This window comes from Nannobrachium achirus (genome assembly GCF_963921795.1).
Source record: "Nannobrachium achirus genome assembly, chromosome: 4".
Lineage (NCBI taxonomy): Eukaryota > Metazoa > Chordata > Actinopteri > Myctophiformes > Myctophidae > Nannobrachium > Nannobrachium achirus.
The window spans coordinates 19,864,239-19,971,750 of NC_137813.1; the positions used below are offsets into that span (position 1 = coordinate 19,864,239).

Consider the following 107,512-nt stretch of genomic DNA (forward strand, 5'->3'; position numbering starts at 1 on the left):
AATGCTAATATACAGCATACGATTTGTGAAAGTGACAAACGGGCTTCACAGTTATGTTAGGTGTGTTCATATGCTAATGGTGATGCAATTTCAGATCAATTGCTCCAGCCACTGAGGAGAAACGCTGTGACAGACACTCACTCAGACAGACACTCAGACAGACATTCGGAAAATTATATGTTTGATGTATGCTAATTGTATTACAATTTAGAACAATTGGAAGATTGTAGATCTGCTATTTTATATATGAATAGACCTACTTTTGTACTTTTACTCAAGTATATTTTGATTACGGGACTTTAGTTGTAACGGAGTATTTCTACATTGCAGTATTGATACTTTTACTTATGTGAATACTTCTTCCATCACTGGCAAAGAAAGGATATCTACAAGTTGTAGATCTGTTCTTTTTTTGGCAGCAGCACGGTCGGGTCGTACCACAGAGTATAACGTCGGCCTATGAACTACGGAAGCCGAGACAAGACATTTCCGTGCGGCGTGCTCATTTGAACCAGCAGCGAGGATCCGCGACAGAAGAGCACAAGAAGGAGAGAACGCGGCCCCGTCGAAGAAAAAAGACAAAACAATCTACACAAAACTATATTGTACGTAAACTGTGTCGTGAACGTGTTGTTGTATTTGATGTTGTTACCGTGGAAATGATGACGACGCCGAACGGCTAGCTAACTAGTTAGTTGGGTAATGTCAACGCGTTGAGAATGTGATAGCGGTTAGCTGGAGTGTTAGCTCCTTTTAACATCGGCTGTCCAGCTAGTTAGCTCAGCGGCTAACGCCAGCAGCAGATTAACGGGGTGGCAAACGGCAACAGTTAGCTTTACTAGCGGCTAACGCCAGCAGTCAGCTAGCTTAGCGGCTAACGCCAGCCCAGCACAACGTGTTGTGGCTACACTGTAGCATTTCTTGATTACCTAACGCGGCAACAGCAGTGTCGATGGCTACACAGTGGTCTAAATACTAATTTAACCATGTACGTATTTAAAGGGACGTGATCACGTACGAGTCAATGATACATAAACAAAGTTAAGTAGCCTTTTAACGAGGCACGTTGTTGAACGCTCGTTGTCCGGGGGGATGGGGTGGGGGGGCACTGCCCCATCGAACCAGGCCTGGGCAAGAAGGGCAGAGGAATTTAACCAACAGTATTTCTGGACTAGGTCAATGTTCGTTTCCAATGCGGCCAACGAGCTAAATGATCCACCCAGGACATGTAGAATTAGTCCCAGTCCGGGTTTGCTGTGTGATATTAGGGCTAGAGCCACGCTGATGGGTGGCCGGCCAGGATCCCCCAGTTTCAGTTTCAGTCCTGCAAAGTGCAAACTTCCCTCTCTGACCGGCCACAAGTCCATCACGACTCCCCTGGACTTCGATATGAGCGAGTTAGTTTCGAGTTTAGACGTTTATTGACGCAGAACAACGGCAAAAGGTTGCGAGTCTTTGAACGCGGGTGAGTCTCTTCACCCGCGGTGGGGGTGGTGTGGGATTAAACCGGTTAAGCCGGGTCACTGGGAGATTTTACGACATGTGTTGTCCACAATGTCCTCGTTTTTGTGCCGCAAGCCGATTTCCAGTTATAATTTTAGGTTTTCACGTGCATGCTTGTATACAGAGACAGACACCTTGTTGGTGCGCCCGTGGTGGCACGAGCTTGACTGGGCGCAGCAGCACGGCAGGCCCTGTCTGCTGCCACCACGACCCCGACACCATGTGCACATGTGCACTGCTCCTCACCACCCTATTGTCTGACATTAATAAGCAACATATGGCCATTGTCTTACTGCCAGTCTGTACTTGAACACACAGGTCGTATCTTCACGGATTAAGAATAATTGGATCCTCATCAATGTCTGTGTTGACCAATTTCTTTCTCATACACCCTTATTATTCTCTATTAAACATTCAAACTATGCAGGCACTTTGTACTAAACCATCACACTCTTATAAATATGTTAAGTCAGGGGACTTAAACTTTTTCAGGCCAAGGACCCCTTAGTTGAGAGAGAGATGAAGCAGGGACCCTCACAACCTTTTCATAGATTCCATATAGTTTCATCGAGTGACGAGCATCTATGCGAGTTATCGGATATAACTGTTGTGGGGATGACTATTGGTGCTTTCACTAATGTGCATGCAATGAGATTGCATGCACACAGATAATCACACAGATAATCAAGTAATGCTGTGTGTATATAGTAACATTGGCTAAAGGCAAATGGCGAACTGTCTTAAGTTCAGAAAATTACATCATTTTACTGCAATGCAGCCTTTAAAACCAGGAAATGAATGCCATATAATATCCCAAATCTAGTCTCATGTCATTGTCAATAAAATATCAATATTGCCACGACTTACATGGACATAATGAAAACGACTAGGAGAATGGAGCCAAGGCTAAAAAACGACAAGCATGGAAGGACGCCATGTGAAATAATGGTGTTTGTCCCTCATGTAATCTAACGGAGTGGTCCTCAAACTTTTCAGGCCGCAACCCCCAAATCATATTTTTACTGGGGACCCCCCCCACCCTGACGAGCACTATGAGTTGAGGCTGTAGATCAGCTATTTTCACAATTTCTGCCTTTAATATTTGACAATTTGGCCAATGTTTAGAGGTATTAAAAAGTCCTTAAATTATCACTTTAGAAATGTGCAGATATACCCTCTATACACTTCAACTTTATGTTGGTTTGTTTACTATTGAGTGCGAAAAGAGTGTTGCAAATTAAGTTAATCATCTGGGGACCCCCCCCAAAATGATTTGGGGACACAAGTTGAGAAGCACTGATCTAATGGAGAGTGTCTTGTTGGATCGTCCCCTAGGATGGAGTGGCAGCCAGATGAGCAGGGACTCCAGCAGGTCCTCCAACTTCTCAAGGACTCCCAGTCGCCCAACACGGCAACACAGAGAGCTGTCCAACAAGTATCCTCCTACCGCAGTGTTCTCATGTCAAGACAAAGTTTCACATCTGAAAATATTTTCTAATTAGTTTTTGTCAATTATTTTGAGAAAATACCAGATCTACAAGCTCATATTGCATAGCTTTGTGAGATGGACTACTTTCCAATAATGTATTGTACAGTACTGTATATAGGGTTAAAGTGTTGTGTGCTTTAGCGCTCTTTTTATGGTGTTTTTTGTTCCGTGTCACATGATGTTGTTTGCCCAGAGAGTGGTTTATATTTTGATTTCCGCTATTTGGAGAATACCAAAAGACTGCTTTCATGTCGATTTATTTTTGTTTAATTTAGATTGTCATAAAGTGACAACCGGGATCCCATCCCTTACATGGCTGTTTACAATTTCCTCCCATTGGAAAGCCTCGCTGCTAACTTTGGCTGTTGTGTTTATGTGCTTGTCCTTAACCGCCATGCCAGAAACTTGAACAGCTCAACCAGTTCCCTGACTTTAACAACTATCTAATTTTTGTCCTCACACGACTGAAAACAGAAGGTAAGTTCCCTGCAAGCCTGTCCTTTAACATCTTACATTGGAACTCGAGCTCACTGGTCTACAATGGGGACCTAAAAAGCCCATAAATTTATACCTCAGACCTCCAGGCCATTAAGGGGCCATTCGATTAATCTCCCTGTTGGCTGAAGTCTCTCTCTTTTTTTTATTTTTTATATCTGTTTATTTCAAATTTTCAGTTTTTTTCTTAATTACAGGCATATCCATTATAGAAAAATGTTTACAATATGTACAGATACAGATACAATCATCTACTTCAAAAAGAACAGACAAAGCAGACAAACTACAGAAGAAATGTTAAAAATAAATAAAAAATAAATAAACAAAAATAAACATTGATGGCAGTACACTAGAGGGGCCGTAGAGCATCATCACAAGCCAACACTGAAAGATAGATAGTAGTTCTAGCAAGCATAAGCTACCAAGGGGCTGCACAACATTAAGTTAGGCTCTTCGTTGTAGCTTGTTAAGCAAATTTATAATGGGCGACCAGATTTTCAGAAAGAGGGGTTCCTTATTTGACAGAGTAAACCGTATTTTCTCAAGGAAGTCTCTCTCTTTTATGGACGTTTTTCCCCAGAGAGGGGAAATGCCTAGGCCCTCCTGGGCTCTGTCTCTCCATAGGATCCCACTCTTAACAGACCGGTTAGAGTGGATCCTATGGGAAAACACAGAGCTACCCCGCCCCTTGGGGTAGGCAAGCTCAAAACAAGTCAATAGCAACTGTATAATAAGATGTTGGCATTGATAGAGAAGATTTATTTTCATGGCCACAAGCCCACAACCAACATACTCTGCTCATCGCATAAATGTATGTTTTATTTTTTATTTGACAAGATGTTAAAATGGATGCAGAGACTCTTAATTTTAAAATATCCATATTGACTAGTTATAAAAATACTTAATTTCTTTTAGATCTGCTATTTTTTGGCAAATGTTCTGCCCCAGGATAATGGATTTTGATTATCGCGATATTGTAAATCGCCATTTCTTTTGTCACAATAATAGTGATATGAAATGTTCATATCGTCCCATCCCTTCTCCACGTCTACACCCTATCCCCATTGTCTGGATATGATGAAACACCCAGCTCATTGACTTTACAATGATACATTTTGTTCCTATATTTTCTGATCCAGATCCTGTCGAACCTGTTTGCAATAAAATCGTTGATCATTTGTATGACAATTAATCGTCAAGTAAAATACCAATCATGATTGTGACTGGCCCTGTTGACAACACACACAGCGTCTTTAATAATCCCTTTGTCCCTTAAATTTGATGTCCCTCCATCCTGTCCTTCATGGCCTCTCTCCAGATGAGCCCACCCGCTCTCTAAGTGGTCTGATTTTGAAGAACAACGTCAAGGCCCACTACCAGAACTTCCCACCGACTGTAGCTGAATTCATCAAGCAGGAATGTCTCAACAACATCGGCGACCCTTCGCCCCTCATCCGTGCCACCATTGGTGAGTGTATGTGTGGGGTAGGGCTGCCTGCAACTAAAGATTATGTTGTAGCGCTGCTGATGTGTTTTTAGTTCGCTCTCTTCCTGCACATGCATTTTGAGAATAGTGTCCCCTCAATGGAGGGCAAAAACGAGGACATTTTAGCCTTTTGGCTGACATAACGTTCATTTGATTTGGTTTTGACTTTTAACATTGGCTGACCCTGTGGTGTCTTGACTGTTCTAACTCTGGGTGTATATACTGTAGGCTTAAATTGGTTTGTCAGTACACTAGCTTTGTAGCAGCAAGTGTCCCACCTCAACCAGGAAGACAATGTTTTTTTTTTTTATTCCATTCCTCCTTTCAATTCACTGTTCCACACACAGTAGACCAATGTTTTAGCTCACAAACGTCGTCAGATGGGCTTATATAATACTACTCACAAACCACACATTAAAATATGAACTAAACTAACTATGCGGTGCACTTCTTGTGCAGCAGTTACTCGTGGATAGACTAACTTGATAATAACACAGATAGGCACAGCTGTAAATTCAAACGTCCTTTTCTTTATTACGAAAATATCTATTATATTTCATATTCATACTCATACTATATTATATAGATTATTACAAATGTTCTGTCAATGTAAGCATATAACACAGCATGTTGCATGATAGTTTCCAAATTTTAATCTACATATTCTCAGGTAGCTCTTTCTCAACCCTGTATGCATCCCTGTATCGTCACACGCTTTCTTTCGGTTTGCCGTTTCCTTGTCTTCCTTCCTTGACCCTCTGGAGGTGATGCACAATAAAACATCTGACTGTCAGTGAAGGTGTTACTCATACTGTCTGATCCAGAGACTCTCATCACCACACACACGCACGCACACATACATACATACTCGTTGCGAGTATTTTGAACTTTATAGTGAGTTCTTCTCTTTTATGGCTCACAGGGATCCTGATCACGACAATCGCCTCAAAGGGCGAGCTGCAGGCATGGCCCGAACTGCTGCCTCAGCTCTGCAACCTGCTCAACTCGGAGGACTACAACACCTGCGAGGTCTGAACCCCCCACTTCAACATTCCCCCCTCCCCCTCTTCATCAGAAAGAGGTCTCGCCCACGTCTCCACCCTATATCCCCATTGTCTGGATATGATGAAACACCCAGCTCATTGATTTCACAATGATAGATTTTGTTCCTATATTTTCTGATCCAGATCCTGTCAGACCCATTTATTTATTTATTTTTTCTTAAAAAAAAAAAAAAAAAAAAAAAATCTCTTGCATTTTGCTTTAACCACCTCCGTGCACGTTCGTCTCTGCAGGGCTCGTTTGGCGCGCTGCAGAAGATCTGCGAGGACTCGTCGGAGCTGCTAGACAGTGATGCTCTGGACAGACCGCTCAATGTCATGATCCCCAAGTTCCTCCAGTTCTTCAAGCACTGCAGCCCCAAGATCAGGTAATGGGACACTCCCCTCCCCAATCCACCAGTTCCTGCCTTCATGTTGCTGGAGATGATGCATAACAACACGCCTGACTGTCAGTGAAGGTCGTGGTACTCATACTGTCTGATCCAGTTGCCCTGCAGTTGTGCTCCGTTATGCCACTTGGACTCGAGTCGTGTAAGAATCCAAAGACTAATCCAAAAACAAACTGCATGTGTTTGAAACTTTATAGTTTTTCAAAGATAATTTAACCTATCACCTTCCCAGTAAGATTAAATGCAATGCATAGGACCAATGTGATTTCACACACATTGCTGTGGACCCTTTGATATTGGATAATGGGTTGTACACCGCCTCATGTCCCTCAATATTCTTCATACTTGAGTCGTGTACTGTGTTGGTCACTGTCAACAAAAAAGTAGGACAAGGTACAGAAACATTGAATTATATATGAATAAAGTAATCTAATAATGACTGTCTTGCTGAACCATAGTGTCCCTATTCATTAGGGAACGATAGCAGATCTCACAACGTGTTGTCATAGATGATTTCTACGTAGAACAAGGACGCCAGCACTCACTTTAGAATGAATTCTTCTTGTTTATTAAAAGGTATCACCCCCAGCAGCCATCAGAACATACGGACGTTTCGGCCAGCAGGCCTTCCTCAGCGTGTTAACTGAGTTAACACGCTGAGGAAGGCCTGCTGGCCGAAACAAGAAGAATTCATTCTAAAGTGAGTGCTGGCGTCCTTGTTCTACGTTCAATGTTTGCCTGAGCCGTGCACCCTAGACGAATGTTTATATGAACCACGTTGCTGACGAGTGCTCCTCTTCTCTCTTCCTGAAGCATAGATGATTTCTGACAAGACATTTGGTGTAGAGGAGGGAAATGTTGGGGGTCTAGAACCCACAGGGAGCAGCTAAATTCATTTGCTTTTTTGACTTCCTTGGTTGTCGATGAGCGTGATGGACCTTTTGGTTATGATTATGCCCTCTGTCTGCACAGGTCACATGCCATAGCCTGTGTGAACCAGTTCATCATTGGCAGAGCCCAGGCACTGATGGACAACATTGACACCTTCATAGAGGTGGGTTTGTAGGAAATTCGGCTATTTCCACTATCAATGTTCTTTTGTAAGTATACAGTTGTCAAATATGTAATTCATTTCTTTGTACATTTAGGTTGTGTCATATCTGCCATGTGCTACTTCGAAGCCTAAAAGCCGTACAGAAATGTAATTGTCAACGACAAAAGCACAATTAAATCGTTAGTCGCAATTATTTGAGTGACAATTAATCGTCATGTAAAATGTCATACTCATGACAAGCCCTACCAACAGTCTGGCGTGAGCACCCTTTCCCCATTGTCTGGATATGATGAAACACCCAGCTCATTGACTTTACAATGATACATTTTGTTCCTATATTTTCTGATCCAGATCCTGTCGAACCTGTTTGCAATAAAATCGTTGATCATTTGTATGACACTTAATCGTCAAGTAAAATACCAATCATGATTGTGACTGCCCTAATGCTGACGTTCTTCTTTCTCTTACATCACCCATCTCTCCCCCACTCCCCCAGAGTCTGTTTGCGCTGGCAGCAGATGAGGACTCGGAGGTGAGGAAGAACGTGTGCAGGGCTCTGGTCATGTTGCTGGAGGTCCGCATCGACCGCCTCATCCCCCACATGCACAGCATCATCCAGGTAATGCCAAGCGTCCATGCCTTCTTCTAGAGTTCCTCCACATATGCATTTGAACCCTCACCCCCTCCTCCCAGCAAGGGGTCTCCACTAGATATGGGACGATAATCGATATTAACGTTTATCGTGAATAAAAAACACTCATGATAATAGTATCGCAGAGATTTAAAGCTATACTGTGTAAGATGCTCAACTAGTGGTCAGTAGCCCTATAGCAAACCGCGTCCGCGTCCTTCGGCCGTTTTTCGTACCTTCACACCCCCACGTCTGCCTCCACAACGCCGAGAGCTATCTTTAGAGGGGTCCCTGGTTCCTGTGCGTTCAGGAATTCCGGAGAAACGGACTACTTCACCCTGCCTGGTAGGCGAGATTACCTTTTGAGTAAAGAGACACACGGGCGACTACAAATATGGCCGCCATAGCGACCCCACTTCAAGATGCGCTGTGATTGGTCGGCAGTGTATAACCCTCGCTGTGATTGGCCGGTAGTGTGATGACGCAATTTTTCCGCGAAAACCGGTCCCCGGTAGGGATCATAGAAAACATATAAAGAGAAGGCTTTAGAAGCTGAAAATAACGGAGTGGGGGTTCTAAAACCTTAGCGATTTAACAGTTAGGACAATTTTAAGATTTGTTTTATAAAAAAAGTTACATGGTATAACTTTAAATTATCGGGATATCGTCCTCCGTCATGCACTGGGATCAATTCACCTTTTATTTGCCGAGCTGCAAAACCGGTACCATTTAAACCCTCTATATTGGTAAAATCTACTTATAATATACGTACTTGATGCAGTATTCTTTTCACTCTATCAAATGTCTTTACCAAAAAATAGACGATCTACAAGATCACAACACGTTGCGTCGCGTTGTGAGCTTGTAGATCTGCTGTTTTTTGGCAAATGTTATGCCCCAGGATAATGGATTTTGATTATCGCGATATCGTAAATCGCCATTTCTTTTGTCACAATAATAGTGATATGAAATGTTCCTATCGTCCCATCCCTTCTCCCACATCTACACCCTTTCCCATTGTCTGGATATGATGAAACACCCAGCTCATTGACTTTACAATGATACATTTTGTTCCTATATTTTCTGATCCAGATCCTGTCGAACCTGTTTGCAATAAAATCGTTGATCATTTGTATGACAATTAATCGTCAAGTAAAATACCAATCATGATTGTGACTGCCCTAATGCTGACGTTCTTCTTTCCGCTCACAGTACATGCTGCAACGGACTCAGGATCCGGATGAGAACGTGGCTCTGGAGGCCTGTGAGTTCTGGCTGACCCTGGCAGAGCAACCCATCTGTAAAGAGGTCCTATCTGGACATCTGGTGCAGTAAGTAACATTAAGAACGGGGAAATCTTGCTCTTTCGACAACCAGCGTTGGCTGGTTAGCTGCTCACCCGCGCTCACGGTTACTGAGGTTAGGGTTTGTAGTCAGGGAATATTATCAGAATACCTGTCAAAGCTGGGAATAAATTCCTTACCAAGCGATTTCTTCACCAATGTTTTCGTAAAGGTGTCTAGTAACATATCTAACAAAGTTTGAAATTCAAAATCCCTAGGACAATCTCTGACAGCTAGTGTAACTTTGGGTCTCATTCACTTACTATACACTATACTACTATTAAGACATGCAATTCTTTGCCATCTGGCCAGTGCTGTATATCGGACCAGTTAGCCATATATGGAGATCCCTGGTACCCATATGGAGATCCATATACTGTATATGGAGCTATGCTGTGAGAGCCCAAACATGCTTAATCAGTTATTCGTTATGTGAAAGTCCTATGACGTCTATGACATCTGACATCCTTTTATGCCCATACATGGAGATCCCTGTCCGTAGAACCAGCCACACAGATATGGGCTGTTAGTGTGGTATGTGACCTCCATATATGGGCATTCCCATATGAAGTCCTGTTAGATATGGGCTTAATATTGATGACATCAGGGTACTCCATATATGGGTATAAAAGAGATTCTGTTTAGTGATATCACAGTGAAGCCAGAGCGTGATGTCAGAGCGGCAAACCCATTCTGTTAAGAGTGGTTCCCCTGACATCACCGTGACATCCGAGCATGATGTCAGAGCGACAAACCCAGAGCCACAGTGTCAGGTGTGACAGAGATACATACATACGGACAAGCTGTGACCGTTCACATACTAATCTGCGACCTGTGGTCGGCTGGACGAAACAAGACTTGATGATAAAGACCCCCTTGAAGCTTGATAAATCTTTCAAATAGAAAATCAAAATCTTATTAGCGCTCACTTTTGTAATAGTTCCTCAAAGTACATCTCTGTTAAAACATGAACTCTTTCTCAATCCTACATGGATTTGCATCCCTAAAATGTCGTCACACGCTTTCTTCGTGTTTCTTTGTCCCTCTGGAGGTGATGCACAATAAAACATCTGACTGTCAGTGAAGGTGTTACTCATACTGTCTGATCCAGAGACATGGATTAAGTTGTAATCTTTGTTTTACTTATGACAAAAACATCACCTTCCAATGTGGGGTCTCACACACTGGAGTCACTGTCTATTGGGGACCGTATGAAGCCAGTTTTAATGTGATCCTCTGAATTTCCAAAGACTTGTCAATGGAAAGTAAATCTGAGACATTTTAAGATGGCACCGCTCCCGCTTTTGTCATGTTGCCTATCCCACAGTCTGAAGCGTGTCAAGTGACATTTGTTTAGATCGGGTGTGAAAACACCTCGGTGTCAGTTCCAGGGTGGAAAGGCTCCAAAGAAGTAAATAATGTCAGTGAGTTGTAATGGATGCGCCTAACTGGAATGTATTCAAGTGTAAACATAACACCCGTTGCTAATAAGCTGCTTTTATACATTGCTCAGTAGGCTGACTCTAGATCCTTCTACTGTTCAATAGGCAGGTGATTTGTTGACCTAGTTTTAATTTCTTCTCTCTTTTATAGACTGATTCCTATCCTGGTGAATGGGATGAAATATTCAGAGATTGACATCATACTACTCAAGGTGAGCTGCTCTTGTCTGTTGCAGTGTTTCATCTGATAGAGGCATACTGATCTATGTATTGTCTTTTGGGCCAAAAGACAATTGGCCTTTTGCCATCTGTATTCCCAAAGCAATCCCACTGTCCCAGTTTGGATGTGATGACGGCTCTCTCCTGTGAGGGTCCCCTATGAAGTTTAGTTCTCATACTGTGTGACACTAACATTAGCGTCCATGTCCCCAAGTGAGTTGCTGTGTTTCCACAGCTCCTGACAGTTCTGACTCACTCTCCCAGCTTTCCTGTTCATTTACACTTTTTTAATACTTTTTGCGCGTGCTTCGCTATTTCTGTCATGTTGCTATGCCACGTACCCAGAAATTGTTGACCTACTAAAGAGCTTTCAATGTATTTTCTGCCTGCAGCTTAATGTTAGCACGGTCCTCCTTAAGCCCCAAATCGACACCACCCAATTAAGCAAAACTCATCTGCCCTCTGCCTGTTGCCTCACAAACCTGTGGGAACCAGGAAATCAAATGATCTCTGGTCTGACATCAAGAAAAGTTGGTCACCTGTTGAATGTATCAAAATGCCGTCTTTCTATTGCAGTGGTTCTCAACCTTTTCAGGCCGCAACCCCCCAAATAATCACATTTTAACTGGGGACCCCCCACCCTGACGAGCACTAAGAGTTGAGGAATTACATTTTGTATAACATGGTTCTATTTCTATTGTGAAAATAGCAGATCTACATACTCACAACGCCTCGCAACGCATGTAGATCGGCTAATTTCACAATTTCTGCCTCTAATATTTGACAATTTGGCCAATGTTTAATATTATTTAGAGGTATTAAAAAGTGAAAAGTCCTTAAATTGTCACTTTAGAAATGTGCATAAACACTATACACTTGAACTTTATGTTGGTTTGTTAACTGTTGAGTGAGAAAACAACATTGCACATTAAGTTAATCATCTGGGGACCCCCCAAAATAATTTGGGGACCTCTGGGGGTCCCGACCCACAGGTTGAGAACCACTGTTCTACTGCCTGAAAATTGGTTTACGATGAGATCAGGCTTTATTGTTTTTTGTTTTTTTGTGTGTTCTCTTATTGTCTGTGTGGGGAACAAAAAAAGAACACGTGAAAGTGTACGTACCTCGTCTTTTCAGGGCGATGTGGAAGAGGACGAGGCAGTGCCGGACAGCGAGCAGGACATCAAGCCTCGGTTCCATAAGTCCCGCACCGTCACCCTCCAGCATGAGGGGGTGGAGGGGGAGGAAGGCGAGGACATAGACGACGACGATGATGACGATGACGACACGTTGTCCGATTGGAACCTCCGTAAGTATTTGGCCCTTGGTACAAGGTACATTTTTCATGAAGGAGGGGGAGGGGGGGGGGGGGGGGGGGGGCATAGTACAGCAGATAAACAGAACTAATGATGTCTGGCACGCACATTCTACATACATTTTTGTTCACTCGAGATTTAACAGTAACTGATCACGGGGAGAGTAATGCAGTTATTTCATATTGTTATTGATTTCTGAATAAATTAAAGAGATCTAAATGTCTTTCTCGTCTGGATATGATGAAACACCCAGCTCATTGACTCAAAATGATACATTTTGTTCCCAAAACACGTTCTGATCCAGATCTACACAGTTGAATCTATTAAGTGCGTTTTAACATAGATCTGCTTGTTTTTGATGATCTACATTTGTCTTGCTGTCTGTCCAGCTCATCACAGATGACCTGCTTGTTTTGTTTATTCCTACAGGGAAGTGTTCTGCTGCAGCCCTGGATGTTTTAGCCAATGTGTTCCGTGACGATCTACTGCCCCACCTCCTGCCCCTGCTCAAAGGCCTGCTCTTCCACCCTGACTGGGTCATCAAGGAGTCTGGGATACTGGTGCTGGGAGCCATCGCTGAAGGTAAGGCCTCGCATGAATGTTCACTCTCTGGTACCCAGATACATTTCTGTATAAATTGAAGAAATGCCTGTTATGTCTTGTCTGGATATGATGACACACCCAGCTCATTGACTCAAAATGATACATTTTGTTCCCAACTGTAGTGTTCTGATCCAGATCTTTTTTTTTTTTGTTTCCCTCCCCCATTGACTCTGTATGAAAGAACGGTGTATTCGGGTGGATGCAAATTTTAAATGTGTAGACAGAAATATTCACAAAAATTAGGTTGCCTACACCAGGGGTCCTCAAATAGAAATCTTGAAGGTCCACAAATATGTTTTTGAAACAGGTCCGGGTCCGGAAAAACAAACATATATATATATATATATCAGAGATTGCGTTAGACCGGAAATTGCCGGATTTGACCGATTTATAATGACAAAGACCGGAAAATATAAACCTCATCGGACATAAGGACCGATTGAAAATGACACGGCAGTTCACCGCAAATCTCTCTCTCTCTCTCTCTCTCTCAATGTCTCTCTCTCTCTCTCTCTCTCTCCCTCATCACTCTGTCTCACATGCACGTCTGGTTGCACAAACACACACGGGTTAAGTACACTTTTTCCTGTTAATAATAACCTGTGTGAAATAAGCTGCATTGGGAGGTAAACGGGAGACACTTTATTGTGAAGGTAAGACAGGAAATGATAGTTGTTGCTGGGTAGGCCTAGTTGTCGGTTTGTTATGTTGTCGCTATGCTCTCTATGAGCTGCCTTGGTTTTGGAATATGAGCGCGCAGTTTAAGTTATAGTACATGAATGGACAGTCAAAAATAAGTTGTATTATCAGAACTGTTTAGCCTAAACATTAATTTGCGAACGGGGCGCTGGGGGAGAGAGAAGACAGCAGTCCATTTCAGCGTCATTTTGCAATGCGCACTGTGAACCCATGGGAATTATTGAAGGCACGCAGGACAACTACAACCCATATAAAACAAACTTTATACACTCGATTGAAGTTCTTTATGAGGAGATGTTATGGAAACTGTACAAGATCACCACCAAAGCCTTTTCAACCTTCCCAAAGTTGCATAACAGAGATGCAGGATGATCGTGACCACTCGACCATACTAGTGAGTAGTCTATAATTGATTCCTTTCTGGCCAGATTAATCTATCAACCTATGAAACATTGCGCAGACCCCACTTTCAGACTATTTCTCATTATTCTGTACATTATTATGTGTTGGCCTGAAATATGATGCAGAACAGAAACAACTTGTTATGAAACCATGCAGTATCTGTGCAAACACACAGCCTGCGTGAGTAGTCCAATATAATTAATTTCAAACTATGTTTTTTGTACAGCCTACTACTCCTTTACATTCAATTAGTTCAGTCCCAACTATACAGCAGGACTTAAACTGTTGTTATTGGCTATGTTTTTGCACCTGCTTGTCATCCATGCATTCAAATTATTATGTCCGGTATTTTTATCAGATGTCCGATAAATTTTAATCATGCCGGTCACGATGACCGGCTGTTAAAAATCCTAGCGCAACCTCTGATATATATATATATATATATATATATATATATATATATATATATATATATATATATATATATATATATATATATATATATAAAAATAAAGTAATGGTCTGTTTCCAGATTCTTTATTAAAAGGTCTTAGGTCCTTAAATTATGAATGGCCTCACTGTCATCTGGCCTGGGGACTCCTCCAAAATCATTTGGGGACCTCACTTGACTGAAGTGCAACAACCCATTGAAGGGAGATTACAGAATGTTTAAATCAAAGTGGAGCAGAGATATTTTGCGCTAATGTTTGTTGCTTTGTTTCCTTTTAACAAACTGGGATAATTTTCGAATAATTTATGCTTGTGTCACAACATGAATATCGATCTGAAAACAAGTATCGCGCGTCAGAGACTAAAGCGGCTCGTAGCTCACTCCTGTACCGAGTAGGGAGGCTACTGCGTGCAGCTCACAGCTAGCTTAGCTGCATGGCTCGCTGGCTGCATATCCATGCAGAAAGAGAGAGACGGCGGTGGCACGTCCCGACAAACTCTCTGGAGAGAAGATTACAATCCTGCAAACATATTCACGTTGATGTTGTTGTGCGTGAATGAAGCCCACTGGTTTATAGTTGAGCTGTTGCAGGCTGCAGCTCCGAACGCTTCGAGTAGCCTACTACTTGGACGCTTCCGTGGTCTCTGGAATGAACTCTAGTGACCCAGCTGGTAACAGCCTATCAGCGTAGAGATGACAACCCATGTGGGCCGGCATCAGCCAATCAGCTCGTCGTTGTCCCTCTCTCTCTCTCTCTCTCTCTCTCTCTCTCTCTCTCTCTCTCTCTCTCTCTCTCTCTCTCTCTCTCTCTCTCTCACACACACACACTCACAGCGCATGCAATGAAGTGAAACGAAACGAAAATATGTTTCCTTTTTTTTCTTTTTCTTTTTTTTTACTATAATTCGTCCTGGGTCCGGTCGGCGGTGCCTCGCGGTCCGGACATGGACCGCGGTCCGCCTATTGAGGACCCCTGGCCTACACCATTGATTACAAAAAGTAAAACTGATCGAAATCAGGATGGCTATAATGTTGCTAAAATAGGTAAATATATAGAGAAAGATTATTATGATTACAAAAAGTAAAACTGATCGAGATCAGGATAGCTAAAATGTTGCTAAAATAGGTAAATATATAGAGAAAGATTATTATGATTACAAAAAGTAAAACTGATCGAGATCAGGATAGCTAAAATGTTGCTAAACTAGGTAAATGTATAGAGAAAGATTATTAGTCACAAGCTCTTAAAACATTCCATTTCTCTCCCCATCCTCCAGGCTGCATGCAGGGCATGGTCCCCTACCTGCCCGAGCTCATGCCCCACCTCATCCAGTGTCTGTGTGACAAGAAGGCCCTGGTGCGCTCCATCGCCTGCTGGACCCTGAGTCGCTACGCCCACTGGGTGGTGTCCCAGCCCCCCGACTCCCACCTCAAGCCCCTCATGACGGAGCTGCTGAAACGCATCCTGGACGGCAACAAGAGGGTGCAGGAGGCTGCCTGCAGGTGGGTGCATCAAGGAGCGACTGTATGCAAGTACCCTGTCTGTCCTGAGTTGTCCTCTATAATCTTCCTCATTCTCCTCTTAACCCATTTAGGCCTGAACACATTATGACGCAATATTTTATGCTTTAAATATAACAAAAATAACAGATATACAAGCTCACAGCGCGGCACCGAGTGCCACGCTGCGAGCTTGTAGATCTGCTATTTTTGAAAATTCGTGAAAATTTCCGGTCTCAAATGACATCTCATTTCATCCATTGTTACTTGTTTTGCTCAGCGCGTTTGCCACCCTGGAGGAGGAGGCATGCACAGAGCTGGTCCCCTACCTGAGCTTCATCCTGGACACGCTGGTGTTTGCCTTTGGAAAGTACCAGCACAAGAACCTGCTCATCCTTTATGACGCCATAGGCACCCTGGCCGACTCTGTGGGCCACCATCTCAACCAGCCAGTAAGTGACATGACCTTTATCCCAGGCTGCCAAGACCCTATCGCTGCCGTCAGGCAGAAACCTGCTACTGTATCTCCATATTCTAATTCTGTGTGTGTGTGTTCAATTAATGTCCTACTTCTGAATAAATTAAAGAGATCTAAATGTCTTTCTCATCTGGATATGATGAAACACCCAGCTCATTGACTCAAAATGATACATTTTGTTCCCAAACACTTTCTGATCCAGAGAATCTATTTAAGCGTGTGTTGTCATTAACGTTTCTGTTGGTCGGTGAACACTATACTGTGTGTATGGTATATCTCTAGTGTTATTAGTCATATTGTACACACAATTTTCTGTTCATGTTTCTCAAGGAGTACATCCAGAAGTTAATGCCTCCCCTCATTGCCAAGTGGAATGAGCTGAAGGATGAAGACAAGGATCTCTTCCCTCTGCTGGAGGTAAACACACATGCATGTTTTCCCCATCTACCATAAAACATCACTGTTTAAAGAAATCTGCTCAATGGGGTATTTACACTGAATTGCGACGAGCTGCTTTAAGGGTCGTTCACAATGAGCCCTCTAACTATGAAGATAACTATTGTTCACCATTGTCATTTTTTTAATAGTTGGTGTGTACTCTGCCATCCACTTGAGTTAGAATGATCGTGGCTATTCACACTACAAACTAAGCAGCTTTACAGGGCCACATTGGAAACAAGTGTTTCATTGTGCTTTTGTGTGTTTAATGTGTGTCGAAGTTATATTATGATTACTTGTCATTCTTTTACCAAAATAACACGAGTACACAAATGATGCTTGGCGAGTTAGCAGACTAGTCTTCCTACTCTTTACACTATGGTACATTATACAGCCTTAGCAAGAATGTTTTCAAACTTACCAGAGACCTCCAACAAAGTTGCTAAATGTTAGTGGTTAATATGCCCTTGTCCTTCCATCAGGTATGCTCCCGACCCTGTTCCCCTGCTTCCCCATCTCCATCCACACGCTGTGATGAGCTTACTTTCAGACACTCGAATCCTGAACATTCCATGTGGAACTTTCTTTTTACTCTGAGACGTGTGGTGGTTGGGGACTGAGGTGACGGGTCTTAGCAGCACCTAGATCCTCTGTAGCAAGAAACAGGTCTTCAATTTCAGGATAGTTTAATCTAACTAGTTCAAAGAATATACCGGCTATCTGGTATAATGCAAGCAACTGCACTCAAGGTGTCCTTTTTCAGAGTTAAAAGATTTCGGCTGCACTGACGGTGCTAAATGTTCCTTTTTATTTGATTCTGTGAAATACCAAAGTGTCAATCGTACCAACAAGCTGAACATTGTTCAACTAGTGCTATGTTTTCCGGAGTGACAAAGCCACAATTCGAAGCTTTCAATTAAATGCCTTTATTCTTGCCTCTCCTGAAAAGCTTCTTTAACTTGCAGTGTGAAGGCACCCTAGGTCAAAACATGACTTGCATTCTCTAGAAAACGTTTAAATATTTTGTATATATTATTCTTTGGTAATTGGTAAAAAAAAATATACTGTACTTATGTTTCTATACTGTTTTATCGTTGTTTAACTAGCCCTTCTATCTTTGTCTCCAGTGTCTGTCGTCAGTCGCCACAGCCCTGCAGAGTGGTTTCCTGCCTTACTGTGAGCCTGTGTACCAGCGCTGCGTCACCCTAGTCCAGAAGACACTTGCACAGGCTATGGTAAGAACATGCACACCCTAACACCAATGACGTGCTATGAGTGTTATATAGCCACTAGTGATGGGTCTATAGCTTTCTTTCGCTACAGCTGCTGCGAGCTGCATGAGTTCTCCCTTAGAGGCATGGCTCAGGGATGCAACAGGTGTTGCATTTAGTGCTCAATGTCTATAGGGCTTAACTTGTTGGTATGATCAAGAGATGACTTTCGCACACTGCTTCTCATCTCATGTAACATGTAGTTACACTGTCATTTTGGTTTCGATATGTACCAATGACACAATCATACCCCGCCCAACTTATGTGCTCCAATAATATTTGGTACTCACTACACGTACTACACTACAACTGATGGATTTAATTTAAATGTATCTAGTCTTCTAGTGGTTAACATGCCCTTGTCCTTGGATCAGGTACGTTCCCCACCCTGTTCCCCTGCTTCCCCATCTCATCCACACGCTGTGATGAGCTTATTATTTCAGACACTCGAATCCTGAACATTCCATGTGGAACTTTAATGACTCTGAGACGTGTGGTGGATGGGGACTGCACCTAGAGCTTCGGTAGAAAGATACAGGTCTTCAATTTCAGGACCATTTTGTCTAGTTCAGAATAAATCAGCTATTTGGTATAATGTAGACGAGCAACTGCAATCGAGGGGTGTCCTTTTTCACAGTTTACAGATTTGGACGGCACTGATCAGTAAAACATTTTAGCATCATTCTCACAGTTGAATTCCAAGTGACAATTCCAAGTATTTTCGTCCCTGTGGCCTTCATTGGCGTGACTGAACGAGATCCACACTACCCACTTAAACAAGGGCTTGCGTGTAAAACACTGCTTGATTAGTGTCCATACACTCAATTATCTGCTGATAGAGGGACTGATTCCAAGTCTGTTTTAATGTGAGATTGAGTGTATCCCAACATATGTGTGCGCACACAGATGTACAACCAGCACCCAGACCAGTATGAAGCCCCCGACAAGGACTTCATGATCGTGGCTCTGGACCTGCTGAGCGGCCTGGCTGAGGGCCTGGGTGGCCACGTGGAACAGCTGGTGGCTCGTTCCAACATCATGACGCTGCTCTTCCAGTGCATGCAGGTACTGTGTGTGTGTGCGTGCGTGTGGCAGAATAATCTTTCACATATCTGGATATGATGACACACCCAGCTCATTGACTCAAAATGATACATTTTGTTCCCAACTGTAGTGTTCTGATCCAGATCCCTACAGGTTTAGCTAGATGTGTCTTCAGAAATGAATGCAAATGTGTTGTTGAGCCCTAATATCTCAAGTTGCTGTTTGTCTTGGTTTTGCAGGACAGTATGCCTGAGGTGAGACAGAGCTCCTTCGCACTGCTGGGAGATCTAACCAAGGCCTGCTTCCCTCACGTCAAGCCCTGTATTGGTGAGTTATGTGTGTTTCAGTGTTTTGAAAATGTCTTTCTCATCTGGATATGATGACACACCCAGCTCATTGACTAAAATGATACATTTTGTTCCCAAAACAACGCTCTGATCCAGATCTGCAGATGAATCTGTTAAGCATTCATGTGTTGACTTTTAACGTGTGTGTGTGTGTGTATATATACACAGCATGTTAACCAGAGTGTGGTGCTCTCTTTTGTCCCTGTAGCTGAGTTCATGCCCATTCTGGGACTCAACTTGAACCCAGAGTTTATCTCCGTGTGTAACAACGCCACCTGGGCCATCGGCGAGATCTCCATGCAGATGGGTGAGAAACCTGGTGCCTCTTTTAATTTATGATCTCACTTCTCTTAACTTCCTTTTTGGCTCTTTTGTTCTTTGTCCTTTCTGTCTTGCTCTTTTATTTGTCCTTTAACTGTTTTGCTCTCACGTCGGCCCTTTGTGTGATACAGTATCTTAGTGACCCTTCTTCCATTAACCTTGATCTAATTACTCTGAAGAAACACTGGCACCTCTACTTAGCTTTGTAGACTAGAATAGTAGAATACCTTTCTGTGTGTGTTTCTTGTCCTGTTTCTTGCTCTTGAAACCTAACTGGTAGCTTACTTTGAGATGGAATTGGGAGGCATTGCATTCATATGCATTTCTGTGTGCCTCTGGATCATTGATTGAGTAGGACACTAGGACCGCATGCTTGTGCAGAGTGCCAGGACATTGCAGTGCATTGAACGTAGATTTTAGATGGAGCCTTGGATAAAATGGAGCATGAATCTTCCACTCATCTAACTTGATTGCTCGTGTGAGTCCGGTTATGCAGCTATAGAGTGTGTTTTTGAGTGTGTTCAGGCCAGCGCTGCATTCCTCCCTGATCAGCCCTAGTGACTATGTGTGTGATATCCCCACAGGCAGAGGTGACAAGCAGGAAACGGGGAATGATGCAGGTGAGCTTAGGTAGACCAATGGCCCGGTCAATCAACGCTTTCAGAATAAAGAGCAGTAGAAAGGACTGTGGTAGAGAATGATTGACTCTTGTGTTTGATAGATTTGATCTCTGTTCATTTAGAAGTGTTGATTTGTCTCTTCTCCCTGCTGTAAAAACCTGGTTTTTAAATGATAACGTAGAAGACTAGTTTTCCTGTGAAAGAAAATGTATCGCAAAATATTAGATGGAACAATGGTGTTGATGTATATTTTGGAAGTATTGATGACAACTCTGGATAAGGTTATCAGGATGACTTACTGAAAACAACCCATTTTCATATGTAAATTTCCATGTGAAGCGCAACCATGTTACTATTATACATACAAACTGCATGGGGGAACGTGTTTACTTTTCGCTCCAAAGAATCAAACTAGGGATGGACATCGGTATCGGCCAATATCAGAAATCGGCAGGTATCATATCAAACCGGCCAAATCGGTGATCGGCAGGTCACTGACATAAATATGCCAAAATCGGCCAATTGTATCTCTTGCACTGCACAGCATGATGCTCGGTCCTGTGACGTAAACATTAGCAAGTAGCAGCCAGTCTACTTAGTGGCAGCCTACAGAATACAGATGGTGCTGATTACCTTTGCAATGTAAGGATATATTCCATAATCCTGTGTCAATGTCGTCTCCAAAAAGAAGGGGGGGAAAAAGCATGCGTCACCTGCTTTCCTCCTGCCTAGTCCAGACGGTCATATTAGACTGGATATTGTCTGTGATTTTGGATATTGTACTATTGTGATTGATTTGGCATTAGTGTTCTTCTAGCTTATTGCTACTCAAATTGAAGTATGTCTTGTAGGCCTACTTGGCCTGAAACAAAAGGGTATTGGAGCAACCCTATTTCCTAGTTCTTAGCTAAAGAAATCGGTATCGGAAAAATCGGTTTTGGCAGGTCAGACCTTCATAAAACCGGTGGATCGGTATCGGCCAAGAATTTTGCAATCGGTCCATCTCTAAATCAAACAATCATCATTTCCAGAGTAAAATTCCTGAGGCCTGTTTCACGAAACCTAGATTGGGGATTAAGCTGTGATTCATCAACTATCCTGGATTAAGTTATCCAGGATCAGCCAGCAGAAGAACACCGCTCTAGTCCTTGGTTCAGTGATTGGTCGCGATCAAGGAATCTACGATCAACCTCATAGGCTTTAAAAGGAATACGTGAATCCGCATTCCTTCCTTCCTCAACTGTAACTCTGGTTCCAACAAAACACATTGTTTTAGATATTGCTGATGTGGATATGATGACAAACCCAGCTCATTGATTTACAATGATACATTTTGTTCCCATATTATGTCTGATCCAGTCAGCATGGGGGGGAATTGTCGCTGCACTAGTGATCAGCAGCCAGCAGGGAGTGTAACTGGGAGTGTGTTCCTCCACATGTGTTACCCCCCTCACTGTCATATTAAAAGTGGCTGAAGACTTGGATGTGTTTTGGGGGAGACGTGATTGTCTACTAGGGCTGGGCTGGGTTATATTGTGATATGAGACTATGTCACCTGGGATTTTATGTATCGTCTTTTCCTGTTTGCAATCACTTAAAGGCGTTGTGTTTTATACTTAAAATTAAATTTATAATGAATTATAGATATGGTGATATTTAGGAACAATATATTGTGATTATTAGATTCTGTCCATATTACACAGCTCTATTGTCTACGCCCTCTCAAGACCAACAAGTAGGGGTCGGCAGTGGCAGGGACGCATCCATGAGGGAATTGGAAAGGACTAAATTGGGGAGGGGGAAAACCATAATGATGGCACTCCAAAAGCTGCCAACAACTCTGGCGGGACGAAGGATGTTCCCTGGTGTTTGACTGTGTCGTGTCTTGGCGGTGTGTTTTCCAGGTGCAGAGATGCAGCCCTACGTGGGCATGGTTCTGCCACATCTGGTGGAGATCATCAATAGGCCCAATACCCCCAAGACCTTGTTGGAGAACACAGGTAAACCCCTTCCCCTATAAACATATCCTCAACAGATATTCTGACCATAATTGTCTTGGCATGGGTGTGTACTGTCTATGGGATAAAGCAGTGGTTCTCAAACTTTGAAATTTCAAGGACCCTCCTCAACTCTGACCGCATACGCTAATAGACCCAATTTTTGGGATTGACGTCGGGTGATTAATGTGTGCGCATCAGTTTTTTGGAAATGCATCTAAATGTTCTTTATCTGGATATGATGAAACACCCAGCTCATTGAATCAAAATGATACATTTTGTTCCCAAAACGCAATTCTGATCCAGATCTACAGGTGAATCTATTAAGTGTTTGTGTTGACATTAACGTGTGGGGGTGCGTGTATATATATATATATATATATATATATATATATATATATATATATATATATATATATACACACACACACAGAGTATATACTGTATGTTAACCAGAGGTGCAGTGTTCTCTCTTGTCCCTGAGCCGAGTTGATGCCCATTCTGACTGGGACTGGACATGTGTATCATGCCATGTAACTGCCCCTGCTACAAAACACAAATCATACCTGTGTGAAGTGAGTGGTGCAGATGATCGGCCGACATGACATGAGAGGGACATAGAACATTAGTATTTGATGCAATAGAAGTTAAAAACACTTGGAAAAACACATGCACATTCACACAGGCAAGTATTGGAGCAGTTAGCACCGCTCAAACAGATGGGGATGTAGGTGGTGGGGGTGCGCAGAGCCTGGTCTCTGGGATGACTCTCTGTGGTTTCACAGATGGGGTCTTTCGGGGACAGGTTCCACTATACTTGAGGGGGAGGAAGGGGTGGTGGCCTGCTTTGGTGCTTGGCTGGTGCCTAGTTAACTTTACTTGCGGTGCGTTTTAACAACGGACGGCAGTCTGTCGTATTTTCCGTAATTGCGTTATTTGTCAATGGGACCCGGCAACTAATGGCGATAGCAGGCAATAGTGGAAAACGTCGCCCAAAGAAATGTCAATATTTTATCTTTTGGAAGACATCGCCCAGAGTTGCCGGCTGTTGCCCACTGTTAAAACGTAGGGTTAGAATTGGTGGTCAATTAGAACAGAGCATTGTGATGGACCTCCCGTCTCGGCTCAGATTATCCTCACATAGCAGCTAGCATACTTTTCAGAAGATTTGGGTGATTTGAGTTTATATACGGTACTTTGAATTATTACTTAATTAATTTAAAACTAAATTGGGGGTGCATTTGAGAGCAATGTATCATCACTTTTGCGAGGTACTTTTCGCTGCTACTTTAATATTCAAACAGCCAGACCGACTGTACAGTATGTAACTGAACCGAACCCCCTGGTGTGTCCCCATGTGTGCAGCCATTACGATTGGCAGGCTGGGTTATGTCTGTCCCCAGGAGGTGGCGCCACAGCTGCAGCAGTTCATCAGACCATGGTGAGTCACAGTGAATGGAAGTGTTTTTAGTTACTGAATAGGTGCTTGGTCTACCTACGTTCTTTTTCTTAGATTACTATTTCTATGCATTTGATGTGTTGGTGTTGATGTATTACCTTGCTTATTGTAAGTCGCTCTGGATTAAGAGTGTCTGCTAAATGCCTAAATTGTAAATTAAAGTTCTATCTATTTTTAGATCTTGCCGATCTGGATATGATGAGACACCCAGCTCATTGATTTACAATGATACATTTTGTTCCTATTATTTCTGATCCAGAACCTAAAGCCTGTGTGTATGTAGGTTTGGTTTGTTTAGTTTATGGTTTTGACCTTGTAACAAAACATTTGTTGTAACCACTCCTCTGCCCAGGTGCACGTCGCTGAGAAATATCCGGGATAACGAGGAGAAGGACTCTGCGTTCCGAGGAATCTGCATGATGATCGGCGTCAACCCTGGAGGAGTGGTGCAGGTGGGTGTTTTGTTTTGCTTACCGGATTACTGGGAACATAACTTGATGCACAGTGATGTGGAAATGGAAGTGACCCCTCTTTCAATGATTCGTAAAACACAAAATCTGTCTTTGTCCTTATGTGTTCAACCAAAAATAAGCTATTGTGTAGAATACCATGTGTGTCTTCATAAGAAGGTTTTTAGAAGCAGATACTACTGATCATAATTTGTCATAAAGTCTGTTGTATTTGTCCGGACATGGCAAGTAATAAAGTCTGTCAAACTGTAGAATTTGAAAGAGGATGAACCCTCCACACATCACTGTAACAGAAGTTTATTTTGCTTTCTCAATGCAAAGCTACTCTATGATGAACCTTAAACAAGACACTCGAAATCTGACAAATTAATGTGTGGATTTTTTATGTTCTGAGATCTGTTCTTAGGAGAAGCAGAGGGTCACCAACAGAATGTAGAAAAAGTAATAACATTAAATATTGTTCATGTGTATGTCCAGGATTTCATCTTCTTCTGCGATGCAGTGGCTTCCTGGGTGAACCCCAAGGATGACCTGAGAGACATGTTTTATAAAGTAAGTATTATGACCCAAAGGCATTTCCCTTCATCCTAAAAAGCAACATTTTTGCTGTATTTTTTTTTACCTGCTTGCAAGCTGTAATGAGCTCACATCAGACACTCAAATTTGAACATTCCCTTTTTGGAACTTGGACTTTTAAAGTTTGACCCATTTTAATATAAAATGGTGAGGTTTTTTCAGAGTGACAAGATGGAACACTTAGAAGTCCATTTTTACCTTTGACACAATCCCTCCCAACTTGTGTGGTCCCAACATTTGGTGCTCAGTGTAGAGCTGGACTTAATTTAAATTATTTTAGGGGCAGATTTAGATTATGGCAGATATTTTGATCGTGTGAACACTGCTTACCAAGGATGCATCAGTGATGTCAGTGTCATTGCAACCAAAGGTCGCAGTTAACCAGTTAACCATGATGTCATCATGTTCTGATGTCACGGGAACCACTCTACCAGAATGGGTTTGCCACACTGGCTTCACTGTGATGTCACACTAACAGAATCCCTTTACACCTATATATGGAGATCCCTGATGTCCACATCCCTGATGTCATGACATGAGTCACATGACATTATCTATCTCCCAAAGCCCCATAGTCACAGCGCTTCTGAGGCACATAAGTACCATTACAGTTGAATTAAATGTAATCGGGTAGGGAAGAATCTTGGCCAATGTGAATGCTGGCCAGCGGGGACCAGACAATGATATTCGGGAGCGGTTTGAATCAATCTGACCCAGTCTAAATTCGACCCTTTGTCTTCTAGTGTGGTTAATATGCCCTCAATCAGGTACTGTATGCTCTCCGCCCAATCTCCAGCCACACACTGTGATGAGCTTATTTCAGACACTCGAATCCTGAACATTCCATGTGGAACTTTGTTTACTCTGAGACGTGTGGTGAATGGGGGACAGCAGAGACCTGTATTAACACCTAGAGCCTCTCTGTAGTAGGAAACAAAACCTTTCAGGACCAATCGAGCTAATTAGACGCCATGTTGAGAATAAATAATATAAATTGAATGAATTTCAAATCCAACCTGCCACTTAAGCTTTCAGGTCTTGCTGATTGTTGCGTGTTTGTGTGGTCTCTCCTTAGATCCTGCATGGCTTCAAGGACCAGGTGGGCGAGGAGAACTGGCAGCAGTTCTCAGAGCAGTTCCCCCCTTTGCTGAAGGAGCGTCTATCAGCCTGCTATGGCGTCTAGCCCACCCTGGTCCACACGGGACACAGGCCTGTTAGGTAGGACCACCCCACCTAAAATAGCATGACCTACTGTGTTTCTCCTTGTTTGGAAACACAACAACTCATTGATAAAACAATGATAGAAACACTGATAGATGTTCTAATCCAAACCCTGTAGGATTCTAGCCTGGCTTACACTGGCTTTACTGCATCCTGACTCTGGAAGGCTCTTTTGTTCTTGCATATTAATAGATCAGTGGTTCTCACATGTTATGTGAAGGACCCCATATTTACATGCATTTGGCCGCTGCCCCACAATTTTTCAAGATTCTTCTAAATCTTTCGTATAGCTATTTTCAAATGGCTTAATAAAATAAGAGCTAAAAGTTGGTTACCTTTTGATGCTCTATGAAAGATTTAGCTTGGGAAGCCCTGGAACCCCCTCATGGACCTCACTATGAGAACCCCACGTCTTTAAGTCTACTAAGTATTTAGTGTTGCGGCACATTCCAACTTAATAGCCCAGCTGTGTTGTGCCACAGAAATGACGTGTTTAGCGAATTAAATAAAAGAATATGAAGCCTACTCAGACCTACCTAGTCGTGCACCTCGCAGGCCTTTGCCTTACATTTTATTGAACAGTTCCAGTATCCCTCCATGGACCAACTGGCCTCTGACCTGATGTTTGTTTTTGTTTCCTCCGTAGGTTCATCTAGGGGAGGGTTACTGGGGGAACTCATCCATCTGTGTAAATGCACTGCCCTGACCGCAGGGGGGGACGGCGAGCGACGCGACTGGCCTTGACCCTCCGCTACGGACGGCCCCCTTTTCCCGTGCGCCCTGTGTGTTTCTGTGAGGGTGGGTGGGAAGGAGGGTGGTGGGTGTGGGAGGGTAAAACCGGGGATTTACACATACCTCTTGGGTCAAACGCCTAGTGAAATCCGACACACTCAAAAAGTCTTGCCGACTACGCGGCAGGGATCCCAGAAAGGGTAGGGAGGGCGGGTGGTATAGGCAGAAAGCATCGCCTTCTGCAGATAGGTACATATACAATGGAATTATCTGAAGCAGCCTTGGGAGCCACAGTTAAAAATACCACAATGCACATAAATATGTTGACTGGCACACATAGACATATTAAAGACGGGCTGCCCTGCCTGAGAGGTCGATGCACAGGCACACATCCATAAACAATAGGCATTGGTAATCCATGTCGGGCTGTGGGTGGGACAGATGTAGCGCTAAAATTGCTAGCCACCTAAAGGCTGGCCAGAGGTAAAACTAAAAGAAAAAAAGCATGAGATGCTTTTAGTACATAAATAATGCGGGAGCTGTACAAGAGTAATTTGCACCTTTTTACGCAAACTACACACACCATTCATAGACATTACATAGATGTAGGTCTTCTTCTCTCAAGGTGTTATTTTAGCCACATTTTTGTTCCTTCCTCTTCCCTTGGTTGCTGAATTTTATTTTTTTCTTTGTTATTGATCCATATTTCTCATCTCGTTTGGGGAAAAACGAACTACACATTGGGTCTGTTCTCTAGGTTTTCACCACATCAGTGCATACCCCCTCCCGCAAGTCAAGACCGTATAGTGCTGAATCTGTCATTAATCGTTTTACTAGCTGTGATAAGGGAATGAGAGACAGAGTTGTTGCATGGCAAATAATACCTCTTGTTGAGTGACGCATGTTAGACTGAAATATGTCCGTCTTGTTGAGCATTTACACAATGTTTTCTCTCTTTTGGCTTCATCAATAGAACAGGGTTGCCATCATTTGAAGGTGGCAGACATGGCTCTCTCGCCCCCCTCCCGCTCATAACCTGTTGTGCGCTCAACCCCCTCTTGTCCCCATAGGTAATGGAGGTTGTGCGTTGTTTTGTTGAGGATCCACCTTAGGTAGATACATAGATAACAGGGTTCAGCTTCCTCTCTGGCTGTTAAGAGAATCACTGCAACAGTTCTAATACTGTAGAAAAGACGAGAATCCGTTTGCTGCTACTGCTTCTTTGTTTTTAGACTATTTACAAAACGGGCTTTAAAGAGAGCGATAAGGCATCGGTAAGATCTTAAAAGTTAAGTGAGTTGGTTCTTATCGATATAAATGCACTTTTTCTTTTTGTAAGAAATTTAGAATCTCACTCTTAATGATACTCAGTAATAATATTACCAATGTTAAGGTATAGATTTTTTTTTCCCTTCTCTCCAATAAGTGATTTTAGGACTGTAAACGGCTTGCTACAGTAAGCAAACAGTGTAATGAAGATAATTGTTAATCAATGGTGAAATGAGCAGGTAAGATTAAGGCCATAGGATTAGCTTTAAGGTAGCTCCTAAAATGGATTGTATAGGTATCATGGGGAGGGAGGTGGGGTGGACATCTTAATTACAGTATTTGGGATCCATATCCTAGTGTTCCTGCCAGTCCATATCTGTGTTAGAGGATGTTTTTTTCCCCCCTCATGTGAGCTTTTTGTAGAGTAAGGCTATGAATGACACTCGATTCCGGCCATCGAGACCCATTCTTTGGCGGTCGTGAACAATGTTGCATGCTTTTGGATAATGTTTGCTTTTTTTATTTTATTTTTTTATTAGACTATCATACAACAGATCCCCCTCTTGAGGGTCTGCCTTTAAGAGCTTTGTCGATGGCAATGCAACTTATGCTGCTGAAATGGCAGCCGTGCGATTCCAGCTAAAGATCAAACACGGCGACGGTCGTCGCCATTTGCCATATACACACCCGTTGATACTGTGTAGGATATGCCTGGGAATATACCGACTTCTTTATCCGAATAATTTCCTTCTGCCCTGACATTGGTTAGCATATGTGAGGGGAGTGGTTGTCTGTATCCAGCTGTATCTTCTTGTCATTGTCCATAGTGGACTATTCTGTTGAATTGAATGTGTGACTGTGTGTATGTATGTGTTTACTGCTTAAGCCTGATTTATACTTGGTGTCTCACAATGAAAATGGATGAACAAGGTCGTGTGTCTCAATGTGACACATTGTGCGCTTGTAGATCTATTTTTTTAGGCATGACATGCGCAATCAAGTGTAAATCAGTCGTTAGACTTTTAACTTGCACCAGCTCTCACCCGATGTGATGTCATAGGCAGAGCCTGCATCATGCTTGAGATAAGAGGCCACACGGAGAATCTGCATTTACCTGCCAGTTACCATCTCAGTTTGTGATTGTCAGAATATACAGTAGGTCACTCAGAGCTACTTTTAAAATGTAGGCATTCAATACTAATAAAGAAAATGCTTTTTCTTGTCGGGAAGAGTCTTTGGACACCAGCTACTATCTATGAATATCATTTCTAGGTAGACACCGGTGTAGATTATTTCATTTTATCCATGCTACATGGAATGTCATATTTTTGACTCTTAAACACTTTTGTAAGCCGCTGCACCCAAAAGGGTGAACACTAATGGTATATTCTATAAGGGTAAACTGGTAGGTAAGCGTTGATTGGTAGGTGGCCTCTTTCAGGTCTTTAGAACAGATGTGCACAGAGAACTGACTTAACCACATGAACCCTGTCGTCCCTGTTCCGTGGGAAACGGTCAGCAAAAGTAGCTTATCTACAAGCTCTCGAACTTGGGGGTGGGGTATTTTTGGTTAAGATATTTACTGTAGAAGGAAAAGAAGTAGAGGGCCTAGTATTACATAATCATATAGGTCGGTCTCAAATGTACACTAAATAGAGCAGGGAAATTCTCTTACCTTTTTTTTTTCTTTCAAAATGTGCTGGCATTTATACACTTTAACAGGAAGAGACAAAAGGCGAATCTTAATTATCAGAGCTGGGGCAATCATCTCAAGTTTGACAAAAGGCTTCAACAAACAAGGATATTGAACTGTGTTCCTGCCTTGGGGCACTCTGGCCGACTAAGTATATGGGGTTTAAGTGGTTAAACTCAGTCATTGCATGGCGCTCTAGTGTGACACTGGTCTTAAAACCATAAAGAAGAGGGTGAAAAGTCTAGACTTTGTCACCCTTTGCAATGTAGCGATATGCTAATCTCGATGTACAAGCGAAATCTCATTCTCAAATGTAAGTTTTCCACAGGTTGAGGTTTTTTTTCTTTAAACCTTTTTTTTTATCTTATGGCTCATGAGATGTTTATTTTGTTTATTTAATTTGTTTTTTTAATTTATTTTGGTTAATTGAGATTTTCTTTTGATTATTTTTTGTGCGCAAATGCACAAATGTTTTAGACTTTAAAAGTTTTTTTTTCTGCTATGTTCTTTTTATTTAAAGAATTTGTTTTCGTTGTTTTATAGCGGACCATTTTGATTTTGTCAAGGTTAAGTTGTAGGACATGAGTGGGAGAGACTGAGCTTGGTGCATACCTTAAGGGAAGAATGTAAAAAAAAAAACAAGACTCATCCATAATTATGTTCAATCTGAATCAATGAATTTGATGTAGTACCGGTATATTTTTTTCCCCTCAACTGTGGTGCAGGTGGGATGGTTTCTATTTTACTTTTGTGAATGGGAAAATAAAAGGTTTTCTATCAAGCTGGGAATTGGTGGATGTGGGTGTCTTATTTCTTTAATGGAAATGTATATTTTGTACATTCATCTCCATCACCCTCCCTGGCTGGTTGATGGATGGAAACTAGGATTGGACCTCAAAAGCAGGGACAACCTTTTATGGCAGGGAAATGATAATTTTCTTACTAACCAAATTGCACTGAACTGAATGTGTTTTTAAATGATTAGAGCAATAAAGTTGCTTGCTTCTGCTACAGTCACACAGTCCTCCTAGGCAGTGTTATGTAATTTAGTGTACAGTACTACAGTCTCTCGGAGACAGACATTTCCATCACACAATTTTCACATCATGCTTCCGTCAGAGTTTTCTAGCTGGCACTAAACCCTCATGATGATGGGATATGTCTGCCTTTCCTTCTGCTGAATAATCTCAAGCTTGTAAAAACATAGGCTACTAATCTAATTGAAGGAGCATATCTAGAGTTCTAGTGGAAATTCAAAAATATAATTAAAGGCATTTAAAAACATGTTTGCATGAATGGAAATTACGAACGATCTTTCAACCGCTATCTGGTGGTATTACAGACTGGCATTTGAAAATGTTGGCTGCCGAGAGTGTGACAGAAGATAGTTTGTCATTTATGTAGGTAGTTGATGTGCATGCCTTTAGTAAAAAGTTTAGATTTTTATTTTTAATACTGAACACCCCAAATGGTTTGCTCTGGGAAGCTATTGTAAACCACTAGATGGCAGTAATGCCACATTGCAGAAGAAAGCCCGCAGACTCGTGGTGACGAATTTCTCAAGCGCCGGAAGTGGTGTTTTGCATTTTTGTAGTTCGGTATGTGCTGTGAGAAACAGTTCTTCGTTATCCTATGTTCGTTAAAGTTATCAATGAATATCTACCTATATATTTAAGCATTACAATCGTACATTTAAATTTTTTGGGAGAAAGTACTCAATTTATGGCAGCAGGGGTCGTGCCTGCTCCAATCAGCAGCACCTAACTGAGCAAGCAAACATTGGACTCAATAACAGTTGCCTTCCCACCCGGCTGTTGTCTGTCACTGTCTGCAACTGAACTGACTGAACCCCGATCCAAGCTGGACGTGAACATCAGTTCATAAGTTAAACATGAACGGTCTTATTTCTAGCAGCTATTCTCTTCTGAACACGATATAAGCGTACTCTCTCAAATGAACTGACAGACAACATCGACAACAACAACAACAACAAGGAACACTTGGGTAAGTGGCTATGCTTTGTTGTACCACCACTTGAGTAGCCTGGCAAGCCAGCCTCAGACTGCATTCACTCGTTCCTTCACACAATATGAGGGAAAGAATGAGTGAGCACAGTATCAGGGCTGGCTTGCCAGGCTAAGTGCATGTAAAAAAAACACTCTTGAGCCTCCAGAGTAATAATATTTTGATTATACAACTGTTGCCAACAACAAAATATAAAAAAACATTATGAATATGTTGGGGCTCACAAAAAAAGAAACCTGCCAGAGGTGTTGTGCCCGTCTCTGGCTGAAAACAAGTCGATCTGTCACGTTAGTGTAGTGTACTAGTAAGACGCCTAAAGGCGTGCGCCATGTCTTGGCCAGTGATGTATCATACCAGTTTAGTTACCCATACATACACGGAGACCCCTGGTACCCATATGTGGAGATCCATGTACTGTATTATGGAGATATGCTGTGAGCTCCCAAACATGCTTACTCAGTTATTCGTTATATGCCATCTGACATCATACATGCCCATGTATGGAGATCCCTGTCTGTAGAACCAGCTACACAGATATGGGATGATCATGCCTTCCTCCATATATGGGCATTCCCATATGAAGTCCTGTTATATATGGGTTTAATATTGATGACATCAGGCCAGGGATCTCCATATATGGGCATAAAAGGGATTAATTTAGTGTGGTTCCCCTGACATCACAGTGATGTCTGAGCGGTAAAAAAGTAAAAAAGCGTACACGGACGGACAGCCGGAGACATGATGTGCCGTTTCTCATACTAAACTGCGACCTTCGGTCACAACTAGAAATGACTGAAACCTAGGTATGACTCCAATAACGAGGAGATGATTTCTAGACCCTCTTTCTTAATTCAACCAGACAATGCTAATGCTTTCTAGTCGGGGGAATAGTGGGATCTACCAGTATAAAAAGAAAAACATAATACACACACACCCACCATGATCACATCAGTGGTGGTGTTACTGGTGTATTATTTCTACCTTTGGGGTATGATGACTAGCTGCAATCATGCTGATTTGATCGCCTTCTGTATGTCTAGTTTGACCAATCAGGTTGCTTGGTCGGAGCTTTTGTACGTACACAATGCTTAGAATCTTGCAGTCACGTGGTAGTTGGAACAGTTTAGTATATCAGTGGTTCTCAAACTGGATTCCAGGGACTCTGTGGGTTCCTTTAGGGGGGTCTGAATAAATGGACCCATACAAGTCTGTAACTCTGACACTTGTACACACTGTCAGAGTTAAGGGGAAGACCTTGAAATGTGAAAGTTTGAGAAACACTGTACTTTATAACTGTACTGTTTTGTGTTTGAGGGAAGTGAAGGTGATGTCTGAGGAGGAGGTGCATGTGACCTGTGAGCATGCAGAGAGAGGAGGCAACGAGGGTCCTCGTGGCAGGAGCGACCAGGTTGACCTACTGGGGTAAAGTCATTTCATCAACCTGCTTCCAGTGGTGTGAAGTACTTTATTTACAGTAGTACAGCGTTGAGGTAGTTTTTACTTTCCTGGAGTACTTCCAATTTCCAATACTTTACCTTCTACTCCACTGAAAACTTTAGTTGTTACTTTGTAGATTTTGATTATTATGACAAAACATACATTAACCACTTCAGCCCTATTTACATTTCGTCCATTTGAAGCTCTACAAGCTCACAATGCGTTGCATACATATACATTACATAGACATTCGAAATCTTGAAATGGGACATTCTGCATAATGAGTACTTTTACTATTTGGTACTTTAAGTACATTTTGATGCCAATACTATTGTACTTTAGTACATTTTGAATTCCAGACTTTTACTTTTAAGGTTGCAGTCACACCGAGGTACCTATGAGCGTGGATTCCCCATTCCACCAAATGCATTTCTATGGGAATGGAGCTTTTTTGGAGAAATCCTCTACTGGCATGAAACCGTTCCATTCCCATTGAAATGCATTGGTGGGATGGGGAATCCACTCTCATAGGTACTTTGGTGTGATGGCAGCCTAACATAGTATTTCTACATTGCAGTATTGATACTATTACTTAAGAAAAACATTTGAGTACTTTTTCCAGGCACTGCCTGCTTGAATTAGCCCTATTCACGACCCGCCCACTCAGCATCCCCCGGGTGCTGAAGTCACGTTTTGAAGGGGAAAATCCTACTTTAAGCCTATAGAGTTAACACAGAAATCGCAAATTTAATGCAATTTCCGAATAGTAAAGTATAAAATACGGCTAGCATGATCAAGAACACATGATAGTAAAAGGCACAAAGCATTATAATTTACTTTACTGTTCGAAATAATGATTTGTTGGCTTTCAGTCCAGCTATTTCTGTTATAGTTTCCCCTTCTAAATTGATGTCAGCACCCGGGGGATGCTGAGAAATTTGCTGGGTGGGCGGGTCGTGAATAGGGCTAATTCCATTTGCCCCCATATGTCTTCCAGTGTTCTCTCCAGCACTGGCCCCTCCTCTACAGAACTGAGCCCCTCCCCTTCTGTTGAGGACAGTGGCTTGTTGTCGTTGCCATGGGAGATGGTGGCCCGCATCGCCTCGCACCTCCCTGCACAGTGTGTCATCAATGTGCTGCCAAAGGTTAGTTTGTGTCCCTTTGGAGGGAATGGTGAAGTAGACCAGTTGTTCTCAACGTGTGGGTCGGGACCCCCAGGGGGGGGGGGGGGGGGTAAAGTGACAATTTAAGGACTTATGTAATTTTTAATACTTAAACAAAATAAAAAAAGCATTACTGCGTCAAAAGTAGTCGACAAACTAACCTGTTAACTCATTGACTGCCAAGGCACGAGTTTCACGAGTTATTACAGTACTCCCAGGCTGCCACAGCCCGAGTTTCCCGAGTTGGAAGCCAAAAATTCTAAAAATGCCTCAAATGTATTAGGCATGATCGCAATTGCGAAATTGCATGTTTAGCCCCATAACAAACACATCTTTCAAAATGTCAAAAATGGCTGTTTTGTCTGACTTTGAAGGCTTGTATCTCATGAATGCCTGAACGGATTTCCAAGAGGATTTTTTTGTTTGAAAGCTGTTAAAAAGTACTACACATATGGTGCATGATCTAGGCATGGGCGTGCACGATCTTTGCACTAAAAATTGATCCGTGCACTAGAAATTTAGGAAGGTGGCAGTGTTTGTTTTGTCTGACTTTGAAGGCTTCTATCTCATGAATGCCTGAACGGATTTCCAAGCGGATTTTTTTGTTTGAAAGCTGTTAAAAAGTACTACACATATGGTGCATATATGGTGCATGGGCGTGCACGATCCGTGCACTAAAAATTGATCCGTGCACTAGAAATTTAGGAACGTGGCATCCTGGTACTTGGCGGCCATCTTGAAAAGGGCATTCAATGAGTTAAAAACCGGTCAAACATTGGCCAAATTGCTAAATAATATAAGAAACAGGGAAAATTGTGTTGTGATACAGAACTGGTATCTTTGTTTTATTTTATTGGCCAGTTGTGAGTGACTGTGTGGCTGACCACCATCTGAATTTAAATAATGTGTTAATTTCTGTTAAATGGCTTTATTATTAGTACTATTAGTACTGTAATAATTACTATAACATCTCCATGTCTCTTCAGTTTTTTATGAACAAGAAAAAAAAAATATATATATATATATATATATATATATACAGTACTGTATATATATATATATATATATATATATATATATGATTAGATTTATTTCTTAGTCGCCTCTTGTCTTGATTGTTTAAACATGACGTCATGGGCCGCTATGCTCTAGCCTGACGGGTCAGGGTGTTGTGCGGTCTGGTTTATTAACGAGGCTAGCTATGCTTGATAACAGGCCCAACAAGCCCAAAGCGTACTGATACCGGGTCTCAATAAATTTGTTATCAAGTTTGTAGTGGATTCAGGTTTCTACTCTATACCCCCAATACTGGTCATAAACAACCTCTCTCCAAATAATGTCTTATTATCAAGGACGATGATACACGAAAGTAGAACAAGAAGCCTTGTTGTGTAGAACAAGGAGATTACTAAGATTTCTCTAGATGGAATGATGCTGTCTCCTTTGTCCAGGTGTGCCATGCGTTGGGAAACGTTGGCAAAGACGGCATAGCCTGGCAGCTCCGCGCTCGCAGGCTGACCGGCTCCCGGGCTACCTTCCCTGTGGGCCCAAAGGAAGACTTTGACTGGCCCGCGGCCTGCCTGGAGATGGAGGAGCTGATAAGCTGCTGGGCAGGCCAAGCCGACTGGGTGGCCAAGCAGACCCAGGAAGATGAGAGCGAGTGGGGGAGAGGGGGCCACGATGAGCCAAGGCCAGGGGAGGGTGTTGAAGAGGGGGTGGGGGTGGCCGCCCAAGAGGTGGCTTTCGGCGTTCACGAAGTACTGGAGGTGGAGGGCGAAGAGGGAGACATGCAGCCGGAGAGAGGCAGGGAACCGCTGGCAGGAGCGAAGGTGGAGGAGGAGGCAGCAGGTCTGATGGAGGGAGAAAGGTGTGAGGGAGGTAGGCCTGTCACAACTCACAATTATTACATAATCGTCTAATCGCAATAATTTGAGCTAATCGCAATTATGTTTGCATGATCTTCATAATCGCCAATAATCATTTACATATTGAAAATGTTTCATATATTTTAAAAACATGTGGAAATAGCAGATCTACAAGCGTTTTGAGCTTGTAGATCGTCTATTCATGGGTTGCATTTGTAGTCCTCCACCAGCCATTTTGAGGACCACACAGGTGTTTTGATTAACGTAGAACATTGGTTCTCTGCCACTCAGACAAATTGAACACCTGTGTTGGTCCTCAATATGGCCGGTTTAGGACTACAAATGCAACCCATGAATTTCCATTAATGTTTATTTTTAAGTGTTTATTATGTGTCATTTGTCATATCTGCCCCAAGCAACTTTTGTTTGTGAAGGCTGAAAGCCAAACAGAAATGTACATTTTATTTAGATTTGAATTAATATTACAAAACATATATTAACCACTTCAGCCCTATATACATTGCCATTTTAAATAGCCGCCCCATATATACAAGCTCACAATGCATCGCATTGTAGATCTGCTATTTTCAAAGGAATTGTATCCGTTTTCTGCATTTGAAAACGTTCTGCAGTATTGAGTACTTTCTACTTTTGGTACTTAAAGTACATTTTGATACCAATACCAGTGCTCAAGTACATTTTGAATTCCGGATTTTTACTTGTAAGGGTGCCCTCACACCAAAATACCCAGAGTGGAATCCACCAATGCATTTCAATGAGAATGGAGCGTTTTTCGCCAGTAGAGGATTTCTGCAAAAAAAAACGCTTCATTCTCATTGAAATGCATTGGCGGATTCCACTCTAGGTATTTTGGTGTGTGGGCACCCTAACAGAGTATTTCTTCTTTGCAGTATCAATACTTTTACTTAATAAGTAAATAACTTGAGTACTTTTTCCACCACTGGAGCCGACGGGCCGGAGCGCCCGGCAGACCCGGGGAACCCGGGCGATGACGGAGGAGGAGGAGAGGTGATGGAGATGGAGGTGGAGCACGGCGTGCCTCCCAGATCCCCCAGCCCGCCGCCGGCCCTGGAGCGCATCGCCCTGCCCTCGGCCCACATCGGCCACGTCAACGCGGTGCACCTGCTGGGCGGCCAGGGGGCGGTGTGCGCCTCGGCCTCGCGGGACAGGAACGTGGTCCTGTGGGACCTGCGCGCGGGCACCCGCGGCACGCTGCTGAGCACGCTGGCGGGGAAGGGCCTCTACACCAGCCACCAGGTAGGGCTGGGCGATATGGAAAAATATATACCACGATGATATCACAACATTTGGTTTCATTTGTTTACTGTCAGAGTTAAGGGGAGACCTTGACGTTTTCAAGTTTGAGAACTACTGATTTAGACCAAATTACAGGTTTAAATGAATTCTGAAATAAATCTCTGTATTAATAATTCAACAGGATGTTTTATAAGGCTCCCTCATTGTATCACGATATATATACGATATCATGGAAACATTGTATCGTCTCAACAATATTTATCCAGGGGCGTCACAAGGGGGGGAAAAGTGGGACTGAGTTACTAGGGCCCAAGGTGGAGGGGCCTTAATTATGTTATACTTAAGCTATTAAAAAATAGCTGATCTACAAGCTCGCAGCGTGGCACCGAGTGCCGCGCTGCGAGCTTGTAGATCTGCTATTTTTGAAAAGTCGTGAAAATGTGTTCAAATCTTTGGGGGTCCGTGGCCAAATACATATCATTTTGGGTGTCCTTCACATGAAAAAGTTTGAGCACCAGTGACATAGAAACATAGTTTAAAAAAAGAAAAAAACTTAAAAGGATTTGAAATATTCAAAGACTTGTTTCGATATTCAAAGACTGGTACGACACCCCTGTATTTATCACTATATCACCCACCCCTACCACCAGGGCTGGGTGTGGTGTCTGGCGGCCCGAGGCCCGCTGCTAGCCTCGGGGAGCTTCGACAGCACCGTGCGGCTCTGGGACCTGGAGGCGGGCGGGGCGGAGAACGGCATCATCAGCACCGGTGCCGCCGTGCTCTGCCTGTCCTGTCAGACGGACGTGCTGCTGGCCGGGTTGTACGACAAGCGGGTCAACATCTACGACACCAGAGGTCAGTCAGACCGGGTACTTGTTTCCCGTCGATTGCATGTCTTTTTTTGCTTAACCACACAAACCCTAGAGTACCTATTCCGAGGGCAAAGGAAAGTTAAGAGATCTTCGAGCTCACAGTGCGCAACAAAGCAAAGTGTTGTGAGCTTGTAGATCGCTTATCTTCAGCAAAGTGATGCGCAGAGAGAGAGGGGAGAAACAAAGAGCAGACACAGAGCCAACCCCGACTGACTAAGCATTACTTTACCAAACACAGGGATGCTGACAGAACCCTCGCTAAAAGCCCCAGGACAAAAGTCCACTCGTCTTCGACAATTTGCCCTCCAGGCCCCCAAACTGTGGAATAAACTCCCTGTCGCACTTAGAACAACAGACTCACTCCCTAGCTTCCGCCGTGGACTGAAGACTCACCTTTTCAGACTCCACCTAAACCCATAGCACTACTGAAACACTCAATGACCATACATGAAGCTAGTTAGCACTTTTTTGGTTTTTAGAAACTTTTTTACTGACTATATTGTTTTTCTAGATTGATATTCATATGCATTTGTTATATTATTGTTGATGTTCTGACGTATTATCTTGTTTATTATAGTGATGTATTATCTGCTTATTGTAAGTCGCTTTGGATTAAAAGCGTCTGCTAAATGCCTAAACTGTAAACTGTAAACCAAATATAGGGGGTTTATGTGCTTAAAGTAAACAAATTCTGTTAAGAAATTAAGTTACATTTGAAGTTAATATCATGCGTTTGTGCTGCAGCCCCTCAGCCGCTGGTAAAGAGTCTTCGTCTCCACGGCAAAGCGGTGATGTGCGTGGCTGCAGATGACCAGTACATTATCTCTGCCAGTGAAGATCACACCGTGGCCCTCTACGACCGCAGGGCAGGGAAGATGCTGAAGAAGCTCCGGGTAGAGATAAGACTGACATGCACTCATACGTTACTGCTTGTTTAGACCATTGGGTCTCAACCTATATAGGCTGTGACTCCCCCAAAATAATCATATTTGAACTGGGGATATCCCCACCCTGACAAGCACTTGGAATGTATTTGTTTGACTCGGTTCCACAGATATTGTGGAAAAGGCTCACAACGCCTAGTGTTGTTTTAGCTCTCTTTCTTGTATTATTTGATGATTTGGCCAATGTTTGTATAGTTTTAGTTGGTTGATTACTGTTGATGCAGTAACAGTCTTTTTCTTAGCTTTTTTTGTATTTAGGCCTAGAATTATTGAATGCATTAGCTATTGAAAAATAGCAGATATACAAGCTCACAGCGCGGCACCGAGTGCCGCGCTGCGAGCTTGTAGATCTGCTATTTTTGAAAAAGTCGTGAAAATGTGTGCAAATCTTTGAATATATGTATTTTCAAAGCGAACGATTGTAACTCAAATGTTGCTTCTGGGTGGTCCCTGGAACTAAATATTTTGAGATGGAGGTCCGTGGCCAAATAAATATCAGTTTGGGGGTCCTTCACATGAAAAGGTTTGAGAACCACTGACATAGTAGTCTCACAAGAACAGACTAACTGAGCTCCAGTTAAGTGAAAAGGACCTTTTCTTTGACGATGGCTAGCCAGATTGCTGACATAGAAACATAGGTTTTCCAAATAATCTTAGAAGGATTCAAAAGACACTAATTTTCATGCTTGTATATCTGCTATTTTTCAATAGTTAAAGCATAAAATAATGATACACAAAATGTGTACCCGTTCTGAACGGGTTTAAAAAGGTATTCTTTTCCGTGTCCCGTGCAGCTCAGCTCCTACCTGCTGTCCATGTGCTACAGTGACGGTGAGGTGTGGGCTGGAGACCACAAGGGGGTGCTGCACACCTTCTCCATGCAGGCGGGGAAGCTCAAGCCTGTGTCCCAGTTCCACGTGGGCCACACGTCCCTGGTCACCGGGATCCACCGCTCCCCCGGCAGCCTCTACACCTGCTCCTCTGACGGAACCGTCAAGGTGGTTGTCATTAGGGCTGTCACCATTATGTCATTTTACATGACGATTAATTGTCACTCAAGTAATTGCGGTTAACAATTATCGTGTTTTTGTCCTTGACAATTAGCCAGTAGCTATGCCCCTCCCCTAAAAGCTTTTGTCCAATGCTAGCTTAGCAACCGGCAGTTTGCCAAGGCAAACCTTGGCAAGCAGGAAGTTATTCTAAGCTAGCATTGGACAAAAGCTTTTTGGGAGGGGCATAGCTACTGGCTAATTGCGTTTTTGGCTTTTAGGCTTTGAAGTTGCACATGGCAGATATGACACATAACCTCAATATACATTGAAATAACTGATATATTTGACAACTTTATACTTAAAAAAGAACATTGATAGTGGAAATAGCCGATCTACGCGTTGTGAGCTTGTAGATCTGCTATTTCCAATATTTTTGAAAATGTTTGAAAATTATGTGAACATTTTTCAACAGGGAAATGATGATGACGATTATGAAAAAATAATTGTGATTATACGATTATGTAATAATTGTGACAGGCCTAGTTGTCATCATCTCAGATCTCACACTGTGACCTTTTTGGGACGGAAAAATAGCCGATCTACAAGCTCACGATCATTGTAGATCTGCAATTTGTTTATTGTATGTTGTCTATGTATTCTTGCATACGACACATAACAACTGTAATAGTTCTTCATCTTCTGTTACTATTTGTTGTCTATTTAGATACATCTCCCGTGTGCGCCTCCAAGGACACTATGCACAGTGTGTCGTCACACCACTGTCAGCGGGGTGAGTGGTCTTTTGTCTCCAGAGGCGTCAATTGGGTATGGCAAGCCTTGGCTACAGGGGAAAATAATAAAATGTACTGTAATCGTGCCAGTTGCTAAGGTATGGCAACATGACGGGTGTCTTAAGACACCCGTCATGTTGCCATACCTTAGCTTTTTGTGAACTGACGCCGCTGTTGGTCCCTGATTATTAAACTGCTTTTGTGATGATTTTAGTTAGTAATTGAATGCCCTTCTTGACCATACTAAAGCGTCACACAAAAGCAGCAAAAGTGGCAGATCCACATGCTCGAAAGCAACATATTTTGACCATGTCTCTCTCTTGGTTGTCCTCAGACAATGTCAATCTGCTACTTTTGTAGTTGCAGGGATCTGACAAGATGTGGCCTGCTTGGTTTCTGTGCATTCTAATGTGATGTTATTCTAATGTGATGTTAATGTCTGTCCTGTCTGTTCTCTCGATCTCCTCCTCTGTCTTTATTCATCAGTTGAGCGTGGAAGCTGGCGTGTTAGCAGTAGCCCCGGGCGATAATGTGGAGGTGTGGCGGGTCCGAAGTTGAAAGACCAAGACTTAATACACATCACTGTACCTTTATGTGAAGACATAACACCAGTGGGGAAAATACAAACATGCCTGTCCTTTCCACATTGTTCCTCTAACACCTGGCTGACTTGAATTCATATCAGCATGGCGTAAGGAATATTTACTATGGTCTTGTATAAAAAAAGAAAACTGTCACAAATGTTACTTGCCGATTGTCATATTGCATTGAACATTGGAACAAGCATGTCACAACGGCCCCTTTTCCACCAGGATTGAACCGGCTCAGCTCTTTCCCCAGTACCAGTTCTAGAACCATAGTTCTTTTGGTGGAAAACATTTTTGTGAGCTTGTAGATCTGCTATTTCCGATATTTTTGGGAAAATAGCAGAAATTACAAATGATGTACTAATGTGATAGACCAAAGGTTGTGAAGTTATGGTTTGCATACAAATAAGCCACATTTTGGTGACACGTACTGTAGTTTGAGCCAATATTCAAAGCTTTCATTGTGTGTGTTTGTTAAAGCCTTGTATTGTTAATTTATTTTTAATTTGTCTTTATTCAAATAATGGTCACACATATCGCCTTAGGAATACAAATGAGTGTTCATAGTGGAGCGTTTTACTATGCATAACTCAGCACTTATTTGAAGGCTGATAACTTACTGAAAGTTTACAGTAACTTGACAATAAAAAAGGCATTCCAGACATTTGCTCGCTTCTAAATCCTAACAACTTTCTGAAATACGTTTGTTTCTATATCAGTGGTTCTGAAACGTATTCATGTCAAGGATCCCCACGTTTATATGTATTAGGCCACTGGTTCCCAAACACTGGGTCGGGACCCATTTGTTGGTTGTTGTTATGGCAAATTGTTATGGGTCCCATTTTGTTTTTAATTAGGCAAAGATCTTCATGAATGAAAAATCAAAAAAAAAATCAATGATTTTTCAGGATTCTCTGAAAACTCGGTTAGGAATTGGAAGGCGTAATTGAAATCGGCCTCAGGTCTAATGGGTTGGACGGCAATCTTCGAGAGCTACACAGAGTCTATGATTATGCCCTCGTTTCCGTTCATGAAAATATATTTTCAAATGTCTCTCTGCTAAGCAGCGAGCTATAATGCTTCGGCTGAGTAGCAATTATTTGAGACAAAGACTGAATGGAAGTTGGTTGCGGGAGGCAGACTTCGTTTTACAGCAGTGTTTATTCTGTTGGCTAAAAAACTATGGATAAACGTTGTCGAGTTACTTTTTTCACTGACAAAACTACCTAAAAACTAAGCTAGGATGATTATGACTAAAACTACAATTCCGTCGGCAAATAAAAACAAATCTTAAAAAATAAAAATAGACTGAAATGTTAGGGAGAGAAGTGGAGAAGAGATCCAGTAGAACTGGACAAGCAATTTTATGTTTGGTTGCGCTCGGCTGTTACGTTCTGAAAATAGCAGATCTACAAGCTCACAGCGCTTCAAGCTTTATTTGCTTGACTATGACTATGACAAGATATTGCACAATACACAGCTTTGAATTGTAAAGGTTTTGATCAATGAGTGTTTGAATTGTTTGCTCAACATTTCACTGATGCAGTATCTCAGGAGTCAGGAACAACCACCTCACATGTTTTTGAAACTTAGCCTTAATGTTTCTGGGCCTTAGGCAGTGCATTGTTACAAAACAAACACACAGTGAAGTCCTGAATAACGACACCACTGTTCCTGAGAACCAACTAAGATTAAAGGAAGAAGCATTATGTACAAAGTCTGTTTTATGTTTTCGGAAGAGCAAAGTTTCCAGATCTTATATTCTTTTGTAGCAGATTATGAAACTATAGGTTTGGTTGATGTGTTGAATACATTGCAGTTTATGTGTGAAACTTACTGTGCAAGTGACAAGGGATTTGTGTTGACTGTAAAACAAAAGGGGCATTTTAGAAGTGCTCAGAATTCAGAACCTATTGGCAATCCTAGATAATTCCACAACATGATCTTACAAGAGTATTTTAACATGATACCTAGGAAATGCCATTTCATAGTTTGATTTCCTCTCTGTGTTTTGCCTGGCTACAGCTGGCATCTACCGGTAACCTTGTTCCCCCCATGGCAACATGACTTGTTATTTGTTAACTTAAACAAAGACTATGTATTCTGTAAAACAATTATAAAACAAAACTGTTTAATTACCATAAAACAAAAACATGTACTCTTTCTTGGAGGCAGTAATTGCCTTCAGGCAAGCACTCTCACCAGTGGAACATACAAAAAAGAAGATAAGTAAGGGGTAGTAGGTTCAGTAGGGGTCATCTCCTGGGGAGCATGAAGATTTTCAAGATATGATGTTTTTAGGTCCAAAGTGTTGGACGGACGGAATGACCAACATGGCCATTCTTGCCATTCATGGGGCCCACTTTCAGCAAGGCTATAAGTATTGAATTTATTATAAATGTACAACATCATTCATATTCACATTTTCACCACTCTTTTGGTCAGAGTTTCACTTACATGGTTTCTAATCCAGTAATAAACAATAAAATGTGATGATGTTGCAGAAAGGTTGCGGTCCATTTCCCAGCCAGCAGTGTTTTTGTTCTGTGCATGGATCTTAGAGCAATACACACGTCTTTTTGTCTTTGAATGGATTGGCGTTGGCGGCGATGCCCGTGAGGAGTGGATCACTGCGCCTGTGGCTCTGGCAGTACTGGACCAGCTCTGCTACAGCCAGGGAGACCTGCAGGTACATAGAGATGGGTTGGCAACTTGGAATGGCACCAGTGTTGATTTCATCGACTGAAACTATGATGAAAAATGTTCGGCGACTACCTTTTCTCACTGACCAAAACTAAATAAAAACTAAGCTATAGGCTATGACTAAAACTATGACTAAATATATTCACAATTTCATCAACAAATAAAAGCTAGGCTAAAATGTTAGTGGAGAAAAGATGCAGTAGAACTAAAAGACAAGTCATTTTGTTTGTTTGCACATGGTTGTTGCACTCTGAAAATCAACTGTAGATTTAGTTGACTGAAATGATATTTAGTCGACTAAAACTGAACTTTTACACACGTGGTATGGGATGCTTTTTTCTGTTAAAAAACATGCGCACACACAACCACTTGAGCCATATATACTTCAATGTATGACATAGCAAAAATGGGATGCACTGTGAGCTTGTAGATCTGTCATTTTTGCTGTTTAGTGGTGGTGGTGTTTTTTCTGCCTATAATGACATGCCCTATAAGGACACCAGCCAGTTTGAAAGTGGTTTAACAAGCATGCAATGAAAAGCCAACCCATCCACAATTTGTCCATTTAACCTTTAAGGTTTTTTTTACCCTCAGGTAAATTGTGGTAAATTGTTAGAAGTGAAGTAAAATACAGCTGGGTTTGCCCCAAACATTCTCTTAATGTTAGAAAACCTGGAGTGGACACCGCACCTTTTCTGAAATTATGCTTTATAAAAATACAGTATGTACTGGTTTATAAACATACACAGAACAATATTTATATGGGGAACATATATAGATCCACATTTAATGAAATTATTATTGAATGAACGACCTCATTCTTCAAGTTAAATGTTTGCGTAATTATATCATTTCTGCACATTTTCTTACACAGTCAGATGTTTACCCTCTGAGTTACAGTTAAGTGATGATGAATTAAATGAATGAATGAATGCATACCTTGATTCTCTCCATGGTAGCCTCCACGCGTAGTTGCTCCACCACTCTCCGTGCCTGCACCACACTGTTGCTACTGCAGACCTTTCCTGACATTGGTTTATTATGTATGAACAGGCAGCCACAGTCAGTATCTCTCTTCAACCTTCAAAGTGAGAGGAGGATGGAGACATTAGTACATGATAAAAAAAACATTGGCCTGCAGGAGCTATAGCTTCCACCCTCTGAAAAAGAAGAAATAAAACAAACAAATCACATGGAACTTTGTTTTACTTTCACTCATCATATTCCATCTTCTCTAAATCCCGATGGTCTTCCAGGAGCAGACTGCCTTTCCTTTGTGACCTGTGTACTATCATAGGCTACTCCTCTTTATGCCCTTGGGTCTGTGTGTGTGTGTGTGTGTGTGTGTGTGTGTGTGTGTGTGTGTGTGTGTGTGTGTGTGTGTGTGTGTGTGTGTGTGTGTGTGTGTGTGTGTGTGTGTGTGTGGAGGACATTTGAAAGACTCTGTGTGATGTGTGGAACACATAAAGGTCACAGAACACAGGGCAGGAAAGGTCACTAACATCGCATCACTTCATAGCTTCCATTGATGATGAAAGATCCTGCAGTTAGTATGGGGGCCCACTTTCATCATGACCGCAAAAAGACCATGCATAAATAGCAAACAAAACATATTTTGATCTGCTGCATTGTTTGAATACATGTTTAGAAAGTGGAGATGTACAATTTCACCTCAACTCAGCTATAGCCAAAGACGTGTATGTAGGTTACGCTAGTGTTTATCAACATAGGTGGTCCTTGAGGGGATCCCTGGGGGCCACATAGAGGAGAATAGTTTGATTTAACTGATATTTGATTCACTAGAAGTTATGACAGGAAAATATGTTACTGTATAAAAAGACTATTGTGATCTTAGGTTGAACACTGCACTGTTATCTCCCCAGTCCCCACCAGTAGACAATATAGGGCAATTCATAGCGAAATTATACTAAATCATGTGACACCATCCCAACTTGTTTGTGTTGGCTATTGTAAACCTTAGCTTAGAACATACATACTGATACAGTATGTGTACAGTGACATAATGTATACACATGGTACGGTATGAGAGATTAGATATATCCTATAATGACATGCCCCAAACGTAGAGGCAGTGGTGTAAAGTAGACTAAGTACAAGAGAGTGGGGTAATGTGAGACACTGGGTAATGTGAGACACCCCCTGTATCTAGGCAACGGAACACATTTGTGGTCATGTGACCATTATATTTCCAGGCCCCTCCATTTCCCCCTTGCCATGAAGAAGAGGACTTCATGGTGCTGTGGTAAGCATGCTTTTTTCCTCAAAAATGATTTCTTTTGCATGTAAAAGTAAATGTTCTTGCTGTCAACTTAATCAGCTGTTGTGTCAAAGGCAACTGATTCAGGTATATCACACATGTTGATGAACTACCAACATAAATCCATGTGATATATATGCTAGCTGAAGATTAGCCTGAATTGCTAAAATGTGGATGTGGGGTAAAGTGAGACACTGTCTCACATTACCCCACCATGAGGCACAAGTTAAGTTTAGTCTTAAACATATTTTAATCTAATCTATGTTTTACTTTTTATGTCATAAACATTGTAGAAAAGCCATCATGCCAAGAAAATACACCAGGAAGACAACCCGGGGCCAAACACCTCTTGAGGAGATGGAGATGGCAGCCGCTGAGGTCAAGGCAGGAAAGACGATAAGAGCAACTGCAAGGGATAGAAACATTGACAAGACAACCCTCCTAAGATTCATAAAGAAACAAGAGAAAGGGGAAGTAAAATCAGCCTGGGGTGAGGCAAAGAGAATATTCACAGATGAGATGGAAGAGGAGCTTGCCGAACATTTCAAACAACTAGCTGAGCAGTTCCATGGCCTTGCTCCAGTTAAATATCGTCAACTGGCATTTGAATATGCAGAGAAAAACGACATCCCTGTCCCTGCCAATTGGACAAAGAAACAATCTGCAGGTAGGCTAGGGTGTGTAAGAGATCACATGATTTCCAACTGATCTTGCCACAAAGCTAATAATAATGAATTCTCAACTCTTTTAGGTGAGGGTTGGTTTAACAACTTCCTAGCACGTCGCCATCTCTCTGTCCGAACTCCGGAAGCGACATCCCTGGGACAGACAACTGCCTTCAATAGAACTACAGTGGGGGAGTTCTTCGATAATCTCGCTGGGGACAGGTGACAGAATTAATGATTTAGTTGCAAAAGTTTTATGGAGGCTTTACATGTCAGATTTGGTTTTGAGGTTCTTCCGCTGCCTCTCTTCTTTAACAGGCATGCATTCCCTCCACACCTGATTTACAATGTAGATGAAACAGTACAAAAGAGCCACAGCAGGTGAACTAGAAAAAAATGAATGGACTGTAAAGAATTACAATATACCTCTAGACCAGTAGCCATTGATTCTAATCTTTCTATTTGATTCAGGTTGTGTCTGAAAAAGGAAAAAAGCAAGTTGGTTCTGTCGTATCGGGTGAGAGAGGAGAACTGGTGACTGTGGTGTGTGCCGTGAATACTGCTGTGAATGCCACACACCTCCCATGTTTGTCTTCCCCAGAGTTAACGGGGAGAGCCACCCATTTTCAATACTGAACTATATCATTACCTTAATATATAAGAAAAGGTACACCGTGATGATGTCATCACGGTGTACTTGCAATACAAACCCCACTGAGCTGGAGTAAAGTGAGACACAAGACCACTTTTTCAAAAACAATCATATTTTCTGTCTTTGTCTTGAATACATTCTGATAATTTCCATTGTTAGGAAACATCCCAAATTAATGGGAAATGTATAAATCTTTACTAATCTTTTAGCTTGCCTAGAGGGGAGCAAATGTAAAAAGTGTCTCACTTTACCCCTCTCCCCCCTACTGTACTAAAGTACAATTTTTATGTATTTGTACTTGATATTCCACTTTCAAAAGAACCCTGAACAGTTTTTAATTTGCTTCATTCAGTATTTAGATATTTGATACCCATACACACCCATTGTAATTTCAAACTACATTTTAACCATGACAGATTCATTAAAAACACCTATTATCTTTTCTGGTGACTCATAATACCATCCTAATATGTGAGCAGGCCGTGTTTTTTCAATAACTGTTTTCAACCATTCTTTTATATTTTTGGAGAAAATGGAAAACATACAAAATATTAAAGATAATAAAAAAAAAGTTTTTGAAAAAACACTGCCTGCTCACGTATTAGGATGGTATTATTCAAGATTCAAGATTCAAGATTCATTTATTTTGTCCCGAAGGAAATTTGTCTTGGACATGCAGGCTGCTACATAACATACAACAGGACAAGACAGACAGAAAGTAAACTAGAAGCAGTGCTCTTCCGAGCACAGGTCTCCACCAGGCCACACAAATCGGCCTGTTATAGCGCCACCATGAGGCTGATTTAAAAAATGTGGGGCAGAGGTTCTGAATTAGCATCCAGGGAGTGTGTGTGCTCAGTTTGGCAGCGATCGGGCCAACGGCGCCGGAGATTAGCTGGTAACAACCAGGCCACACAAATCGGCCTGTTATAGCGCCACCATGAGGCTGATTTGAAAAATGTGGGGCAGAGGTTCTAGATTGGCATCCAGGGAATGTGTGTGCTCAGTTTGGCAGCGATCGGGCCAACGGTGACTGAGATTAGCTGCACACAAACTGCGAGGACACACGGACACACGGACACACGGACACACGGACACACGGACGGACGCACGGACGGACGGAGGGGAAAACATACTCTCCCTCAGCCTTCGGCTGGTGGAGACAATAACTGTTCAGAATCTACAGCTTGGTATAGGCTGCAGATAACCAACACAGAACATAGCTAGTGGAAAATGTATGCTTATCAACAACAGATAAATATCGGCTACTGCCATCGGTTAATGTCAGCTTTATTTGCCGATACCGATATTGACCGGTAACGCTAAACATCGGCCGATACCGATGTGTGGCCGATATATCGGTGCATCCCTAGTAATAACTAGAAATGACAACAGTTATTATATATCAGGTTGCACTTGTCGTTTTCTTTAGCATAACAAAGAATAACTAGAAGCAGTGCTCTTCCGAGCACAGGTCTCCACCAGGCCACACAAATCGGCCTGTTATAGCGCCACCATTAGGGCCATTTGAAAACTTTGGGGCAGAGGTTCTGAATTGGCATCCAGGGAGTGTGTGTGCTCATTTTGGCAGCGACCGGGCCAACGGCGCCGGAGATTAGCTGTACACAAACTGGGAGGACGAATCGGCCTGTTATAGCGCCACCATGAGGGCCATTTGAAAAATTTGGGGCAGAGGTTCTGAATTGGCATCCAGGGAGTGTGTGTGCTCATTTTGGCAGCGAACGGGCCAACGGCGCCGGAGATTAGCTGTACACAAACTCAGGACGAATGGGCCTGTTATAGCGCCACCATGAGGGCCATTTGAAAAATTTAGGGCAGAGGTTCTAGATTGGCATCCAGGGAATGTGTGTGCTCACTTTGGCAGCGACCGGGCCAACGGCGACTGAGATTAGCTGCACACAAACTGCGAGGACACACACACGGACGGACACACGGACACACGGACGGACGGACGCACGGACGGACGGACGGAGGGGAAAACATACTCTCCCCTCAGCCTTCGGCTGGTGGAGACAATTACAACGAATAGTGCACAACACACAGTGCTGACATACAGGTCAAGTGCATACATTACACCACATTACACCAGAGTCATCACCCCTACTAACGGCCTGAGTTTAGCAGATTAACAGATATGGGAATGAATGAGTATTTGTATCTGTTCAGATGTCTTTTCTTGTTTTTAACTGGGACTCTATAACGTCTACCCGAGGGTAGCAGTTCGTATTCTGAATGCAGAACATGAGAGGGGTCAGCAATTATTCTCTTAGCTTTCTTAACTACACTTTCCTCAAATATTGCTTGAAGGGTGGGGTGCTCCCTCACACCCATCACCTTCAATGCAATCTGAGCTAGTCTATTAATCTGTGCTTTTGACCTCACAGTCAAATTACCAAACCACACACAAATTGTATAACGGAAAATACTCTCGATCACAGCATGATAGAAAAGCAACATCACTCTCTGCTGGACACCAAACACCCTGAGCCTACGCAGAAAGTGAAGTCTCTGCTGGATCTTAGTACACACATGATTAACATGGACATCCCAGGATAACTTGCTGTCAATATGCACACCCAAGTATTTGTATGAATCGACCTGAGCAATATTAACATTGTTTATGAGTAAGGGAGTGTGGTCCCCCACATGACCTGGATCGAAAACCATTTCTTCAGTTTTTTGTGTGTTAACAGTGAGGTGGTGGTCATCACACCACTGTACAAAACTGCTTACCTCCTGCTCATACACAGAGGTGCTTGTGTTATCATCTATAAGACCCAAAATGGCCGTGTCATCTGAGAACTTAATAAATGAAACACCAGGATGAATGCTGATACAGTCATTAGTGTATGCCGTAAATAAATAGGGACTGCTCACACAACCTTGAGGAACACCTGTACTTATTCCTCTGGTCTGTGATATTGTCTGGTTCACTCTGACCTGTTGGGTCCTGTTGGTTAAAAAAGAGTGATACCATCTAATGATATACGGGTTGACAGACATTTGTTTCAGTTTGTTAAAAAGGATGTGTGGCTGCACAGTGTTGAAAGCAGAGCTGAAGTCAACAAAGAGTAGTCTGGCATATGCTTTGGGATCTTCAAGATGGCCCAGGATTGAGTGAGTTATTGTGAGTATTGCATCATCAGTGCCACGGTTATCTCTGTAGGCAAACTGATGTGAATCTAATTGTCCATGCAAGTTCGACTTCAGCTTCCACACCATCAACTTTTCCAAACACTTGACTACAATGGAAGTCAAGGCTACAGGTCTGTAATCATTATTTTCACGGGGAACAGCTTTTTTGGGAAGGGGAATAATAGTTGCCCTTTTCCACAGAGATGGGACTGACTGTGAATCCACTGACCTTTGAAAGACAGGGGCCCAAGCTGGTGTAAGTTCCTCGGCGCATGTTTTTAAAAGAAAAGATGAAACACCATCAGGGCCTGCAGCCTTTTTGGCATCTATTCTTTTAAAGAGTTTAGTTACTTCAATATGGTCGATGTCTATTTTTGGGACATCTCCCCCTATTGGTATACTGCTAATGACCTTGTTACATTCCGAAGAGAAATCCTGTGTCTCAAACCTAAGATAGAAATCATTCAACTCATTTGCCATGGAACCCTCATCTGCTGAGTGCAGTGGTTTCCTGGTAGGGTTCATATTTGTAATTGATTTCATGGTAGCCCACATTTTCTTTGTATTGTTTGCCCTGAAATCCTTTTCGATGGATTCCTTATATTGTTGTTTAGCTTTGTTCAGTTTCTGATCTAGTTCCTTTTCCGCTGCTCTTTGTTGCACAAGGTCCTTGTTCTTAAAAGCAAGCCTCTTGCGTCGGATACATTCTGTGATGTCCTTGCTGATGTATGGCTTGTTGTTGGGATACAGTTTAATTGTCTTATGTGGTATTACTGCCTCCACACAGAAGTTAATATAGTCTGTAATAACCTCTGTGGATGTGCTCAGATCAGGTTCATGGAATATGTCCCAGTCTGTGCTCAGATAGCACCCCTTCAATGTTTCAATGCTGTCGGTGGACCAGATTTTGACAGTTTTAACTAGGGGTTTACTCCTCTTCAATACGGACCGGTACGTGGGAATAAGGTGAATAACATTATGGTCCGAGTCGGCACCCGATCCTAAATTGGCCGGCATCGGTGGCCTAGCTCTAGCTGTATAAGCGTTTTTAATATTCCCATAACATTTGTCCAATACTTTATTTTTCCTAGTATCACATTTAATGTATTTATCATAGCCAGGTAAGGACATTTCCAGTTTGCAATGATTTAAGTCTCCCAGGATGAGTATGGGAGCATCAGGTGTTCGCTGCAGCTGTCTATGCACACAGTCTGCTACATGGGCTGCAGCTCTCCCTGCGTTGGCACTCGGGGGTACATAAACAGCGCAGATTAGAATGTTTCCAAACTCCCTAGGGAGGTAGAATGGCCGGAGACTCAAGCATAGCAATTCAATGTCCGGATTGCAAACGGTCTCCCGTGTTGTATATTGCCTACACCACCTGTCATTTACGTAGACACATATACCACCCGCCTTCGTCTTGCCAGACTCAAAACTCCTGTCACAGCGTGCAAGAGAGAAACCGTCCAGCTCAACGAGTGAGTTGGGAATGTCTGGATGGAGATGTGTTTCCGTGATAACCATAGCGCATGACTCACGGTACTCGTTGCAGTGTCTGGTGTAGATCCTTAGCTTGTCCATTTTATTCCTCAGGGAACGCGCGTTGGCCAGGATCAGCGATGGTAGAGGCGGTTTGTTCCCCCTCTTCCGGAGCCTCTGCCTCGCTCCGCCGCGTCTCCCCCTCCGCCGTTGTCCCCGCGGCTTGTCCCCCATGTCGGGACCCTCCTCGTCCTGCGCGCCGCCTCTCGGGGGTCGTTGTAATTCCTTGGGCAGGTCAGGCAAAAGCTGTACTTCTGCCGCGTTGTTGTTACGCAGAGACAACAGTGTTCCCCTGTCGTAAACGCGCCTTTCCTGGTTGTTGCCAATTGTTTGGTAGGGCTTCACTGCAAAAAGCAGCAAAAGCAGCCCTACGCCAAAAACTCTCAGAAAACTTGCCATTTTCACAATGTAGTGCTGGTGCAATGTATCGCAACGTCAACACCCGACCAACAAAAAACAAAAAGAGACAACAAGACGCACTTTACAACATAACACATAACAAACTTATGCAGCAGCTCTGCAGCCCGTGTCGCCGCTGAGCAGCGCCAAAGTTCACCAGAAAAAGAAATAATGGGTTTGTCATGGTTAAAATGGAGTTTGAAGTTACAGGAGGGTCCTGGTAATATCAAAATATTTAAAGCAAATTAAAAACTGTTCAGGGTGTTCCTAAAAGCCTGATTAGACGATAAAATGACCAAAAGTTTTATTTTTGAAAGTGCAATATCAATATCCCTTTAATATTATTATATTATATTTAATAATTAATTATAATAAGTAAGAAATGTATTTGAGTACTTTTTCCACTACTGCGTAGCCTCGGGATCCAGGCATTTCATTGCACTGGCCCCCTGTGTTTAAGCCGCGCAACGAAACGCAAATCCATCCAATATACATTGTGTCCCTCTACGCTTTCCGTAGTGGACATCCAGCTCATGTGTTGTTTACTTCTGTTTACAATGAGAAGGCTCCACAACCATAACTTGTCCACAACACATTCTACACTAACTTACACTTTCTTCTCCTAAACCTCCACGCTCTTCAACAATAGGTACGTTAACAACTCTAAATGAACAGGTTGTGTTGTTTGTGTTTCTGGAGAGTAAAACAAGCTGAGCTACAAGCTGGGCTGAAACGTATGAGCTGCAGCTGAGCTAACATGACTAGCATGCATGTTTGACATATTGCCAGACCATGTGGGTTGTTTCTGTGATTGATTTATTTGATCCTTAGCCAATCGGAGGGTCCTGTGCGGCTTTTGAGAGAAATCCGTCGTCCAATGAAATTGTTCGCAGAGAATGGTTTTATGATCATTCATATTATGCAGCTGTAAAAGACTCATTAACGTTATTATATCTGGCTGGCTTGTTTGATAACGTTCCTGACGTGGATGTCAAGCCTTATTGAAAATTCACAACAAATCTTGATATGAGATACATAAAGTGGTTCCTGTGTAAATAAGCCGAAAAGCTTGCTAGGATCTCCTTTTAGTTGACCTTGTACCAGTGATTTGAAACTGTACTTTTTCCTATGCGACCTTATTATAAATTCTTCAATCAATCAATCAACCAATCAATCCATAGCATTTGCAGGGCATAGTGATTTGTTGGAGTATTATGTAAAATCCAACTGCAATCTGGAACTAATTTACCGGTAATAAAGAAAACATTAGTGTAATGCCAATAAATAAAAGAAGTAAAGTATCTATCTAATCTCACATACAGTACAATGTGATGTCACTGATACCAACAGTGTCTAACAGTAGTTGCAACCGTAGTTCGCAGTTTAGTATGTGAACGGTCACAGCCGTATCTCTGTCTACTACGCCTGACACTGTGGTTCTATGGGTTTGTCACTCTAACGTCACTGATGTCAGGGGTACCACTCTTAACAGAATGGGTTTGCTGCTCTTGACATCACGCTCTGGCTTCACTGTGATGTCACACTAACAGAATCCCTTTTATGCCCATATATGGAGTAACCTCATGTCATCAACATTAAGCCCATTAAGTCCATCTAATCTTCCATCTTCATATGGGAATGCCCAATATGGAGGCCACATACCACACTAACGGCTGGTTCTACAGACAGGGATCTCCCTGTATGGCATGTTTGGGCTCTCACAGCATATCTCCATATACATTTCATGGATCTCCATATGGTACAAGGGGTCTCCATATAAGGGTTACTGGTCCAATATACATCACTGGCCAGATGTATAACATTTGACCAGTATATGTATAAACGCGTGCTGATGAATTCGTTGTTTCTGTTTCTTATTTGAATGCAGAGACTCCACCCCAGCGGAAAACTGTCCAGGGCCATCACACAGACATCCCTACGTCCAGACTTACTGGAGAGCGCATCCTTCAGTGTTTTGTCAACAATCTAATCGTAAGACCATGTTTGATGGCTGATCCGCTAATGTAGTTATTTCTGATCTCGTCGTCACTAATGGTAATCGTAGCAGCCTCAATTATGCCTCCTCCAGCTCCGCCTCTTGTCTTTTTGTCAGTGCCTCCGCTTCCAAGCCGTACAGCATGGCTGGTCTCACTACCGTCTCTTATAATGTATCTTCCATCTCACTCTCACTCTTGCTGGTACCCTTCTGTCACAAATCCCTCCTGCAATACCAAAACAAAGCACTTTTGCTTAATGGGAAAAGAATAAATGCGAGTTGATTTAAGCCAGTTCTATGTAAAGAATTGCCTGTACAGTAGGTGACTGTGTCTGTCTTTGATTAGCTTGTGATCCAAGAAGGCCACTTTGCTAACGCTGTGTTTTGTTTTTTCAGAAGAGATGGCGGATGAGGCTCCGTCAGTGGCCACGGAGGCGGTCCTTAAACCGAGCGAGGACATACCAGAGGACGTGCCCAAGATCCGGGGCTATGACTTCAACCAGGGGGTGGACCACCGTGCGCTGCTCAGGTCCTATCTCACCACTGGCTTCCAGGCCAGCAACATGGGCCTGGCCATCGAACAGATCAACAAAATGGTGAGAGCAACGTGGACGTGTCAGGTCAAGGATGGGAGATGTTTGCCTGTGTTTGAGGTGCTGCTGTCTAAAACACATTATTGTATACATGGTTTCCCATTCTTCTTATGGGAGGAACATTCCCATAATTTGATGTAACAAACCTCTTTATAACTGCCAGATGTCAGATATGTAGTTTTGGTAACTTTTCACTTAAATGAATGTATTCCAAAAGTCAGTGAGAGAATGTTTATCCTGCATTGTGAGTAAATCAAGATACATTTCCGGGCCTGCACGTTTTGATTCATTGATGTATTTATTTGGCAAAAAATGCATTTGTACATTGCTGTCAAAGGAGGAAAAAAACACAATTTCTACATTCTTGTAAAGACAATATGCCAGATAACCACTTCAAAAATAGTGAAAATAGCCCAAATATAATCTGACAATATACCCTGGTAGATCTGACTTAGTGTATCTTTTTACTTTTGATGTGAATGTGAGTCACATTTCATATTCCAAATCTTTATCATCTTTGTCGTGCACACACATACAGATAGAGAAACGTCTGGAGCCAGTGGAGACGGTAGAAGGAAGTGAGTGGACAGAGTCCAACCCCTCCCTCCGCCATACAGGCTGTACCATCTTCCTCGGTTACACCTCCAACCTCATCAGCTCTGGAGTCAGGGAAAGCATCCGCTACCTAGTGGAGCACAAAATGGTACAAGCCACAAATCAGCCCCACACCTTTCATATACTTTTGCCATATAATGTCCAGATTGGGAAAATAACAACATATGTGGCAGATAGGCCCATTACATTATGTAAGCAATGTCTGCAACCACACACAAAGGGCAATATTTCACATTTCAGGGTTGTGCTATATGACAAATACTGCTGAATGAGAAATGAGATTCTGACGGAGCTCATCTGTGGCTACAGGCATCTACTGTTTGACACGGGAATGCTGAGAATGTATAAAAGCACACATTCCTCCACGCTGTCTAATTAGAAATACACAGCTTCATTATCATATTGGCTTTGTTTCCCTTATGTTGATTTGCGGTTCATAGCGACCTCAGACGGGGTTTGAAGCCAATCCACATTTTGGCATGCATGCAGAGAGCTTGTGTACTTTCAACTTGTGCTGTCTAGAGTTAATAATGGGCTTATAAGACAGGCATAACCGACATATTACAAGTTAATTGACTGCACATTATGTTGGCATGGTTCTCTGATCTCTGTATAGGTGGATGTGATTGTGACCACAGCTGGAGGCATAGAGGAGGATTTGATCAAGTGTCTGGCTCACACTTACCTAGGAGACTTTAGCCTGCCTGGCAAGGACCTGCGCCAGAGAGGCATCAACAGGTTGGCTACCCCTTATTCAGCAGCGAAGTGTGATGTCACTTCCGTGAAATGGCGTGAAATGTCGCCCTCTACGGGGTTCATGCTGGTATTGTTTTGTATTCAAATGCCATTGAGGAATTTGCGATCACCGCATATAAGAACTGTGTTAAAAATATAAACACACCATATGCGCGGACATGCTCTCAGCGACAGTCTGTCCCAGACACGAGTGTCTCTCTGTAGTTTCCAACATTTAGGACAGCGTTGATTACATTTTCTCTGACAACAGGCTATATCAGATATGAATGAATATCATAAACTATGCAGAACCCCCCCGCTGACAGAAACGCGCACATGGTGTGTTTATTTTTTTAACACAGTCCTTATATGCGGCAATCGCAAATTTCCCAATGGCGATTTGAATACAAAACAATACCAGCATGAACCCCCTAGAGGGCGTCATTACGCACAAATGACGACATGGCTTCGTTTCTCTATAGGCATCATAGCTAGAAGAGAAATGGCATTATCAAGAATAATAAATAAATAATGCATGCATTCACGGCACGTGAGTGCGCACTTGCACACAGTGTGGAAACGTTAAGACATATCAAATATTGGCATTTGGTCAATTAATTTCCTGTCACTTTTTCACTTATTCTACCAACCCTCTGGTTTCTCGCTGTGTCCACAGGATAGGGAATCTTCTAGTCCCCAATACCAATTACTGCAAGTTTGAGGACTGGCTCATGCCTATTTTGGACCAGATGGTACTAGAGCAGAAAACTGAGGTGGGTTGTGTCGCGTGTGTTGCCTCTGTTACTGTTCAGGTTGAAACAAACTAATGTGTTGTCATTTGCAACTCATAGTTTCTCTTGTTGAATTTAGTTTCAGTCATTGTGACGTGTTAAATCTCTCTCTCTCTCTCTCTCTCTCTCTCTCTCTCTCTCTGTTTCTTCAATCAGGGCACCAATTGGACACCTTCCAAGATGATCCACCGGCTGGGCAAGGAGATCAACAACCCTGAGTCTGTCTACTACTGGGCCTACAAGGTGAGCCCTGGATCTATAAGCTTATCGTGACACCTTGAGTTTATAGATGGGTTATTTTCGGCATGCAACACACAATATATATTTGATATAAAAATGTATATATTTTTTGAAGCTAACATTTTTCAACTCAAATTGTTGCTTCTGGGGGTCCCAGGAACAACATATTTTGAGATGGGGATCGGGGGCCAAATACATATAAGTTTGGGAGTCCTTGACATGAAAAGGCTTGAGAACTGATATAGCATCATACGTTTTTGAGAACTGATATAGCTTGGGGACTGATATAGCAACATTGATTCTAAAAAATATTTTTTTAGAATCAGCCTCAGGTCTTAATGGTGTTAGCGTGTTTGACCTGGCCTCTCTTTCCAGAATGACATCCCAGTGTTCAGCCCTGCGCTGACAGATGGCTCCCTGGGGGACATGATCTACTTCCACTCATACAGAAACCCTGGCCTGGTGTTGGACATAGTGGAAGGTAAAGGACACGTTTCTTTCTTTACTTGTAATGTGATGTGACTGGTATCACACACAAGATATTACCCAATGTTGATTGAACATCATTCCATGGTCAAGGATGTTCTCTAAGCAAGGGAATATTTTTTGACTAGACTTGCCAAAAGCATTAAAACATAACAATAATATTACTTGGACAAAAACATAACCACACAATAATATTCCCTGTGTTGGGTTACCTTTCTCAGGCAAGATTCAAGTCTCAGCCAGTTTGTGTTCATATCTTACTAAAAGGAATGGAATCCAGTGTCCTCCTTCAAAATTAAACAAACCACGCTATGCTTTGGAAAATGATTGGTAGTCATGTCAAGTATCCTGTGAGTCATAGTCAGTGGCCTGAACATGCCAGACCACTGGTATGAGACTTCAACCTCTTAAACACTTTATCCTAGTACTTTGTTGAGCAGGGTCACCCAGGGCTCTGTGCTTGGCCCACTTGTTTTGTTCCCTCTCCTACACCAAGGCCTTTATTTCGTCCGTGCCTTACCCCTTATTCCTAAACTTCTTTGCTCTTTTTTACTATTTTGAAAAACATTTTTAACTATTTTAAATAGCTGATCTACAAGCTCACAATGTGTCGATGTAGATCGCTATTTGAAGTATTTAAAATGTTTTCCTCCAAAATAGTAGAAAAGGGCAAAGTTTAGGGTTAAGGGGTAAGGAATGGATGAAAATATAGCCACAAATAGGCGATCTACAAGCTCACAACATGATGCCTCAACGCAACATGTTCTACCCCAATTATGTTTTCTACTCATAAATGTATTAATAAGTGCTGATGAAACTGAAGGTTTGTTGTGACATCTAAGGATTGTCTGATATTTGATCTGATCTGCTATAATGTTGATGCTTCTCTCAACGAAAACCGTGATGATGAATTGTCATTTTTGTCTTTTACATGTCAGTTTTGTTGGCTGATGTTGTGGAGAAACATTTGATTTGGATTGTCCATTAACCAGTAACTTTATGTCCATGTTGTGTTGTGTTTCAGATATCCGTAAATTGAACAGCACGGCGGTGTTTGCCAAACGGACGGGGATGATCATCCTGGGAGGAGGGCTGGTCAAACACCACATATCCAACGCCAATCTGATGGTAACAAGCTCTGATGTTACCATCTGATTTAGTTTCAGTTTACGCTTCAGTTTTTCATATATTATGAGGAGAGTCTTGATAAAGCTGATAAAGGCACAATGAGAGAAAGCATGACATCAGATATCGGACGCCGTCACAGAACGCAGTGCAACATCGGCAGTGGAGCATCATTCATTGATTAAAAAGGGAACATTCCCTGCGTTGACGATGACGTGCAGTGGAGCCCTGGTGTTAGTTGATTTAACTATTAAAAACCCCACTCCTCTCTGTCTCCTTCCAGAGAAATGGAGCGGATTATTCAGTGTTTGTGAACACAGGTCAGGAATTTGATGGATCTGACTCTGGGGCCAGACCTGATGAGGCTGTGTCCTGGGGCAAGATCAGAATGGATGCTAACCCTGTTAAGGTACGTGTTCCTGTGTTCCTATGGATCCAATGCGTTTATTATTTAGTCCCAAGCTCTTGTTAATGCTTTTCATTGAAGATTGATAAAACCCACAGACACACTTGGCCACTTTCAAGCTTGCATCCCTATTTTGGACACTCAGAAATGTCATAATGTTTCAAGAACGGCGGAAATTACATCCTGTAACATCTAGGGCTGTCACGATAATGACATTTTAAATGACGATCAATTGTCACTCCGATAATTGCGATTAAAAATTGTGTTTTTGTCTTGACAATTACATTTCTGTTTGGCTTGAGGGGCTTTGAAGTTGTGCATGGCAAATATGACACATAACCTAAATATACAAAGAAATGACTGACATATTTGACAACTTCATACTTAAAAAAAGAACATTGATAGTGGAAATAGCTGATCTACAAGCTCACAACGCGTCGCGACGCATTGTGAGCTTATAGATCTGCTATTTCCACTATTTTTGAAAATCTTTAAAAATGGTAATACATGAACATTTTTCAACATGGAAACAATTATGACAAAATAGTTGCGATTAAACGATTATGTAATAGTTGGGACAGGCCTAGTAACATCCTGTTCTTTACCCCCTCTACCCAGGTCTATGCAGATGCTTCCATAGTCTTCCCCCTCTTGGTGGCTGAGACGTTCGCACTCCATGCTGACAAGCTTACAGTTAACAAGAAAACGGATTAAATTGAACTCTTTATTTTAGCAACCAACTGAACTTTTTCCCCCCTTCCAACCCAGCCCTTTTTCTGTTATTTAAGATGATGTTTGTCATTCTCTCAACTTGTGCTCCGGGCCATGCAATGTAAATATTAGCACTGTAATGCTGAACAAGAATGCCTTATGCAATGGGAGAAGCTGGTAAGTTATAACATGACATCACAACATGACTTAAAGGGATGGTCCACCCACAAAACGAAATCTATCTCTCACTCAACCCATAGAGACTTGAATTCCAAATTATTGGCATTGCTAAGCCAATAATTTGATGACCAGTAGTGGTTCCCTATGGTGACACAAAGAACCTGCTTTGTTCCCTATGGAGTATGGAGACACAAAGAGTCTCCTCTAATTATTGTCTTAGGAATGCAACAAAAACTAAAACTATATCCTTGAATTTAAGTCTGGGCTGAGTAATCGATAGAAAAAGGTTTGGGGGGTGAACTATCCAAGCCACCATGTATGTACTGTACTTGTTTTAACAAATTTGGTCTTCTGTTCTGATGATTGAAATATAGCTACACTTAACTTTATATCTCTAAAGTTGTTCTAAATGATGTACTACAACTGTTGCTACAGGTTTGACCTAGGATGATAGAAATAGCCTGGCATGTAGCATGTACCAAAGACAGACAGTACAGAATGTTATTGATTTGTGGTATAGGCGAGGTGTGCCACTGTATGTTGATGGCGAGTGAGTGAGCTTTTATTATGCAATCTTTTATTTATTTTAATTTGAATCCAAATTTACCTGCGTTGATGACACAGCTGCTAGTCAAGATTCAAGATTACTTTATTTGTCATTTGTTTTCCAACTGCAAGCAGCTTTGAAAAAAAAAAAAAAAAGGTTTCTCCTAGTTATCAGCATTGCTGATGACTAGGAACGGGAATTCGTTCGCATTATTCATTTAACCACTTAAACCCTGGCCTCTGTTCTTAGTAAAGCGGACTTGAATTAGTACTTGGAACACTTATTTTCACTCCACTCCTATCTTCACCGAATTTGCCGATCTACAAGCTCCGAACACGTCGTGTTGTGAGCTTGTACATCTGCATTTTTGTGTGTTTTGGTTTATAATCATTAATCGTAAAGTTTGAAATAATCGTGATATTAATTATTCACTCACTCAGCCCTATATTACAGTATCATGTACTGTAGTGATCTACTTCAGAAGTTCTCAAAGTGGGGTCTGGTAGACATGTGACACCAATGTACCAATCAATCAAGAATCAATAAAGATGGTTTTATTTGTCACTCAAACGGGTTACAAGCAGTGAAATATTGGTGCGGCGTTTCCTCATGACAACAGCCGTACCACCACATGCACAGGATAATAACTACAATGAAACTGAATGAAATGCAATCAGTTGTCTTCAGGCATTACTGCTGCTTTATAAGAAAATCATAACTTAAAAAGCAGAGGGCAAAACTACGGAAGATACCCATATCAATGTATGAAAAAAACAAAAAAAAGGATTGAGGTGAGGTCAAAAAGATTCCTTACCACAGGTCTTGTTGGAGCAAAGTTTGTTCAGTTGTTTTTTATTTATTAACACACTATGCAAGAGCTGCCTTCCTTTTGCACAGTACATACAGTAGCTGAAAGCAGTTCCATAAAGTGGTTTGAGAAAGCTTGTGGACACATGTAATGACCACTGTTGTCCTGCAGATGGTGCCATTGTCATGCTGCGACCACTTGCTGGAGCATCATGTCCTGAAAAGAACCATCCAGATAGAATGGCCTGGTCTGTGGATGAAAGTCATCATTATGTTGGTTAGGTAGACATGAGCCCTGCCAGGAAAATGCACATCACACTAATGGCACTGCGAGAACCTGCTTTCCATATGGTCCTGTAAGACTCATTTACTGTGGTATTTCCTTTATTCTGGTGGTTACCTGTATTTTAAATACGTAAAAGAAAGAAATGTATATTTAAATTCCATCGTGGGGAAATGTATGTGTTCAAGTTTTAACGTTATTGTATAGACGTTTTTTGAAATGAACTGTAAGCTTGCGGCCCTACGTGCTTGTACAGTAGATCGTCTATTTAAAAAAGAATGTTTAAAATGATAAAATGGGGCATAGACGTTAAAGCAGGCAATTCGTTACGCCTGCTTTTGCTGTTCTTATTTACAGCGAAAAGGCATAAGGCTCTGCTGCTCTTTGTGCAAATGTAATCTAGCTAGTCTAGTGGCACAGAGAAGGAATCCTGACGCTGGGAATTTAACTGTAATCATCTTGCCTTTCCAAAACTCTCACATTATACTGTAGGTGTGGTGAGTGGTGATGAACTTGTTTTGGCACTGCATCTGGCAGTAACAAACTGTACGTGCGTGCGTGGACTTGTGTGTGTGTGTGTGTGGGCGTGCACGCGCGCACACGAGTAATTGTGTGGAATGTTACTCCTCGGCCAAAAGCCATTTCAGGTGACGAGCCCACCAATCCTCTCCCTTGTTGTTGTTTGGGAAGCCCCGCCCCTGGCCTGGTCCCCCCGCGGGCCACGGGGCCAGTGAGGACATCAGAAGACATGCTGCACGTGAGGACCGCTCCGCTGCCAGGCACGCACGCACGCACGCACGCACACACACGCACACACACACACACACACACACACACACAGGATTGGGACGATATGAAAATGTCACATCGTGATTATTGTGACAAAAGAAATCACGATTTCCGATATTATCGCGATAATCATCCTTGGGCGCAACATTTGCCAAAAAAATTGCAGATCTACAAGCGTCGCATTGAGCTTGTAGATCGACTATTTTTTGGCAAAGACATTTGATAGAGAGTGAAAAAAAGACTATCAAGAACGTATATTATAAGTACCTTTTACCAATTATAGAGGGTTTAAGTGGTACCGGATATGCAGCTCGGCAAATAAAAGGTGAATTGATCCCAGATAAATTAAATCTCCATGATACAATTATCGTGAGTGTTTTTTATCACGATAAATGATAATATCTCTTATCGTCCCATCCCTAACACACACACCCGCAGTAAGCTCCCACCCACCACCAGACCCAAGAGTTCATCGTTCATGTGGGGAGGAATTCTTACATTCCCCCTCTTTCCGAAAATAGCAGATCTACAAGAGCTTGTAGATTGTCTATTTTTGGTTTCTTTGAAGCCGCAATCCGTTACTTTTATGTCCCGGGCCCAGGGTTTGAACCTGGCTCTCCTCCACATGAAAGACGGGGTTATACGCAATGGAATTGGGAGAGATATTGCAATTAACAGCTTCAGGCTGTACTACTTGTCACCCGGTAAGGTGTCCTACTCAACACCAGGGTAGGACACCAATGGAAGAGTAGGGAGACCGCCTCCAAACACTGCAGTCGGATCTGATTGCATTAACCGACTTTAAACAACGTTAAACTCACTTTGCCACTCGATTTGCCATTCACTTTATGCATGCGCATGCCCTTGTTGACCAGAGTCCCCCACAAGTCTATTACTAGGCCTCCTCCTTTCTTTTCCCTCCACACCAAACGATCCACAAGCTTGTAGCTCATGTGGGTTGGAGTTGGGATGCGTTCCGGATTGCAGCTTTAAGATTCCACCCACCAGGCCCAACCAGAGTGCATCATCATGTTGGGAGGAATTCGCAAATTCCCGTTCTCCGCCGCCAGTGAGATCAGGCGGACCGATCTAGCGCACACACTGTAACAGTGATAATGACATTTCCCATAGCAATAGAGCGCGCTGTCCTGTTGTGGGAGCGGATATTTCCCGAGGCTAATCATAGTTCCCATATCACTTCACTTCCAGAACACGTCATATCCACAATCCAATTATATTTGCAACCGCAGGAATGGAAATGTGGGTATTATACTGAACTGTGTTGTGTACGTCGAAACCTTGGTGATGTGGGGAAGTTTTATTTGTTGATGTTTTTGGGGATTTTATTTCTTTTTTGGACGCTGAGTTGTGGAATGGTGAAGAAGTGGAATAGAACTTCCAATATGGTCAACCTTCCCTGATAATGCGTGCTTGCTTGCGTGCATGCAGTACATGCATGCAAAACATATGCATTTACACACACACACACACACACACACACACACACACACACACACACACACAGAGTCAAATCCTTGCTGTTAATTTAACTCTAAAATGTACCCAAATTTAAGGGTTGATTTTTGGTCATCTCAGAGTCGGCACTGAGGATTTTTACTGCACAGCACGCACGCACGCACACACACACACACACACACACACACACACACACACACACACACACACACACACACACACACACACACACACACACACACACACACACACACACACACACACACAGCTCCTCAGCCAGTAGGAAATGACAGGACAATTTAATGGACAATTTGTGCAGTGACAGGATGTGTGTGAGTGTGCGCGAGCGTGCGTGTGTGAGCGCGCACGCACGCTTGTGTGTGTATTCAGGGCTTAACGGTTAATAGAAGACAGAGTGATGTATGTTTTTTCCATCATGCAGTTCATTGAAGCTTATGTTTGTCTATTGCTTCATTGAAGGATGACAGGAAGATGGAAGAGGCATAGAAAATTCAGATAGCGACTGTGTGTGCACACGCATGTGCGTGTTGTGGTGCGGCGGCGGTGCTGTGCCGTGTGTAGGAGCTGCTGCAGTCACGCTATGATAACGCTGCATGGCGTGGTGCTGCGCAGGCCGAGCGGACTGCGTTGGCGCTGAACAATGGGCGCAGTGTGTGATGTCCCGGGGCCGGGCCGGGCCACAGTAGTCATAATGGCAATTATGAGCGCTTCCCTTCCAGCCAGATTGGCAGCGCCCCACTGTGAGAACCAGAGGAGAGAGGAACACAGAGAGAGAGAGAGAGAGTTGGTTGGTTACACAGCTGTAGGGTGGGGTGGATCTACTGGGAGTGGGGGGAGACAGAGAGAGAGAGAGTTACACAGTGAAAGTGTCATTTCATTCATTTGTAACTCTAAGAAGGTACAAATGTAACCAAATGGCCCAGTAAGAGTTTAAGAAAGGCAGAGGCACACACACACACACACACACACACACACACACACACACACACACACACACACACACACACACACACACACACACAAATAGACTGAGAGACAGATAGGGAGAGAGTTACACATCATGAAATAATCAGTGTCAATGTATCTATTTTGTAACTCTGAGAATGTATAATGTTACCAAATGGATCCGTAAAGGCCCTTTCCCACTGGGCGCCGCGATAACGATGAAAAACATATTGTGCGAAGTGTGGTATAGCAACGATAAAGCCGCCATAATTGATGTGAATGCTGACATTGTTAACGTCATCTTTATCGCGTCCGGTGGGAATGAGCCTAAAAGTGAGTTAAAAGATAGAGGGAGCGAGAGAGTGAGAGAAAAAGAGCTGGACAGACAGACAGACAGACAGACAGACAGACAGACAGACAGACAGTGAGGCAGGGACCGAGAGTTGCACAGCTTAGGTGCATTTGTGTACATTTGCATATTCATGTCGGCGTGCACGTGTGCATATTTGAACTGGTCGTCACACTCTCTCACTGCTGCCCACGTGTACAACGTCTCACTTCCTTATCTGCCACTGTTTACCTGTTATGTTGCCATGGTAACAACTCCCGCCCTTAGGATCCGTGCTGGCTTAACCTGCAGAGGCTCAGGTGTGTGTGTGTGTGTGTGTGTGTGTGTGTGTGTGTGTGTGTGTGTGTGTGTGTGTGTGTGTGTGTGTGTGTGTGTGTGTGTGTGTGTGTGTGTGTGTGTGTGTGTGTGTGTGTGTGTGTGTGTGTGTGTGTGTACGTACAGTTATTGTGTGTGTGTGTGTGTGTGTGTGTGTGTGTGTGTGTGTGTGTGTGTGTGTGTGTGTGTGTGTGTGTGTGTGTGTGTGTGTGACAACAGAGAATGAAAGAGTGAGAGAGAAAGGGATGAAGGAAAGATGAGTGTGATACTTGGGGAGGGGTTGAGTGAATCAGAGAGCAGCAGTGTAAAGTAACCTAGTACATTTTAACCAAGTACAACCAAATACTGTACTTAAGTACAATTTCTAAGTATTTCCAATTTCCAATACATTTACTCCACTAGTACTACATATATTTGAAAAATGTAGTTACTAATTACTTTGTAGATTTGGATACTGTTATCACAAAACTACATTAACCCTATACGTATGTACAGTATACGAGTCGAGATGCATTGTGAGCTTCTAGATCTGCTACTTCAAAAGATCTTTATGCATTTGAAAACTTCAAATAAGACATTCTGCATAACGAGTGCTTTCTACTTTTTTGTACTTTAAGTACAGTATTTTCTGGACTATAAGGCGCACCTGACTATAAGGCGCACTGTCAATGAATGGTCTATTTTCAAACTGTTTTCATATATAAGGCGCACCTGACTATAAGGCGCACATAATAGACGCTACCGTTGCGTTATGCAACAAACAGATGGAGCTGTGCTAAAGGGAATGTCAATGTCAATGAATGATCCATATATAAGGCGCACTGGACTATAAGGCGCACTGTAGTTTTTTGAGAAAATTAAAGGCTTTTAAGTGCGCCTTATAGTCCGGAAAATATGGTACATTTTGATACCAATACTTTTGTACTTGTACAAGTTTTGTGGATCGGCTATTTTCAAATGGCCGAAATGTATATAGGTGTATATAGTAGAATATTTGCCTCTGAGCTGTAGTGGAGTAGAAATAAAAAGTAAAGTAACACCCAAAATAATCATATTTTAACTGGGGACCGCCCCCCCACCCTGACAAGCACTAAGAGTTGAGGCATTCCATTTTGTATAACACGGTTCTATTGTGAAAATAGCAGATCTACATGCTTACAACGCCTCGCTGTGCGAGGCGTTGTGAGCATATAGATCGGCTATTTTCACAATTTCTTCCTCTAATATTTGACAATTTGGCTAATTGTCATTTTAGAGGTAATAAAATGTTCTTAAATTGTCACTTTAGAAATGTGCAGATACCCTCTATACACTGTTTTTTTTTTACTGTTGAGTGAGAAAACAATGTTGCACATTAAGTTAATCATCTGGGGACCCCCCCAAAATAATTTGGGGACCCACAGGGTGAGAACCACTGGCCTATATGGCCGCGATCCCCATCTAAAAAAATAAATAAAAATGTGCCATTGACCCACATACTGTACACGTTTTGTGTAATCTATATATTTTTGTACAAACTCGTAGTTTGGTATCAAATGTATATATAGGGTTAAAATGTTTAAACTGATCTTAATGCTATATATATATTAACTAGCAGGGGACCCCCGGGAACCCCCTCGATGACACCTGAGGGGGTCCTCGGGCCTCACGTTGACAACCACTGCTGTAAAGGGGTTAGAGAGAGAGAGAGAGAGAGAGAGAGAGAGGTAGCGAGGGCAACGTACCACAACCTGACGCTGCTTTCTCAGAAACAGGAAGTCGTCGGTTGAACCGCCGCGGTTCCTCGTGTCCCTGACGCAGCTGTCATGACGTCCATGGTGTGTTGCGTTGCCACGGCGACGACACATGACGAGAGCAAACACCCTCACAACAGCAGCTAGTGAACCAAACGCCCTATCTCTCCACTCCTTTTAACCTGCTGCTAATCTGGAGCTAATCTCCTGCCCAGCGATATGGGACGTCCAAGGTCCAGCCACAGCGCAGGTGTACCCCAGATGAAGACTGACGAGTGTCCGTTTGGTTGATCTTATAGGCTTGCATATAAATTATATGAACCCATTCAGACCTGAGGCCAATTCTACCAATGCCTTCTAAGCTTGTAGATCGTCTATTTTCACCTTTTTGCCTCTTTCTTATATTATTATTTGACAATTTGGCCAAAGTTTGACCAGTTTTTTGATAGTTTGTTTGATGCAGTAATGGTCTTTTTCCTTCTACTGCGTTAGAGCAGTAGACCAGATAACAGATGACATGAGAGATGAATCCATTAAGACTTATTGAGCCCCATTCTACCAATGCCCTCTATAACTAAAACTGTTGGTGGAAACATGTACTGTATGCTGCTGTGTATCGCCACTCTCATATCTCCAAGTTTCAGGTTTATACGTTGTTTTCCTGTAAAGCCCTGCTTCACCATACAAGGCTGTCACACAGAACTAGTGAGAATAGCCGATCTACGTGTGCTTGTAGATCGTCTATTTTCACTAGTTTAAATGTTTTTTGTTTTGTTTTCTTTTATGATAAATGTAAAGCGAACGGTTTTGGACATACAAGGTTTCCACCCGACAACAGCGATGGAAACCTCCTATCTCCACAACTGTTACTTTTCATGAGTCACTTTTGTGTGAGGCTGTAGTATGATTAAGTAGGGCGTTAATTTGCTAAATAAAACGATAAGTTAGAATATGGAGATAAGAGGTTTCTGCCCGACGGCGACGATATACAGTATAGCTCAAACCTACAATGACACAGATGCTTTCCCGCTTTTAACAGGTTAAAAAGATTCCATCATTTTGACTCTTGACCAACATCGTTTTGAGATACTTGTGAAAAGAAAAGATATATGTACAGTACATACTGTACGTGAACTTGATCCTTGCAGTCACCCTGAGGCCAGTGAGTGTTACTTCATTGTGTGTGAGCAGTGAAGGGATCATGCTGCAACCCACCCGGCAAATTTGGTGATGTTTATGTTTTATGGCTTTTTGCTGCAACAAACACTTTGTGTTTGTGATAATAACAATGAAACCCCATGACATTAGAAATCTGCACACAGAAGCTGTGACATCTTTCAGAGACTACATCTGAGCCTGCCCTGCTCATGCATGCATAACAGGATATCGTTCTATCCATGCATGTGGTTACAACCTTACAACAGTGGCTTGTGCAATGCAGTACTCCCCCCGTGTGTGTGTGTGTGTGTACGTACGTATGTACGTACGAACGATCATCTCTTATCTGAACACAATTTTCAGATGAGGAGATATGAATTTCAACTGGCATTTATCACTGTGAAACACGATTGGTGTTACCCAGGTTTTGCCCGTTATATTTTCGCCGCTGCCGATTAGGTGACCATTTATAGAGGAATGCATTAATGTAATTGACTTGAGTTGCACAACTTGGATAAGCGTTGGGCGTGAGGCCTCCATACATTGTACTGCTCATTACCCAACCAGCAGTGGTGCAAAGTAACTAAGTGCATTTACTCATGTACTGTACTTAAGTACAATTTTGAGGTATTTGTACTTTACTTGAGTGTTTTCAATATCCAGTACTTTCACTTATACTCCACTACATCTCGGATCCAAATATTGTACTTTTACTCCACTACATTCATTTGAGAACTTTAGTTACTTGTTACTTTGTGATTATTATTAGAAAACATACATTAACCGCTTCAACCCTATACATTTTGACCATTTGAAAATAGCCGCTTGTAGATCTGCTATTTTCAAAAGATTTGTATACATTTTTAACTTGTGAAATGGGACATTCGGCCCAATGAGTACTTTCTACTTTTATACTTTAAGTATGAAACGATAACAAATACGTTTTTTTTTTTTTACTCAAGTACATTTTGAATACCGGACATTCACTTGTAACAGAGTATTTCTGCATTGCCGTATTGATACTTCTACTTACATAAAACAGTACTTTTTCCACCACTGCCAAGTGCCAACAAAGTTGTGAAATTAGGTTTCACCACCTACCGCCTTCACAGCAAAGGCCAGAGGGTTAGCCTCAGGGGTGTCGCACCAAATTCTGTGCCCTGGGTACTTTAACTAGCTAATGTAGCAGATATACAAGCTCACAGCGTGGCACCGAGTGCCGTGCTGCAAGCTTGTAGATCTGCTATTTTTTAATATTTCAAATCCTAGAAGGTCTTTTGAAAAACCTGTTTCTATGTCAGTGCTGCTTATACTTTTTCATGTGAAGGACCCCCAACATGATATGTATTTGGTATTTTGGCTTAAAAAATACATATATTCAAAGATTTGCACACTTTTTCACAACTTTTCCAAAATAGCAGATCTACAAGCTCGCAGCGTAGCACTTGGTGCCGCGCTGCAAGCTTGTATATCTGCTATTTTTCAATAGTTGAACTTGAAGCATAAAATAATTAAGGCCCCTCCACCTTGGGCCCTAGTAACTCGGTCCCACTTTTCCCCCCCTTGTGACGCCCCTGGTTAGCCTAACGTCACAGACCTTTAACGACATTTAACGGTCCATTATTACACTCTGCTTTAACCACACCAACCGTAGCATCCCATTTGAACTTGACTGAATTGAATTTGATTTCACTCTGCACTTAATCTATTCGCCAACAATAGCAGATCTACAGGCTCACAACGCATTTTATTTGGCATTTTAATATTTTGATTATCGGTTACTTTCCCAGTAGATTTTTGCCACAATAATCGTGACTTATCATTTTCATATCGTCCCATCCCTACTTTAATACAGTGTAGATCGGCTGTTTTCTCTGATTATGTTTGGTGTGGACTAGAGAGAGAGACAAAAGGAGTGGACAACATTGCATATACTGTCAGGCAGAAACCTGTTATCTTAGTATTTAAACCTTTTCTGTAATGCATTTTTAGCTTGTAGATCTGCTATTTTTGAATTTGAAATCTGAATAATTGAACTTTATGAATGAAGAATGAATTAAATACAAATACATCGTACATTTAAAAATACAATTCTAACACTAGTCATTAAGCTACTAATACAGACTGAAGTAATAATATCAGTATTCCGATATTAACCTGCGGGCCCCATTTAAGTGAAGTCACCCATGTATGGGTTAAGACCCAGTGGTCCCTGAGGGGGTTCCAGGTGGTCCCCAACTAAATGATGGGACAGTTGGAAAACAAATGGACCCTTATAGAGCTTTAACTCTTGAGAGCGTAAAATGAAACCAAATGGACCCGTTATGGGTCCATTTGGTTTCATTTAACGCTCTCAAGAGTTAAATTATTGTTAAACATCTGCATTAGGCTACTTAAAGGAGCTATAGTCAACTTTTTCTTGAAAAATGGACACTAAAATAAAAATAATGTTTTGAAAATATGTTATAAAAAAGATTCATATATATTCATATACCGGTAAGTGTTTCTATTAAAAAATTACGTCAAAAAGTGTAAAATAATGATAAAATAATCATTTTGGCCATTGTCAGACCGACTGTGTTTACATCCCTTATCAATCCATATAAAAGAATAGAAGAGGGATATAAACAAAGTCAGTCTGACAATGGCCAAAATGATTATTTTATCATTATTTTACGCTTTTTGTGGTCTTTTTGAATAGAAACACATATATGAAGCTTAATCTTTTTTATAAAATATTTTCGAAACATAATTTTTATTTTAGCGTCCGTTTTTCAAGAAAAAGTTGACTATAGCACTTCTTAATTTACAAGAAGTCTACACAATTATGGAATGTAGAAGAATTGTTATTTTCATCAACGTTTGCATGTTTTCTCTCTCCTATGGTACCACCATCAATACAGTATGGATGAGATTGTGGTTTGTGGACAAAATCTAGTCCAACGATAACGAGTTTTCGGTCTGAGAGTCTTTGAATCTTTAAAGTGGTCCGTGGCTCAAATGCCGAATAAATAAGGGACCTTGATATGAACCAAGGTTGAAAACCACTGCGTTAAGTGGTTAACTCTCTGTGTAGGACCTCAGTCCCTGGATGGTAAACCAAACGATGAGGACAGCAAGGGAGAGAAAGGACATGCTGATGCTCGTGTAATAAGTTTGATGTATTGTGGCAGTTCAGAGAGCAGACATGAGGCAAGGAACACAGAGACAGATCATACAGTCTGGAGGAAGTTTTATTTGCATGTGAAAGAACATCATAGAAAAACATGAAACCACATACTGTACACACTTCTTCAGGCATGAATGTTTCAATAAATATGCTGTTCTTGTAAAGACTTTTGTTTTTGGATCCATAATATGTGATAGCAACTGAGATGGACACTAAATTCGCCTTTAAACTGAATATGTACATACTTTAAACAGACAAATGTTAAAAGTATCGTCCCAAGTATATATATATAACGGAAAAACAAAATATATTCTATTCATGTAAAATATTCATATAAGACGGTCACAATGAATACTTTATTAAACCAACAGAACATATTCGACAGCAGAGAGGGTTGTAAAGACTCAAGCTGCGTGTTACTAGTTCTTCTTTAGATAGACAATAATTACATTTGAATGACTTCATTCATTGTCCTTTTAAGGAACACCTGTCAAGTACAGTCACTGAATATACATGAATATTATCCGTGTTGGTGAAAAAAAAAGCATATATTTCTGAACATGGCATGAAAATTACATTTAACAGTGCGCTATACTAGGAGACTGTTCTATCCTATAGTCGCACGTGTGTGCATGTGTGTGTTTGTGTGTGTGCGTGTGTATGCCAGTGGTTCTCAAAGTGGATTCCAGGGAATCTGTGGGTTCCTTTAGGGTTGTCTAAATTGACCCATACAAGTCTGTAACTCTGACGGTGTACAAATGGAACTGGTTCCACGTGTACACTGTCAGAGTTAAGGGGATTTTAAAGTTTGAGAAACACTGGTGTATGCATTCTCCGTTGTGTGTGAGACCAGACCCCTGTTCCTGCTGAACTGAGCCAGCCAACATCACATACTGATTATCAGCACAGCAGGCACAGGAGACCAGCCCAGGAGGGGTAGAGAGAGACCATCTCTCTCACACACATGCACGCACGCACGCACACACGCACGCACGCACGCACGCACGCACACACACACACACACACACACACACAAAATGCACACAGAATATACTTGCAAACACAACGTTACATAGACATGCACGTGGTGCACACATACTGTACATACACACACACACACACACACACACACACACACACACACACACACACACACACACACACACACACACACACACACAGAATTCACTTGCAGCAGAGATTTAGTGTTATAGACACCTGAGCGCAGACACACACACACACACACACACACACACAAACAGCCCGGTGAGTGATGATGACAGATAGCCTCTGATACAGAGGATAACATATTATCAGTCCTAAGGCACAGTTTGTAGACAGTAATGACTAATGAGACAGATGACATGTTGCCGTCCAAATGTGTGTTTTTTCCACCCCATAAACGGATGCCCTTCATATAAGTAGTGATTTGGTGTAGAGAGAGAGAGAGAAAAGGGCATAGAGCCCTGGGGTATTCCGGTTAACAAGGGTTTAAGTGGTTAACACCAGTGGTGTGAAGTAACTACCCAGAAAGCCAAATGACGTCATGATGACGTCATGATAACGTCCTCCGGTGACTCCGGTGACGTTCAGAACTTGGCCAGATCACAGCCCATATGGGGATGATCTTGTCATTACCAGGACGTCATATGGACTATAGGATTATTGTTATTGTTTGTAATGTTAGTTGAAATATGAGCATATAAGGTTATATTCTGGGACATATCTGACTAGTTATGATATTTATCTGGCTATATTATATTTATCCTCTCTGATTCATCCAGGACGTCCGTTTTCGTGGGCAGGATTTATGTTGGTAAAAATCAGGTGATATTCCATGGTTTGACTTCAACTGGCCCCAATCGAGACGTCACTGATTGGTCCAGGTCCTGACCGTGCTTGCTGGGCAAGTCCATTTCCTCAAGTACTGTACTTAAGTACAATTATGAGGTATTTTTTTTACAAATTTGTACTTCTACTCCTCTACTGTTTCAGATCCGAATATTGTACTTTTACTTCACTACAATTATTTGAAAACTTAAGTTTCTTTTACTTCACTTACTTCACTCCACTTCAGCCCTATGTATACAGTATATTTAGGCCATTTAAAAAAAGCAGATCTACAAGCTCACAACATGTCTTGTGAGCTTTAATATTATAATAAAAAGGAACTGTTTTGGACATAAAAGGTTTCCACACGACAGCGATGATTTACAACACACAAACACACACACACACTCCGCCTGGTGTGCTGCTGATGTCACTGAGCTGACTTCAGCAGATCACCAGCAAAGTGGACGCTGCACAGCCTTGATATCGTCGACTAAGACTATGACAAAGCATGTTCGTCAACTGTTTTCACAATTTTCACTGCCGAAAACTAAATACAGGCTAAGCTACAGTATGATGACTAAAACTATGACTAAATATATTGACAACGTCGTAGACTAAATGTGAGGAAGGGACGATCCCGTAGAACTAACAGACAACTCATTATTTTTATGTTTGGTTGCTCTCTGAAAATAGCAGATCTACAAGCATCACAACGCGTCGCGCGTAGATCGGCTATTTTCTGCATGCAACCAAGTGTAAAATCTGCCATTACGACGCCATGGCCTGCCAAAATACATTTTAGTCGACAAAATCTTGTGACATTTAGTCGACTAAAACTAGACTAAAACCAAAACATTTCAGATGACTAAAATATGAATCAAACTAAATGGAATTTTATTCAAAAGACTATGACTAAAAAACTCAAATCTAAATTTACCATCGAAACCAACACTAGATGACGTGCACCTCTGCCTCTCTGAGCCACCGCTCTGATAGTGACACACTAGTTACCAGAATAGAGAGACCTTTGTGAATGCCGCCCACTCCACCACACACAGCACACTATGAGAAGGGAAACTATTAGACTTGGAGCACCAGAATCAAGGCACAGATAAGGTCGTCATCTGTGGAAACGGTAGGCCGCCGTATTGGCGACCGCGTTTCACCACAAACTGCACATTCTCTCGCAATAGTGCCGGGAACCTGCCGGAGACGTCATGTATATTTCTGCTGTTGTGTGTATACTGTGTCACTGACTTCAAACAATATTTTACTATGGAGAAAGAAATGAGTATTAGAGGCGACTAGAACACTTTAGTTGGCCACTTTAAACCTGGAGTCCCTATCCAAGGGCATGTCTGTTGAGAATAAGCTTTCTGCGGTTAAGCCGGTTTGAAGTGTGTTGTTCTTGTTCATAATAGCAGCACAAAGCCCCCCCCCCCCCCCCCCTCCCCCTGTATGCTACTATCCAGCACCTTTTTGACTCGGGTCACCCCTGTAAACAACTTTCTCATTTGCGCCCCTGAATTATACTGTTATTTTTTAGAATCTTATATTGTATTACGCTACATAAATATGAAAATCTTTCTCCCTAAAATATCCTTTTCCATCAGAACTGACTGAAAATAACTTTTAACAACGTGAACCCCAGCATCCTTATACTGGGAGGAAGGTTCACCAAAAATAGCCGATTTACAGGCTCATGACCCGCTTTGAGCTTGTAGATCGGCTATTTTTGCTGAAGTCGAGGGGCCAAGTGGTTAAACTTAGTGATATTGATGAATTCCAAATATTATCAAATTATTCTGTGGCACCCCTGGACTAGCATCACAGCACCCACTTTGGGAAACCCTGCCATAGGGCTCTGCACAGTGTGCAGACTGCTGCCCCAGGGAAGTGTCCTCCCCTCCCCTCCCTCCTCTCCTCTCCTGGCGTGCAGACTGTAGCCCCATGGTGGCAGAACTTAACCACTGTGAACATGAAGGATAATTACACTGTTCACACGCGAGTTAAGTCCCGCTGCCATGCAACCAAATGTGTGCATATTTGTGTGTGTGTGTGTGTGTGTGTGTGTGTGTGTGTGCGTGTGTGTGTGTGTGTGTGTGTGTGTGTGTGTGTGTGTGTGCGCGTGCGCGTGCGTGCGTGCATTAACCCCGTAAAAAAACAGGATCTGTGTAATTTTTATTTTTTGCATTGGCTATTCAAAAATAGCAGATATGCGAGCTTGTACATCTGCTATTTGCTAAATGACTAAGATTTGGATATTTGGTCGACAAAGACTAGACTAAGACAATTTCAAATTAATAAAATAGGACTAAAACCAAAATGGCGTGTTATTCAAAAGATTCAAAAGATTTTGATATTCAGTTGACTAAAATGGTAAATGGTACATTTATATAGCGCCTTTATCCAAGGCGCTTCCCATAGATTACATTCACCCATTCACACACTGATGGCAGTGGAAACCATGCAAGGTGCCAACCTGCTCATCGGTGGCAACTAGGGATTCAGCGTCTTGCACTTCGACACCAACTCTGGGGGAGCCCGGGATCGAACTGCCGCCACTGACGCCCCATAGACTAGACTAGGACTAGGACTAAATGCTGTGTTAGATTACACAAGAATTTGCGGTAAAAAATTAACACTGATTACGATTCAAAAAAGCGTGAGAACTATTGGCTTAGAAGGCATCTGCGGGTCTTAATGCTTTAATGCGTGCCAGCGTGTCGCTGCGGCCCCGTGCGGCTCCAGGTTGCTTCCTTCATGCCAGCCATTGGAAATCCCTGGCAATGTGATTTAGTCCTTTAGTTTTAAAAAAATCACTCTGCCAGGAATTCCCCTGGCCAACAGCATAGGCTTCACGGGTTTGTAGCAGCGGAGGTGGACTTCAGGAGCGCACACACAGAGCTACTCCACTAAAGATCGCATGGAAGTTGCGGTTCCTGGAGGTAACTGACCGCTCAATGAAACTTTTTTTTTTAGCTTCGCCAGGCATTCTGTCAGACTCCCATCTCATAGAGCCTCTGAGGGGGGTCAACTTCTACACAGAAAAATCCTCAGTGTTAATTTAACTACCAAGAGTGTAAAAATGCTTGGAAATGGACCCATAAGGGAAGGGTCTATTTCAACACTCTCTTGCCCGGGTTCCCCCAGGGGTCTATAATATACTAGGCCCAATTCTCTTCACAGATCTATAAGCTCACGACACATTATGAGCTTGTAGATCTGCTATTTTCTCCTTGATGTTATTCCCTTGTGAAATAGGCTACTCCGAATAAGGACACTAGGGTGCAAGAGGTTCAGTTACTTGTGTGCGTAATGTAGTACAACAGTGTTTGCACGTATGTGTGTGGTTATGTGCTGTGTGTGTGAGAGCGTGCGCACGTCTTTGAGCCCGAGCGAAGTCTTGTTTGCTCGGCGTCAACTATGTCATTCACAGACCATTGTCGATGGCCTTTCTCAGTCGTGTGTGTGTGTGTGCGTGCGCGTGCCTGTGTGTGTGTGTGCGCGCGCGCCTCCGTGTGTGAGTGCTTCTAGACTCGCTGACTTCCTGTGGCCTCTTATAAAAATAGCTTTTCAATGACAGCATGGAGAATGAGCTTAGGAGGAAGTGGCGGTCCCATTAAGACGTTAGCCCCGCCCTAGCCTTGCCTTGCCCTGCCCTGTCGCTGGCCCTGTATCTGTGCCTCCACCACCGCACGCCCCGGCTCCGTTTATACATCCATGTACGGCTGTGTCGCTCGCCCCCCAAAATAACCCTCTTTAAACCTAGAAAAGAAAAAGAAAACCCAGTTATTGTTTGAAGCAGAATATCGGCTATTTTCAGTAAGAGGCGGTCGTACGACGAAGTAAGGGTTAGGGCTTGAATCTCAAAGAATCTCTCTCTGTTGTATTGTAGTAGGAAGAACAGCAATAGACACTTTAGGTCAGTGTTTCTCAAACTTTCAAATTTCAAGGTCTCCCCTTTACTCTGACAGTGTACAAATGGAACCAAATGAACCCTGGCGGGTTCATTTGGTTCCATTTGTACACTGTCAGAGTTACAGACTTGTATGTGTCAATTTAGACCCCCATAAAGGAACCCACAGAGTCCCTGAAATCAACTTTGAGAACCACTGTAGGTCACAAACACGTCGCATCACAAGCTTGCAGATTGGCTATTTTGCAGCATTTTCTAAAAGATTATTGTACCTTCACAAAACAGGAAGCTTTAAATTGGTTAAATGAAGATAGCTTTGGCGTGGTCTTTAATTGGGTCTCTCCAGTGGCGTGTGATTCTTGTGCAGAAGGTATGAGTCAGTGTCATCCACACATCTGCATGGGGAACTCCACACTCTAAATAGAGTCTGCAGACCTCTCACTCAGCGCTGGAAAGTAACTAAGTGCATTTACTCAAGTACTCTGTACTCAAAGGAGTAGTTCACCCCCAAAATGGCTTTTTTTCTATTGATTACTCATGCCATGGAGACTTGAGTTCAGTAATATTTTCAATGATATTTTTACGATAAAAGATAATATGGCTTATCGTCCCATCCCTACTCTCACTCAGTGTCTGCTGCCAGGGACACAGTGAGCCCAGGGAGACGATGCAGATGCTGAAATGCTATGTAATTACCAGGGTTGGGCCAGAAAGTTAAGTGTGGGTTCAAAAGTTCATACAACTAATCCATTTAATCGCTTATAAGAAATGATCAATTTGAATAAAACAAGCCATCTTTCAGCAATTTTCCAAAATTAGTGAAAATGGCGGATTTACAACGCAATGCGATGTGCTCTGAGCATGTAGATATGCTATTTTCACAAGTTTTGTGCGATACCGTCTTATGACTAAGTATAAAATTGTACTCAAGTGGTTAATCAGGATCATCAATGTATTTAAACTAATTAAATTAATTTGAATGTATTTTCATATTGATTTTGATTCATCAAAAAAGTAATCGATAGCATAATATCTTATAAAATAATCGATAGTTAAAGCCCTGATACTAAGTAAAAAAGAATTGGTTGATTTTAGTGTGCAGTTGAATCCTCCTTTTAGAGATTAATTATTGTTCCAATAAAGTGGATTCAGTTATAAAAGGAATGTCTGGCGTATAACTTGCCAGAGGTATTCTCAAATCCAAAATGTATAATTACATTCAGCCGCCTTTTGATTCAGACAGTCAACAACATTCCAACAAAATGTTTCTTTAAAGGATCATCTTTTTCAGATTTCATATCGCGCCATCTTACTTGAATCTGAGGTTTCAACTTGGAAAGCAAAATAGGCTACAGTAGACTTTGCTGGCATGGTGCCATTTTGGTCCAAGTCTGTTGAGCATCACTTGAAAAATAGTACATTTGCATTTTTATACAGCCTATATCAAGAATCTTCAACAGGGGTCCGGGACCCCTAGCGGGTCCTCAGAGTTACTATAGGGGGTCCTCCAAATGTGTGATAGAAACATTTTTCTCCTTTTTTTATATTAACCACTTGAACCCTAGTGTCCTTATTCTGAGAACTTTAGCCAAAAATAGCAGATCTAGCACGAGGCATTGTGAGCTTGTAGATCGGCTATTTTTGGCAAAGACGTTTGGTGTAGAGGGGAAAAGAGCAGAATAAGTACAGAGTGAAAGGTCAACGTTATTAAGTATTGACGGTTCAAGTGGTTTAATATCCGAAAACAAATTGACATGAATCCAAAATACACTGATGATTGTGCTGTCAAACAATGAAACTATATGGAATCTACAAACAGGTTGTGGGGGTCCCTGCTACATCTCCCTCTCAGTTAAGGGGTCCATGGCCTGAGAATGTTGAAGACCCCTGGGCTATATAAATTGTATTTCCCGTGGAGCTGAAGACAGCTTTGTCACTAGTCTTGGTTGACTGTAGTTTTTTATTTGAGTGCAAAAATGGCAGTGATGTGTTGTGGACAAGCTGCCATGGTGGAATGGATAATGCTAAGAACATGGAAACAGTGAATGAAAAGTTGGCTCGGCGAGGCGTTTTAGGAGCAAACAACAGAGGCTGCTGCATCTATTTCTCATGCGTTATATCGGCGGCGGCGCAGATTCTGGCCGGTCCTCTGCAGACCAATGTTCTTTTCCCCCGGCCTGCGGTCCAATCAACCAATAACACCACATTAACCACCCAGAACACACTGTGAATCTGATGCTGCTGCTGGGTAGAATGAAGAAAAACATTGTTTCTCCTTTTCTCTCCCTCTCTCTCTCTCAGTGACGTGCAGAGAATGCTAGAGAGGCTAGGGGCTGACATTTCTAAAGCGGGCCCTTTGTTGAAAATATCGAAAATTGCAGACCTCCTGCAACGTGTTTTGAGCTTGGAGGTCGGCTATTTTCGATGCTTGATTTCTACACAGAGGGCAATTCTTTCAACATAAGATGATGCATTCAAGTTCAGGAGTGTTTGGACAAGGCAATTCTCTTGAATGCTGCCTTCAGGTATGGCATGGAAAGGGGGGCATTTGCATTTTTTCACCATAGTAAAAACTGCATTCATGGTCTGGAGAGGGCACTTTTTTACGGATGGATTAAAGAGTTGGGGCTCAAGCCCCCTTTGATGTCTATGTGTGCACGTGCCTGCTCTCTCTCTCCTTCTCTCTCCCTCTCTTTTTGTCCCTCTATCTCTCCACCTCTTTCTCTCATCTCTCTCCATCATCTCTCTCTCTGTCTCTCTCACTGTCTTTCTCTCTCTCCCTCTCTGTCTCTCTCATAGATTACAGAATTAGAATCATTATGGAAACCAGGGCCAGGGCTGGACTGACTCATTTTAGGGCCATATTGAGTTAGCAGAGATATCGTTTTTCACATCGTGACGCCGTACATTTTCACAAAGAGGCTCTGGCGTTCGAGACGCCCCGCTTTGGTACGACAGGCGCTGCTGCGACACAGGGGGGCCCCCCCACATCTCCACATGAAAAGAGAGCCCGGTATGAACGTTCCCTTTTGATTAAAATTCCCTTTGATCGAAACGAAGGTGTCTCCTTCGGTTTTTTTCCACCTTCATCTGTCATCCTCGCTATGAAAATGCAAAGATGCCTGCGTGCAAGGTCCGCCTCAGGACCCATATTATGGTCGCGATGCACTGCGGACTGTCTGAAGGCGAGAGGTCACGCGAGGTCCTCGGCGCCCATCAAAGACAGCGTGCTAACCAGGCACGTGCACACAATAGACATCAAAGGGGGCTTGAGCCCCTGCCCTTTTATCCTTCTGTAAAAACAGTGCCCTCTCCAGACCATGAATTCAGTTTTTATTATAGTGAAAGAAATGCAGATGCCCCGGCCTCTTTCCATGCCATACCTGAAGGCAGCGTTCAATCAAGAGAATTGCCTGTTCCAAACTCTCCTGAACTTGAATGCAGCATCTTATGTTGAAAGAATTGCCCTCTCTGTGTAGAAATCCATGACATACGCCACATCTCCAGTATTGACTTGATTTTGCTTAGTACAGTGTGGTATCAAGCACCGGAAATAGCCGACCTCCAAGCTCACAACGCGTTGTGAGCTCGATATTTCCACCAAAAGGCCCTTTTAGAAATGTCGGCCCCTGCCTCTCTAACATTCTCTGCACGTCCCTGATGCTAACTCCTCTTTAGCTCCTCTGCGCCGTCAACCTAAAGCCCTCGATCCCGCTGTCCTTTCATCTGGCACTGGCTTCATATCGTGTGCTATTTTCTCTGTCTTTTCATCTTTTCCATCGGTTTCTCTCTTTCTCTGTCTCTCACTCGCCCCCCCCCCCCCCCCCCCCCCCCCCCCCCCCCCCTCCCCGTTCGAACCCACAGCCGTTAATGTCCATGAGCTCATTCCTTCCCTTCCCCTCTAATGACGGCACTTCGGGGTTGACGCACGCCCAGGGGTGTCACAAGGGGGGGGGGTGGGAGTGGGACTGAGTTACTAGGGCCGAAGGTGGAGGGGACCCTAATTATTTTATACTTTAGCTATTGGAAAAATAGCAGATATACAATCTCTGCGAGCTTCTAGATCTTCTATTTTAGAAAAAGTCGTGAAAATGTGTGCAAATCTTTGAATATACTGTATGTATTTTTTGAAACATTCAAAGTATATTCAAATTTTCACGATTTTTCAAAAATAGCAGATCTACAAGGTCGCAGCGCAGCACTCGATGCCGGGCTGTGAGCTTGTATATCTTTATTTTTCATTAGTTAAGGCACCCAGGGTCCAGAATTTGGCGCACGCCGTCCAGCGCCGGCCTCACCTCAAACACTCGCTTTTTTTGGAATCATCTCCATCACTCACGTCTCTCACGAACCTCTCTTCCTGCGCCCGGCCCCTCCTCGTGGGATTTTCTTTTCTTTTGCTCTGTTTAGTTTTGTTTCTATTTGACGTGCCACCGTAGAGCAGACCAGTTTCGCAGTTTTCTTTTTAGTGAAATTGGATGTTTACGATCGTCGAGAAACCATCACATTGGCGACGCATTGGCAGCTCGTAATTGTGCCAACGTGTTGCATCCTGACAGAGGCGTAGGATAGGAAAATTGTCATCACCGACTTAACGATCAAGAGCAGATGTACCCTGGTAACGGCAAAATGTTTTTAGAGCATGTGCTCATGGCCTGCGGGCCGTTTAAGTCGATAAGTCGACGTTATACAACAACGTCCGTCGGGCGATTTGTCTATGTTTGAGAGTTTCTCGCACGTGCCTGCAGTTTGAGATGCCTAATTCATGTGTATTTGTATAACATAGCACATTAGGGGCAGCATAACTGAATGGTTAGGGAGCCTGCCTGGGGAACCAGAGCCCCTAGTTGTCCCAGGTTCGATTCCAGGCCAGGGTAGCAATGTCGTTGGGTGTCCCTGACCAAGACTCTTAACCCCTAATTTGCTCACACACTCCTTGTGGGCTGCCAATAAGCTGGGTTGGGCTGAAAATACAGAATTTTCCTCGCGGGAGGAAATATGTATCTATTATTAACAAACTCATGACTCGTCGCAAGCTTGTAGATCCGGCGCGCTGGCTGGCTACACCGCCGTACGACAAAAAAAGTCAGGCTTATAGCGCTGTGTGTGTTCTAATAGCGTAGCATCTTTCTTGAGCCTGGACATATGGATGTCCAAAGTGTAGACGTGGCGTGGCTACAGGCTGTGTTCCTCCGATCATCTCTCTCTCTCTCTCTCTCTCTCTCTCTCTCTCTCTCTCTCCTCTTCAGAGCGCTCCGAGTTACAGAGTTGACATTGCCGTTTACACAAGGGCATACCGCTAAGTGGAAAAGCCTCTGTTGAGACAGCTGGATCTCAAGCCCTTGTTGTTTCAACACATATCTTCTATCTGCCTGTGTCCTCACAGACACACACACACACACACACTCAAGCGCACACGCAAAGGGCCGCAAACTGCGCCTCGCGCCCCCCCCCCCCCCACCCCACAGTATGGTCACTATCTATAAACAAACAGGGTTATGTCAGCGGTGCGGCCACTGCTGCCGGGCAAGCGCGGCATGTGTGCGTTTAGCGAGCCTCGGACCGTGTTCTCATAAAGCAGGAATAGTGTAAATACATACCAGTCTGACATCATTCTCACCTCCCGGCCGTCAAGCACTCCACAGTGCAAACACACAGAGAGAGAGAGAGAGAGACGCCCCGGAGTCTCTCGCCGACCGCTATTGTACACTCCATTAATAATTATTAATGTATCGCGCCGACGTGTGTGTTGCGTTTGTATCTTTCCATTGCATCAGGGAATTTTACCAGGGGCAGAGAGAAGGGCCATTCGCTCCCCGTGCTCGGTTTTCGAGCGTTGGCACTGCAATACGCTTTGAACTTGTAGATCTGCTATAGGTTGGTGCGCGGCACTGCTCGCAAACGACATATATCAAGAACTATTATATCGTCACTGTCGGGCAGAATCCTCGTATCTTCAAGTTTCAAATGTGTACGTTTTTTCGCAAAGTAAAGCCCTGCTTCATCATACAAGGCCGTTGCACAAAAGTAGTGAAAACAGCTGATCTGATTGATGATTGTAGATCGGCTGTTTTCACTAGTTTAAATAATTTTTAAAATGATAAATGCAAAACGAACGGTTTTGGACATACAAGGTTTCCACCCGACAACGACGATATGTCTGGACACATTGTGTAAACACCAGAGTACACAAGGGTTAGCGCATGCAATTCCCCCCCAAAAACATTCCCAGCTAAAAGCTCAAATAGGCAGTGTTTGCTTTCCATAATTGCTGTGGTGGAAATTACACCTCTTAAACATACAGCTTTCCCCTGATAAGCACGCATCAGCCGAGCTTGTTAGCTCTGGAAGAGGGAAAACATGGAGAATGAATGGCAAGTTCTCTACTAGTCGGTACCGACCGTAGTCACAGAGCTGAGGAGATGGCAATGAGGAGCGGAGGGATCGTTGAGGCACCTGAGTGCATTTACAGTATGTCACTATGTCAAGCATTGGGTCGGGACCCATTTGTGGGTCATGGATACATTGTTTCAAAACATTTGAAAAATATATTCCACCATAAGCTTAGATTTTCATGAAGAAAAAAGAATAATGCAACGAAGAAATTCCATAAAGTACGGTAGTAAACAAAATGTTTAAGAAGTAGTGAATATAGCCGATCTACAAGCTCACAAGTGCTTGTAGATCTGCTGTTTTCACTAGTTTGGGTCCACGGCAAACGTCTAATGGGTCCCGAGCTGAAAAGTTTGGGAACCGCTGGTTTAAGGGTCTGATGCTTGGAAAACATGAACGTATTTGTACGAGTTCATTTGGAATCCCAAGTGGTACCGGGAACCAACCAAGTCCTCCTACTACACACACACACCCACACCCACACACACACACACCTCCAGATCGATCAGATGCAAATTCAGCATAATATTTCCCCCACCACCAGATCCATAATATTGGCCTGGTTGCAAAACCGTTACGAATGGGATAACACAAAAAAAAAGAAGAAAAAAAAACGCAGCCTGGCAGGATACTTTTACACAATACAATACAGTGTGTGTGTGTGTGTGTGCTTGCGTGTGTGTGCTGTGCGTGTGTGCGCACGTATGCATTTTGAGTAATGGCGCGTTTGTTTCACGTTGCGTGTGACGGGGCAATTATTGCTGAGCCCACGACTTTCAATGACATTCAGAGCACTCCTGGCGCTCCCCTCCGCCTATACAAGCCCTTTTCTACTTTCTTTCTTCAATCAAGAGAGAGAGAGAGAGAGAGAGAGAGAGAGACAGACAGAGAGAGTGAGAGAGAGAGAGAGAGAAGGAGAGGCCTGGAATCAATGGAACGTGCCACATGTGGGACATTAGTCTGAAAATAAAAAGTATTTCCAGCCCAAGATTACGAAAAAAAAGAGTGTTGTTAGTGCTGTGAAACCAGTCTAGTTAAAGGCTCCGGCTCGGCCCGTGGTTGTGCTCCCTCTCTCCCAGCGCGTGTAACCCTACCCTGGGCCTGACTCCGTGCCAAACCCCCCCTTACCACCATCAGCCCTGTAGTTAGTCCACAGATGCCCCGCTGCCACCCAAACCACACATGCACACACTAAACCCCCCCGGCTGCCACTCAAGCACACATGCACAGTAGTGCACGCACATTCACACGCACACAGACACTAAAACACAACATCGTCACTGTCGGACAGAAAACTTGTATCTCCCAAGTTTCAAATGTGTATGTTTTCTCGTAAAGTAAAGCCCTGCTTCATCATAATATACTGATGCACAAAACTAGTGAAAATAGCTGATCTATATAGCTGAAAATAGTTGTGTGCTTGTAGATCGGCTATTTTCACTACTTTGAATCATTTGTTTTAAATGATAAATACAAAATGAACGGTTTTGGACATACAAGGTTTCCACACGACAACGACGACTACATTGTTCCACGACGCCATGGTTTCCAGTGCCGGGCCCATTCTTAGGGACGCCATTCACCGGCACATCCACCCACCCACCCTCACATCCACCCACCCACTGCACCAGAACCACGGCCCGGCGGCCACTGGGTCCTCACCTTGCTCTCTCCCCAACTTTCCTCCTCCTTTTCCCTTCCTCATTCGTTGCCTTCCTTCCCATCCATCCATCCATCCTTCCTTCTCCCCAGTGCTGTGCAAGTCTTCCAATGTAATAAAACGTGGATGAATGGGGAGTATTAAAGCCCGATTCATGCTTTGTCGCACGAAGGTGTGGTGCGCGGGGGGAAAGAAAACAGGCGATCTACAAGCTCACAATGAACACGCCGCGGACGCATCGTGTACGAGCTTGTAGGTCGGCTACTTTTCTGTGAGACAGAGCATAAATGAGTCTTAACTATTACTCCTCTCTCTCTCTCTCTCTCTCTCTCTCTCTCTGTCTCTCTCGTTCTCCCTGTCATGGCCCTTGGCTGTAAGGTTATCTGGGGTTAAAGTCGCAGACCGTAGCGTTGCAGCAGACCATGTCGTCTGAAACAAGAGGGCCCTTATAGTTAACCCAAATTAGCTCCTCATTAGCCCCACATCATCCCCATAGGTCAGCCTCTCTCTCTGAGCCCTGTTTTAGACGCGTTTTAGCCTTTAGATATCCCAATATGGTCTACACCAGCACTCCCAAAGGGGAACCAGACAGGCAGGCAGACAGGAAGACAGCCCTCGAAGCCTCTAGCCGTAACTGGGTTAGCTACAGTAGCTGGATTCCCTTCCTTTCATGGAGGTTTTGTGGAAGCAGCGCAGCTCACACACAGACTTACAGGGCCTCTGAACAATGAGAGGAATGTTCGTGCGGGCCCAGTCCGCACTAACTCCGCCACCACCACGGCTACGTCTTTCGCCCCCCCCTGTGCTCTGACTTCCAGAACTTTTTATGACCTCCGTCCACCGCACTCTGCTGCCAAAAAAACGCCGCATGCAGCTGTGGTTAGTTGACAGACAGAGAGAGAGAGAGAGAGAGAGACTGAGACTGATAGGCACGCAGAGAGATAGACGGTACAGTATGTTGACAGTCAGACAGCGTACACGCAGTGTAGAGGGAGCCAGACAGACAGACAGACAGGCAAACAGACAGTCACACAGAGAGGCAGACAGACAGGCGTGCAGTCAGACAGGCAAAGGGTAGGTAAGTCATTACGTCTGGACAATCAATCGCAGCACATCCAATCACCCTGAACCGGCAAGCATAATCCATTCTGAGACATCCATCAGACAGACAGACAGACAGACAGACAGACAGACAGACAGACAGAAAAGAACTACCATCCCATTCAAAGGAACTATTTACAGCTGACCTTTGTGACGGAGCCAGTCCACAATAGCAGACCTCTCGAGGGCGAGAGAGAGGGAGAACAGTCAGCGCAATAAGTCCACTTTATACGAGCTCCACAGTTAACATCTGAGCAGCAGACTCACGTCAACACAGTCACTTTCCTGTGAACTCCCGTCCCGATCAACAGGTTGCAGGAACTCCCTGTAAAAATGAGTGTGAACAAGCTTCTCTCTGTGCGTGTGTGTGTGTGTGTGGGAGCCCCGCCGGCCCGGGGCGGTCCTGAGACTACAAAAGTTGAAAAGAAAAAAAGGCACACAAGGTTTGCCAAGCAGTAAAGCCATAAAACAGTAAAAGGCAACGACCTGCATCTGAGAGGAACTCTCAGCAGGCAGGCGGTCACACAGAAATCTGTACCTACCTGAGAGCAAACTAACCCGTCTCTCTTTTCCTCTCTCTCTCTCTCTCTCTCTTTAGTTTTGCCTCTCCTGACGCTCCCCGTTGTCCTAATGTGAGTTGATCTGTCCCCCTCTCTCTCTCTCTCTCTCTTCCTCTCTTCCTCTCTCTCTCTCCCTGTTTGCCTATCTGTCAGTCTGTCTTTCCTTTGGCTGCGCAGACAGGAGTGTGTGTGTGAGAGAGTGTGTCTGGGAGCCAGACAGGGTGAGAGTGAGCAGGCAGGCAGACCCAGCCCAGTCAAGGGGATTCCTTTTTGATGACGTCAGAGCACCCTGGCCCGCCCCTTCTTCGCCTTCTTCCTCTTCTTCTTCTTCTTCTTCTTCTTCTTCTTGTACTTCTTCTCTCTCCCTCCCTCTCTCTCTCTCTTCTTCTCCTCCACCCTTCCCTCTCTTCCCGTCTGTGTGGCTGTGGGCTGAGGCGACTACCCGAGCACAGGAAAGGGGGGCAGGGAGATAATTGGCCGCGCAGCTGCTAATAAAAGAGCAAAAGGGCTGTTTGAGTCAACGGCAAGCAGGAAGATAGCCAAGCTAAACACGCACACACAGTAGAAAGCGGCAGTGTTGATTTAACTTTTACACTCTCAGAGTTAAATTAACACAGAGGACTTTTGCCGGTGCAGAAAGAAAGGGGTGTCGGTGTCTCGAAACCCGATAGGCTGTTTTGACATATAAGCCAAGTCAAGGAGAACCTCTTCACATCGATGTTTTTGAACTACAGGCACGTGCAAGCATCAAAGGGGGCTTGAGCCCCTGCCCTTTTATCCGTCTGTAAAAAGTGCCCTCTCCAGACCATGACTGCAGTTTTTACTGTGGTGAAAGAAATGCAAATGCCCTCTTTCCATGCCATACCCGAAGGCAGCGTTCAAGAGAATTGTCTTGTCCAAACTCTCCTGAACTTGAATGCAGCGATGTTGAAAGAATTGCCCTCTCTGTGTAGAAATCAATGCCGTTATGCCACATCTCCAGTATTCACTTGATTATGCTTAGTTCAGTGTGGTATCAAGCACAGAAAATAGCAGATCTCCAAGCTCACCGTTGTGAGCTCACCTGTTTCGCTCACCGTTGTGAGCTTGGAGGTCTGCTATTTTCGATGTTTCCACCAAAAGGCCCTTTTAGACATTTCAGCCCCTGCCTCTCTAACATTCTCTGCACGTCCCTGTTGAACTACGTTTGAGGAACATATTGTAGCTTGTGAGCCGGAGCCCCTCCCACGTGATAAGGTCTTGCCTTGGTATGTTTGTCTGACAGGGATCAGAGTGGACATTATTTAAAATCCTTTGACGCACTTTTGATTCCAATCTGCCGCGGGTTGAGCTGAGGTCTGGGGTGACCTCACTCTTTCTGTAGCAGTGTTTTGATCACTGGTTCTCAAAGTGGCGTCTGGGACCCCCCAGATCGAGGTTCTTGAGGGGGTTCCAGGAGGTCCCAAGACAAAATCTGGAGCAGTTTCAACACAAACGCCCTATTTTCAAAAACATTTGACAAAATAATGTTGACAAATCAGGATCCCCAGACAAATACATATCAATTTGGGGGTACTTTACATGGAAATGTTTGAGAACCACTGGTTAAAGATAGGGTAAATGATATTCTTCCTTATATTTATATTTGTTAAATAAGTGTTAAATAGCTCTATATTGTGATACTGATTGCTGTAGTTATTGTTGTTCAGTAACACGGGTCTCCCTGTCTCTCCAGCTCTAACAGAAAAGGGTTCGGGATACCAATTTTATCCAATTGGGAGAGAGAACTCACAGAGGATTTGGAAGTAATGACAGAAAGCAAAGAGCAAACAAAGTGGAACTGGAACACACTGATAAATGGATACTCCCTCCTGATTGGCTGAAATTGGCAACCCACCTGAAAATGTTATTCTGTTTACCAAAGAGCTAGAGGGGTGACCCCTGTAACTGAGCAATCACTCTATACTATCCACGGGTTTCCAACGCCCCATAGTGCATTGCGCAGACGTTGTACCGAGCTTCCAGCGCCGCAGCCGACTGTGAATTTACAAGCTCACAACGGGCTGCATCTGCGACGCGACGTGAGCTTGTATGTCTGCTGTTAAACCGGAAGTGTGGTCCAAATAATCTCCAGTAAACTCCCGCGGAAACAGGTGGATAGCAATGATTACTATCACTGTTACTGAACAAACCCTATACTTTACTAGCAGTGATTACTATCACTGTTAATGAACAAACACTATACTATAGCAATGATTACTATCACTGTTACTGAACAATCAATCACTATACTATAGCAATGATTACTATCACTGTTACTGAACAATCACTCTATACTATAGCAATGATTACTATCACTGTTGCTGAACAAACACTATACTAGCAATGATTACTATCACTGTTACTGAACAAACACTATACTGTACTATAGCAGTGATTACTAACACTATTAATGAACAAACACACCATACTATAGCAATGATTACTATCAGGATATTGACCTTTAACCTTTTAACAAACAAGAGATATTGCTTTTTACAGTTTGTAGGGCAATTTCACAGAGGGGTCGGCCAATAATTTGAATCGCCAGATGCTTCAAACCGTTCCCGAATCCGATTGGCCTCCCCCCGCCCGGCCGGCCGGCATTCACCATTTGACTGGCCGCCAATGCAGACATTTAAACGGTCAGTTAAGACTTATCCCACTATACCTTTAAGATGACAGGACACCATTTTCCGAGGTGTGTGTGTTGTTTGAGTATACACTGTATGTGTGACTAGGGATCGTTCTAAAAAATACTCACGATAATCGTATTGTGGAGATTTAATTTATTGTGATATTGTCCTCCGTCATGCACTGAGATCAATTCACCTTTTATTTGCCGAGCTGCATATCCAGTACCATTTAAACCCTCTGTAATTGGTAAAAGGTACTAATATACTACTTGATAGAGTTTTTTTTTCTCCATTCTCTATCAAATGTCTTTACCAAATAAATTGCCGTTCTACAAGCTCACAACGTGTTGCATTGCAACGTGTTGTGAGCTTGTAGAGCTGCTATTCTTTGGCTAATGTTCCGCCCCAGGATTATCGCGATAATAACGTAAATCGGGATTTATTTTGTCACAATAATCGTGATATGAAATGTTCATATTGTTCCCATCCCTAGCGTGTGCGTGTGTGTGTGTGTCTCTCTCTGTCTGTGAGTGTAAGCTCAGTTTGATCTGCACCTGTCCCGTGTTGAAACAACTCCGTCCCCCCCCTGTCCCCCCCGTCCCCTTCCCCCGTCCCCTCCCCCCAGCGCGGGGCGAGTAAGACGAGCTCCTGAGAGACAGACGGGGTTATTAGAGTCTTTATGACTTCCCCTCCTCCCGTCCATATACCCTCCCTCCCAGACTCATCCCAGGGCGTGTTTGTGTGTCTGTGTGTGAGAGAGAGACGCGACCACGCCCCTGCCAGAGCAGACATCACACATTCCAACCGCACGCCCACACACACACACACACACACACACCCACACACACACAGGCACACATGCGTGCGCGCACACGCGTTTGTATTTAGTATACTTGTGAGAACATTTTAGGACGGCTATGATAATTGCAGAATAGCTGAAGAGTAAATCAATTGAATTCAATTCAAAGGAGCTTTATTGGCATGAGAAAACATACATTTACATTGCCAAAGTGTGTCAAAAAGTGTCAAAAATTAAATAAAAACTGTTTAAAAGGGGGAACATAATATATACAGTTGAAGGGGGTACAGCATTGTGCAAACAGAGCTACTGTATGTTGCATTGTGTCATTTTATATACAGGGTATAAAGCTTATGGAACAAATAGCAGCATTGTTTTTCCTCAATACAATTTAGATAGTATAAGGAAAGAAATAAAGACTCAGACGTAAAATGCATATAAAAGTAGCAGCTCTGTTGCATACTGTACTTGTACTGTTATGTGCAATAGATGTCAATCCATGGTTTGTATAGTGCTTAGGCTGGTTGTGTTCCAGTCTCTAGCCTTCTTTTATCACAACAGTTCACAAATCTAAATCAGTCATGACTGCAACCCCTAACCCCTAAACCTAACCTCTAAATGTCTTTTAGAGGTTTAGGTTCCCAATTGAAAGCCTAATAATTCCTCAAATCATTTTTTTAACCAACCGCAATTATTTGACATAATCGTAATCATTTCATCATAATCATTTCCATGTTGAAAAAGGATTAAATATTTTTTGGAAATAGCAGATCTACAAGCTCACAATAGCAGATTTACAAGCTCACAACGCATTGCGACGCGTTGCGAGCTTGTAGATCGGCTTTTTCCACTGTCATTGTCAATGTTCTATTTAAAGTATAAAGTTGTCAAAAATGGCAGTCATTTCTTTGTATATTTAGGTTATGTGTCATATCTGCCATGTGCAACTTCAAAGCCTAAAAAAGCCAAACAGAAGATGTTATCGTCAACGACAAAAACACAATTAAATTGTTAGTCTCAAATTATATGAGCGACAATTAATCGGCATGTAAAATGTCATAATTGTGACAGCCCTAGGCATCTGGCCCTCACAAGCATAGCAATACAAACACACACACACACACACACACACACACACACACACACACACACATTCACACACACACACACACACACACACGTCTCTTAGCAACGCGTACAGTCAAGCTTAAGAGGCGATGACTGTTCCAGTAGGCACATGAGCGTCAGCACCGCCGGGTCCTTTATCTTCAGACAGAGGGATGGAGTCGTGTTTACGGACATCAGTCTCTATGTTGTCTACACGGGGGGATTTACTGGATTTTTTTTTTAACGTTGCACAACTGCCAAGCTCGAACGAAGGGCCACCAGTGCAGTGTGTGTCTGCTTTGTTGCCTTTGTTTATAGGCGCTGCTGTTTCCTGCAGTGTTTGCCGGGGCCTGCGCGCGCACACACGTGTGTATGTGTGCACGTGTGCATGTGTGCATACAGTGGCGGCAGACGTGGGGGTCGGCGTGGAGACGGGAGGCCTCATCCGCTTTATCTCATTTTCCATCGTTCCCTTCGTCTCTGTTTCTGCCCGTCTCGCTTCGTCTTTGTGTGTGTGCTTTTGCTGCATGTGTCTTTTGTACAGTGTATGTCGTTCGTTATTGCATGTACATTAAGGACCCGTCCACTTCCCATGACATGTAAAAGGTACATGTGAATCTCCGGGGTAAGATGAGCCGGATTTGAGACCACACAGGCGCCATTAAATATTCATTGTGTGGCGCAAAGAGACCGATTTATCAGAATCCTACAGGGTCCATTTTTGTCCAACTACTGTAGCACTGGGGGTTTGGGCTGTGCATGATACTCTATAGTTCTGTGTGTGATACTAGTAGTTCTTTGGAACACGATCACCTCTATCTATGTTGAACACCCATAGACATCAGTAAAGGTTGTAAAAGCGTGTAGCTTAGAGCATGTGGTTCTCACGGGTCCATTTGGTTCTATTTGTACGCCCTCAGAGTTATGGGGGTTCTGTGGTCTAATACATTGTACTTGTATTTCCTTAAAACCAGTAAGACTCCCGAAATCGAGAGATAAGCAGCCGTCAGGTCGCATACACAAACTTTGGAGGGCAATGGTAGCCAATCAGGAGGGAATATGGGAAATGGGACAGATCCATGTTGATGAGTTGACTTTAGAGATACTGTGTATCGCTTTGCGTGATTGTAGGCCAAAATCCATAGGTGCAGTGTCCAAAAATTTGTTTTTCAAAAATCGGCCAGATGGTGGTGCTAGATGGGACCGACGCATGTTGATGACTTGACTGTAGAGATACTGTGTACCGGTTTGCGTGATTTTAGGGCAAAATCTGTAGGACTCAGGAGCAGTGTCCAAAAATGTGTCTTGCAAGAATCGGCCTCAAGGTAGCGCTAGAAAAGGGCCATGTGAGAAATGAGGGGTGGAGGTTGTGGTGTGTGAGTTGACCCGTGGATGTCTGTTGATGCCAGTGAGGCAGCAACAATCTGGAGTAATGTGGGTCGGGCGGGAGCGGCCCTGTTTACACCTGGCGTCAACATGCGCTTCACATCCGGATTTAGTGTCCAGATAGGATTCAGCCAGATTACATTGACACCTGCCATTAAAATAATATGCACGTTGAAGTCAGATTGGCCTTTCCTACTCAAAGTAGCCTATACAGGTTGATACACTCTTCATCTCCCCAAACCATACCCAGGGATCCAGTTGTCTGGATTTAAAATGAAGCAAACAGAGAACTAAAAGTTCCTATGATTGGCCGCTAGTTGCATTGTTCCGGTACCAAAAGCAACATGTTCTCCATAGGATTCCATTCATTTCCCCCGATCTTTTACATTTGATTTTCTTACCTTAACTCAGTTACTGCCAATTAAATATGCCTTCTTTGGGTTCTCCCTGCCATAAATCTCCATAGACTTCCATGTAATTTATAGTGCACAGATCATGCACGCCCATGCACAGATCATGTACCATGTTTGTGCAGGCTGTTCACAGCTTTCAAACAAAAAAATCAGATTGGAAATCCGTTCAGGCATTCTTGAGATAATAGCCATTATGTTTTACATGTTATGTAAACAAAGATGGCTGCCCTGTATGAAAGATGGGGTTGTATGGGGGTGGAACATGCAAAATCGCGATTGAAATCATGTTTACTAGATTTAATGGGGTCCCAAAAAAAATAATAAAATAAAATAAAAAAAATCAAGTAAATTAAATCGACTTCTAAGTAAAAGTCGATTTAAGTCGTTTGGTAGGGAAGTCCATAGTGAGATAGTTGATCTGAAAGTCGTTTGGCACTGTATGAGTGTTAATAAACATTGTCATAAATACTTTATGGTTCCTTCCTCCACTTCCTTGTAGGATCTCTGTGCGCATGAATGTTTATTTCCGTTTATGTAATTATTGTACATTGTAGATTGCCGATGCATGCCAATTAAATGTCATCACTAATGTGTCCCTGATCACCTACAGAAGTGGTTTGGTTGATTGGATTTTAATTGCATCTTGTACATGTGCATTTACACCTGACTTTTTTTGAGTTATTTTTTCCTCTATCCGATTACAGGCCAGTCACCCTGAATGCATCTTCTTAATGTCAGGTGTAAATGGAGCCTACATTTCACAATCTGTTGTGAGCAATCTGTCTTCTACTTGTGCATGCATTGACGTTGAAATACAAAGATAGAAGGTTTCTACCCAACAGCGACGATATACGAGGTTATACAGTATATACTGTACAAACAATGACACAGACAATGCCATGTGTCGGGAGCTTGTAGATCGGCTATTTTTGGCAAAGAGATTATAGATGCAGAGTGAAATACTATCTGACCTATTATTATATAGAACCCTGGAGGACTCCGGTCAACTTCAGTTTCAGTCTTTGAATATATTGACCCGATTCTTTAAATGTCTTCTAAATCCTTCTGAGGTTTTTTAAAAACGCATGTTTCTATGTCAGTGGTTCTCAAGCTTCATGTCAAGGACCCCTAGAATTATATGTATTTGGCCGCCGACCCCCATCACGAAATATTATGTAGAAGCAAATATTTGAGTCACAAAAGCTAGCTTTAAAAAAGATATATTCAAAGATTAGCAAAAAAAAAAAAAAGCAGATCTACAAGCGCTGCGAGCTTGTAGATCTGCTATTTTTTTTATAGTTAAAGCATAAAATAATGGTAAAAGTGGTTAAAACGTTCCAGGTCATAAATGGGTTAAAAGAACCTGATGCAAGACATACTTTATGCAAATGAACCTGCATTGAGCACATGCTGACATGGTGAAAACCTTCATTCACCCTGCCCTGGGAGCCTTGTTATCCACCACAATCTGATGCCTCAGTGCTTCTCAACCTTCTCTGGATCAGGGCCCATTTGAAAACATTGAAGGTGTTTGCGGCCGGGCCCACCCATCTGACCACTTAACACGACAGCCGAAAGTCGTTTAGATGGGTGGGCTGTTTGCTTATTCAGAACATTATTTTGTCTTTGATCAATGTACGCTGGTATAGTAGAGTGACTAACGGCGAATTAACAAGTGGCCGGGATACTCCACATGTATAGACATTTGAGCGTGTGTGTGTGCACACGAGTGTGTGTGTGTGTGTGTGTGTGTGTGTGTGTGTGTGTGTGTGTGTGTGTGTGTGTGTGTGTGTGTGTGTGTGCGCGTGCATGCGTGTCAGTCATTGAGTCATTGAGTCATTGAGTGATCTTCTCAGACGGTGAGTCAGACAGTTTAGTGACTCTAATCTCAGCCTCAGGGCCCAGCAGTAGAAAGAAGAGAGAGAGAGAAAATAAAAGAACCTTCCATTTGGTAGTCATGGTAATTCACATCTAATTATACAACAAGCAGCGGAAAAATGTATTTGGAGAGAGATCTCTCTCTCTCTCCAAGAGAGAGAGAGAGATATGTATGAGAGATGGATGCAGATGAAAAGTCACTCCTACACACCACTGTTGATGTGTAAACTGTTCTTTGTGGTACATCGTTGCTGTTGGGCCAGAAACCTCGTATCTCCTCGTATTTCAACTTTGTATGTTCTTCCGTAAATTGAAGCCCTTCTACTTCATCATACAAGATTGTCGCACAAAAGCACCCAACGTATTATTTTCAGCATAAAGTTAGAGTCCGGAATTCAAAATGTACTTGAGTAAAAGTACAAAAGCACTGGCATCAAAACGTACTTAAAGTACCAAAAGTAAAAGTAGTCATTAAGCAGAATGTCCCTTAACAACTTTTCAAATGTATAAAAATCTTTTGAAAATAGCAGATGCGATGCATTGTGAGCTTGTAGATCGTCTATTTTCAAATAGCCGAAATGTATATAGCGCTGAAGTGGCTAATGTACATTGTGTAATCATAACCAAAATCTACAAAGTAACTAAAGTTTTCAAATAATTGTAGTGGAGTAAAAGTATAATATTTGCCTCTGAGATGTAGTGGAGTAGGTGTAAAAGTATTTGGAAATACTCAAGTAAAGTACAAATACCTCAAAATTGTACTTAGTTACTTCACACCACTGATAACCTTTAATGATGCAACTTAGCTGAGTCCACATTCCTGTAGTGTTTGTACTGTGTACAGTAGTGGGACACACCTGACACCACACCGCTATGATTACCACACAGCAACATCCTGGCTGTTCATTTAACTCTGAGAGTGTGTACACAATAACCAACTGCTTACTATTATATAAACTCTATGATTTATAAAACCATGCATCTATACATTCAAGATATCTGTGGTGGTTGCTGGTTGGGCAATTAATTGTCTGTATGCCTGGATTATGCCAAAATATTGTACATGAGTACTAGGAATGGGACGATAAGCGATATTATCGTTTATCGCGATAAAAAACACTCACAATAATCGTATTGTGGAGATTTAATTTATCGTGATATCGTCTTCCGTCATGCACTGGGATCAATTAACCTTTTATTTGTTGAGCTGCATATCCGGTACCACTTAAACCCCCTATAATTGGTAAAAGGTACTTATAATATACGTAGTTGATACAGTCTTTTTTTTCACGCTCTATCAAATGTCTTCCGATCTACAAGGTCAGATCTACAAGGTCTACAAGAAGCTTGTAGATCTGCTATTTTTTGGCAAATGTTCCACCCCAGGATAATGGATTTTGATTATCGCGATAATATCGTAAATCGTGATTTCTTTGATCACAATAATCATGATATGACATTTTCATATCGTCCCATCCATCTATACATACATTTCAGAAGTGACCAGACCGGTGCATTCGATCTACCCGGTGCATTCGACGACCCAAAGCAGTCCAATTGGCTAGGACTGATCACGTGGCACACGTGCCGACGTCCTCACGTCACACCAGCACCATACGTGCAGACGTAAAGTCAACACAAGGCTAACAGTTAGCTAAACAAATGATGTACTCACGTTTGCGTAGTCAATAGCACTACTGTCCACATTCCAGTACATTCCATGATTTAGGCACGAGTCCCGATCACATTTACCTGTACATAATCTTCATGTATGTACATCCCATTACAGCAACGTAACGTTAGTCTTTTTAATTCGCGGAGTTCTTAACCGGAAGTGCGTCCGGCCGTCAAATATGTCCGACCGGAAACATGCTGCGGCACAATAGTTCCGCCACAATAGTTCCCCCCCCAAAAAACTTTTTTTTTTTCAAAAAACTTTTTTTTTTTTCAAAAAAATATTTTTTATCAAAAAACTTTTTTTTTTTTCCAAAACACTTTTTTTTTTTCAAAAAACTTTTTTTTTAGCCATATGAGCTTTTCACGTTAACAACGAGGCGAGGGGGCGTAGATGTGAGCGGCGCATAGCGCCGCGAACCTCTAGTATGAGTACAATTACCAACCATTTCTGTTGTGTGTGATGTCAGACCAGAGCTCGATCAGCAAGGGAGAGATGGAGAGAGAGAGAGCATGTAGCGTTTGGTGGGGGTGTATGTGTATGTAGATAGATACATAGATGGAAAGTTTATACTATACAGTATAGGGCAGACTCTACTTTGCCTGCACTCAGAGGTACTTTAGAAGCTTTTGGTCAGCATTGGCACTGTGGGTTGAACAGAACGGGGATTGTGAGTAACCTTTCGGCTACTGGGTGGCTCGCCAAACCAACCTGTCAACCTATGGGCCCCAGATGCCGGCCTGCCCCCGATCTGTTTAGTGAGACATTTTGGGCCGTACCTCATCTCTCACTCTCATCCGTCCCGCACCACGTCACTAGAAAAAATGGCTCCAGAACGGCCATAAAGTCCACGCGAAGTCCAGCGCGGTCTCAGCCCAGCTTGACAAAAACCTGCCAACTACAGGAGGCTCCGAATGGGTTTGGGTTAACTTTGACTGGTTATAGGTCCTTATTTTCTCTCTCTCTCTCTCGCTCCCTCTCTCTGTCCACTCCCTCTCTGGTATTTATGTGTTGGCAGTTGCCATGGCGACAAGACACACAAACACTGTGGCAGTAGACAGGAAGTGCCGTGGAACCACAATGGCGTCACTGCGGCTCTGCTGCTTGCTCGCTCTCCGCTCTCCTTCCATCTGCCCCAGCCAGCGTGCATGCTATTATCCTTAGCAAGCTCGACGGAGACCAACCACACTGCTCTCTCTCTCCCGCTCCCTCTGTCCAGGGGCGTCACAAGGGGCGGAAAAGTGGGACTGAGTTACTAGGGCCCAATTATTTTATACTTTAGCTATTGAAAAATAGCAAATACACAAGCTCACAGCGCGGTACCGAGTGCCACGCTGCGAGCTTGTAGATCTACTATTATTGAAAAGTCCTATATGTATTTTTAAGCAAACATTTTGTAACTCAAATTTTGTGTTCTGGGGGGTCCCTGGAACTAAATATTTTGAGGTGGGGGTCCGTGGCCAAATACATATCATTTTGGGGGTCCTTCACATGAAAAGGTTTGAGCACCACAGACATAGAAACATAGGTTTGTCAAAGAAACATTCAAAGACTTTTGAATTTCACGATTTTTCAAAAAATAGCAGATCTACAAGCTTGCAGCGCGGCACTCGGTGCCACGCTGTGAGCTTGTATATCTGCTATTTTTTCAATAGCTAAAGTACCCAGGGCCCAGAATTTGGTGCGACACCCCTGCCAATTTCTCTCTGATCTCCTTCTCTCTCTCTCTCTCTTTTCTCTCATTATTATTAGCATTGCTTTTTCAGCTGTGGCCCTCGTTTTTCTTATTTCTTTCTTTTTGTATTTTACTACGTTAGCTGCTTTTGGTGTTCGGAAAATAACGCACAGGGCTGCTGGCGGCCCGCTCTCTCTCTCTCTCTCTCTCTCTCTCTCTCTCTCTCGCGCCCCGTCTACCCTGTGGTGTCTGGGCCGTGTGGCCAACAGGCCTGCATGGCACTGGGCTGGGCGGAATATGATGGTGTGTGCCTTGCTGTCCCAAAGATGCTCACACTCTCTATCCCAGGGGTGCCCACACTTTTTGGAGCGGTGTGCTAGCACAGCTCCCTTTGTGTGGCTTTGTGTGTCCAAATTGTGTTGGTCAGCACGGCGGCATCTGCGCATGCGCGGACTTTTACCGTGTGTCCAAATTGTATTGGTCAGCACGGCGGAATCTGCGCATGCGCGGACTTTTACCACACACACACACACACACACACACACACACCCGTGATAGCCGCTAGAGTGGAGGCTCACGAAGCATGCAGCCACCGTAGCGAGCCACGGGCAATCAAGAATTGACACGTCAATATATAAATTGGTGAAAAAAAAGTCAGGGACTATTCTATTCTCTTCCCCCTGCCACGGGAGGTTAATGTTGTCAATCTGTGGGTCAAGACCCGCAGAGAGGTCCCCAAAATATGTATATTCAATATTCAATTATATATATATATATATATATATATATATATATATATATACCTGGAACTGCTCAAATTCACCGCTCCACTTCGAACCGAGGTTTGATTTTTTTGATTGAGAGCTACTTTTAAAATGACCAGCTCAACATGATCTACCCAACTGCATAAAGTGAATGGAAAATCGAGTGGCAAAGTGAGTTTAATGCAATCAGATAGGACTTTTCTGTTTGGATGTATGGGCTGTCATGGCCAGAACGTAGTTTCTTTTGCTCTATTACCTGAGGGTTTTGTAATTTTTGCTTATACATATCTTTCTTTATATTTTAATTAGATATCTTTGGGAGGCATGTCGTGTGGTCTACCTGCACAGCCTTTGTGATCTACTGGTAGTTCACAATCTACCTTTTGGGCAGCCTTGCTCTATCCCAACCAGGCACGTGCACACATAGACATCAAAGGGTGAGCCCCTTCCCTTTTATCCGTCTGTAAAAAGTGCCCTCTCCAGACCATGACTGCAGTTTTTACTATGTTGAAAGAAATGCAAATGCCCCTCTTTCCATGCCATACCTGAAGGCAGCATTCAAGAGAATTCCCTTGTTCAAACTCTTCCTGAACTTGAATGCAGCATCTTATGTTGAAATAATTGCCCTATCAGTGTAGACATCCACACCACATCTCCAGTACCGCCTTTTTTATGCTTTTATGCTTAGTGTGTTATGAAGCACCGAAAATAGCTGACCTCCAAGTTCACAACGCGTCTCAGCGCGACGCGTTGTGAGCTTGGAGGTCTGCTATTTTCGATATTTCCACCAAAAGGCCTTTTTAGAAATGTCAGCCCCTGCCTCTCTAACATTCTCTGCACGTCGTCCCTGGTCCCAACTGTCATACCAATATAATGGCACAGCAGCGGCCATATTGGAGAGAAGTTGGGTCTCTTCCTTCACAGGTGTTAACAACGATACTAAAGAAGTCTCTGTTCCATTTCATGTACTGTAGCACAGTGGTTCTCAAACCTTTTATTTCAAGGACCCCCATAAGTATGAGCGTGTACAGTTGGAACCAAATGGACCCTTTGGCTTACGCTTCAGGACCCAAAGTCCAGTCATTCCAAAATACAGGGCCTCCAAAGAGTCCTGGATTGATATTTTTCGTCACTTGGATGTGGTAGCCGTTTCTCAGACTCCCTCTGCGGAATCGAACCCTGATTCCCCGTTACCCATGGTCACTGTGCTAAGCGTACCATCGAAAGTTGATGGGGCAGACACTCGAATGACACGTCGCTGCCGCAGAGACGGGCGATCTTCCCGAGTTTTTCCAGAGTCACCAAAGCGACTCTAGATGTAGGAGCGGCCGACCAAAAAATAATAGAAATAGACAATCTACAAGCTCACAACGCATCACACTGCGACACGGTGTGAGCTTGCAGATCCATGACATTTCACTACTTTTGAAAATGCTTGAAAACATATGAACATATTTTTCAAGATGGAAACGATGTCTCTCTCTCTCTCTCTCTCTCTCTCTCTCTCTCTCTCTCGCTCTCTCTCTCTTCAAAGTAATGCCCTGTTTCAAAACTGGGGCAAAAAATGTGTGTGTGTGTGTGTGTGTGTGTGTGTGTGTGTGTGTGTGTGTGTGTGTGTGTGTGTGTGTGTGTGTGTGTGTGTTGCGTGCGTGCATGGCTGAGTGTGTGCGCCTGTGTGTGGGCGCAATTGTACAACAAGGCCCTATTAAAAATGTTTGTGCAAGCAAGGCCTATGGGTGTGTGTGTGTGTGTGCGGTGTGTGTGAGAGAGTGTTATGGGTGTGGGTGGGGTGTGAAGACCATAACGTGTGAAATAGTGTGGAGGTTAATAGGTGCGGCCTGCAGGAGCCAACAGATGATGGACAGACAGACAGACAGACAGACAGAAGGACTGTGGGAATGTGCGTGTGTGTGGCCCTTCTCTCTCTCTCTCTCTTCTCTCTCCTCTCTCTCTCTCTCTCTCTCTCTCTCTCTCTTCTCTCTCTCTATTGCAGCCTCTTACATCAGACCTGGCATTAGTGGACAGTGTGTTCACATCCCTCCCTCTTGTCTTCATGCTGCTATACAACGAACATCCCCCAGATCTAAATATACTCCGCTGGAAAAACCCCTTGAGAAGCGACCGCCCCCTCTCTCACTCACTCACACACTAAATATATCCATAGCCAATGAAGACCACCTTTATCCCCCCCCCCCCCACACACACACACACACACACACACACACACACACACACACACACACACACACACACACACACACGCACACACAATCTGTTTCAATCCAGCTACTGCCCCTTCGCTCACTTGTTCTCTTGCACTCAGCACCCGTTTCCTATCACACACACACCATCTTTACCTCCTCCTGTTACACTCTCTCTCCCCCTCTCTCTCTCTCCCTCTCTCTCTCTCTCTCAGTCAGGCCAGATGGATGGCATTAAAGCTGTCGTTTTTTTGGGGCAGTGGTGGAAAAAAAGTACTTGCATGTTTTACTTAAGTAAAAGTATCAATGCTGCGATGTAGATGTAGACTCTGTTTCAAGTAAAAGTCCGGAATTTAAAATGTATACACTTGAGTAAAAGTATGAATGTGTTGGCATCAAAATGTACTTAAAGTACCGAAAGTAAAAGTACAAAATGTTTGAAAATAGATGATCTACAAGCTTGTAGATCTGCTAAAAAGTGATTTCTGTGTGTTTTATAATAATATTATAATTTATATCTGCAAAGTAACTAAAGTTTTCAAATAAATGTTAGTGGAGTAAAAGTACAATGTTTGAAATCCGTAATGTAGTGGAGTAGAAGTAAAACTATTGGAAATTAAACACTTGAGTAAAGTCCAAACATCTCAAAAAATCTGGCTGGGTGCTCAGCACAAAGGAGACAAGACATGGAGATGCATTCTCCAGAGGTGAGCTCATGACATGAGAGACAGACAGACAGACGGGGCAAAATTAAAGAAAGACTTGAAAACCCGTCGACCCGATTAACCAAGGCGACAAAGTTAACGACAATGACACAGCGAAGGAGGGAACAATGAAAAAAACATGCATACTGTATAACGAGAGCAGAAGTGAAAACTATTGGTGGTATTTTGAGTGTGAGAAACTAACAGGTTTCTGTTCGAGAAATAGTGTTATGTCATGACCTCATGAGTTCATGTATTGTATTGGCATGCGTGTGCGTGTGCGTGTGCGTGTGCGTGTGCGTGTGTGTGTGTGTGTGTGTGCGCACATGTGTGGGTGTGTGTGGTCAGCAAGTCAGGAAGTCTATCTGCGGCCACATGGCGGTTCGGTTCCCTCTGCTCGACCGCTGACATCATCTGAAGTGACACACCACTGAGTGACTTCCTGTTTCCTATTAATCACTAGTGTGTCAACAAACACACACACACACTTCGCCCCCCGGTCCCCTTACCCCACCCCCCACTCCCCGCTTTACGACACCATCCTACATTCTGTCCCGTCTTGTTATCTTCCCGACGGTAACATCACCCTCTAAAAGCTGCTGTCTGCCTCGCCACTTAGCGCCGCCGACCTTTGGCCCTTGGTGGTAGCTCGGGGTCAAGGCCTGCGGTGACAGCCGGACGTAACTTTCTCCACCTGACTCTCACCGCCGGTGCACCTGCTGTCCAGAGCAGTGGTTCTCAACCTGTGGGTCGGGACCTCCAGGGAGATTAACCTAATGTGCAACATTGTTTTCTCACTCAACAGTAAACAAACCAAAATAACGTTTTTAGAGGGTATCTGCACATTTCTGAAGTGACACTTTAAAGAGGTGGTGCCATAGTTTTGTACTTTTTCTGTTTTTCATGTGTCTAGGAGGTTGAAAGTACTTCATTAGACCCCCTGATGTGTTTTTTCAAGTATTGAAAGTATTCTCTTAGTATTTGTTTGTTTTCTCTTGGAGGCTGCCCCTTGTGGTCAAAAGTGTCAGTTAAAAAACACAGATACTAAGTGTGTCACAGTATCAACTCCTCCCCAATTGCCATTCACCCAACACTGTGGGGTGTGGCTATATCAGCTGGGTCACCACCATGCCATCCATGCATACTTAATGAACTGGGGGTGTGGCCACATAAAAACCCAATTTTAACTCTTTCTGTATACTTTTTTGGAAAAAATCTTCCTCCTAGTATAATCATAATACCTGATAATCATGTTTTAGAGTGGGGGGAAATCATGGCACCACCTCTTTAAGCAGGACTTTTGAATACCTCTAAAATAACTAATGAAACATTACCCAAATTGTCAAATATTAGAGGCAGAAATTTTGAAAATAGACGATCTACTACATGCTCACAACGCCTTGCAACGTGGATTCTGTCTGAAAGAAGAGGCCCCGCGAGCCGCTGTCAGTGTTGAGGTTGTCAACTAAAAAACTATACGAGAAGTATTTCGTCGACTACGTTTTTTCACTGACGAAAACAAAATAATAACAAAATAAAAGCTAGATTGAAATGTTAAGGAGGGACTAGTGGAGATGATATGCAGTACAACTAAAAGATCTGAAAATAGCAGATGGACGCGTTGTGAGCTTGTAGATCGGCTATTTTCAGCAATGCAACCAAGTGTAAAATCAGCCATTACGAGGCCATAAAGGCCCGCCAACATACATTTTGGTCGACAAAATCAACTGTAGATTTGACTAAAATCTTATGATATTTAGACAACTAAAACTAGACTCTAAAATTACACCGCTGCGCAGATACAGTAAGCTTCACTGGGAATGTAATCATTATAAATAACCATAGAAAAGCAGATAAAAAAGCATAAGTAGAAGATTTTCAAAATGACTTTTTTCTGCATGACCAGTAAGAAAAAGTTTTGTTCGCATTATGGCGGGCGTTGGGACACACAAGACACTCAGGATGACTCAAAGCCATAGAATGCAAGGCAATGCTAGTGTGTGAGCGTGGTATCTTGTGACATGAAGCTGAGAAATTGGATGATCAGCTCTGGAATACGATTGGCCGCCACTGTGAAACCGTATGGCAGAGAAGGAGCTCGAGCCCCCCCCACCCCCACCCTCGCAGCCTCATTGGGCGGGAAGTCGGGAATGAGCTTTTATGAAGTGTTGAGAGCATGGCAGTATATCAGCCTTTATGATATTGTAAAAACAGCCATATCATCATACGGTCTGCCTGGGGGTCTATTACTGTATATGCCACTGCTATATCGTCACTGTCCAGCAGAAACCTTGTATCTCCTCGTATGTCGTATCCCCAGATCTACAAGCACACAACGCCTTGCCGTGCCAAGGCGTTGTGTGCTTGTAGATCTGCTATTTTCACTATTCTAAATCATTTTTAAAATGATAAATATAAAATGAATGGTTTTGGACATACAAGTTTTCCACTCGACAACGGGTATTATACCGGTATATACACTGTATATATACTGTGTGTGTGTGTATGTATATATATATATAGGAGCTCTCTTTCCCTTGAGGGGAGAGCAGCACACACACTCATTCACTTGAAGACAGCACACACGCACAGACACATACATGTACAGACACACACACACACACACACACACACACACAAACACACACACACACACACACACACACACACACACACACACACACACACACACACACACACACACACACACACACACACACACAAGCTAGCGTAGAAGCGCTCTGTCAGGGCCAACGGTAGCCAAAACACACATTAAGCCATGGTCTATGTGTGTATGTAAACCTCTGCCTACACACACACACACACACACACACACACACACACACACACACACACACACACACACGCTATGTGTGTATGTAAACCTCTGCCTACACACACACACACACACACACACACACACACACACACACACACACACACACACACACACACACACACACACACACACACACACACACACACACACCATGGTCTATATGTGTATGTAAACTTCTGCCTACACACACACATACATAAACCTTCAGATTCCTTTAGTGTAAATAGAGTCAGTCAGCTTCCAGCCCACCTAAAGGGCTCCTCCACTCAAACAAAGGGCCGTGGGAAAATAAACTCATCAGCCGGGAGGGACAAAGACCAGTAGAAGAGGGGAATTAGGCCTGATTTTATACTTGGGATGAAAATAGCTGATCTACAAGCTCACAACGCTCTGCACTGCGACGCGTTGTGGGCTTGTAGATCGGCTATTCTCAGTGCGAGACGCTAGCACTAAACTCATTTTTAAAGGGATATTCCACTTTCAAAATCAGGCTTTTGGGAACACCCTGATGCTTCATTCAGTATTTAGATATTTGATGTAAATGTTATCAGGCCCTCCTCCTCCAGGACCTTTCCCCATACACACCCATTGTAACTTCAAACTCCATTTTAACCATGATAGATTCATTAAAAAGTGGAATATCCCTTTAACTCTAAAATCTTACGTTCCTAGTTGTTGCTAGCTGTAGTGGTTTTGAGCTAGCACAACTTTGACAACTTCATTCACAAAAGAGAAAAAGGTTAAGGAAACAGGCGTGTTTTCCACTCTGTCATAACTGCATTTCCCTTTCGGGGATCGATAAAGGTTTAATTACTATTATTACGATTGTACTGTAGTTACATTACAACACAGATTATAACTTTCTTCGGGCCTTTGGAAAAGAAATCAAAGAAAACTAAGTCGTTTGATCTGTGAAAACCAGACGGCTTTTCCAATGCGTGCAGACGTCGGACGATCCCTCAAATACACGGGTGGTTTAGTGTGTTAAGCCAAGGTGTGTGTGCACCACCTGGGTGTGTCTGCGGCTCTGCGCGCGTTTCCGCTCCCCCCCACCACCCATGTGAAGGGTGCTCCTGGGAGAGGGGGTATGTGCCCGCACTCATGCCCTCAAACCTC

General features: G+C 42.9%; 4 protein-coding genes across 6 annotated transcripts; 3 read left to right on the plus strand and 1 right to left on the minus strand.

The window, feature by feature from the left end:
* The first annotated feature begins 529 nt into the window (after positions 1-529).
* Positions 530-27,104, plus strand: LOC308283636 (transportin-2). Its single transcript, XM_080724100.1, has 25 exons — positions 530-605; positions 2,839-2,938; positions 3,394-3,469; positions 4,806-4,955; positions 5,896-6,002; positions 6,269-6,402; positions 7,396-7,477; positions 7,974-8,096; positions 9,321-9,439; positions 11,045-11,105; positions 12,250-12,421; positions 12,858-13,010; positions 15,861-16,086; positions 16,364-16,535; positions 16,892-16,978; positions 18,127-18,234; positions 19,177-19,335; positions 19,554-19,641; positions 19,870-19,968; positions 22,507-22,602; positions 23,965-24,040; positions 24,411-24,510; positions 25,006-25,080; positions 26,180-26,322; positions 26,972-27,104. Exons 2-24 carry the CDS (start codon positions 2,840-2,842, stop codon positions 26,285-26,287), a joined length of 2,670 nt encoding a protein of 889 aa, XP_080580226.1. The 5' UTR covers positions 530-605; position 2,839; the 3' UTR covers positions 26,288-26,322; positions 26,972-27,104.
* A 4,534-nt stretch (positions 27,105-31,638) lies between these two features.
* Positions 31,639-43,589, plus strand: fbxw9 (F-box and WD repeat domain containing 9). 3 transcript variants are annotated; one of them, XM_080724083.1, is made up of 10 exons: positions 31,639-32,023; positions 33,359-33,466; positions 34,479-34,626; positions 36,096-36,522; positions 37,477-37,787; positions 38,438-38,642; positions 39,404-39,552; positions 40,398-40,601; positions 41,320-41,385; positions 41,873-43,589. In XM_080724083.1, exons 2-10 carry the CDS (start codon positions 33,372-33,374, stop codon positions 41,942-41,944), a joined length of 1,677 nt encoding a protein of 558 aa, XP_080580209.1. In that variant the 5' UTR covers positions 31,639-32,023; positions 33,359-33,371; the 3' UTR covers positions 41,945-43,589. The 3 variants fall into 3 exon arrangements, with proteins under 3 accessions (XP_080580209.1, XP_080580210.1, XP_080580211.1); XM_080724084.1 differs by having other exon boundaries at positions 33,364-33,466; XM_080724085.1 differs by having other exon boundaries at positions 33,369-33,466.
* Positions 43,590-44,530: 941 nt separating this feature from the next.
* LOC308284095 (guanine nucleotide-binding protein G(I)/G(S)/G(O) subunit gamma-12-like) lies at positions 44,531-45,708 on the minus strand (the record flags this gene model as incomplete). The annotated part of the gene is made up of 2 exons (XM_080724634.1): positions 44,531-44,656; positions 45,616-45,708. The coding sequence occupies 2 exons, from the start codon at positions 45,706-45,708 to the stop codon at positions 44,531-44,533; spliced, it is 219 nt and encodes a 72-aa protein (XP_080580760.1).
* An 8,185-nt stretch (positions 45,709-53,893) lies between these two features.
* On the plus strand, positions 53,894-62,397 carry dhps (deoxyhypusine synthase). The gene is made up of 11 exons (XM_080723963.1): positions 53,894-54,014; positions 55,254-55,357; positions 55,758-55,957; positions 56,493-56,657; positions 57,186-57,307; positions 57,981-58,077; positions 58,252-58,338; positions 58,711-58,816; positions 59,846-59,949; positions 60,230-60,355; positions 60,971-62,397. Exons 3-11 carry the CDS (start codon positions 55,763-55,765, stop codon positions 61,064-61,066), a joined length of 1,098 nt encoding a protein of 365 aa, XP_080580089.1. The 5' UTR covers positions 53,894-54,014; positions 55,254-55,357; positions 55,758-55,762; the 3' UTR covers positions 61,067-62,397.
* The last annotated feature ends 45,115 nt before the right edge of the window (positions 62,398-107,512 follow it).

Coding starts and splice junctions, on each gene's coding strand:
- LOC308283636 (XM_080724100.1), top strand. CDS start 2,840: ATGGAGTGGCAGCCAGATGAGCAGGGACTCCAGCAGGTCCTCCAACTT. Junction 3,470..4,805: donor CACACGACTGAAAACAGAAG/GTAAGTTCCCTG, acceptor GCCTCTCTCCAG/ATGAGCCCACCCGCTCTCTA. Junction 4,956..5,895: donor CCTCATCCGTGCCACCATTG/GTGAGTGTATGT, acceptor TATGGCTCACAG/GGATCCTGATCACGACAATC.
- fbxw9 (XM_080724083.1), top strand. CDS start 33,372: ATGTCTGAGGAGGAGGTGCATGTGACCTGTGAGCATGCAGAGAGAGGA. Junction 33,467..34,478: donor GACCAGGTTGACCTACTGGG/GTAAAGTCATTT, acceptor TATGTCTTCCAG/TGTTCTCTCCAGCACTGGCC. Junction 41,386..41,872: donor GTCACACCACTGTCAGCGGG/GTGAGTGGTCTT, acceptor TTTATTCATCAG/TTGAGCGTGGAAGCTGGCGT.
- dhps (XM_080723963.1), top strand. CDS start 55,763: ATGGCGGATGAGGCTCCGTCAGTGGCCACGGAGGCGGTCCTTAAACCG. Junction 59,950..60,229: donor TATCCAACGCCAATCTGATG/GTAACAAGCTCT, acceptor GTCTCCTTCCAG/AGAAATGGAGCGGATTATTC. Junction 60,356..60,970: donor TGGATGCTAACCCTGTTAAG/GTACGTGTTCCT, acceptor CCCTCTACCCAG/GTCTATGCAGATGCTTCCAT.